We start from the raw sequence: 132,219 nt of genomic DNA, 5'->3' as shown, positions 1-132,219 counted from the left end.
AACCCATAAGGGCGACAAGGATTTATTAATCGCATCTTTCTTAGACGACAGAATATGAGAGCGATACAGCACTTTATCCCCTTCTGAAAAAGTTACTGGAGTTACTCGTTTATTATAAATACGTCTTCGTTCATTCCATACTTTTTCCATATTGTGAAATACCTTAGACCAAATATCCTTGGCCTCTTGAGCTACAATATCATTATCAGAAATATCCCACCTAGCCATCAAGGGATCAATGGGTTCTCTTCCCATATACAAACGAAACGGGCTATATTTAAGTTCTGAATGAACTGCAGCATTAATGCCAAATTGTAATTCCTTTAAATAACTCGACCACTTGTCTTATTTGTCATGAAAATAACTTCTGATAGCCGTTTTCAAAACCTGCACGTATCGTTCCACGGCGTTTCCACCAGGAAAATAGGGTGAACTACATATATGCTTAATACCTAAGCCATGCAGGAAAGACCTGAAGGTATAACTTGTGAAATAAGAAGCCCTGTCTGTAGTGAGAGAAAACGCGAAACCAAATTTACAAAAAATATTATATAATTCGCGTGTAATTGTAGTGCTATTGGCCTTCCGCAATGGAATTAAATGCAAAAAACGTGTACAGTTATCAAGTACCAATAACACATAAGAATAGCCAGAACTAGTGGGGAGAGGACCAGCCAAATCGGCAAATAGATCCCCATTAGGAATCTTATTATATTTAGATATTAATTCCCCTTGTGGTTTGGCTAGTCTAGGTTTCGAAATTTGACAAGTATGGCAAGTGGTTACAAAAGACTTGATATCAGCCATCATATTCGGCCAAGTGAAAAGCCTACGAATTTTACATAAAGTTTTAAAATAACCAATATGATTGCCCGTTAGCTGAAATTCGTGATAGTAACTCATGATCATATTTCTCAAACACAAGGGTAACAATACTTTATAGTGAACATTACGAGCTTTAGTTCGCTGGTAAAGAATACCATTTTCTATTCTATAATCACCCAACTTATTTCCATTATTAGCCACTTGTTGATATAAGTCTTTCGTATCAGATTCAGTTTTTTGATAATTCCTAATATCGCCATAGGCTAGAGGCAAATCTCGCAAACTACATATAAAATTCTTAGCATAAACATCTTCATCCAGTGGTTCATCTAACACATCATACAAATTGGTGTCATATATACGGGTGAGAAAATCAGGTATTAAATTCTGTCCCGAGGTAATATGTTCAATTTTAAAATTGAACTCAAAAAGTCTCTGAATTATGTTACCATAACGAGATACCTTCTTAGGATTGCGTAACATATGTACCAAACTCATATTGTCAGTAAGGATAGTAAATTCATTTACCAAGAACTGCTGAAATCTAATCACTGCATTAAAGATACAAAGCAGTTCCATTTCAAAGATTGTACGATTAGCGTCAGTCTCCTTTAATCGTTTAGAGTAGAAAGCAATAGGGAGCATTGAACCATCAGTTGTCTTTTGTGAGATTGTCGCAGCCAGGCATTTTAGAGATGCATCTGCCTGAAGATAAAATCTCTTATTAAAGTCTGGAACCTTTAATATTATATTTTCTTCAAAGGCTTCCATTATTCTTTTAAAGGCATCAGCCTGCCTAGGCCCCCACTCAAATTTTTTCTTAGGAGATTTTAACTCCGTAATAGGAGACATTATTTCCGCATAATTAGGACAATGTTTCGCATAATACCCCAGAGCTCCCAATAATTTCTGAACCCCTCTTCTACAACGGGGGGTGGCAATCGACGGATCGCCTCAATACGCTCAGGGAGTAATGAAACATTACCATCAGAAAACAAAAAACCCAAATACTGAATAGAAGTTTGAAACAGCTTACACTTTTGAGGCGAGACCGTTATCCCTCTAGAACGCAATCTAGAAAATACCTCAAGCAACAAATTCTTGTGAGATTCTACATCTGAAGAAGTTAGGACAATATCGTCAATATAGAAATCAACACCCTTTCCTTTTAAATCACCCAGCACATAATACAAAACACGAGTAATTGCTTGACTTCCTATCTTTATTCCCATAGGGATTCTATTCCACACATAGGTTTTTCCCTCAAAAGCAAAGGCCGTTTAGGCCCTACTACTTTCTGCAAGGACAATTTGATGAAAACTCCGTTTGGCATCAATATGTGATATTATCTTAGCGTTAGCTAGTGAAGCCATACTCTCTTCTACATTAGGACAGATCATATTGTCACCCATTAAATGCTCATTTAATTTTGCGTAATTTAAAACTACTCTCCCTTCACCCTTGGAATTTTTTACAATGAAACAAGGAGATCGGTAATCAGAATTCGCTTCCTGAATGACCCCATTACGCTTATATTCTTCTATAAATTTTCTCATCTCATTTCTGTGAGCTTTCGACAGCAGATACAGTTTTTCACAAACAACAGATTTATCCTTTAATTTTAAGTGATATTCAAAATTGGTAACCTTACCTATTTTATCTGTAAGAACTTCTTTAAATTCATCACACATATACTGAACAAACGAACTTAATGTAGGATTTGAAACAAGCAACTTTTTATTAACACCATTTATAATACTATTCATATCAACACTAGGAGCCAAAGTGGCTGCATTATCAACACTACAACAGTACATTTCATATTCCACTGGTTGAATGTCTGGAACAAACAGGTGTATAGGAAAACAGCTGTTATTTTTCTTTTGTCTTTTTGTTGATAAACATTCATTTTTCGCTGGCAAATGATAAGCACTCGCTGAACGTGTGGACTCTCGATTCTCATAATTATTAATAGATAAAGACCTCACCTGCTGTTTTTGAATGTCAGTGGCGTATCTTACCGGAACATCCACCTCACCAGAAACACCAGGAATCAGGTTCCCCTCAGATAGCCGAGAATGTGAATCCTTCCACTGTGCCCCAGCAACAAAATAAGCTGTTGTAGCCTTAGATCGACGATCCTCTGCATTGTTAAATATTCGAACAGCGCAGGAAGTATCTGAGGTGACAGCATCCCCAAAAAGAGCGTGTATTGGGTGCCCTTCATCGACAGACTTCCTGCAAGTAGAATCAAAGGCACCAGTATCCAAGTTGGAAAAAGATCCAGGGGAGGGTGGGAGGAGTTGAGTTGTTATTCCCGTGAGAAGGGGAATAGACAGTTGATAACGTTGAAGTTTTAAAGATTTACTCTTAAAGTCCATGTAGCACTGAGCATCATTCAAAAATTCCAAACCCAATAAAACAGGAAATTCAAGTTCTGGATAGACAAATGAGCGCACACTAATAAGTTTGTTTTGTATTTTAAAACTGAATCGTACACACTTGTCTAACACAAGTTCGGTATTATTAACTGCCTTTCCTTTAAATGTTTTAGGAATAATTTTTAAGTTCATTTTTGTTTTCAAAAACTGAAACACCTCATTATTTATTAAATTGATTGAAGATGCTGAGTCTATACAAGCATGATATTGTTTACTAAACAGCTTAATTAACACATAAACACCTCTATTAGTCTCTTGTGAAATGGTACTGAAGCGTCCCTGGCCTTCGGCATTATACGAATGCCCTTTTGTGTTCATAGAATTAAAGGAAGACGAAGGCAAGTGCGCAGCACTATTTTTATTGTGAAAACTTCTACCACCTTTTGGAGAAAAATAATGCCCCGATCTAGATTTATGAAACGAGGGGGAAGCACTATCAGTAGCAGTTCTCGTAGAAGAAGATGTGGGTTGAAACGAATTATTGAATTGCAGAGAATAAAGTTCATGCTTCATATACTGTTCCAATAATTGTTCAAAGTCTCTCATAGATTTAGGCATTCCAGCATAGAATAATTTCTCCCTAACACTGGGAGTAACACCCGAAGCAATTGCACGCAATATACTTTCTTCACCCACTGTAAGATCTAAAATTTTTACACTAGTACACACCCTCTTTACATAATCCTTAATACGTTCACGTGGAGCTTGGGGACGATAAAAGTTAGTAACCATAAGGTGATGTTGAGCACAGTCAGAAATTAACTGCCGAACAACGTGCTTACATACAGGGTCCCAAGCGCTAGCTAAAGAACAGACTTCCGTAAAAATATCACTAAGAGGATTTCTCATCCTGGATCTCACTGCCAACATTAAACATTCGAAAGGAAAAATGTCCAACTCGTCCAATTCACTCAATTGGACTAAAAAGGTATACAATTGGTCGGGCACTGTACCATCGCACATCGGAAGTTGATTCACATACATATCAATAAGCTTCAATTGTACATTTTGTTCTAATTTGCTATGAGGGATTGAACCCGAACTCTCATTCATATGAGGTAGCGTTTGTCCGCCTTTCATATGTTTACTAGTCCCACTATCACCTCCTGACACAAAATCGGTTTGAGTAACTTGTGACTTCGCCTCGGGTTTTGGACCCCATACCTTTCCGGAACGAGTAAGGTGCAAGTCCTTATCTTCTTCAGATTCTGACATTATGAATTATTACAAATATTTATTGGCAAAACAAATAAATGAAGCTTGTAAGACCTTAACAGAATATAGCTGTCGTTTTTTGTTTTTTTTTCTATTAAATAATAACACGTACCTGTATTCGTAAGTTCAAGGCTACACACCAGCAATCTACACCTGTTGTTTATAATCCAATTGATAACACAAGAAACAGACAGGTTTCTTTCACTATCAAACAAATACAAGTAATAGCAAAGACTACATGCCCCCGAGCTACTTCGATTAAAGGCCAGAAACAAAAACATACGAGAGTGAGTTGACGTAATCTATTATATGTAACCATTTCCTCTCTCCGTCCCCACAACCCACCCAAGACAACATTGAATAAATCCAAACATGTATTGGAAAGCAGGCCGTAAGGCCAGAGAGACAAAACCACAACACATCTGGATGAGTTATTTAACTTCCCGAAAATCTAATTTGGTTTCTGGCCAAAATACATACATGAATTTTATATACTATAGAGGTTATACTGCTGATTTTTAGAAATATTAAAAAAAGTCAAAAATTAACAATTATATATATATATATATATATATATATATATATATATATATATATATATATATATATATATTCTTTAATTATCAAAAATATTCAACAAGAAACTAAACGCAGTTTAGTTATGTCAACTCTAAGTTGTGGATATGTAATATTTTCAGTTTTGTTCAAAATTACCTTAACCACGAGGACACAATAGTCCTCCTTCTTTTTGTTACAAAAATGGCGTCAGCCAAAAGATAAAAAAATGATAAATAAATTATAATTATTATGTATGAAAAATGTATGAACTATTACTCGTAAGATTCACATAAATATATAGGTATATATAAACTTATTTGCAATACGTATATTACTGGCAAGACTAATTATACTGTCACAAAACTATAGATAATTGATGAGCTATAAAAAAATGAAGTTAACTCACCAGGCAATTACGTCAACTGAAGCATCTGAGAATTTTTACATGGCGAGCCAGCAAACTCCCAGCATGCTCCAGTTAATAACAAATGAAAAATTAAATTCGTAAAACATAACTACAATGCCGTGAAGTAAAAATAATAACCAAAGCAAGGGAACAATAACATAATAATAATAATAATAATAATAATAATAATAATAATAATAATAATAATAATAATAATAATAATATTTTATAAATGACTAGATTCTGAATACATTACAGCTTCCTGTGGAAGCGATCCATTAAAAAATTAGAAGAATATAAATAAGAACGAGTTTGTGCAACAATTTTTCTTCTTTCGCAAATGAAATTTGCTCTTCTGAGTTTTCATAAATGAAAACGAATTTATGAAAAGTTCACAAATGAAATTTGTTCCGACTAATTTATTAGGAGAATATACATAAGATTGAATTTCCAAACGAAAATATAAACAAGATGAGCTTCTAATGAAGCGATCCAGCAAGATACAAGAATTTTAATATGCTCGCAACTCTGTTGCTATGAGTTTGCACAGCAAAGGATAGAAAAAATAATCACATTGTATGTGTTGTTATGAGCTTGTACGTGTACAAGAAGCGTACCAACTAAAATTACACACCAAACGAACGAATAAAACGTCAAAATCGAAGACTTTTCATCAATTTTTTAATAGGTTTACAAAAAAAATTGACGAGTTTCCATGGGAAAGTTCACACCGTAAGTGTCCTTAGCACTTTACGTAGTAATTATTTAACAGTACACAACTATGTTCCTGTAAGAGTATTACTGTAAATAATACGAAATAATAAAATAAGAAGAAAACCACAAAAATTGAAACTGATCTATTAATTTTTTATAAAGCTCTGTAATGTTATAGTATGATTTTTATTTTATATACTTACCTTATAAAATGAAAAAAGTTTTTCACATGCATGCAATATAAAATGGAGAAACTGTTTTCACAAACGTGAATCATAAAAATGCACAAACTGATTTTACATAAGCGAATCATAAAATGCAGAATATTTTTGTTATGAAAATGCCAAAATGTTTTCACATACATGCCATATAAAATGCAAAAAGTTTTTTTATATTATAAAATGCACAAATTGATTTAACATATGCGGATCAAAAAATGCAGAAATTTTTTTTCACGCTAAAAATGCAAAAAAATATTCACATGTACGCATTATAAAATGCAGGATGTGTTTTTACATAGGATAATCATAACATGCAGAATTTCTTTACGTTATAAAAATGCAGAAAGTTATTTTTTATATGCAAGCATTATAAAATGGAGAAAGTTGTTTTTCATATGCACATGGTAAAGTTTTTAATTGCATGAAATATTTTTTTCACAGATTCTTTTAAGTACGATGCTGTAAAACGTATTTACACATAAGAAAAAAATAAAAGCATACATGTAAGGAAATAATAAAGACAAGTAATATGAAGTGATAAAAATGTTATTTAGAAATTTCAATATGATATATTTTTACTTACAAATACATTAGTGATTTTAAAATGTTAACATTCCTTGAAATATTGTTTAATACAATCAATATTTATATTAGTATATGTACAATTACATGATGGCCAATTTAATGCCGAAAGTCTGTTATCACTTGTTTTTGTAATTTACACACTTTGTTTTTATTATTTTGTAATTGATTAAAAGAAGAGTTTTTATTTTCCGTTATTATTATTTTACAAGTTTGAAAGTGCATATTATATTGTAAATATTTTTGTAAGAATAACGGTAATTAACTGAATATTGTCTTTGTTCCAACAATATGTTATATAATGCATATGTAAATGTCCAATCATCAATTTCAATATCAATATGTACTGATACAAATTCTTCATATAAGTCATCAAAGGTTTGCACATTAACCATAGCACGCCAGGCATTATAGCATATCATATAGTCTAAAGTAATACACTCATGTTCTTCTAAATTACTGCGATTTTCAAAACATCCGTAACACAAAAGTTTATGCTGTGGTTTCCATCGTGCAATACACAGTAACACACATTGTTCATTCACAGAAAAAGAAGAACACTGATATACGCAATGGTCGTACACATTTAGGGAAACAGGGAAACACACTGGTACCCATACTGACGACTGTTGAAACACATACTTATCCTGTTCAAGATATTCTTCCTTAAATCAGAAATATGATAATCATTAAATGTAATCTTCTGATATGTATAGTTAAATTTGTTTATAAGATGTGAAATAATGTTTGCATCTATATTTTCAAACGAATTTTTAGATATTGTTTTAATATTTCTTCACGTGTTGATTTCTTAATTAGGAAACTCCACACAATAGTATTTAATTCTTCATCACTTTCACTTATACATTTATGCACAGTTTCTTTCTCACTACGAATTGCACAACTTTCACAAAGTAATGGTTCAGAGAGTTTATATTTTCTAGTAACTGTTTTACACAAACTTCACTTACATCAATAAGAGTACAACGACACTTCACATGATTGAATATCAGAATGTCATTAGAAATTGGATTTTGATCTACTACTACTTCCTCTTTAAAGGTTTTTCATTTGGAAATCTGAAATCTCATCTATACACAGCATCACGTATTATATCTTGTGGGGGGAAATAATCTTATATGCTTCACCTTCTTCTTGAGGAATGTCAGGATCATGTGGATGTACAAGAATAATCTTGTTTCGTTTTTCAAGTTCAAAACGTTTTTCACATGGTGAAATATATTTAGACTTTACGTTCTACTTTGCGATAAGGAAAGATTGGTTTCAATTTCACCTTTCCTTTTCTTGTTATGAGAAGAAGAATATGTTCTTACATGTTTAAACATTATGCAAGTCTTTATTTATTTTTCGTTTTGCAACCGCTGAAACAGCTCCCATTTGACTGTACATCTTAACACCGTATCACTCACTTTATTTGTGCTAGTACAAGTACACGCATGCGCGGGATCTATAGTGCAAGGTTAGGGGCTGCGCTAAAAAATGCACAGAAAATAAGTATGAATGTATTAAAAGTTTACGTATTCAATTACATTCCATGTATTTTAAATAACAAAAATATTTAGTTCGATACGTCAGAATAACTTCACTTTTATTTTTTTATTCTGACTGAATATAATAATTTAAGAATCACATTAATTACATACATGATCATATCAAAATATACTGTGAGAAAACATGAATTTTTATTCATACAAATGTAATTGGCTGATAATTCAATACTTGGATGATACAGCACCATATCCATTAGTAATGTTTCATAATACAATACATATACACAAAGTAAAGAAATATACATATAACAGTAGACATGTACGTGTTTTGTTGTGGATGAAAGTAATATTAATAAATGCAGATATTGTGATACCATCACTAACACTTACTGTATGCTAAAGCTTTCTCGCATTCCGACAACAAGCGATATATTAAGAAAAATTTAATTATCACAGAAAACGAAAACTTCAAAGATGGGAATTTGAACTGTTCGGCTCGGTGGACCGTAATGCTGGTAGTTTGTTTCGCAACTACGTGAAATATTTCCTCTAAATGAAGCAGCAATCTTCAGGATTTCCTGCATGGTCAAAACTAAAGAAGATTAAGAAAAATACATTAAAGAGTATCATGAAGATGAAGGCATACAATTGAATTACAATAACATTAGGACGAACCCTGGTTTGAGATACATTGCAAAAACATTCTAGCATTCAATATACGGAAAATGAACACAACGATCAGACTTACTGCAGAGAAAAATTTTGAATTACTCTTAACGCAATACAACATGCAAACAGCAGTGCACCTTTGGTGACGAATATTAGATTGTCACATACATGGACATCGAAAAGAAAAATAATTCGTTACAGTTTGAAAGGAAATGGTAAGGATATTGGTAATGCTAAAGGTTTATAATATATTGACAACAGTGGGATTTAATGTAATATTACACGGACGATATTATGTCTGCAAAGTTTAAAGTTACATTTGTGTGTTTACTTAGGAGAACTAACTAGTGAAGTTCAGGTAGGGTGAAAAGTTAACGTTTATTACAAGGATATAAATTTATTACAAGTGTTATGCATGGAATTGGTCAAAGAACCTGATGAGCTTATTGATTTGCTTCATCTCTTTGGTTATGATGCTCCAGAGGTAGTGTATTATACCTGGAAACGCCTGGTGCATACTTATCATGCCAAGGAAATACGTGTAGCCAACGAAAAATATAAACATTTGTTGATCGAATTATATACACATTTAAGGGTGGACAGGATATTATTATTATGTTAGCAGAATGTAAATTAATATTTGATATCACTGATCTTTATCATGATATTGGTAAACTTTTAAAAAGAAAAGGTTCAATCAATTGATATTTCTAGGTAAAACTTATGAACTTAACAATATCAGGACACGTCAAAAACAATATATGGCACCATAGTTTGAAATAGTGAAGACAACATTTGTAATTATACGTACAGTGTGCTAAAGGGAAAAGAAATAAGTATTAAGTGTACAAGTGAAAATTAAATAAAAACCCTGAATCCTATATCCGGGCACTATTTGATTTTGTAATACGATATTCGTTCAAATACATTGATAAGAACACTGTTGTAGGAATAACAATTGGGAGCTCAATTTCATAGCTGAACAACCCTCTATATGTTTCATGCAAGGATAAATCGGAATTGAACTCGGAGTTCCTCTTTTCCGTAGTAGAGAACACCCTCAATTCCAATGAGGATTATTTATTCGGAGGTAGTGTGACTTTTAAGGTCCATTATGTCAACCTTCGCAAAAGAAAAGGTAAGAATCGAGCCCGTGGATCGGTCAAGTATGAAGATTATACCACTCTTTTGGAAAAGTGTACTATCCCGATGGAAAGAAATATCTATTGTCTTCCTAAGGCTATCATCCTCGGTAAGGCTAGGACCGATCAAAATTATAGACAAGTATATAAGTTGAAAATCATCCTTAGCGATTATTAAAGCAGACCAAGGATTTGTGCGATGATGCTGTTGTTACCATTGAGCATCAAAATGTTTGTACTATTGTTGATGCGAAAAAGTTCCAAAACAAACTAACCCCGGAATACCAGATCGTCATCTGTGAGAAGAACAAAATGAGTCGGTAATATAATATAATGTATCCGTGAATTAAAGCTGGCAAACAAAATTTACATATTGTATTAGGACAACTATTGCCAATTGATAACTAACATAGGTAAACTTTTGGGAACCGATGGTTTTTGTGATCATTGTAGGAGAACAATAAATCTGAAATTTATTACTATTATTATTTTAGTGAATATCTTACTATCACTTATTTAGTAAAATTGTTCATTCATTCTCACATTATGAAACTTTCAAGAGACACTAACATCTCCTCAAGACCTATAAACACTTATTTGCTATAATAACAATTGTACCAAAGGAGTATCTTTCAATATTTTAAATTAGTTTGTACGTAGTTTTAATTTTGTAATGGTGTTAATCAGTTCTTCTTTTGCAATATTTACCACTTCCTTCGCCTCATTATCAAAAGAAATGTTTAAAATTTTTGCACTGCACTGCACTACACAGTAACTATTTTCAACTTTCTTAGACAATTACAACCGCAAGATTCATTTGTTATAAGTTTTTACGCCCACAGAAAAAATCAAGTCATACCATTCCTTTTTTTACACTTTGTATGTGTAATACACCTACAGAACACCGACAAGAGCATTCAATGAAACACAGTTCTATCAACCACGAACACAATTCAAAGTTTTCCTATTCACAATAATGTTCTTAAGTTAAAATGTTTGTGCGAGAATATTCTTATCAGTTCTTTAAGAAATGTGTCATTATGAACTGCTTCATAAAGTACGGTCATAATCTTCTGGAACTAATGCAGCATTTCATCTTGTATGTCTATATCAGTAATAATACTTATCACATTTGTCTTCAATATATTTTTATCTAACAGAATGCAGTTATGGTTTATTTTGCCCTCTTGTACATCCACTGCAAAGATGCAAACTTCTTCTTTTAGATTCCCACATTTGAAACGTGTTTATTAAACATTAAATGCTTATGTGAATGTAATTGCAGTAACAGACGCACACTTGTTCACTCCTATTTTCATTAGACATTTTGACTTCTAATCTTCAGCACCGACAAAAACAAGAAGTAGAAGATCCCTCTATCCAAACACTTTTGAAAATATTATCTTTTTATGTATATATGTAAAACAATACGAAGAGAGATTAGCAGAGTGCATGAAATAGTCACACATTGATTTATCCTTTCCTAACTGTGGTATTTATAGTTTTTAGTGACCTCATTGTACAACTTTCATCAGATCCTTTATTGTTTTATTTGGAAGACCTACCTAAAACAGGTTTGAACAAGCATGACTCGGTAAATGACCCTGAAACTTCCAGTTTCTATTTTTTATTATCAATAGGCTACATTCCTTCATGATTATGGAGTGTACTTGTATTCGTATATTTAGATTAAGACTACTTTTCTAAGTTCAATGAAACATTTTGCAACAGAATACTCACATTTTCGCTTTCACAGGTTTCAAAACTGTTTACTGTATCCACATTTTTCAATGTATATGTGCTCACAGGACGAATTCACATTACATGGTGAACCAGTAATATAATATTTTAATTTGTTTTCGTTTTAATAAAGACTATCATACATATAGTGTAATATAAAACATTTAGAAGTTAAACGAGAAGTTTTAACATTGTCCGTCTACTAGATTCTCCTATACTTAGGTCTTTGTATTGGTCATTTTCCCACTTTCATTATCGTAAGCTGCACCTATTCATCATTTTCTTACTTTTGACCATACTTTGGTCTCTCTAATGCCGAGTTTCCTACTTTGTCCAAAGTCATCCCATCCTAATAGTTATTTTTCTACTTTGAGCATCTTACATTTATGCCTTAGCGGTTTACTCCCTTTTCTGTTTGCTTTTGGCATTCCTTGCAATACAATATATATTCACACACTATTTCCAGCGTAAAATTCAGCAGAGTTGTCACAAGGAAGCAATAGCAATTCCACTATCGCAGAAAATTATGTACACAGATAACTACAATAAACAATACCTGAAAATAATACTCTTCAAACGCAATAGGCAAGATCAAATGGTAACAATAACTCGTTTAAGGGTTAAGGAGCACGACAATGTTTGTTGGCATTCTATAATATAGGTTAAAAATATATGTTGCAGTTGCTGCCCAAACCAACTATTTTGCCTTTGCTACAAACACATGCAAATTCTCATGTTCACTTGATAAATCGTCCAATACTAATATTAATCCCAACACAGTACACTTTTTATCGATAAATAGATACTGAAACCTTCATAGCTAACATATCCTTAAATTCTGGTAAGCTCAAAGAAAGAAAAAATCTAATTCCTAACAATATTTATAGTAAACTGTGCAAATTATAAAGTTTCCAACATTACCATCTACCTCTTTCTGACGTCCGAATAATTATTTCATGAAATTGGAATTTATTTTTTACGGATAAAGGGTGGTATATCTCCTGTTTATCTGTTTTCTCAAACATATATGTTGTATATTCAAACAACAAATACTTATTCAAATACCTGTATTCAAATACATATTCATTGTATACAAATATATGTATTCAAACACATATACATGTTCAAATATATGTATACGTAATAGGATACACATCTCTCATGTGATGGTTTCTGATTCGACCCCCTACAGTCATGTCTTGCTTCTTGTATTATTTTATATTATATTATTATAATTATTAAAATATAATAATATATTATTATTATATAAAATTCAATATCTTCTTGTGACAAACACAAAAATCCAAAAGAGAAACACGATGAAAAACAGACACACAAATTTTTTAGACCGCGATAGCCACCAGTTAACCGTCTTGCAAGAGCGAACTTAGTTTAGAAATTGGTGCAGTGGATTTATATACATATAACATATTTATTAACATAAGAGGGGTGGGATATAGCAAGCGCAATTTTTCCTTTGTAATGACGCTTGGGTTCAATTCTTTCAGTGTACAAAGACGAAAAGGAAGGAATATTTCGTTTGCAGACATGTTGTCGGATGTATAATGACCTGTTCAAAGAATACATTTCTTTCGTTTCTATGGAGGTAGCTGCTCAAAGAATATCAATATCTTCAAAGTAGTAACGGTTATCAGACACTTCCATACTGTGCCTAAACTTTGTAGTCACTAGATTTTATTTTGTAGTTCCCAGTATATCTGGAATCGTAGCAACGAGGTCTGTTATAGTCGAGACGTTCTATTGGTCCCCAACCGGCTTCCTTTGTACTCAGGCAGAAAATTTGCGCTGTCCGCCTTCATAAATAACACTCCAAATAAGCTATAAACGTCACGTGTGTTTTGTCGAGGTTTTCTGTTGTTGACATCGCTAAACTTCTATTAACGGTGGATATATAATTCCTATGTAATAATAATAATAATAATAATAATAATAATAATAATAATAATATCACTAACATAACAATCATTAAAGGAATCCTATGTAGTAGTATGAACAGGAGCGGTTCAAGGATGGACTTCTAGGGGTGACAACGAAAGATTGTATTTTTCTTATCGGGCTTTTGCAGGAATGGTGCATGTACATTGGGGGGGCAACTTAACATATTTGGTTCTTACAAACGTTATCGTTATGGAAGTTATACGACATTAACAATATTCTATATCTATTAAGAGTAAAATAAGCACATATCATGAAACTAATGATTGATTTCTTTTTTCATTACTTCATATGCAAATTGAATTGAAATGAAATGTTTCAGTTTAACGTTCCACAATTATGTACTCTAAGCTAAGGGAGACAGAATATTAAGGCAAGTGAATGATAATGGAATAATTGGTGGAATGGGAATGTGGGAAAAACAAGAGTATTCTGAAAAACCCGACAACACGATGTTGTCTACCAAAAACTTGCTTGGCCATGGGTCGAATCAGGGACGCCACACACCAAAGGCAAGCGCTCTACCACTTTTTTTAAAAAAAAATCAACCGATCATGCCTCAGTTTCCTGAGCAACACGAGTTTCCTCGTATACAAGGCCACTTTGACCTTTACTAAATTTGTCAGGATCACGAACATATACATATCCAGGACAGTTAAAAATCCAAAGGCTCTTCCACCATGAATCGAACCCGGAACCCAGTGCACTAAAGGCGCACGTGTTAGTCACTAGACCAGCGGGGAGGGCTACCTACCACAGAGCCACCGTGTCACCTATATGCAAATTGAAACCAAGACACAATATAGTAACTAAATATTTTCAAAGGACACTGGCACTAGATTTAAAACTTCTACTAATATCCATAGAAATAAACTGACTTACCTTTACTCATCGTCGTCACTGTCCCCTACATGAATTGCAAATCTCTCCTGACTGCTGTCTCTATCATGGTTCATGTATTTCTCTTCTATTTTCATTGTATGATTGATGCACGAGGCCCAAAGCTGAGAGTCATTTTTTCTGTTCCATCCCTCAATAACTGACACAGAGTGGCACTCAACGTGTTGGACGTGCTATTCTTTCTCACAAAAGATTTCAGGAGAGCCCATGCGTGTTAAATGGGGTTTATCGCACAGTGGTAGGGAGGGAGGAATAACAATTCATGTCCATACGAGGCTGCAAGTTCATCTACCACGTATTTTTTGGATATATTTTTCGATTTTAATGCATCTAACAACACGGCTTTTATGGGGACCGGGTTCGGTACAGGATGTTGTGTTGTTTTATGAAGGAAAGAATATCTTGTAATTTGGTCTTCGTTGATGGAATTTTCACCAATAGACGCGAATGATAACTGGCGTTGTCTATGACAATTGCACACTTCTTATTTAGATTTTTTAAAAAACAATTTTCGAACCAATTTTCGAAGACCTGTGCTGTCATTTCATCATGACTATCGGCTTTGCAGTCACCAATGTTCTTAGCCGATAGATAAAGACAACTTGGGACCCACCCTTCACTAGTTCCCGCGTGGAGCACCATGATAAGATTCCCTCACGCTGACGGAGATTACAAGATACAATTACAATTGCCGTCATTCCAACCCTTCCGAACGACGTCATAGGTGTCATACCAGGTCTCATCCAGGAAAACAATACCATAGCCTCCTGATCGAAGTTCACGTAGTCTGTGCAGATACCGGTACCGCCAAGCAACAATCCTAACCGATTCCATCACTAGATTCCTCTTTTTAAGGCGGCGAAAACAAAACCCAAGTTTTTTCAGAAGCTCTCGGAGCGTTGTTTTCTTGTAGGGAAAGCTAGATACTGCTTTCAAATATTTCAATAGCTCACTCACAGTTGGCGATTGTCCCTTGTTATAAAATTGATAAAAGTAAAATCACACGTAAAATCATCCAGCTGATTAAATTTCACTTTTCCGTTCCCGTTCTTCTTTGGCTTGACTGGTCCACTCTGTATAATTTTTCTCACCGTTTTTCTGTCTAATTTAAGCCTTTTTGCTGTTTCTGAAATTGGTCTTTTTTCCCAAATTATTATTTTTAACATAGTCATGAACATTGCAGCCAAATGCTTGACTTTGTTTGTTTAAAGTCCGTGCTGTTCTTTTGTTCAACTCTCCGGAAGTGCTGGTACTGGGCTGTTCGGGATCCAAAGCATCACGCGCAGCAAAATCTGCAGGAGGAATTATTTCGTTTGTATACCACGGCCTCCATATGTTTTCTAAAATAGCAGCCAGCTATCAATAAAATAACGAAAACACACGCACACACACACAATAAAACGTGAACAAAAGTAACGGAAACAAAAACAACGAATAATTAGAAGAACGAAACCAAAAGTAACGAAAAAACTAGGTATAATAGGACTTGAAAATTAAATAGCAGACACGCACTGTCTTTCTGCCAAAACTACACTGAAGAATCAGTAAGCAAGAGGGTGAAAATGGCAACATCGCTTTCTTTTTCAGCAGGTCAACTGGTGGGCCACCCTGAACTGGAAGCAATTGTTGAATTATCCCTCCCATGTCACAAAGAAACATGTGGTTTTCTTCAATGTTGTTCCGCTTTCTTTGATGCCGCCTGGGGACGATTTGAGCGATTTACTATAACAGGAGACATTCTGGCAAGTTTTAATAACATACGTAGCGTCAGCAGACATCCGAACTGATATCTACAAAGACAGCGAAAACTCATTTAGCGATTGTTCCCTCATGAAGGAAAATTCTTGAGGCGGAATGTTAGTCCCAATTTTCATAGTAATTTAATTTTAATGATCCATACATTTCAATGAAAAATGAAAACCGATGTCAGTTTTATTGATGGTACCAACGGATCTTGTATTTTTTGCCGAAAAGAAAAGAGCATCCATTTTTGTTTCAGGATACACAAAGACCAATATCCTATGGCCAATAAACAATTCAGCCAGGGATAATGCTGCCTCACATAGCGTTCATTGCCAATTGGTCGCCCCGGAAGGCAGGTGCAAAGAACCCAAGCATTTATCCATGTTATTGGCATGAGAGAGAGACAAAGCTAGTCACTCAGCAGGGGTGGGTGGGGAGTGAGATAATGCTTCCAGTCGGGTTGTTCAGTCACAAATGCACTTCGTCAACCATTGAGAAAGAGAGGAGGGAGGAGAGGAGCTTCAAGTTGCAGAATGGCTTGTCGGGAGACAGAGAAGTAGACAAAGAGTGGGAAAAAATGCATTCATTCATTCGCAACAAGAAATGTGTGCTCACCCAACGTTAAATAGGAGAGAGGGAAAACAATATAGCTGGTCAATGATCGCGGGGGAAGGGATGGGGTTTACCTGTTCACTCACAACTACAGAAACTGTTTCTATTAAGGGGAAAGTGATTGACAAGTGTCTACCTTAGCATCGGATAATGGTGGGAGGTGGAGCTAAACTTGGGAGAGCTGAGCTGAACGGGGGATAAATGTATCTTCGTTTCTGCAGCGGAGAACTGTCATTTGAGAGCCGAGTTGGAAGGAAAACGAAGTTTGCTTCACAGTGAAACAAATGAAAAATAAATAAACAAATAAATAAATAAATATTCATTCCTTTCCTTTACTTTCCTGGATATTTTATTTCTATTATGATCTGTTCTGTTTTTTAATATTTTCAGAAAAAGTTTTCTAAGTTCACAACAACTTAACAGCCAAATTATTTGTAGAATCATCGCAAGCTCTTCCTATAAGTTTCACTGGATTTTTTTTCTAAGTTAGCGTAGTTCATCTTAGGACTTTACGTAGTAAAACGAGTCAAAACAATCCGTTAAAATTCATATTTTTTAAATATTTTCGAAACAATTTTAGCACGTTCACACAACTGTGCGAGTAATTTATTATAAGATAAATAAATTTAATGAAAACGAATTAAATTAAAATGAATTTATCATAATTAAATATTTTAGTAGGATCATAATTAAGTGAATGGTATAAAAGCTTGTGGGAGCTAGAGATCGCGTTTCAAGGCTTATACTGAAGTTCTAATGATCTGAAACACATTTTAATTTTAATTTGATTATAATTTTTAAAATGTCGATTAAAGATTCGTGTAGGATCATGTTTTAAACAGCAAAAAAGGCCATTCCACTTTCCAGGACCACCTCAACCTCTTCTATAGTCAGGGTAATAAATCTTCCTCCCCCACGGACCTACCCACGGCCTGTGCGGCCCCACTGACATGGAAGTGGTTAAATAATTAATCAATTAATCAAACAATAGCTCTATTGTCTACCACTTTCCTAGATATTCCTACTCTTGACTATCTGTCGTCCTGGATTTTTCGAGCCTGAGCATGAGAAATATTGACAGAAATTCATTGTGTTACTTATGTTGTTATTTCGAAACTTCAGCTTTTTCTTTCCAATAACCTCACATGAAATAATTTTCTAAGTATACAAACGTAAGTTTATTTATATTCTTTCTCCCGTTCAGATACGCCAGTATCCAGGAGAAGCAGCCCTCCTAAATTTTTACTGCCCCCTAAAATTTCCAAGATAGGCTTGCAAATAAACTATAATATGGTTGGATTTGCCGTGGCTACATTTTTGGGGTGGCCACAAGCCTGCCCTCAGCCTTGAGATGATTAATGTTTGGTATATGGTGGTACATTTGCAAAAGATTATATCGTGAAAGGATTGCGTTTTTTTTTTCTGAGGTCCACAAGTTAAAAAAATCATAAAAGCAAACGTTTGAAGAGTTCAGGCTTTGATAAGTTTCGTCCAGTAGATTGAATTATTTTATATGGTTTCACTCACTGGAACAGAATATTGTGTTCATTACTCGTCATGACATATCACAACCATTCATTATCAAAGGCCAGTGGATCAATAGTGGAGCGTTCACCTCTAGTGTGAGGGGTACCTGGTTCGAATTCAAGCCATATAAATATGTGGTGGACAACATCGTGTCCGAGGGTTTTCTCGCGATTCAAACGTTTCCTCCCACATTGCCATTCCGCCGATTCTTTTATAATCATTCACCCTTATTAATGATCCGTCTCCCTTTGCCTACAGGACATATTCGTGGAGCATAAAAATAGAAGTTTCATTTTATTTTATTCAGTAAAAGCCACTGTAACTAGTTTATCATTACTGTGAGACCACATCTGTTTATTTGTTGGTCTAAATGTAAACTCATGTGCTCAAAACACTTCAGCCAATTTGTAAATGTTCACATGGACTAACATAAACGATTTACGAGTATGTTCTATGGGCTAAAGAAAACGACAGTAAGCGCGAAAATATTATGATGAAATAATAGTGCGAATGTTAAAGTAATTCGATACTAATACTGGTAAATTATCAGAATGCTCATGAATATAATTATCATCGTAAGTTTGTGCGTCCTTGTGTTGAACTCAATAAAGAATTTAGTTTATTTTTACTTGGAAATTTTTTTTCACGTATTAATTTCCTTGGGCTTCTCCCTGAGCGCATAACTATCGAATCCACGATGAACTTGCATATAGGAAATTAGCACTCTACTATCAAATAACTATGCTTTTATATTGTTGATTTTTTCTTAAGAATGAATAAAATTTCCTTCGCAAGTTCGGTTGGTGACCGAAACATGAGAATATTAATTAGTTTCTTACCTCAGGCTGCAAACAATATCAATAATATAGAAAATTAGTACAAACATTGTCCTAAGATGTTCAAGTCTATTAAAATAATTGGTAATACATAAATAAATAGCTTGCGTTTTAAATAAACCTTAAATTCTGTTACTTTTCTTATTCTCTGTGTTATTAGCAACGTCGTACACATTTGAAAAACATGCATCGTATCTTTCGCTAAGCTGTTTCCCTAGTAAGCGGCGCAGACCTTTTCCCCTGTACCGACTTGTGACGTACAAACATGGTGGTCGTTGTTTTAAACGCACGAGTAGCAGACCGAAATTCAGTCGCAAATTTCGACTAGTTAGAATCGTCGCATGTGCCAAAGGAAGTGTTCTCCGTAATCGGGTAGCTCTGAAGTTTTTTTAAAGAGCAATAACAAAAAATCAGTAGAAATGCCCATTACTCCCCCAAAATGTGTTAAATCATTTATATGCCTAATGTGTTTGTATTAAAGTGAGTCTAAAATACACTTTAAACAAGTTTAAAAATGTACCCCATGGTGGGCGCGAACTACAACTTTTGGATCACTAGTCGTATGCTCTTCCGACTTGGCCACGGAGGCGATGAAGAGACCGTCGCTTGTATAGGGACAAATTGTTGAGTCTTTTGAATTTGGCTAATCAAAGTGCTTCTTTAACCGCATATATTCGGTAATAGCCATTTGGGATCAGACAAAATCTGCTCGCCATATAATTTTATAACAAAATGATGAGTGTCTATGTACTTTATTTCATGGTTCTTCCATATTCACTTTTAAATGATCGGCGACAGTTGCCATCTAATAAAGTTGACGCGTTTGATGCTTCTAACACACAATCGCGTAGAAAAAGAAGCAACAAATGCATCAGATGTGGGAGATGAATTTAGAACACCTAAATGGCGCATGCAGGATATCTGAAATAGTATGTGCCTAGAGGACGTACCTAGAACATGACAGATATATAAATGTTAAATTTGTGGTACATAGTTGCAAATATGAACTAGGTGTAATAAGTACCTAAAATTGTAGGTAGCTGAAGTACATACTTAGCACATAAATATCATATGTGCCAAGTGTCGGGTACCTAAAAAGTAGCCGGGACACCTAAATGGCACATGCCCTTGTGCTGTTAGGGACAGTGGTCTGAAAACGGTATTTAGCCGGACAAAAATATTTGCTTTAGAACTGATGCTACGAGAGCATTGAAAATATTACAAAAACTTAAAGCAAACATTGCCCGTAATTTAATTTAGACCGAAATAATTAATATACTGTAATGTTCGTTTGCTGTACTTATACGCAAACCATAAATATAGCGACAAAGGAATCAAATAAGTTCTTCTACTGACTTCCTTAAATTTAATCTACGTCAAGTTGGGCATTGTCTAGTGCAATTTTTTTAGAAGACAATAACGAGGATATCATTAAAGAACTATAATTTTCCGACAATTGTTTCAAGTGCTGTGCCTAAACTTGACCTGCACATAAAATACAGCGTTACTACACTGTGTAGAAATACTCTGTCGGCGGATATTAATATCTAATACAGTCCTCATTCGTATATGGTTGCTCATTGTAACCGTAAAATTATTATTTTTATGACGGACTATTCTTTATCTGTACCAAAATTTACTTTTCTCCATAATAAATAAACTGTACGGGCCTTATGCAGAGTCGTTTTGACGTATGATTAGCATCATACTAAAGGCCAGACTACTGCAGGAAACATATGTTAATCGAACTCTATAGTATGGCACTAATCATTCGGCAGAACGACTCTGCATAAGGCCCTACGAGGCTTGGTTGAGGTTCATGTCATGGGTCAAAATATTCTAGTTCGGAGTTTTCTCGAAAGCTTGAAAATGAAAAAAAAAAAAACCTCATACCGTAGGAAATTTCTTCTAGGAAATACGAACATTACTGAAACGGGTCGAGTTTACGGTTTGAAAAAATGATAAACCTGGATAAGCCACTTCAATAATTAAGTATTCAATCAAAAACAAGGAGATAATCCGCTTTATGCAGAGTCATATTGATGCATGATTAGCGTCATGCTAAAGGTCTGACTACTGCAGGAAACATATGTTAGTCAAACTCTTTAGTATGGCACTAATCACACGTGAAAATGACTCTGCATAAGGACTAATATATTTTCTAGTAAAATTGCCATGCATTCACTAATAAAACAATTAATAATCTCATAATTTATATAGACCAATTGCCTAATCTGTTCTTCGTATTTCAGCAAAAAATATACTTGTGTCTATATATTTGTAGTGATGTAACGAACTGAAAAGTATCGAGAAGAATGGGGAATTTATAATTTTACGTAATTTGCTTTATTAAGCGCATATCTTTCCAAGAGTGGTATTTCCACTTACTACTTCTGTACATGGAGGCGTTTGTTTCCTGTTCTTCTCGATCGTTCAATGTTTTAACCCGAGATGGCAGTAGTTGCATTGTGATGCTAAACAGGAGATGGAAGGCTATTACGATGGTGGAAAAACAAGCTGGCGAATACAAAATAGGTGTTTGATGGGATTAAAAATTCATCGTAGTATACGCGTTGTTGCATTTAGTGCAGAAGAACGGATAAACCATAAAAATGAAGGTAAAAGTATATTTATTCAATCTCTTATAAAAGACCACAATGTGCACGTCACTTTCTTTTCGGTAGAAGGTAGATGTATGATGGGATTGTTTTGTTTTGTAATAGTTCTTGGGTAATGTTTTCTATATATATATTTATTCAAGATTGAACAATTTAGGAGCGCCTCGAACTCATTTGTGATAAATTTGAATGAACTTCAATGTAAAGAATGAAGTAAAACTACTGTCAAGTTGCGAAACCTAATTTTCATGCTCTCTGTGGGAGAAACTTGAAAAATGGTGTCGAACGGAATAGATTAGTTGTCGGTTTTATAATACGAAGATTACATATCCAATTATCAGTGTGTTTCAAACTTAACTGTAAATTTTGTATAGTGATTTAGTTTTCACGTGGATGTATATTAAAATGAGTAGATGATGTTGGTAAAGTTACAGCTCAGGCTTGCCAACTATGCGATAATAGGTGAATATACAATATTTTAGAACGTACATTTTTTTTTTTTAGTTTTTAAATGTGCAGATAAATTGTAAATATGCATTAAATAATTATAAAACGCACACATTGAGATTTTTAATAGTCATTCCCGATAAATCAATAACGATTTGGGAAATGACAAGTGGCAACCCTGCATCCACTCTTAAATTCAGTTACGTTTACGAGGGTGTGAAAAAATTGCTATTATTTAGAGTAATACTAATAAGGATAAAAAATGGTGAGGACGGTGATGTCGATTGAGAGTTCGAAACTGAAAATTACTAGATAACTTTATTACGTGTTATTGTTATTATTGGTAGTTTTATAGTTGTTTCTACAATTGTCATGTGCTGCATAACGAATATACGATGATTTTAAAGACGAAAGTGGAAGGGTTCTAGGACACTGAGTCGTAATAAAGTAAGTAATCATTCTGGCTCGTAACTCAACTTCATATGTGCGTGCCAGAATTCTAGAATCTTCCCGGTCGAAAATTTTGTTCTATATGGTTGGCAACTCTGTTACAGCTTTTTTTTTTTTAACGGTTTTCTACAGTAAGTGGTGATAGTGGTGTATGAGTGGGTTTGAAATCTACACTTAAATGTACGTTGCAAACTGTTACTGGCTGTTATGAAAGCTATAAAGCTGAAACACGTATATCTTCGAAAGTAAGTAAAGTTGTGATCGTACCTTAGTGCTTTGTAATAGCATAAAGACCATGATCAGAAAATCACGTTGGATGATACCCAAAACATGCTAAACAAAATGTAGAAAGCTGCTGATTGGTTCTGGGTGCCAATATTTTAAAAATGTACGGTAAGATCTATCATTTCAGAAAAAAAGGAATATCCAAGTGGACGCCATACTTTTTAAGTAATACGGTAGAAGTAAATGATGCAGTCCGTGATTATCATGTAATCTTCTGTAAGAAAAGCACTTGCATAAACATTTGAGTAGGGTTTTATGTGTCGGAGGTTAAGGGGTTAAGTGTCGGATAGTATGTCCAAAAGGCATTTATTCCAAAGTTGGTCGTTCGCTTGGTTTACAACAGAAAACGCAATAACAACAACGAAGATATAAGAATCATCAATTTTTAGGACCGCTTTAAAGAGTATAATAGAGTAAGGTAGGGTTGAGTAGAGTAAGGTTGGGAGGGATAATTAGTGTAGGGTAGGGTCAGGTTAGCTTAGAGAAGTTTGGACCCATTTTGTTAAGATTAAAAGAGTGAGAGTTCTCGTCTCTTGTGTAAGGATGCCAACTGGAATGTCTGTACACCTGTAGCCATGTTCAGAATACAAATGCTCGTTGGTTTCCCACGGTCCAACCATGCGGGAACCTTGCGTGAAGTAGTTTCATCCGCTTGCCTAATATTTCCACGATTTTATCCGCTAATATAAGATAAATAAATAAACAAAACTTCTGTTCTATTTACATATCAAGCACACAACTGAGTGATTTATTTATTTATTTGCGGTAAATTTTCTCAATTTTTCTAGAAACGGACGATCAACTTTGGAACTTAACCTCTCCAAAAATATTTAAAAATACGTACAGAAAAGAAAATGGTGAATCCTTTTTTTTGGGGGGGGGGCTAATTGTTAGCAGAAGGGGTTCAACAATTGTTTCTAAAAAAGGGTTAAATTCCAAAGTTGGGCGTCCGTTTCCAGCAAAATTTTTAAAATTTACAGGAAAGATATGGATAATTTGATCGTTTGTGTGCTTGATAATATATAAGTGTCTCGAAAAATCTGTTTATTTGTTATATATAAGCGGTTGTAAACATGGGACTATACTGCGAGCGGAGGGAACTATTTGGCGCAAGGTAACAAAGCAGTTGCATTGTGGGAAAGAAACGAGCATATATGTTATCAACATGGCGAATGTACAAGGGCATTGAAGTAACAGTTTTAACATTTGTGAAGCAATACGTTGATAACGAACAAGATCTTCTAAAAGTTTGTGAAGAGCACGGATTAATGAACCTAGTTAACAAATTGCAGAAAGTGTGCAAAAGTGATAACAGCGAAAAAACTTGGCGGAAGCGGACGCCCAACTTCGGAATAAATGCCCTAAAAAATGTTACAATTTCGGTAATTTCTGTTTACATTAGGTTAGTTTAGTTTATGTTAGATTATATTAGTGTAATTCTTTAATTTAAAAAAAAAAAAATGGAGTTTCGCTTACTTCTGCGTATAATAGGTTAGTTTGGATTAGGTTAGATTTGGTTGCGTTATGTTAGGTCTAAGTATTTGTATCATTCATTTCTCCTGTAGGGGGGCACGGTGGCTCAGTGGTAGAGCGTTCACCTCCGGTGCTTGGGGTCCCTAGTTCGATTCCGGCTCGCGCCGTGTGGACCTTGTGGTGGACAAATACCATGCTCGTGGGTTTTCTCGGGGTTCTCCCGTTTCCTCCCACTTCCTTCATTCCACCATTTCATTCATTCACATTTAGGGGTCCCGGGTTCGATCCCAGCCCCCGCCAAGTGAACTTTCTGGTGGACAAACACCGTGTTCGTGGGTTTTCCCGGGGTTCTCCCGTTTCCTCCCACTTTCTTCATTCCACCAATTTCATTCATCACTCATCATCACCGTCTCCTTTAGCCTAACCGGCATAACCGTGGGACGTAAAACTTAAAATATTTCATTTCATTTTTCCATTTCTCCTGTAAAATTTGTGGTTTTTACGTGCTTCTGGACCCCATCTGCTAAAAATAACCTTTTAAAAAAAAGTAAATTCATAGAAAATAAAATAAAAGATAATGGGTTATTTTGAAATGTTAAAGGCTGCGCCTTGTTGGTAATATTTTAAGTGCAAGCGTGGTGACGTCAGATATTAGAGTGTAATGAGGCAATTAGTATCCCCCAATGGAAGATGACAGTTTCATGTGATGGATGTGACATTTAGATTTTCAATTTTATAACGTATGTTGGTGAGAAATATGAGTTATTACGTTTCGTAGAGAGGCACGGATTATTGAAACAGCAAAAAGAGTGGTAAATATAGGAAGACATTAAAAATACAGAAGTGGATAAACAGTTACACATTTAAATGTGAAAGTAGTTGCAATGAATGCATTATGAAGGCAATTGCTCTAACCTAGTCTTTGTGGGTTAATTTCCGTTAATCGCCATGATAACTGAACTTGGACAAAATTACTGGATAGTATTGGTGACTGTGGTTGCTATAGAGTGTGATAGGATAAAAAAGGGTAGAAATTCGTGTTTATTTATGAATATTGCTAATAGTGAAGACTGATCTATTTTGCATTGGCCGAATGTTTTCCCCATTATGGAGGGAGTACGTTGAGAGCATTATGAACGTGTGTGCGGGTTGTGATTTAACAAGTGTTTATTTTTGTGCAGTTAAATACCAAAATTGAGTTAAATCTGTTGAAATTGTGCGAAAGACAAGGATTAATGAATGTAAGGACGCAATGTTGAAGGTGTAGAAAAATATTAAGATAAGGAAAATTAAAGCAAGGTATGTTTTCAACTGTAATGCAAGAGTGAATAGTGTGAAATGTTATTGGTGAAAAGTGGCATCATAGAGGACATTTTTCGAGCGTGCTGAATTGTTAGTGGAAAAGCTTCCGTATTTTACTCCATAAGGAAGACATGATGAAGTGAAGTGATAAGTGAAGGGAGTGTACGAAGTGACCGTAGAAGTGTCACACGCGATGCATGTGTTTTATGCCATATGAAGTGTTTCTCCAGTATCATCACAAACGTGCCTGCTTCTTACGGGCGCACCCCTTCGCTACTGCCCAGGCCACCCCTGTCCTAACTGGGTTAAGTACTCGTGCTTTCTAGTGGTCCTCCCAAAGTCAATCTATACCCAGTAATACAACACCTACCTTCAGATACATTTTCTAAGGCAGTAAGGATGCATTTCGTTCTAAGAGAAGATAATATTTCATGAATGCCATTGTGCTGCACTAAAATGGGATAATACCATGAACTAAACGTAATCGTAACCTTAGCAAACTTATCGGTCGAAACTGGTAATTCCTTCGGCAGACGATCTTTGATCAGTTGATTCTGTTCGTTAGTTGCTGGGGCTTAACAGAATAAATGCTGTTTGCTAGTGACATTCTTGTTGGGGCGTTTAACACCATCGATGCATCTCCGTGCGACTGCGCGTGTCCACCAGCTTCGCCCACTGTGACTCGGTTATCAGCATTCGTGCTTTGTAGTGTCAACTCAACACACCTTTGTTTGTGTGTTTTTACACAAGTGTTTATAGCATATGCCCGGACAGAGTATTTATTCGTAAAACGGTGATGCCCTTTTAAAGTGAATCTACGCCGAGGAGTGAAACGTCTTTCTTGAGTAAAACTTCGTAAGGTACCGTAAAACGGGGCTACTTTGACATTTAGGGTTACTTTGACATAGAGTGGGGCTACTTTGACAGATGAGCAATTCGTGCTTCCTGTGAGAATTGTTGCATATACTTTCATAGATAAAGGCTGATATAGTGTCCACGGTGCGAATTGCCGGAGGGGATGATGGATTTCTCCCATTGTATTTTTACCCCCTCTCAATATCCTTCCTGTCCCCCAATATATAATATAAGGACTTCTAGATTCGCCACTGTTTATTCCCTCGCAAAATGAATAATCTAATTCTCACTCTGACGATATAGAGAGTGGATTCAATGTGTCCTGTGCAAAAAATGGGTGTATGGGTTTTGTAATGTTTGATCAAAAATTCCTCAACATGCTTGTTACGACTGTGATGTTGACGAATAAGGTTTTTCTTTCCATTGTTACATGTAAAGATAACATACCGATACATATGTAATTATGTTAAAAGTAAAGTAACGTAAAAAAAAGAGTAAAAAATAAAGTAACAATGTAAGGTAAAGCACCGTGTATGTTCAAAGTAAAAGATGTTAAAAGTAAAGCTTTAGAAAAACTTGTATAGTGGTGTATAATGATGTACCACAACAAAATAAAGATTTCGTGCTTATCAAGTATACAGCATACCGTACTTTACACATGACCAAAACAGTGTTTTATACACTTTACATAAATTCCATGTCAAAATAACTCCATACGTTGAGTAACTTTGACCTTATGCAGCAAATACATAAGATGTCAAAGTAGCCCCACCCCCGGGGCTACTTTGACCGGTATTTCTTAATTTCTTCCCGCCAAAACTTACTTGTAGAAACTTAGGTTTAGTAGTGGATGTGATAGTCTAGATACCTATTGTTATGATGAGAATAGTATCATTCATTGGTTGCAGAAAGTGTCCCGTGTACACATATAAACTAGTCCAAAACCTGTCAAAGTAGCCCCGTTTTACGGTAGCTGGTAATGCCACAGTTGAAAATCAGCAAGCTCATGATGTGTACATGGTAATACCGAGAAGTTTGCACGAGAGAAAGTGTCAGACTCGTAGCTTTGCCACTCAGTTTTTTGAAACACGTAAATCAAGCTGCTGAACAGAAAGATAAGTATCCGATAGTTAAACTGAGCATGGGCAGAATTCTTACAGTAACACAAAGAATTCTGAATCTGATCAATATATGCCTCCTGACCCTACTTGTATTTTAGAATTGAAGTTTTCTACTGAGTTTTAACTACAGTCATACTTCATGTTATGATGCAGTATTATCCAGATTCAAAAACCAAGCGCCTGAATCCAGAACCTAGAATTGGGTACCAGATTCCACTATAACCCGGCTATTTCAAGATCTGGCTCTGGTCATCCATAATCTTTAGAAGTTTGTGCCTGCCAAAACTTCAGCATTAAGAAGTTTGTTGCTTTTAGTTCTTCTTAAAGAGAAATCTCACTGGAGGAAATACTTAGGGTTGTGAAGGGGAGAAGGAAGCAGATTTTCAATATTGTTGATTGTCCAACCTGGCACCATATGAGTACAAGTAAGAAATGATCTAATGTGCTTGTGGGTAATTCAACCCTGTGTACAAAGGCATTAGCAAGAACTTCTGAAACAACTCCTGACGAGATAAAGATAAGTACGTAACACTTATTATTTTTCAATTGTTAAATTTCTACCCAGTTCCCACTGTTCCGTTATTATTATTATTATTATTATCTCGAAGTCAAACTTTACAATTACTGTTTTACTGCACGCATTTTTAACTATATCTGTGAATTATATTGGCTCATGATTTAAAGTTTTTGGAATTTGTGTGTAGCATGATTTAAATTATAGCACTTTGAAAATGTATTATTAAGCAATGCCTGAGTGAAAGTGATGATAACTATAGTTCATAGCATTTTGTAATATGTATAAACTATGCAGGTAGAGTGGTGGGTGCGAGGAGGCCTCTTAATACATTTGTGTGGGATTACGAATAATTAAAAGTTATTTGACTCCTATAGTTGTGCGCACACTTATGGCCACGCTGATAATCCCATTCGTGGCACCAGAAACAAATGCAAAACATGATAGAAAGATTGCAAAGAAAATGTGAGACCACCACTAGTTTCACCAACGATTTAGTGTAACATACTTTGAAATATCATTTACTTTTTAGTAAAGTTACCGATGGTAGTATATATAGAATAAGGTTAATTAGAATCCTAGTGTATACCTAGGTATATATAGTGAAGTATGAATTAAGCGTAAGATTGTGAAAATGGTGTTTATCAATTTGTGAATCAGCACATTTTCACTTCATTCGACAGCCGTTTGATACACGCTTGGGGGGAAATTGAAGAGTATGAAGCTAGAGCGCAAGAAATGTAGGTAAGACAGTGAACATTCCTTTGCTTAGGCGAGTATCCACCATTGCATGTACAAACGAATTGTCAGGCGGTGCTTTTCTGTCATGTTTTTAATAAGCTATTGTTCTAATGCGGATTATATGTTACAACGATATATTCTTGTTATAACGGTATTGTTAATCTGTACCTATTTTGTCAATACGTGATCAGAGGCGCAATAATCAAACATATAGCCTATATATAGTTAAAGAAAAAAAAACATTATTATTGACATGACATGTTGTCATGGTAAACATTATTATCTACATGATATACATGAAATAGATGGCTGTAGATGTAAATCAACGATAACTGGATACGAGTCAGGTGATTTCAAAGGATCAAATAAAAATGGTTAGTAGCTATTAAGTGATATGTTTATTGTAATAACTTGATATATCTGCGAATTAGGGCTAAAGTGGTTTTTTTATTCGCTTTATCTGGTGCCGTAAAACCGGGACCTTACCTCAAAGTTCTGAAAAGAAGTAAGGACGAGGTATATTTGCAAACGTATATCCTTTTTATGAATTTCACCGTTTTAAGAAGCGGAAAGAAAATACAAAGGATTAGAGATATGCAGAATCCTGACGTAATGGATGTACCGAGTACTTTAGTAGAAAACACACCTGAATATGGCCAGGCTAATCTTGTTAGTACGATTAGCCAACTGCTAACTGATAAGCTGGAACAAATGCAAAAGACGAATCAACAAATACAAAAATCGAACGATGAAAAGATGGAACAGATGCAAAAATGGATAGAACAAATACAAAAATCGAGCGATGAAAAGTTAGAACAAATACAAAAATCGAGCGATGAAAAGTTCGAACAATTATTGACTCAACACAAATCTCTTGCAGATAGAGTTCAGGGTATCCATGAAAATTTCGATCGGCTACAGCATAATTTGAAAGAGGATGTGCAAGTATTGATTGAAAAAGTGAATGGTACTGGTGCGAATATGAAAGTAGAACCGGAAGAAGGTCAGAAGAAGGTCGATGGACGAAATGAAAATATTGAAGAACAGGATGAAAATGAAACAACTGAACCCGTGGTGAATGGTGATGGGGAGGATGCTACAATTAAAGAAGAACCGTCATTTCCGGCCAAGGAGACCACTACCACCACTACTACTACAGGCGTATTCAAAATTGAAGTGAAAGGTCTGCCGAGATTATACAGGATAGGGGAATTGAAGAAATTGTTGACAGACGATTTGAAGTTGGAAAGCCATACTATTAGGTCACCGAAAAGAGCGAGTTCTTGGATTTATTTGATCTTCAAAACTGAAGAAGACCAACAGAAGGCAGTGAAGACCTTGAATGGATACAGTTGGAAGAAGCGAGTTCTTTCAGCCGAAGATGCCGAAACTGATCAACGTAAGCGAAAATTGGAAAAGTCTGATGATAAGGATTCTAAAAAGGCGAAAATTGAGTTACCTGTAGAAGATAGAATAAAACAGGCTACAATACCTTTGTGGGATGTTACTTATGGAGAACAGTTGAAGAAGAAGACTGAAGAAATAAAATTTTCACTCACGCGACTGACGGATTTGCTGCTGAGAAGAAATCTGGATTTAGCAGGTTGGACAGAAGAAAGAAAAGAGAAGAATGAAGGACTTGCAGATTTTCTGAGGCATTTGCCTATAGGAAAAATTAAGGATGATTTGAAAGATTATTATTCCCAAAACAGAGAAGGAAACTGTTTGAATGTAGCATCGCTCTATTTCCAGACATTCACTGAAAAGGAAGAAGGTGAGAAACCTCCATCACTGCAGCTGTTGTTCGGAAAAGAATATGTGAAAGAAACTATCTGTGACATGAGTTTCCGAGTATCTCCAGATTCTTATTTTCAAGTGAATACCTCGGGAGCCGAGCAGCTTTATACTTCCATTGCGGGAATGATTGAAGTTGACGAAGAAACTTCCTTGATAGATGTGTGTTGTGCCACTGAAGGAATTGGATTTTCTCTTGCTAAGAAATGTGCTCAAATTCTTGGCATAGAAATGTCGAGCCAGGCAGTTGAAGATGCAAGAGCCAATGCTGTAAAGAATGCCATCACAAACAGCGAGTATTTTGTTGGACGAGCTGAAGATATTTTGCCCACCATAGTGAAGAAAGTAGCTGGAAAGAAGATATTTGTTATTGTAGATCCACTTAGAGTTGGACTTCATCAGAAGTTTCAGCAACGTAATGAAAAGGTAGAGCAAGAACAGGAAAATAAGTATCAGATTAAAGTTGGAAATGGCTAAAACTAGTTGAAACTTTAGTCAACCCTGATATGATAACTAAATTAAACTTGGATAACAATTCTTAATTTATTCTCTTGTATGTTACGAGTTGTATTATGAATACTTCATTTGAATTTTATATATGCACAACATGTTATGATGTGATTAATTTATTTTATCTTTGCACTAATTTTAAGAGTTATGTTCATCTTTATTTTATCTTACGTGTTCAAAAGAGATTTGATTGTGTTAAATTGAAATCTATGACATTGATCTTAATTGAAGTTTCTAAATGTAATTATTGCCTTCTGATCTTGTTGATATTTGATGTGATGACGATCTTAATTGGAAAGAATGTTATTTGTATATGAATGTTATCGCTCGATGTAAAAAGGAATAATTAACTAGTAACTCTGCGTAAGTCATCAGTTAGTTATAATTTTGAATAGACCCATAAACAATATTTTTAATGAATCGACGTTTTTATGATATGTGATTTGTAATAAAATAAAATGTTATGAATGAATTAATATATATATATATGGAGAAAGAAGAGAAGTGAAAACTACTTATATTGATGTAATAATAATTAATACGAGGGCTATTCAAAAAGTGAATGTTTTGAAAATATCCAGGGTTCTTTCCTTCTCTGTAATACTGTTACGGAATTCCCGTTCTGGGCGACATTTTATACAACGATATATTCTTGTTATAACGGTATTGTTAATCTGTACCTATTTTGTCAATACGTGATCAGAGGCGCAATAATCAAACATATAGCCTATATATAGTTAAAGAAAAAAAAACATTATTATTGACATGACATGTTGTCATGGTAAACATTATTATCTACATGATATACATGAAATAGATGGCTGTAGATGTAAATCAACGATAACTGGATACGAGTCAGGTGATTTCAAAGGATCAAATAAAAATGGTTAGTAGCTATTAAGTGATATGTTTATTGTAATAACTTGATATATCTGCGAATTAGGGCTAAAGTGGTTTTTTTATTCGCTTTAATGTATACTGATTTTGAGCCATAATCATACAAGATGATACCATTGATACGCGCAGGATATCAGATTAGGGAAGCAACCACACATTGGTCAGGTTTGCGAGAAGTGGGGTAAATTGTATCTTGCTTTTCGTAAATACGTAAAGCAGGGCCTAGGAAAATTCAGAAAGACTGGGAGAGTGAGTCCATTGAATGTCTGCTTCCAAACCAATGTGAAAACATACGTGAAATAAAGTTTTCGTAGATATGAATTAATATTCACGTTCCCTAATTATATATTCAAATTATTGTAAATCAAATACTTTCTCTGTCTAATATTGAAGATTGCAGTAAAGTAACAATTGACTTAAAGTGCTGTGAATTAGAATAGGGTCTTTGGAAAATTGTTCATTAACTCGTTGAAAAGTAATCACTTAACTATAATATTTGTCTGTGTATATATATCTATATATATATATATTAATTGAAAATGAAAAATGAAATGAAATATTTAGTTTTACGTGCTACGATTATGCACCGAGGCCAAGGGAGATAGTGATGATGAAAAATCTAAGAAATGGTGGAATGAATAAAGTGGGAGGAAACTGGAGAACCAGAAGAAAACCCATGCATATGGTGCTTGTGTACCACAAAGCTCACTTGTCGCGAGCTGGGATCGAACCAGAAACCTCACGCACCAGAGGTGAACGCTCTACCACTGATCCACCGCGGCCCCTTTTTACAAATTGTTAATCCGTATAGGTGATATCTAGTAATCCAAATAGTTTGGGTATTGTTAAAATAATAATATGAAGTACATGGTCCTGAGTAATTTTAAAATCATATGTTATTTAAATTTGTGCCTCATTCTTCAAAATCTGTATCAGGATCTTCAAAATAGAAATTATTGAAGTGTCATACGAAAGTCTTCATGATAAGGCTCTTCGCTAAGCGCAGGCCCGCTTTTTAAAAATTTTATTGAAGTTTTATCTCTTGTACTTGTGATATATTACTACGGTATATATTAAAGAACATGTTTTTAAAGAAAATTACTAGTCATAATTTTTCAAAGTGGATGAAAGGTAAAGGATTCTATGATGTACGAATTTTATTTTTCCTTATCGAGATATGCAATTGAAAACATCGAACGCAATATATGTATAATAATGTCCAGTGTTCACTTTGGTTAAATTTTAAAATTTATTTATTTATTTAAGTTATATGTTCCAAAGCTACAATAAGCAGTATTTATACTTAGTATTTGTGTATTTTACCTAATTGACGGACGGACTATACCTAAATGGAATTGCTAGTGTTTACCTCATTTACTCCTTATATTGTAGGTTACTAAAACTGATAAACGAAATTAATATTTTTAGGATGTAAGTAGTTAAGAATATTTACTATATAATTAGATACAATGATGAAGATGGAGGAAATGAAAGCTTTGCTTTAAGCATTTGTATACATGAATTGATGATTTATTGTATTCTGTCTGCTGAAGTAAGTAATACTTGCAAAGATATTTCTATATCATTTCTTAATATCAACCAGATACAGTTAATATGGTCTGGCTTTTTTGCCCCCTTGTTTCTTATTACCTTCTTGGCGAGGAACTCGCTCAGGGAGGTGTGTTGTATGTGCAATAACTAATAATTGTGTCTGAGCAGTTATTGCATTTAGATTATTATTATTTTGGCAGACGTTTTTAATGTCACTTAATTGTGTTATGGTGCTATGCAGGACCGGATCCAGGATTTTCTGAAGGGGGTGCACCAACAACTATGAGTACATCTAAATCAACTTTAATTTTTTTTTTTTTAAATGCCTTTAGGCATCTGTGATGTGTATGAAGAACTGACTTAAACTATTGTGTTTAGCAAAACCGCTTTCTTTTAAGTCCGAAATGAAAACATGACATGAAATTTTACGAAAGTATTGGTATTTCCACTGCTAGTTTCTCACTTTAGATAGTGTATATTCGGAACGGAGGGGGTGCACGTGCTGCGGTGCGCACCCCTAAATCCGGCCCTGGTGCTATTCCTTTCGTGAATGAATGAATTTTATGACCATGAATGTTTCTGATTTGTTTGTTTCGAGTCATAGTTTGAGGTCAGACTTCAGTTCTGTGATTAATATGTAAGTTAGTTTGCAGTAGAATCTGCCTATATGGCGTCTTTTCAGTCCCTGATCTGTAAGCTCTCGAAGGAGGCGTAACTCATGAACATACGGTAATTGTGGAGTACTGTAAATCAAGAAAACCGGCTAAATGTAATGGCTGTGTTTCGAGAAATTTAATTTGCTTTAGGTATAATTATATATTATGTTCAGAAATAAAATCTTTTAGTTTTTACGTCCCACAGTTATGCCGGCTAGACTAAATGAAACTGATTATGAGAAATGAATGAAATGGTAATATGAAGAAAGTGGGAGGAAACGGGAGAACCCAGCACACGGTGTTTGTCCAACACAAAGTTCACTTGGCGCGAGCGAAAATCGAACGAGTAACACCACGCAACTTCCCTAACAGAGATTATTTTTCCGTCATTTAAGTTTTGAAACCCGTGCAGAAATAATTGTATGTGTGACCACAAAAATCCGTTCATTGTGTAATACACACCTCGTTTTGAAACCTCTTACCTGGAAGTAAGTGCTCCAAATGGCTAAATGGTTAAATTGGAAACAGGTTTTCTAAATATGAGGGAGATCCGTACTATCATATCTTACTTCTGTAATGTTAGGAACTTTGACACATGAGACAAGTGTTATCATGAAGTATAACAACACAACGGTTATTTGACAATGTTACTGTTGCTGGTTCAATTGTTGGCTAATAATTTGCAATTCAGCACGATAACTGTCCCAACTTCTGCTATCACTGTATCTGAGGACGATGGTTCCAGCTGAAGAACATTATACGTGGAAAAGCTCATTTTTGGGAATAGAGGGGTGGCTTTGGGAAATACTCTGGACGTTTAACATCCTACTGACTAGGGTTGGCAAAAACCATGGTATTTATTAAAAAAAAAAAAGTTTTTTTGGGTTTAAACCAGATTTTTATTTTATTTATTTATTTATTTTGTTTCAATGTATTTATATCACATATGAACAGAAATAAGCTTGTTTCGCCTTGGTGTTGGTATGCAACAACCGGGTTATGCTGGAAGGGGTCACATAAACTTAAAGCGGAATCCAAACCGCTTCTCGGCTTACATCCAAGAGAAATTGTCCTCCATTTGATCTCGAAACCGGGACTAATTGACCACAAATGCGATACGTTTGTCGACTCACTCACGTAGGACTCCTGATAAAAATACGTTGACTTGGTAATATAATCGTCAAAGGTCATTAGGACCGAAGGACAAAAATATAAACAATTGCACAATTGGAACCATTATACTGAATTACATGCACAATTTCAAAGTACTACAGAGTACAGAAGAATTAATTTAGTCCAAGTCAGTTTACTATGACTTTTATTAGTCCAAGTTAAAGAAATATAACGACTTACTTTGCATATCAGGTAGAAAAGTGAATAAAGATACGAATTATTTGAGTCCACTTTGGCTCTGACCCATTTATACATAAATAATTACCAAAGATTTTCGTTATTTCAATAATTGCCTCCAGTGGGTTTTGTATGACCCCTTCCCAAAAAAGTACGGCATTTCGATGTATTTTATCAATAGTAAACATTATTAAAACGAAACAATGTTTAGAATTTTCTATTTGTTGCATAACAATAATAACAAACTATAAAAAAAATCACAAAAGAAACATCCATAAAGTTACATAAAAAAAGTTGCTTTTGTAATATAATCTCTTTGAGTAAAGAATAGGGAATTTAGGTATGAATATAGTACGAATAATATATGGGAGTGAAATGTGATAACCCACAATTGTGTTCATCAAGATTTTACGAATAGTTACACTTTTACGAACATTTTTTGAAAAAAAAGTCACCTTGGTTTAAACCAGCCAACCCTGCTACTGACTTTATTTATCTCACGTTTGATGACTGGTGACAGCCTTACACTTAATCTCTTCCTAAGAATTAGTGCGAAGAAAATTTGGTGGTACGGCCTCTTGCATTTGAGCCTGGTCATGGGCGATCACATATCAAACTTGGACTTGCTTCCGCCTGTAAACACCATTATTAATTGCTCAAAGAAAGCTAAGTACATGTTACAGACTTCTTTTTAGTTTCGCACGACGAAAGCCGCGAAGAAAATATAGTGATCGTGAAGAAGATCAAATTCGAGATTTCGGCGTTTTACACGTTTCATAGCCCTTGCGTGACGAAAAGAAGATTTTTGTATCTGTTCTTTCGCCTCGGTGTATGTATACTCACCTGTTATCCATTTCATAAAGATAGGCCCCTGACTTCGCGGTGCTGCTCTAACGTTCACTCAAAACATACTACATTGTCGTATTTCGTTGGAAGTGCTGGAATGTTGTCTTTTCAATACTTAAGACATACAAATTTTCTTTGTACTATATAGTGAGGAAAATATAGAAATTAATGAAAAAAGTGGATATTTTATAGTACTTTTTTAATAAATTAATGTCCATAGGAATATATATCGGGAACGAGATCACATTAAATAATTTCCTGTGCACGATATGTGGATGCATCAATTAACTGTAAGTTCTGGAAAGTTCAATTTTCATCACTTGATACTTTTTGTGTAATTAAAATAAATGTATGGCACTCTGGTCTCCTTTACCGCGTAGGTAGAGAAACGTACAAAACACAGTTCGAAAATTTGGAACTATAGTGTTCCAAATATTCGAAACGATTAATGAAAAGGGTTTATTTGGTAGAGGCTTTATTTTTTAAAAAATGTTTATTCCAACATATTCTGTGCGGTAAGCGAAGAGCCATGTTGCAGGCCAGCCTTTAAATTCCCCGTGTTTATATGAAGAAACCGTATACAGTAACTGGAAGTGCGGCAGCGCTGTACTGATCACCCTCGTGCTGTGTTGTCGCGTTCAGGAAATTTGCAGCCTACAGTCTACTTCATAAGAATGTAATAGGAAAAAAGTATTTAAGATCTCCATGTTTCACAACATTTTAAAAATAATAACAATGGATGTATGTAACTCCATGTAAGATCGAAATAAAGCGTTGAAGTAACTCATCCACTAAACGATGGGCACTTTCTCAGCAACACATCTCTGTCGCACGACCACGATTAAAACACTCGTTGAGTCCAGGTGTTCTATATATTCAACGAGCTCTACACACACGTTGAGTCCGAACATTGTGTATATACACATGCAATGGGACATTTGAAAATAAAAGGGAAAAAGGACATGTAGTCTTGGCAATCACGTATTCACCAAAGTTGTTCTGCGATCAATTCCCCTGCCGAATGTAACAAGGAAATACAGGTTCTTTGTTTTCTTTCAACGAAAGAAAACAATATGCAATGTGTAGGTGAGGAGTGCTGTTTTTGTGTCTTATCACCTACTGTAAAGCAGGTCACACTGATAACGTTTCCAACACTTCACTTCGGTTCGTAGACGTCAAAAACTTACATGCACACTCGTGCTTTTTTTTATTGAAAAAAAAAAAAAATGGATATTCTTTCTATGAACGGCAGTATTACAGAAGGAAGAGGCAAAATTTTGAGCGATAATGAAATTGCAGAACTGATCAATGACTCCGATTCAGACGGTTATGAGTTAGATAGTAATGACACTGATTATTCTGTACTCAGTGGTGTATCCGGGAACGAACAAAATAGTAACTCAATTTTGAGTGAATCTGAGGTTGCGCCGGGAAAGAAAAATGCGTCGTTCCTATTTGAAGGCAGATTCTGATGTAGCTTAGAGCGATAAAATTCGAGTAAAAAGTAAATGCAAAACCCTGTTTAGTGGTGACCCGAGGATTGATCAAAACGCCGGGCTATCTACAGATCCCCATATAAAGTTTTTTTTTTTTTTTTTTTTTTTTTTCGATGTAGTTTAATAGTAGAAATCTGAAAACAGATTTTCTGTGAATTCAATATTACATATCAGCTACATATGTATCAATATTACATGCTTCTTTTCCCCAACAAGGTATTAATAATGCGATTGAGAAAATAAATACTGAGTTAAACAAAATCAGCGACTGGTCTACGGCTCATGGGTTAAAATTAAATGCAACAAAATCGCAGTGCATCTTAATTGGCTCCCCAAGAATTCTTTCTTCTATTAATATCTATCAGCTCCCAAATATAAAATTTTCCAATACTGTTATTCCATTCTCTACAACTGTCAAAAATTTGAGAGTCATAATAAATCAAAATCTCTCCTGGTCAGATCAAATAAATGGAGTTTGTAAGAGAGCATTTGGTGCCCTACATACGTTAAATCGACTAAGAAATTTCTTACCAATATCTTTGAAGATCAAACTTGTCAAGGTACTGGTGTTCCCACATCTTGACTATTGCGACTCAGTCTATTCTGACCTAACAGAAAATCAATCAAAGCGCTTGCAAAGAGTGCAAAATGCCTGCATTAGATTTATTTTCAATATAACTTACAGGGAACATCTGACATCTTTTAATAAAAAACTGTCATGGCTGACGTTAGTTGGAAGAAGAAATTTACATAATCTTACCCTATTGTACAAAATACTTACTACGTCAGAACCATCGTATCTAGCCCGTAGATTTTTATATTTATCAGACTTTCATACTAGAAGCACAAGATCACAAGATAATTTCTTGCTCTTCAGACCCAGTCACAATTCTGATTCATACTCAAAATCCTTCACAGTAAGTACTACACGCCTCTGGAACAGTTTACCTCAATTAATACACAACGTTTCCACAGTTGCCATATTTAAAAAATCTGTAAATTCCCTTCTCTTAAGTAAAGATAAGGATACTGGTAGCACATGAGGCATCTTCGTTTTACCAGATTATTAATACCCCACATATGAACACACAACCAATAGGTAACCCATGTTAATTTGTACAGCTTATATATTCATACTTCTAGTACCGCTATATGCAATATGCAATTTTAGGTTTCTCCATGTTATTTTTGTTTCCTCTATTGTATATTATTTTTCAATTTTTGTTTTTGAAGTGCTTAACCATTTTTTTTCACTTAAGTAGTATATTGTTTTTTTATGTGGTTCAATACTTTTCTTTTGTAATTGTTAATATTTTCTATATATTGGTGTTTTTTTTTTAAAAAAATATATATAATGTATGCACGTGGTTAAGTGCTCGGAGAAGGCTTCAGAGCCTTAACTTCGCCACGTAAAAGAAGTCATAAATAAATAAACTAAGATTGAATCATATAATAAACTTTGTGAGTATATTTGTTTCTGTGCAAGTGTATTTGGTACTGCGTGCACTAAGTGAAAAAAATAACTGGCAAAAAGCAACAAGCTTTCGAGGACCATCACATGCAATCCGAACAAGATAAACAGTTCGTTTTTCTAATTTTAAACTATTGTTACGTTTACTGTATATCCTGTTAATTTCTAAGAAATTGGTTAAAAATCTGTGGAGATATGACATTTTAAAAATACTCTAAAAAGTGCCGGACACTGTGCGTGACAAGTTTAAATACCCGACGGGCTGTGTGTTGCGCCAGGAAAATGTGGCAACTTAGCACTCCATATAAACTGCGATAGCGAAAGACGAAGAGCAGGAAAAATCATAATGTCATATTTGTCATTGTTTACCTTTTTTAAAAAAAAATCGAAACAGTGGTTGTAAAAGGTACTTTATGATTTTTTTTTTCTTTCTTCAGATTGATATTACACCGCAGCAATTCAGAGATAATGATGTCTCACTTTCTACTGAATAACAAGAAAATTACTAAGTGTTGAGTAATGAAATGTTCAGAATTTACAGGAAATAGATGCACCTACATATTATGCATAGGAAGCTATTTCACGTGATCTCGATTCCAATATATAGTCCTATAAACATTGATCAATCAAAAATGTACGATAAAATACGCACTTTTTCATTATTTTTTTCTCTACACAGTACAAAGAAAATTCGTATGTCTTAAGTATTGGAAAGACAACATTCCAGCAATTCCAACGAGGTAAGATAATGCAATGTGAGTTTTTTTGAGTGAACATGAGGGCAGCACCTCGAAGTCAGAGGCCTATCTTTTTGAAATGGATGTAGAGGCCATATCGTTCAATGTATCGAAACCAAACTTGAGCTTTTTTATGATTTTCCTATGGGTGTTTTCGAATTGTTTTTTCCCCTTAAATAATGGTAGTTTACGGAAGGATGAAAATAAAAAATTCCAGTTTTATCGAATGGCTCTAACGGTTTTCATATTTCATAAATCGATGTTCCACTAATAACTTTATAATATGATTTAAATAATTCTTCTGGGAAACATCCAGAAGGAGTGGCTTACTCGTATGATTTTTGGCCAATTTTCACAAATACGACTCGGGCAAGTTCGTTCATACTAGCAGTATTTACTAATTAAAGCTATAGGGTAATATTTACATAACTATTAGTAGGACCTACCATTGAACCATGGAGAATATCCTAATATCCTATTTTTCGCGAACTATCTCGATCAGCTTTGTGATTTTGGTCACCACATCATTCGCTTCTAAAAATTGATATTCAGTTTTAGTCATTATTGATCTTGTTGCCCTGTATTCTTACATTTATTTTACAGGGTAAACCTCTCAGCGTCATTGGAACGAGGGTAGAGTGAGAAAAATGTTCCACCGGACGCGTGCTGGCCTGTTCGGTGCAGACACCTTACCGACTGGGCTACTGCGGCTGTTATTTCTCAGAGATCCATCATAATATTGGCCTCCCGTCTGCGCCCAGGTTTTCCAAATTGTCTTTCTTCCGATTGGACTTGGAGTTAAAACTTTGAAAGCGTTTCTACTTTCTTCTATTCGGGAGCATTACCTGCCCACCTGAACCTCTTAGACGTAATGATCCTAACGATGTTAGGTAAACGGCATAAATTATAAGGTTCTTCATTATGAAATTTTATCATTTCCGTCCTTCTTCGGGCCAAGTATTCGCCTCGGGATTTTATTTTCAAATATTTTCAGTCTTTCCCCAAAGTAAGTGACCATGTTTCGCAACAATACAGCACAACAGTTATAATTACCGTTCTATATACGAAGCATTCGGAGTAATAAGAACGAAATTTTGTTTCCTGAAAATCCCTCTTATTAGTGCACTCTGAATGAGCGAAATCGCATTTATTTTGGAACTATATTTCCTAAGAGGAAGACGGAAGGACTTCCACAATCTATAAATATAGATAAGAAAACTACAGTTCGGTATTATTACTCGAACACTTAATATATTATAATGTCCTAGCATTAAGATTGCACGTATCGTTTGTTGAATCACCCGTACATCTGGATCGCCTCATGTGTATATGTGTAAGGGTACAAAAAGAAGAAAAAAGCCCCCCTTCCTTAAAATTAACCATATGAACGTCCATGATTGTTGATAAATGTTCGGAAGCAGTTAAGTTTTTGGCATTCCGCGAGTTTTCTGTTCTTTGCGGTTCTTTTGTGCTAAAATCCCATTCTAGTAGTTTTCTAGTACTTTATTTTTTGGAGAAAATATTTATGGTAAAGCGATCCCTCTTGGATTAGGGTTACATTCTATCCTTTGGTGCGCAAGGCCTGTCTTCTGTTTGCAGTTGGGAACCAATGTGATTAGAATTTTACATTAAATTGTGGGGCCACATCCCATATAACCTGCTTGGGGAAAAGCAACATATAAGTGCTAAAGAGAATACGAAAACTTACGATACAATAACTGATATGTAAAAGATTCCGATCATATTTTAATTTTCAGAAAAGAGAAAAAAAACAATGATATCATATATTTCTTGTATAGTACATATTTCAAGTCGGAACAAAATTGTGCAGTAATTTATGACTAGTAATTTTCACATGTAAAGAAGTTTCGGAAAAATATTTTCATTCTTCTAGATTACACTGAATGTGGCAGTTTAAATTTCAAAGTTGTTATTTATCCGATCCAATCCATGATATACGTTGTGCGAACGTGTGAAGATTCGTTGTTGCTGTGTGAAACTTACTGAGCTACAAACCCGAGTAGTGGCTGACATTCCGCTGTAATAGTAGGCCCTGCCTTTCATGTGTTCTGCATGGTACCAAAATTACTTAATTATATATTTCTTCTGGCCTCCGTAATATGCAGGTTTTACGAAAGGCTTCTGAAATTTTAAGAATTCGAGAATTGAGTGAATTTTTAAAGATATTAATAACTTGAACTTCGTTTGAACTAGAATCGGATGATTTGATTTGATTCCCAGTTCAACGTCCCTTTCAGCAGCGAGTCTATGTGAGACGTGGATCTATAGCTTAACGTGGGATCCGAACCACATGAGCTCCCGCGGGAGTCGAACCTGGGTCTCCCACACCATACAACCGGATAACAATCATATTGAAAGTATTCCTATGAAGTTGGTTATTTTGCCGAGTTTTAGCGAATTATAAAACTCAGTGCCATGATACAATTGATTTACATGAAATAATTGGGAACAGATTTGAGAACTCGGAGCGTCAATTCGTAGTACAAACTATGGTATTTCAAATCAGCGAAAGGACCACGGTGGCTCAGTGGTAGAGCGTTCACCTCTGGTGTATGGGTTCCCGGGTTCAAACCCTGCTCCCGCCAAGTGAACTTTGTGGTGGGCACACACCGTGTGCGTGGGTTTCTTCGGGGTTCTCCCGTTTCCTCTCACTTTCTTCATTCCACCATTTCATTCATTGCTCATCATCACCGTCTCCTTTAGCCTAGCCGGCATAATCGTGGGATGTAAAACTCGAAAATTTCATTTCATTTCATTTCAAATTAGCGAAATGAGGTTTGTTACAGACAGACTATAGTAAACTGGAACTTCCAGTGTGTGGTGTGAAATTTTGGGTAATGGGATGAAGCATATGACCTTGCAGTAAACCTTATACACGCACAATTGGTCTACAGTTATCCAGATGGCACAGAGCAGGCTCATACTATTTTACATCTTACGAATGAATCCTGCTCCAGCGAACTATCCCGCTGAACAGAGTTGGCAAAAACCATGTTTTTTATTGAGGAAAAAAAAACTTTTTTTGTTTAAATATTTTGCTCTATGTATTTATATCACATATGGACAGAAATAAGTTTGTTTCACCTTGGTGTTATGCAACAACCGGGTTATGCTGGAAGGGGTTACATACGCTTAAAGCGGAGTTCAAATCGTTTCTCGACTGACATCCGAAACAAATTGTCCTCCATTTGAACTCGAAACCGGGACTAATTGTCCACAAATGCGATACGTCTGCCGACTCACTCACGAAGGACTCCTGATACGCTGTACTGATCTTTACATACTTTTAATATAATTGTCTAATTGTCAAGAGTCATTTCAGAAGGACAAAAAGATAAACAGTTGCACAAGTGAAACCATTATACAGAATTACATATGGACAATTTCAAAATACTGCAGAGTACAGAAGAACTAATTAAGTCCAAGTTAGTTCATTACGACTTTTATTAGTCCAAGTTAAAGAAATACGACGACTTCATTTGCATATCAGTAAGGAAAATGGATAAAAAATACGAATTATTTGAATCCACTTTGGCTCTGACCCATTTATACATAAATAGATACCAAAGACACTTCTGATTTCAATAAATGCCTATCGTGGGGTTTGTATGTCCCCCTCCCTCAAAAAAGTACGGCATTTCGATATATTTTAGCAATAGTAAACATTATTAAAACGAAACAATATTTAGAATTTTTCTTTGATTGCAATTGCATAACAATAATAAACTATATAAAAAATCACAAAAGAAACATTCATAAACTTATAAAAATTACAAAAGTTGCTTTGGTAGTATAATCTCTTTGAGTAATGAATGGGGAATTTAGGTCTGAATATAATACGAATAATATACGGGAGTGGAACGTGATAACCCACAAATGTGTGTTCATCAAAATTTTACAAACACACACTTTTCCGAACATTTTTCGTTTTTTTGGTTTAAACCAGTTTTTCTTTCTTTCTTTCTTTCAAGAAACAACTGGTTTAAACCAGCCAAGCCTGCCGATAAATATTACTACTTTAGATACACTGCTGAAAATTCATTTTAAAACTACCCTCTACACACCATCTGATTCGAACTAATTTTCCACCACAGGTTTATATTTATAAATGAAATGCGACAGGTTAGTAATGTTTGCAGAGGAGATGCTGCTGGCAGTTTTTAGATTGTCATACAACACGACAAATATTACCTGGATCAAAGCCTGTGTCTGCAATCCAGGACAACGCCAGTGACTTCCTATTGTGCAATTCTCTTCGACCGTGGCCATATTACAGTGTTCGCTAGTCGTTCAAAATTGTCACTCGAGTGTGTTGTGGCGTACGAGTGGTTCATCGGTGGTGGTCAATCTGGAGTACACGTACCTCTAGGAACACTCGATTTCTTAGAGAGTACATAGAATTCGATAACTAATAACTTAGTTTATTAATATAACATTTATTCCATGCAAATTTTAACATAGTTCTGTTAAATTTATAGCATGAAACTCTCATTTGTAGTATAACTTGATTATTTACTTAATGAATGTAAATTCTATAATTTGTTTTTGATACAGTTACCTATAATTTGAATTAAAGGTAACTTAAATTCTGTACACGCTTGAAAGTATCTAGGAGTACACGGAAAGGAAGATTGAATACCACTAGTGTACACGATGTGAGGGAGTCTGCATTGGCGAAGGGAGTGAAGGACTGGGCGGTAGCATTCAGAAATCAGAATGTTTTTGTCTCGGATATAGTTATGGACGTGCAGGTGACCGGGAAAACTTAGCATATGTTAGAACTCACTCTACAGAATCTACACCTAGTCTTGTATGGGGGACCGAATTTCACATCTTACTCGCGTCTAGTCTTCATTCTCAGGGAAGTAACACTAGTGTCTCGTATATTCATGACGTTTTCAATCTTGTCCTCACCTTATCTTTGTGTGACCCGAATGCCCCTATACTGCCAAGGTAACCCTCTGAATTCTATTTTGTATATGTCTTCTACCGTGATGCCATTTTGGAATCAGTATCACCTACAATTACCTTCATTCTTCTCAGATCTGTAAGTTTCGTGGTGGCGTTTTTAATGCGTTTTCATCAGTGTATTTCCCTTGTTCAAGATGATTAATGAGAAGTGCATTTAATGTTTTGTATCGTTAAAAGGTGCTTTCTTGTGGTGAGATTAGTGTTCGTGTTACCAGTAATTTTTTTCTAATGTAATGTTGTAACGAATTTCATTTTTGCATTTCAGGTTCTGACCAGTCCATAGTGTGACGCATTCTGCTTGTGGTAGTGTTTGCTGCCGTTTTAGTTGGTAAAGCGAAATCAGGGTCTATAGAAAAATGTGTTGTCTGTCAGTGAACCAGGGATACAGTTTGGTAATGTATTTACGTATTCAGTTTCATCTACAATATGCATAATGTCTTCATAGTTAATAAAATGTATGCTAAACGAATAGTATATGCAAATGGTATCAAAATAATGGAAACACCTGTGGTTTGCAATGCGTAAGATGGATGAAGGGATAACGCTGAGGATGCGTGTGCAGCATTTGGATCGTTTATAGTGCGTGAGGTATGGTAGAATGGAGGCATGTGTTTAAGCAAGCAGACAGTGGTGCTGACAAATGGGACATATCCCTTGAGTTCAAAAGAGGTTAAATTATGGATGCACGATTAGTTGACGCAAGTATATCTAAGGCGCTTAATGTGTAGTATGTTGCGAGAAATAGTGTGCAACATGGTGATGTCCTACAGAACTCATGGGAAGACAGCATCATCGACGAATAGTAAAATATATATATATATATATATATATATATATATATATATATATATATATATATATATACATATATATACTAGCTGAACCTGCGCTCTTTACAAAGCGCATCATTGATATATGAGCATGAATCTCCTTGTTATTCCTCACATCTGTACATGTCCCTTTGCAGACACAAGTGAAAGAAGTCTTGGTAAAAATCGGCAAGAGATACCGTAAAGGGGAGATTTTTTTCGATTACTTTTTCAATATGTCGTACCGTTTGCAAGATTTGAGCCTACTTCCGGTTGCAGTTTTTAATTCATGTATGATCTGTGTTTTCTTTCTTCTTGCATGTAGTATGTAATAAGCAAATACATAAACTAAGCAACTATGGCCTATGGAACCAGGAGGTTCAATGCCGCGTTCACAAAAGCTCTCCACTGACTTCTATCCTTAGCCAATTGGATCCAGTTTCTACTTTGTATTCATATTTCTGCGAGATCCATCTTAATATTGTCCTCCCATCTGCGCCTACGTCTTCCTAATGGTCGTTTTCCGATTGGTCTTCCAGTTAATATTTTGAAAGTGTTCGTTCTTTCTTCCATCCTGGCTACATGAACTGCCCACCTGAGCCTCCTAGATTTGATGACCCTAACAATGTTTGGTGAACCGTATAAATTATGTAGTTCCTCGTTATTAAGATTCCGTCATTCCTTATTCCCATTACTCTTGGGTCCGAATATTCGTCTCACGATCTTGTTCTCAAATACTTTCAATCTATGTTCTTCGTTCCGAGTAAGAGACAGTATTTCGCAACCATACAGAACAACAGGCATGATTATCGTTTTATACACTTTAAAATAAGCTAATACATTACTCATACAGTCAATTATAATGCCAGTGATATATGTTTTTTTTAATATTGAGTTAGAACTGGACAATCTACGCAAAATTTGCAATCGATCAGTGAAAACGTCATCTTTCTAGAGCCTATAGTTTCCGAGATCTCACTGTCGAAAGGATTTGCCACAAACACATAAACATCCACAAACGTATAGTTTAAAATACTCTAGAGATGGCAGTACAATTCATTTGCATTTTATTTCGGAGAAGGCTTATTAAAATGCAAAGGCTTTGAACAATAATTTAAAAGGATAAACTTTGTGAAATAGATCTCTTTAAGTAATTTATTTAAAGTACACCTTTTTAAAAATATTTGTCTTTGTTATAAACGTGAAATCACAAATAACCGCAAATCAAAGGTTTGTAAGCTAAAGTTATAGGTTGGAGCTCAGTCGCTCTTAATTGCTATTGTAGCATTTTAATAGATAGATATATATAAACGAAAGTCACTACGTTTGTGACTTCGTACTCTTGAACCACCCGACCGATCTCGATCAAATTTTTAACATAGATGAGATTCGGGCCTGGGATGATCTTTATTCTTTCACTTTGACGGTACAACTTAGGGGATATATATATATAAATGAAAGTGACTATCTTTGTGGCTTAATAACTCTTCAACCACATGACTGATCTCGATCTGTTTTTCACATAGATGAGGTTCGAGCCTGGGATGTTTTTTTGCCATTTCACTTTGATGGTGTAACTTGGGGGAAGCGGAGATATTAAAAAAAATGATAAAAAACGACCGATATTAGTGTCGAGTCTATAGTTTTCAGATTTGCTGAGACGAACAGTGACACTTCTGATGCTGGTTAAATCTAAATTCAGGCCCGCAACTTGGGGGAGGGGAATGTATAGAAATGATCGAAAATGATCGGTGTGTGTGTCGAATACATAGTTTTCGGGGTCACTGAGACGAACAGTGACACTTTCCGATGCAGTTTAAATCCAAATCCAGTCCTTTATGTCCAATGTGAAATGTATTCTCCCCGTGTACGGTTATTCTGCTAGTATTAGACAAAAGAGAAGTTTCAGTGATAAGAATCGCCGAGCATTAAAGAGGTCACCAAGGACCATAGGACGAATGCACAAAACTGACTGCGGCACTCATTCAGCACCTCGAAAGGGTCATTTCATATCAATTCAAGACAGTGACCATCTCAGATTTTAATGAAATTTGGTACATAGATGCTCTCTAGATAGCATAAGAAAAATACCGAATTTCAACTTTATATATCAACTGGTATTGAAGATAGGGTTATGTAAAGTTAGAAAAATATCCCAAAATAGCATGTTCAATGAATTTTGAAATTGGAATTGCAGCTCTCCTAATTGAGCTAGAGAGCTGGTTGAGGTGTCATTTTACAGCATTTTTCATGCCCTTTCCTGTAGCATATATCATCATATTTGAAAAAACAGAATTTATTTTTTTCAAAATCAAAATTTTTCAAAGTACATATTTTAAAATTAATTCCATGAATAGTAGTATTATTGTAAAGCACCTGGCAAAGTATGAATTTGGGATGATAATGGGTTCATTGTTGAGAAAAAAAATCAAAACTAACTCTTGATTTTTCAAGAGTGCTCTGTACGTAGAGTAATAACACAAGAACGCTAAGTTTTACACTTTTGTGAAAATAAAAATGAACACTTACTTAAAGAAAGAATATAAATGATTCCATAGTAAAACTTTTCAACAAGTAGTAGGATATGTTTATCATTTGAAGTTTGAAAAAGCCACATTTGTTTGGCGTACATCACATTCAAGGAGAACTTAACATCTAGTAGGAGTTACAGGATTCACTTTTGTTAGAACGTTCACTACTAACACACAGAACATCAGAATTTCTTGAATGAAAATGATAAGAGATGGCCAAGGTGGATGAAGAAGTTATTTTTACTTCATCAAGTTCTTCATTTTTCTGTAAAACATGCCCGAGCCACCACTTTCCTTCATAAACTGCGGTGACATAGCCTGATAACTTTATTTGGAGGTTTGACACTTCCTTTTCCCAACCCTGCAAACCATCTGAAAATAATAATACAATTTGCCCTCATATTGAATTTGAAACCCCACTGAAAAGCTGTGGATCCCCCGAAATAAATTCCTGCATACATCCCTGATAACCAGTGCACTAAAATGGCGTTTATTCAAACAATGAATGCTGGAATTTTAAAATTAAAAATTTAGTATGAAATATCATTCAAGATGATTAAAATCTAATTGATAAGCTACAGATGTGGTTGATTAAGTTTGCCTATTTATATATTTAAGCAAAGTTAAAAATATTGGTAACTATGAAACAGATATTCAGGCAAGCAGATAGATAAGGTAGAATTTGTTTCGTTAGCAGGGGTGGCTTCCGGTCTTTAATTTTGAGTAGACAAGTTTTTATTTATTTTTTTTTTTTTAATAAAAATGTATAGGATTTGTTCCTTTGCAGTAAATATATATTTATTATCTTTTAGACGTTTATATTTTTCAAAATTTTTGATAGATCTTGGCTTACCCGCTACAGCTGCTTCAGTTCGTTTAGTTTGTTTAGGCTTAACGTTCGCGTATAACAGCGAGGTTATGAAGAATTGTACACATTACTTAAAGTGGCATCTGAACCACTACTCGATTTCCAGCTGGGAGAAATTTTGTGGGCTCATCTACACTCCTTAATTACAAGGCGAAAATTACATTCAACTAACACAGATAATTCGAGATACGTAAAAACTTCACTATGAAATTCACACGGCTTTTGGCATTTTTCTTTTTTTTATATATATACACCAATTGCTGCTTTTCTTTTTTTTAAAAAAAAAACTGGTTTAAACCAGCCAACCCTGCTGTTGTACCCGTGTTAGACGCATACTTTTTTTTTTTTTTACAAACAACGTTTATTTACAGTAACATTTTTGTGAAATTTGTATTATTATTATTTTATTAACTTTTATAAAACTAAAGGTCAAAAGTATCAGCACTGTAACTTCGGTTTAAGATAAAGTTTTTAGAGCATGAGCTAATAAGTATTGCCAGCAGATTACAAGTCTGTATGATATGTTTTAGGCCCATTACTCTAGTATTCATATTTATTCCTACAAGTAGGGAAAAAAAAATATTGCATACATTTATTTTTCAGCTAGGTACAGGATATTAAAATGCTTTCAAAACTAGAAACAAATTGACGTTTGGAGAAGCACGTGGCATGATATTGCCACTTCATGCGCATCCCAATAAGTCATCAGCTGGAACTGTCCTGTGAGTGAACAAAAAAGAAACTCTCCAAATATTGGTTTGTTTGGATGGATGAAAGGATATTTTGTCATCCCAATTTGTGCATGTTGGAAAGAGGGAAGGAGGAGGGGGTGTATGAAATCACTTTTCTCACAAAGAAATGAAAGATAAAATAGCTTCTTTCCTTCTGAAAACACGTGTTTACTAGCGGCATCATTTTAATGTTAAGGTTTGTTACCAAGGAAACCCTCCACCCACTGTTGCTAAAAGGACGTTTATGATTCGACCCTCACTGAGTGACCGCAATAAGTATGTGACGTAGAGTGCCTTCTTCAAAACAAATCTGCACATGTTTTTGAGCTGTCAATTTGTTTCTAGTTTTGAAAGCACTTTCATGAAAACTCTAGTGTTAGGTATGAATTTTTTAAACAATGAACCCATTATCATCCCAAATTCATACTTTGCCAGGTGCTTTACAGCATTGCTATCTATTCATGGAATAAATTTGAAAATTTTAAAATGTATTTTTTGAAAAATTTTGATGTAACATTTTCATTTTGATTTTGAAAGATCAATTCTGTACTATCCTATATGATGTGGACCACAGGAAAGGTCATGAAAAATACTGTAAAATGACACCTCAACCAACTGAATTAGGTGAGCCGCAATTCTAATTTCAAAATACTATTGAACATACTATTGTGGGCATTTTTTTTTTTTTAACTTTATATAGCCTTACCTACAATACCGGTTGATATATAAAGATTAAATTTGGTATTTTTCGTAGTCTATATGAATAGTAGCCGTGTGCAAAATTTCATGACAATCTAAGAGGGTAAGGTAAATTTTGTTCTCAAATTGTGTTTATTTGACTTGAAACGGCTCGAAAACCTATTGCGACAATGACAGTACGACGTGACTTACGTAATAACATGCGCGATGGGGTTGTCATTTTGAAAGCGTTGATCAGCATCAACATCGCTTTAGAGCGAAGAAGATAGTGTTGAGAACATGCAAAGTGGACCTCCAATGATTGGAAACGCGCAATAAGGTGTGACAAGTCGTCTTTAACCTCATTTGCAACAACAGGCCTTTATGTGTGGCATCAGCTCTGTGGTGCTGTGGGCCATAATTTCCTGGTAGCCCAGTGGTTTCTGTGATTACGCTCACAGGACGTATCACTGCCTGTTATTGTGTGTACAGTCAGCATTTCCGATTTTGGCCTATATTGCAATATTTGAGGTAACAATGCGCTATCTCACACTGCAGGAACTGTTGAGGCATGATTTCCTGAAGGTCGGAATACCATTACTACCACCTTCTTTGGCTTGCCCAGTCTCTTATTCTCAAAATTATTGGAAACTATGGTCAGTTCTGGAGCTCAAATTGCGGAGTAAATATCCTCTTCCATCCTTGCTGTCGAAACTGAGGTAGCACTGCATGAGAAGTGATATATATAATATTTGTCTGGAAGCCATTCATGGTTTATATGTATTCGTTCCACAACGAACCAAAGCTGTTCTACTGGCTAGCAGTTATCTCATGTCGAATTAATCAGGGAAATTGCATTTTCTTCAAGTATTTCCGTTATTTTGTTAACCATCTGTATATCTGTGTTGCTGTCAGTTGTAACATGTTTGTTGTCCAGTCAGGGTCAAAATTCCTTCTTGTTCATGTAAAATAGTTTCCAAAGTGACTACAAAAAGCATTGTCGATTTTATTGATTTCAGGTTCTTTAGTGAGCAACGTTTCGTTTAAGAAATAATTAAAATGTTAAAAGTGTAGAAAGATTATTGTATGATGAATGGGGAAAATTGCAGAGTGAATTTGATGAAAGCCTAAAAGTGAATAGTAAATGGATTCGTTGTCCAGTTACTTATTCTTTAAATTGGGCGGCACAATTTGTTTAATTATGATATAGATAATGTTCATTAACAAGAAGGAATCTTGTCCGGGACTGAAATATTTGGTAGCGATTGTCTGTTGTGGATGGTATAATTTGCTGACGTATTGTTTGTTTGGTAAAAATAAGTTTTCTGTTGTGCGTAAGTATTCAGGATGATGCAGCAACCCAAATCTTGCAAGATTTTGTACTCTTTTCTTTCTTACTTTTTTCTGATTGTGTGTGGAATATTAATCGTAAAGCAGTGCACTGCTTTTGTATATACTCATCATTAATCTTTTTTTTTTTTCTTTCTTAATATGATCTCTTTTCATTTGTCTGTAACAGAACAATACACGTTGATTCTATATATTACGTAGCTACTATGTTTTCCTATCCCTCACAATAATGTTAACAATGTGCATGAATTTTATAACCGCTGGTGATTAGTTTACATAATTTTACCTTTATGTTCCTTTCGCAGCTTAAAAAAAGGAAATAAATAAAGGTAGTCAATACCTGATACAAGTGGCAGATTATAGTTGTGTAATGTTTAGATTCAGTGATACTGTACTGAAACACGTAACGGATACTGTGCTGAAACACGTAACGCTTGGGATTATGCTTGTTTCCACACACATAAATACATGTAATACTATGTGTATATTTTGTCAAATAAATAGCGGAAATTGTTCATGTAAAAAGCCTACGTGAAAGATTTTTTTTTTTTTTCTGCAAGGTGGTGCCAATGTACCTAATTGTCACTTAAGAGTTTAGGTGCGAGTATCTGTCAACAAGTTTGTCTATGCCTATTTTTAAGGTTAGTCAGTCTGAAAAGTGTCTGCGACTTTTAAAATGAATAAAAATATCAAACAAAGAATTTGCCTCAAATTTTGGGTTGCCAGCGAAATTACTTGTACTTGTTGATACTGGAAATGAACTACAGTGAACAGGGTTTGAAAAAAAGTTTTTTTTTTTTTTTTTTTGAAAAACCCAACCCATCTGGACCCATATGGGTTTTTTCGATATATTTCAGTGTCTTTGGGGTAAAGGTGTTAAAATATGATTTATATTTCAAGAATATCATTGTCACAACTTGCAACAATTTTCTATTCAGTGCTGTTTTGAAAAAATGGCAGCCATTTTGAAATTTTACGTTGGATCGCTGCCAAAATATAAACAGGTAATTTAGAGTATCTCGTGCTTCTACTCTCAAAATTTCAACTTAAAAGACCGAAAATTGCGCTTTGTAGCGTGCATAGCAGCTATTTTGAAAAAAAAAAAAAAAAAGGTCGCCATTTTGAAATTTTACATTGGTATGCCGCCAAAATCTATACATGATATTTAGAGTGCCTCATGCTTGTACCCTGAAAATTTAAACTTGAAAGACCGAAAGTGTATCCTGTAGTATGTGTTGTACACCAGAGGCGGATACAGGACGGGGCGGGGAGATTCCAAGTGGGAGGGTCAGAACTGATGGAGGTGAAATATTCGTCTAATGATCTAAAGGACGAATGAACAAATATAGATCGAATTATCCCAGAAGCCTCAGTGATATTCGCCAAATGTTTTGTAGAAGTTCACTTCCCATACTTTGTGCGTTCAATTACGAGAACTTCCCGAGCACCTGTTGCAAGACAGTGCTTGCCAGAAAATTAATTTAAAACAATTAAAGATATAATTCATATTTTATAAAGTTAGTGTTTCAAAATGTCTTAAATGAAATTAAATATTTTCCAGCTTAAAATAAATGGTTTTATTGTTGAAGTATTCACTTCCGATGCTTTGTGCGTTCAATTGCGGGAATTTCCCGAGTACTTCTTTCACGACAGTTTTTTCCCTCAAAAATGCAGCTTTCTTTACTGTACAGCGTAGCCCGGAAGTGAGCGTACCCCTAATTGGTGTTTTCTGACGGTTTTAGGATGTTAACGGATATTCTTACCTGGAGATGCTTAATGAGTGGTTGGTGCCTCAACTGGAAGAAAATGGTATCAAAGACACTGTTGTGATATAGCAGGATGGAGCACCAGCGCACTTCGCGATTCACATGCTCAATTACCTGAATCAGACATTTCCTGGCCGCTGGATTGGAAGAGGTTATGCATCTTCACCAGCTCCCTTTGCCTGGCCTCTAAGTCCCCATCTGACGACAGCAGACAATGCTCTCTAGAGTTTCATAAAGAAACAAGTAAGAAATACTCGATATCACACAACGCAGGAATTACTAGCATCTGTAGAACACGCCTTCACCTTCGTGCCTCCGGAGTATCTCCGCAAAACATCTGCGAAAACTTGGCACAGAATTCAGCTGTGTTACGGCATGGGTGGTGATCATACCGATGTTTATGACTCTTAAGACTTCAAGGTAATTGTGTACCGTCAAATGGGGTGAATAGAAACATGGGGGTGAATAGAAACAAAACTCCCAGATTAGTTTTGGATTTATCTAAACGATAAATTAATCAACAAAACTGAAATTTCTTAACATAGTCTTATATGGCTAAAGTGTTCACAGCAGAGATAAAATGTTTTAGTGAGTTGGAAACACTGCGATAGACGGCAGCAGCGTTAATATGTTACTGAAATCCTACACGGTATTTTGGCGCTGCTCAAACTTTCTTGATAAGTACGACATTTTCATATTTGTTGCATTTGAACATATGCCTATTTTGTAGTTTGTTGTTTCATTTACTGACGTTCATAGTAAAAGTTTTCCTTTTGTAAATTATTTTTAATCAAAATTTAACTTTACTGGGTTATTGTTATGATTTTTAATTAGTGGGGTGAATAGAAACACTTCTTGAGGAGTGGAAAATTCTTGAGAAGCGGAGAAAAGGACAGGAATGAATCAACAATCTCTAAGAACAAATTTCCAAGTCTTCTGAAAAATAAAAAAATGTGTGACAAACTGAAGGAGGAAAATATCAGGGCTGGATTTCAAAAGTGTGGAATTTTTCCCCTTTGTCGAGACCAAATACTGAGAATGCTGCCAAAAAGAGACAATGAACGAGAAGAAACAGAACAGCAAAAGACATCTCAGACTGTGAACCGCCCCCTTATGGATCTTCTCAAGAGCATGAGAGAAGATGAAAAAATTAAGCAAGGAAAGAAGAGAGTACGAATAGATGTTTCTGGTAAGAGTTTTGGTTTGTTTTCTGAAAATGATACATTTTCATCAAATCACAACGAAACTCAACCTATCCTTGTATTGTCGGCCTTGTACTGTCTGTAAGAAATGCTTCGATACTGGGTTATTCATTGGTTGAAATAAGAGTATCAAAATTTGCCCATTTAATTGGCGATAAAATAAATTTGTATTATTAAACAAACATTTTGTATTTTATTGAACAACTTCGGAATTTATTTGAAAGAGGACTGTATTGTTTTTGAGGTTCACGTAAAAGAAAAGATGTTTATTGCAAGAGTGATTTATAGGACACTGGATGAGATGGATGCTGTGTTGTGCTAACAATACAGCACTCTAGGAAAAGCTGATAAAAATATTTGTAGACGTAAGAAATAGTAATAAAAGGCAGAACAGTTGAAAACAATATAACCTTTGGAAAGTGAAGTAAAAAGAACACTGAAAATCTGAGCACACATTTTTAACACTGCACAGTGTCTTTCCGTCAAGGTGGTTTTGAAACCATCCGAATTCCGCAAACTTGACGCAGATCATCTCTGCAGAGCGTGGGCAATCGTTGTCCCGATGGGTCAGCAACCCAGCAACCCTTGCGTGTGGCAGTAGGGCATTTTTTCCTGAAATGCAGCAAAAGTTCAAAATGGATATACCACCAAACACAACAGCATGCAGGGGATGAAGGTCATATTCCGCCAGTGTTCCTGTTGCAACCGCTTTCGGCATCCAATGGTGTTCGCATGTAATGCTGGAGTAGTATATCTATTTTTCATCTCTTGTCCAATCCTGTCCAGAAGTGACTTCCTTCTCTAACGGGAAAGCAGAGAACTGGAAATGTCCACATGTTACTGTTTTTACTGAGATGCCAATTCACGGGGTAACTATCCTCCCAGTTTCGACACGTACTGCTGATGTCCGAGAACAGTCCAATAGGTGGAATGGCGTTCTTTGGATGTGAATTTACTAACAGTTGCTCGCGGTGCATTATTGTCCAGTTCAACAGGTGCAGATATTAAGGCAACCTTGGTATACTTCATCATTCGCCTGTCATATCACGCTGATTTCGCGCAGTCATAAAACGTCATTACTTATAAGATGATCCGAGATATATGCATGCAAGATGACAATGTATGTGCAATAGATTTTGTTTTACAGTACTTCTCTGTTAGCTGGTTAGTTCTCTGTAGAAACACTTGTGACCAGTATTGGAGTTTCTCTGTGCAAACGTGTTCAAGAAGAGAATAGATACGGGAGAAACAAAGTAAAAAGGCATAAAAAAAAATATATCTTTGGGATTTCAGTTCGTTGAACACGACAATGATTTCATAGAAAAATGAAAAGGAATGTATACATTGTGCATTTTTTAAACTCATATTTCTTCTAATCTACCCATTTATACGTGTGAAAGTTACATTTTAATCGGTAGTGTGCCTATTTGCTAATTTATGTATTTATTTACACAGGTTAAGAGCTTTTATGTCAGAATACAACGTCTACTGTTATCCTTGGAAACTTATTCTAGAATAATACACTATCCAGAAGAGACAAGGATATTGCAGCTACGCGGTGGAGAAAAAAAAAAAAGCTTTTTTTCTTTTTAATGTAATACTTTCTTCTAGCGGACTCAGTATTGAGCATGCTAATATTATATACCAATTTATAAAAAATGTTTATATAATCTAATTATATAAGATCATTATCGTATGTTTTATATATATGTTATGAAGCTTTTTACAAAAACGTATAAGATTCGATGTACTTAACGCTCCGTATGTTCAGCCGAAATTCACATTGAAATAGTTTTTTCTTTTCTTTTCTTTCTTCTTCCGAGAAGGAAACAAAGCGAGAGGTGAGGGAAAGATTAAGAAATTATAACTAATGATAAAATAAAAGAACCTACGAGGGACACCCATTAGAAGTTATTAAAAATGTCCTTGTATACGTTAGCCTTCAGTTAGGTTATACGTACTGTTAGTCGATACGAAGTGATTATCTTACATCGTCATGGGTGGGTACCAATGCTTTTATCTTCTACTACTCGTCGACTTATTTTTACAAAGTTGAACCAAAGCATTCCATGTTTTGCTTAGCTTACCAGAGGCAAGATTAATTTTGAGTTTCTTTATGTAGATGTGTTATGCTTTGTTAGTTTGTATTCTAAGACTACATTGAAAAACGTGGGGCTTTTACTTCCTTTACATCGTGTGAACTATTCTTCAAATGTTTGGATAAAACTGAAACGATATTTTAATTTTAGTCATCCCTTACATATTCCTTAACATTTATATTCAACGAACTTAGAAAGTTTGTTACTGAATTCACTATGTCTGTATGTGTCTGTCTGTTCGTCTGTCTGCTATTTGCGATTTTTTTTTTTTCCATTTTGAGCCTTGCATTCGATAGAGCATCAAAAACTATTTGAGAAAGTGATGGGAGTTTTTCGCGTCACTAACCCTTCCCGAGATATTGGCCAAAAAATGGCCGATTTCCGGAGATTTAAGGAATCATATCTCGGAAACCATAAGTTATAGAGAGATAATATTGGTGTTGATCAATACCTAAGAGGATGGTAAATATTTAGGTACCAAACAGTAACCGGTGGAAACTGGCCACCAATTAATATCGGTACCAAAATGTTTACTATCCTCTTAGGTATTGATTAACTCGAATATTGTCTCTTTATGACCTAGCGTTCTCGAAATATTGGCCAAAAAGTAGTTCCCATATCGGGAGATTTAAGGAGCCATATCTCGGGAACCGTAAGTCATAGAGAGGCCATATTAGTGTTGATCAATATCTAAGAGGACGGTGAACATTTTGGTACCAAATAGTACCCGTGACCACTGGCCAATTGGCCACCATTTCCCAGATATTGGCCAAAAAAGTTCGAATTTGAAGAGATTTAAGAAGCCATATCTCTGGAACTGTAAGTCATAGAGAGATGATATTTTGTTAATTTTTGCGAGAAAGAGAAGAAGGTGCGGATAAAAAAATTGACTTTTACATCTAGGAACAATGACAGTTATTCTTCCCGCTCCATCTCTTCATTATTTTTAAGTTCGTTCTGGCAATGCTCTTTTAGCAGTCTCAACTGGTTTCTTTTGTAATCTAAAGATAAGCTTTATTAAAGTGCACTTAAACCTCAAATACTCCATTATTTTTGTATACTGTATATGCTTTTTTATTATGTTATTTTTAAAGGAATTTGGTTTACCAAAATTCCTTTATATATTTACCTAGCAAAAAACGGTATTAAATAGCGAGAAGCGGTTTCCTGCAATCGATTAAGAGGATCTAATCTTTTACTATTGATTTCTCAATCCACATGTGGTAACATGTAAATTTTACCTCATAAATAACTAATGAAATGTGGCACTCAACAACCAATTTTAGAAAGTCACTTTGCTACCAATTTTACAGAACTTTTACGTTCTTCTTCTAATAAAGAGATATGTCCTTTTGCCGTCATGTTTGTTTCTCTGATAGGCAAAGAACGTTCTACGGGTGAATAGATGATTTCTGCGAGTAAGCATTTCATGTAAAATTGGCGAAGTTTATCAAAAACTTTAGAAATGAATTATCTCTGTCTCTAAAGCAGTTATACTTGTTTGTTAGAGGGAATGTAAACTAAAAAATCACATCTACTGGCGTCACAACGTTGCAATTATATTTGAATTGATAATGATATTCAGTTCCGATGGAGTAAGAAATTTCCATTGTGATTGCGTGACAGTGATTAACGCGTACACGCTTCATTATTTCATTCACAACACAAATAAATATATACCACGGAATTCTAATATTCCAAGATTGCTGTGCAAATAGTCCTTATTTTTTTCTCCACACAGATTCTTTAGGCGTAAAAGTATTAAAAATTGTGGGAAGCGAATGAGAAACATACGTTCAATACTTATGTTTCAAGTTTTTTTTTTTTTTTTTTTTTTTTTTTTTTTTTTTTTTTTTTTTTTTTTTTTTCTACGAAGTATTTTGTTCCTATGTCTGTGACGCGAGTTTCCGGAAAAAGCAAACTCAGATAGTTATCGTTGCAAAGTTTGAAGCGTTTCAGTAGTTGGGAAGGCTGCACAAGGCGTACGATGATGAAAGACTGGAGGTGGGAGACGCGAATTTCTGTTCTTAAATTGCCACGAGGCATGTCTCCCCAGCAGATATTCTTCAAAGAATGTGACCCTTCGTAATTTATGAGGTCTGAAAGTGGCTTCTACTCTTTACCTACAGGAATGATTACCTAATTACTGAAGTAAACATTACAATTACCCTACGTCAGTAGTTATAAAGTCAGACTATTGCCTAGATTATATTGCGTTTCGACATTCACATGGAAAATTTAAATTTTGCATGTTATCTTACGGGGTTCTGAAGATTCTGACGGAGTAGACGTCCTCATATTTGAAGAGAATACATTTCATCTTCATCCTCCACTTCTTACTAAATATGGAAGTGATGGAAATACGCTTCAGCTTCGGTTTCTGTATTCATCTACGTAGAGCCCAAACGATGAAATAGCGAGAGGTGTCTCCCCCTCTGGAGTCAGTGTAGCATTCTAAGAACAGGTACCCTCTATTCAAGCCGGAAGCGACACAAATATACCACTTCCTGTTTCAACGTGGATCAGGATAGAGTAAAGCTGTAATAGATAATGAGAAGCTGTTTTCTACACTCAATTAACTGTCTCAAGTATATATGCCATCTCCACTCTAATCTCTACTAACCGGAAATGGTAGAAATGTACTACCAGTTTCGGTTTCATTGCTAAGAAAATATCACGTCATACAAACCAAACTGCTTGATGTGGTGTACACATGGCACTGCTACTTGTTATAGATAGCATTAATTATATCATCAACGTGCCGATAATAATGCAAAAATTCCACGATCGAATTGGAACGGTATATGTTCTAAATCATTCAGGACGATGTTTAAATTGACAGCAGTTTTTGAAGAAATTGTAAATTTTGATTTTCACGCTTCAGTTTGGTTTGGTTTGATTTGATTTTCAGCAACGGGGTTATATTAGACGTGGAGCTACAGCTTAAAGTGGGATCCAAACCACATGAGCCGCCGGGAATCGAATTCGGATCTCCCACACCAGAAACGTTTACGCTAACCGCTTAGACACGAGGAAGTTTTTTACCCTTTAGTAAACTAACCTTAATTTTATAGGTAGGAAAAAAGATCGAAAGGAAGAACATTGAGAATCACATAAAAACCTTAAGTTTAAAATTTGGTCTCGACACGTTGAACGGTATGGCTTCCAGGTGAATGTTCATACGGACAGATGAAAAATCTTTCGGTATCTATGGGATATGAAACGTGTAAATCCGTTGGAATCTCGAATTTCATTTTCTTCACGATCACCAAACTTTCTTGCCTTTCGTCGCTCGAAAGTAAAAATAGAGTATTTGAGGTTTTATATATGTATATAATATTTCAGTAAAGCCTTTCTTGGCAATGCGAAAAGGAAATATAAATATTAAACAATGTATAACGATGGGAAAGAATTAAACTCCATTTCAGTTTTATTCTAACATTTATAGAATAGTACACACGATGCAGAAAGTAATCTTCATCCACAAATTATTAAATCGTCGAACATACAAATAAAGAAACTCGAAATTAAGGTTGTCTCTGGCAAGCTAAAAACAACAATACGTAATATCCAGCTGTAAAAGCTTATTTTTTGGTTGCTTTGAAGCTTAGTTTTCCTTTCAGCACGGAGCTCTATGAGATGTAGACATACAGTTTAACGTGGAAACCGAACTTGCAGGAGCTTTCCCATGTAATTAATCCCCGTGTTTTACGCACCGCTAGCTATATAACCACGATGGCACTTGTAACTGAAGGCTTATATCTTGTATACATTCTTCTAATGTATGTTTCAGTGTTAATTCTTTCATTTTATTCTTGCTTTAAGCAGGTGGACTGCGGTTCAACATACAGAGCGCTAGGTAAATTGAAATTTTGACTTAAAATTTAATATTCTTATGACAGGGTTTCACAGGATAGACGTGATAGGTGAAATACTGTATAAATAGGTATTACGTCTACGGTATTGTGGTGCCATCGATTAGTGCAGTTATGGCTAATGGTAAGTAGTTTTCTACATTTTTTAAGACTAAGAGCAGTTTTCAGCTAAAGAAATGACATATTTTATGTAGAATCCCTGGTATTTACTACTGTGGCTCATTCAGTAGGCAACCAAACTTACAGCAATCCTTTGCAATATGATGACAAATACAGGAATTTAAAAAAAAAAAAAAAAAATCCGTAGCATTATTGGAGAATAGTCTTGTATCCTAGCACTAATATGTTATAGAAATAGAAAGTAACGTCTAATGGAGGGAGGTACATTAAAACAGATGCGATTACTACCTTCATAGACTAGCGTGTCAAATAGTAATTTCCAAAACAAATGCGTAGTATCTGCATTGTGTGTATAGAGTTAAATATGGATATTACATGTACTAACAAACAACGGAAATGAAGGAGAGAGAGCACACGATGAAATTTAAAGAGATTGAGGGAAAACAGAATATAATGAAGTAAATTTGACATGAACTATACACTATTGCTCTAGCAAGGGTACATATTTACAGACGAAAGAAACGAGGAGGAAACAGAAAGATGTAGAGAGGAAAACGAAGAAAATAGAAGAAACAAAAATAAAGAAACGAAACGAAACTCGGGATGGGCACATTTTTTTTTTTTTTTAAACACGTTTTGGAAAAAATGAATTTTTCGAAAACGAAAAACTAAAAAAAATCCGAAAACGGAAAACGAAAAGTGCCGAGAAACGGAAAATGGATAACTTTCGTAAAACAAACTGAATTTATTTCATTTGTTAGTACTTCCAAGCTACAGTATACTATGCTTACGTATAGGAAGTCTTATAGAACGGCTATGTTCATCCCCGCAGCTGGCATCAGAGCAAGAGCGGTTAGAAATAGCGAGAAGCATAGTTTTGCAACATGAATAGATCCAGAAGTAGTAGAGATCTATCGCTTTCTGTTACATTGTTGATCACCACAGAACACAAACGGTAATATATAGAAAGACGCGGTTTACGAGAACCAATTCAGTGTTCCAAGAATATATTCAATGTTCGCCCTTATTACACTTGCAGCTTAAGCTATGCATAAGTGTCGGAAGTCTTTAGAATGGCTTTGTCCGTCTGTCTGTCGACAGGTGTCAGAGGAAAAACAGTAACAGATGTTGAAAATTCATTTCTTGTGGTCGATTTGGAGCCTCTAAAATAGGTTCCATCTCCTCCATTAACCCTCCATTCAAGCCGTAAGTGGTTTTTGGTTTCAACTTTTATCGCTATAGAACGAAAAGAGTAATAGATAGCGAGAAGCGATTTATTGCAAACAATTTAGCGTCTTAAGACAACATATAACTATCCACAACATTTAATCAAAACCAGAAATTGTTCATATTTACTATTATTTCCGGTTTCAATACTGAGTTACGAGATATCGAGATGTAGATTTTTGCAATCGATTCAGCTTCAAAGAAATAGGTCTCTCTTTTCCATTAATCCTCTATTCAGATCGGAAGTTGTTTAAAATACCCGTTTTCGGTTTCAACATTGATCGATATAGAACAAAAATAGTAATAGATAGCCACAAGTGTTTTTTTTTTTTCAATCAAATCGATAGAGCGTCTCAAGAGTATATAAGCTATATATCATCTGGTGCGGGATTTTTGAGTATGGTGCGTTACATATTGTATAATATATATATAGGGAGAATTAAACAGTTGACTTGGTTGGAATACTCCTTTAGTAACATGTATTGACGGATGAAGGTTGCGGTCGAAGAATTAAGAAAGTCATTTTTTTTTCTTATAGAGGGGGAGGATGGATTGTATTTATAAGACCTTAATTCATTTTCACTTCAGTCATGGGCGCGACGTTAAAAAGCTCCCTCAGAAACACTTTCTTCTGCTCTCTGGAACTTTCTAGTTTTGCTGAACAGTACTTCTTTTCCGTACTGATTTGCCTCTTTTACTTTCATCTACTTGTTTAATGTTTAGTTCTTAATATGATCCCTTAACTAGCTTCTTTGGAAGCAGTATTTCAACAAGAACAATTTTTCCTCTCGTTTTAATTTTTACACTATCAAATGTAATACGAATTAAAAAAGAAAAAAAAATCGAAGTATATGTAATACGGTGAAGAAGGTGAGGAAAAATTTGGCTGTGAGGAGTGAGTGGAGGCTAACACACACGCAAATAATAATAATCCAAAAGGTGAGTGTGGACTACGATAGGCATTCTGGGAGAAATAAGTCCAGAAAACACTTCTTTCTTTTTCTTTGTTCGATCTTAACCCACTAGTTTCTGTGCATTCTTTCTATTAGAATATTCAAGAAAGTTCTTTCATCATATTTTACAGGTTGTTAAATATCACAGGATATAGTTGTATGTGGTATTTTTGTTTTCAGTTCACTAGTGTACTGGAAACTTCTAGCAGAACACTGCAAATTCTGGAAATATCCAAGTTAGCTCCAGTACCCTGGTGTAGCAATTAAGAGTGGTTATGTGTAGTTACTTCTACATCAATTGTTACCTTCACTTGACATATTAAACTCGATATTGAAGAGGCTTATTGCGTAATTAAACTAGCAAACAAGAATTTTAGGAATGATCCAAAAATGGATCAAAAGATTGCGATCTTGGCCAATAATTAAATGTTGGGTCAGGAGCCACAAAATTTTTGAACGGCCTCTACATAAATCGAGTTTCAGTATATTTTACGGAATAAGCACACCAAACTGAGTTAAGTGGTAGTTTTGGTTTGGCTGCACTATATGTAGTTCTCGAGATATAGGGTGTACAAGAAAATACTAGATTGAATGAAATATTATATTGGATTTTTTGGAACAGGGGCCACAAAATTTTTGAATGGACCCTAAATCGAGATTTTATATTTTTTACTGAATAAGCACACCATACTGAGTTAAGTGATAGTTTTGCTTTGGCTACGGTATATGTAGTTATCGAGATACAAGGCGTACAAGAAAATTTGTAACTGAATGAAAAACATTGTATTTTTTTTTTTTTTTTTTGCATCAGGAGCCATAAAAATTTTGGATGGCCCCTAAATCGAGAGTTCGTATTTTTTTACGGAATAAGGATATCATACTGAGTTAATTGGTAGTTTTGGTTTGGCTGCACTATATGTAGTTCTCGAAATATAAGGCGTACAAGAAAATATGTGATCGAATGAAATATATTGGATTTTTTGGATCAGGGCCCACAAAAAGTTTTAATGGCCCCTAAATCGAGTTTTCGTATTTTTTACGTGATAAGCACATCGTACTGAGTTAAGTGGTAGTTTTGGTTTGGCTACAATATGTAGTTCTCCAGATATAAGACCTACAAGAAAATTTCTGTCTGAAATATAATGGATCCTTTAATTAAAAAAAAAAAAAATGTTACTGTCGTTCTGCAGCATTTTAGAACAAAATATCGTAAAATGCCAGAACAAGGCGAACTACTATGTTCAGAGCTAGAAAATTGCATAATTACAGGAACTCCCAATTGTACGACAGGAACATTAGCTGCTTAATTACTGTAATTTTGCATTTTCACAATTTTTCAGATTCTGCAATTCCGGACTTTCGTTTATAGTCTCCCGTACAGCTACGCCGCCTAAATATTGGTACTCAAGATATAGAATTGAGTGTCAAACAGGCATTTGTTACGGTAAAGGCTGAAAATCTTTTAATAAAAATGCAGAGCAGCTAGATTCTTTTTTAATGTTTTTGTTAAATCTATGTGATTAAAGGATTTTTTTTTTTTTTTTTTTTTTAACGGAATAATTGATGCAAAATTAGGTGTGACCATTTAAGTAGCTGAGAATTTTTGACGCTTCCGTATAAGTTGTCTTACATCGTTCCTCTTTAATTTAATCACTGTATATTTCCTAACAGTTAAAATTTCCAAGGGTGCTATTCGTGGAAGAAGGCGTGCAGGTACTCGCCGAAATTGTATTGGTCATCGGCGTGAGTAATAGTTATTTTACATTATTAGTATTATATTGTGATACTAATCAGTACTATTTTCTAATACTAGTGCATGAATATTTTGTTTCAACGAATATTGTTTGTAGTGACTAACACATTTTGAAAAAAATAAAGTTACTCTTTACCTTGATCTTATTTCTTCTAATGTAAGTGTAAAAGCGAAACATAGCTGGGTTTTAGAACCAGTAGCTAGATATTACAAGTAAGTATTCTTCATCCTGCAATAATTCTAGTCTTAGTTTCTAGTACATCGAGAGATTAGAGTGTAAGTTTTTGTAGACCATTTAAATCTTCAATGCAATGTATCACTTTGATTTTTGGGTACGTGCGTTGCCATACCATAATAAATGGTTGTGATTCAATTAGAGTTTCTTTGATTTGTAATACATCGACAATGTTTTAGTATGAGAGAAAATTTAAACCGAACGAAAATGAATAACGTGGAACTCAAGATGCATTTGTTGTTTATGTGAACATGTTGTACTATCGTACAATTGCCTACTCTTTTAGCCTTATCAGTAGATTGCATTATTCTTATTGTTGGCTACCTATGCTTTTAAATTATGTATATTATGCATTTGCACACGTTCAGTGGTATATTCTAATATTGTACATTAGATTGAATTTGTTTCAGAGTTGAATTTGGAGTGTGACAGGGAGTATGAGCATTCAGGAACATGGATGAAAATAATTAATTAATTTCTCGAAGAAGTGAAAGCTTCTTTTAAATGCTATAACGAATCTACTTTCTGCTTTGATTTTTACAGCATTGTCGTACATCTAATTAATGTTAGTCGAGTGGCGATTCAGAAGTGTATTAATAGAGTTTTCTTCATAGATTCATTTTCTAATAATATTCATAATTTACGTAGTAAAACATTTACATTTGTTTACAGGAATCCGTTCCTAATGTGGAAAACCTGCAGGGTTTGTGTGTTCAATATATGATCAGTATAAAATTGAAATTAGCTTACCTAATCATAGTAATAGTGGTATGTATGTATGTATATGTATGTATGTATCTGTACCTTCTTTTTATTCTCTTTCTTTCTTTTCCGTCTGAAATTTTACGCTACAAGATAAATACATATATGGTATGTGTATTAACTATTTGCTGCATCATCATTTATTTTGTTTTTGTGTGCTAGAAGTTTTTTCGGGAGTATTGTGGGTTTAGTGATAGCACTGTCATCTGGTGCGAAGAGAGACTGGTTCGATTCGAGGCCATGTAAGTCTGTGGTGGGCAGTACCATATCATTGATTGACACTTACCCACAGTCTCCTGTAGCCTAAATTATATGCATAGTCATTGGGCGTTAAGTTTGTTTTGTAACGAACGTATTAACTCAGAAATATATTTTATTTCTGACAAGTTTAAAACTTATATTCGAAGATTTTGCTTCACGAAAAAGTTAGATCAATTCTGCTTTTGAATTTTCTGATATGCGTGATTCCTTGCGTGATTTCCAGTTCTCATTAACTTTAAAGTAAGAATGTAAACGATATACTTACGAGAACAAATAATAAGAATTTATGTAGATTTTGTTTGATAAATCCAACATCCTAACGAAGGAGTTCCTAGCAACCGTATTCTGGTATTATAATGCATTATATATATATAGAGCTTTCACATTATTGAGATATTTGGATATATTTCGTGGTACTCTTCTAGTCGGTGATTGCATTACTCCTTAGAACAAAAGTGGAATTGTAATCTTGTAGAAGCAATTTCTTCATGTGTAATCGAATGTTAGAGAGTTTCAACAGTCTTGTTGCTAACGTCGTTTTGTGTATCAAGTTAAAAATGATTGCAGTGACTCGTTGCATTGAAATTCTGCGAATAAAGGCAGTTGACGGGTATAAACTATCCATATCATTAACTGGTACATATTCATCACGTTCAGTACTAAAACTACAAAACGACGTTAGCAACTGGAAGAAATAACGCCCTTGTACTAATCTGTCTATTTTTAGTATTTGGACTTTGCAGGTAGCTGAAATCTATACCGAAAAAGGCGGCGATTAAGTTATATGCGATAACATGTAAGTTAACGTTTGTAGATTTTGTTTTGAGTTCCATTTTCGTTTTTAGTGGTGATGGAGGAGGTGAAAGCATGGTATTATTTTACTTTTTGTGTTTATCTTTTATATTTTAGAAGTATGTAGTAGTTCGATTATGCATAATTTCCTTAATGTAGACTATTCTTTAGGTGCAGAACTAAAACAATTGAGATAAAATTAAATTTACTTCAAATTCTCTTAAATATATAGAGGAAGGGAGATATTTAGATGCTTTTCTTATTTTTTACTAATTATTTAATATTTCCTGGTTTTTAATTTATTCCTTTCCGTTTTGTGAAGAGGCAGAGGAAAAATTGTTATAATAATTTTTTTTCACAATTTGGTTTGGAATTGATTCGCAGTTTTCTTATGTACGCACATACATACACGCGCGCAAATAGCAACCTCAAAATTTCGAATACTAATCAATGTGTGTCTCTCTTTCTTCTCTTTCTGTGATGTCATTATAATTATCTTAAACATGAAATTTCTCCATCATATTACGTTATCGTCTTAATGCATCACTTCATTTATTCTACTTTGAAAAGGTTTGGAAATCAGTCATAGAACAAGGTTGCCATGTATTTTCTTCTTCCAACAAACCATGGTGACCCGTTATTCAAATCAGTTTCTACCACTCATAAAAGTATATGTAATGATTATTATGTAAAATCAAGCGAATAACAAATGATAGTGTGTTCATTGAACATTTTCATACAAATTTTTCGTCATCGCATTAACAGTAGAGTTAACAATTGTCATGGGGTACCTTAAAGCAGAAAAAAACTCAGCGGATTGTAAAATATTGTTATCCACAACAAACATATCCTTACGTTGTGGCGGACAAACACTGTACATGGGTTTTCTCCCGTTTCCTCCCAATTCTTATCATTCGCTGTCTCCTTTAGCGTATACGACTTAACTGTGGAACATTGAACTGAGGGATTTCATTTAATTTCATTTCTTATCCGTAAATTCGCGATTCGGAACACTATAAAATGAATCTATTTCCAATATTTCGTGAAAAATGATTCGTCCAGATGTTTAACCTCATTGGGAGGGTGACACTCTTTCAGAGCAATGAATATTCCCCTGTTAGACGTACCTTTTAGCAGCGAGGCTATATGAGATCTGAACCTACTGCTTAACGTGGGATCCGAACCATATGAGCTCCCATCGAGAATCAAACCCGGCTCTCCCACATCAAAGACGAGTACGCTAACCATATAGCCACGAGAGATCAATGTTCTCGACTAATTGGCTGTTATCAATGTGTTCTGTTGGTCCATGAGGTTAAATTTACTAGCTAATAGTTACTCTAATTTGCTGTTTTTTTTTATTATCGTGAATAAATATAAAATAAACTGCGAATCAATTTATTTATTTATTATTTTTTTCTTTCGCATTACAAGCATGTGGAATGTGGATAGCATGTAACATGTATATCGTCGTTTACATATCAAATAGGCGTAAGCACATATAGCTTTAACGAAAAGTATTGCAATACAATCGCTATTCATAAACGATAATTGCACATTACCATATAAGAATTTGATAGACGAAATGTATTAACTGTTGAAATTGCGCTTGCGCTTCTTTGCTACATATACACGACGATATGATTTAATATTTTTAAACACGAATCTTCTCGATCATTGCTGCCGTTTAAGTTGTTATTAACTTAGAATGTAATTTTTGCGTGAGAAAACTGATCGTTTTAGTTTTTTGTTGCATAGTGCTTTGATTTCAACATAAATCATAACCAGTGATGAGTAGAAACTGGCAGCGTGAGAAGAACTGTTTGCATGTGCAAGAATTTTACTATTTATTTAATTATTAAAAATTTCAAGTTTTTCCTTTCTTCAGTTTTATTGTTCTCTTGAATTAAGGAAGCAGAAGTATTTTGAATGGCTCAGAGCAAGAAGTAATTTAATGCTGATTATTTCAAAAGTATAAATATTTTAATGCAAATTCTGAAGTAAGTTGGAATTTAGAAATTATATATAGTTGGAATAGAGGAATCTTGAGACGGACAGGGGAAATTAACTAATCAGAAAACGTGAAAACATTGTCACACACTAAAATAGGTACACCATAAAGTATTTCGCTAAATGCTTCATCCGATGAAGAAGGGAAAGAAGTGTGAAGGAAAAGATATTAAACAACAGTAGCTGTGAAACGTCCTAATGGCCACCATGTTAAAATTCAGCATCTTAAACTATTGTAGCATGGCGCCCACCTAAATACTTTTCTGTTCTTTAATATATGCTTCTTTCCCTTCCCTATCTGATGAAATATTCAGCGAAATACCTTATAATGTACACCTTGTCTCAAAAAGGTTGAGCGCATTCTTTATTGGTGTTTTGAGGCAAAAATTTTCTAAGTCCAGCTTCGGGTATCTTCGGGAAAAAGTAAGCCAGGTTCGAACCTCCAAGCCAGCCTTTGCAATCGGGAAAAAGTTTGCAGATGTGTTTTTCTTCTTTTAAATATAATAAGACTTGTTACCAAGTGTTTAAAAAAGCAACATTGATTGAAATACTTAATGATACAATGTTTCGAAACCTTGCACATGCTTGTTTGTCATTGAGCTCTCTATACGTAATGGAGCATTTAAATACGTTAAAGAATCTTTCCACATGTAAAAGAATGCTCAAAGTTAAGAAATAGAACATAATTTTCGCCTGAGTACTAAAATAAAAGTCAAAGTAGAACAGAAACAGCGTTTGTCATGGATATGAATGTCATAATTATCTTGAGATCCGTTATACATCGCTAGAAGCTTAGTTCTAGAAGTCCTTGTGTTAGCTCATTGGTAAGCCGTCGGATTTCAAATCATAAGGTTGTGAGTTCGAATCCGATCTGGGTCAATACTTTTTTTAAAATTATATTTTCCGCAATGCATGAAAAATTATATAAAATAATTACATTAAAATACATAAGTTGTTTATATATAACATAATAATTGCAGAACATAGTAATTATTATGTTTAAAATATAACATCTGAGATAATTTTCACAGTAGGTCGTTATTATATATGAGAATGTTAAATACAAGTTAGGAAAATCGTTTAATAGCAATAAATAAGTTATGTAGTGTATTTATTTGCAGCTATTTGTCATATAGAGAGTAATTCTCAACATTCATAATATAGAATGTCATTTATGTTCTTGAAAAGTTATTCGATGCATAAACAGAGGGTATAAACAGAGAATCCAAAGTCGGAACGCTCGCAAAAAAATTCATGAACCCCAAAGGTCACGTGAGCAGACTGGAATTGTCCTTATGAAGCATGCCACAGCAGAAAGTCTTTACATAGATTTTCAATTCAATTCCTGATATATGCTTTTGCAATGTGGAAGTGGTGATGCCTTGAGTCGCCCTCTCTCGCTCGCTCGCTCGCTCACTCTCTCTCTATTTATACAGAATATAAAAGTGGATTTATGTGTGTGTTTCAACATAATTCTGATATATCTAGAGCAATTTTAACTATATTTCTTACAGTCTGGAAAAAGAGTACTGTCGGGATACATATCAAAAATGCTAGAAACGGGTCGATATTATTATTGAATCCATAGTTTCGTGGTCGCTTAGGTGAATAGCTCTACTTTCAATTCAAGTCCAATTAAGCTCCCATTAGCACCCAGGGTGGTTACGTAGCGACATAAAGATATCGAAATCAACCGATATTAGAATCGAATCATAAGTTTTCAGCGCCGCTAACAGTGCAGCATTTCCCATTAGTCCACATTAGTCCCATTGCCTAGAGGGCAACATATTTGCAGAGTGCAAATTTTAAAACTTGAATAATATTTTAATTTTTTCCGTATGAAAAAGTTAAAAATCATGAGCAAATATACTATTTCACGAACAATCCTCTTTTACTATTCTAATATGTTTAATAATAGCGTAAGAAATGTAATAGTAATTCAGAACATGTTTCACAGTTGTTATTTTTTCTTACATAGTTGTAGCTGTAGCATGTAGTGAGTGGAATTTAACTGTAATAAATTCACTAATTAACCATATTCGAATTAAGTTTTATTTTTAAGTTCGGAATGAAGGAGCGGAGAAATATGGAGTTATTGGGGGCACCGAGCTTTTCTACATTTTATTTTCAAGATCTCCATTTTTCTTTTGTCATTTGTTCCTAATAAAAAAAGTTCAGTCACTTTTGGATTGTCATAGGATAGTAGGAGTTGGATTTTGGGATGCAGCCTGTGAGATTCTAGAGGAGCTAACTGCTTGAAAAAATATTTTTGAATCATCTGTAACATATGAAATAAGGATATGTATCATAAAAAATTGAAAGTAACTATGTCTGCGTAATCATCACGGTCAAATTGCAAAATCAAATGAATTGACGTTTGGTATATAATCAGGCTCCAATCCCAACTGGGAAGTTATCATACGCGTGTCACTTTCATTATAATACATATCCTTAGGGGGAGTAGAAGTCCGAATTTTTGCGAAAAATTTAGTATCTCACAAGCCGTTCAACTGAGAGCTGAAATTCAGCATATAACTCTTTATTAAAAATAAAGAGAATATGCCCTGGCATTTTTTAAAATTGTCTTTTATGAGCGGGGGGACGGGGGTGCATTTTCTATATATTGGAAATTGGTAGTGGGTTGATTTGTTAAAATAATCGAAAACGATTGATATTAGTTGAGAAAAAAATTGAGTAATGCAAACTAAAGTTCTTTTTGAATTTTATACCTACTGCTTTCTATTTATAATTGCTGAAGCTGGTGTTTAATACATGGAGCGTTCCGAGCATAAGGCAATCAAGCCATAAAGTTAGAGAAAAATGGCCATAAAATTTGTATTCTAAACTTAATTACATGGGCATTTCCAATTAGTACGGCATGCTTAATTATATAGAAAATTAGTTTCTCTCTCTCTCTCTTTTTTTTTTTTTTTTTTTTACGTTGGTCTACTTTTCCTTGATTCGAAACTTTTAAATTTCACCCTATTTTCTACTGAAATGTGTCTGTAAGGCAACAAAGAAATAATTACATATGATAAATTTAAATTCATTTTAATTCGGAAGATGAGAAACACTTTGCCATTATATATCGTAAAGGTCAGACCCACCAGTATTGTAACAAAGAGGTGCTTGAGCCAATGACGGTAGAAATTCAAACTCCGATAAGTGATAATTTCACAGTCTTGTTTTATTACAAGTGTAATCTCTTTAGTCAATGGAGAGGAGGACGTGGGTCATCGGTCAGAGTTGATGTCGATGGGTTTTGGTGGGTCGGAGTTGGTCGCAATGGTTCAGAGTGGTTCATAGTTGGTGGTGGGTCAGAGTGGATCACGATGGTTGATGGGTCAGAGTGGGCCAATGGGTCATTTGGGTGGTGGGTCATAGTGGGTCATGGTGGGTCATGGTGGGTCGTGGATCAAATTTTCATTGACCCACACCATCTCTGGTTAAAATTGTACTAAAGATAAGAGACACCGAAGATGCATGTCGGTTATTATGCTCAAATTTTGCGCATGGATAGTACTCCACCAGAAAGCAATAAATCTGAAACGGTTCACGGTATGACCTCCTAGAACTCGAGATGTAGGGGTTTGTCTGATTGGCTAAATTAAGACGTCAATGATTTATCCTTCAACAACCAAGCTTTTTATGATCGTTTCCGTGGGGAAGTCAGAAGAACACGTGCCTAGTAATCGGAATATTGATAGTTCGAGTCCACCCCGGGGTATTTGTTTTGTGTTTTTTTGTTTCACCTAAATATAAACAAATCACACATATAGGCATTTTAACATATTTTGAGAGAGTAATTTTGTGGTTCGTTGGCGTTTCATCGCGTCTCTGCCGCTGGTAGTAAAGTTTTCAATATGGAACTTGGGCCATCACGGATCGTCGCTGCGGGGCCACCAATTTCTGGCGACAGGTTAATAGTTGACCATCTGTAGTCCACCGACGCTTACAGCTTAGGGTAATGAACGATGTCCTTGCCTTGTAGACTTCATGACTACCGACGTCGGCAGTCAACTAGCTTTTAGTATTCCTTTACTAACCATCTATCGTTCATGTTTGTACACGGTGTTGTCATAATAATAATAATAATAATAATAATAATAATAATAATAATAATAATAATAATAATAATAATAATAATAATAATAATAATAATAATAATTATTATTATTATTATTATTATTATTATTATTATTATTATTATTATTATTATTATTATTATTATTATTATTATTATTATTTGTAGTAACAGTAGTATAATTGATGATAGAATAATTATTGTCTATGTATTGTCTAGGTAGGACTACACACAGGATTTGGCTCGTTTTGGTTCGACTTGACTCTAATCCGATTCGAGTTGGAAGATATTTTTCGCGCCGAGTCCAAGAGTAGACCTCAAAGATGTCTGTTTCGAGTCGAGTCGAGTTTCAAAGAAAAGTCGTTCGTGCCCATCCCTACTAATGAGAGCTTAATCGGAGTTAAGCGAAATTCAAAGTCTCACTATTTATCTAAGCGACCCCGAAAACTATGAATCTAATATCGATCATTTTCTAGCAATCTTTTATATGTATCCCCTTCCCATTCACCATAGGTAACCCGACAGCACTCTTTTTGAAACTATAAGAAATGTGGTTAAAATTACTCTAGGCCAGTGGTTCTCAATCTAATTCCTATCACGATCCCCTTTTATCACACGCTCTTGCCAGCGACCCTTTTATAATTTGTTTTATAATAAGCTTGTGTGGGATTTTTAACATACCTATTTCTATAATAGTAGAATCCATTTTTTTGTGTATAGTGAACAGTGCCATGGAAAATCATTGCCCGGGGCGAGAGTATAGTACGATGTCACCGTATGTATGAGTGACGTCGACAGACTAGCTACGAAGCGCCACCATGGTTGGCACGAAGCTCAATAACATTTTCAAAATAAACCCTACCTTTCCTTAATTTTGAGCACATTTTATTACGTTTTTCCTTCTATTTTACACATGTGCACATGCACTTTCCTAACTTGAGTAACACACTTCCTCCGAAATGTGTGGCCCCTCTTTTCGGCGCCCGGCACTGACAGTGGATACAGTAACTGTAATATCTATATTCCCAACGACGAATGTGCTGGTTCAAGATGGATGTTAAACTCCTTCATTGAAGAGGCCATTAACGTATCCGATCTAAGCCCAAAACTTCTTGACCAAATAATAGAATTATCATGCGACAAGTCTTTGCAACTGGTTTTCTGTAACGAAGACTTGGACAAGTTCTGCCTGGAGAGAAGAATATCCTGGTCTGGTGATTGCTGCTTTAAAAGTAATAATTCCATTTGCTACATCGTACTTGTGCGAAAGTGTTTTTTTTTTTTTTTTTTTTTATGGTAAACATTAAAACAAAGGGAAGAAATCGCTTATCAGTTGAAAACGGCTTGATAATATTCGTCATGAAGATTGAACCGGGCATTGCTGCACTAGTGAAATTACACCATGCTTAGGTATCTCATTAGGTTTTAATTTTAATTGTATTTCAATGTGCAGGTTTTGTTTCATGTGTATTTTTCTAGTACTTCTATATACAGTTCTCATTAGTTTTATATCATACCTCTTTGATTTAAATTCATTTTTAAACAACTCTACTAACTAACTAACTCTATGGCCTATGGAACCCGGAGGTTCAATGCCGCGTTCACAAAAGCTCTACACTGACTTCTATCCTTAGCCAATTGGATCCAGTTTCTACTTTGTATTCTTATCTCAGCGAGATCCATCTTAATATTGTCCTCCCATCTGCCCCTAGGTCTTCCTAATGGTCGTTTTCCGTTTGGTCTTCCAGTCAAGACTTTCAAAGCGTTTCTACTTTCTTCCATTCTAGCTACCTGACCTGCCCACCTAAGCCTCCTAGACTTGACGACCCTAACAATGTTGGGTAACCGTATAAATTATGTAGTTCCTCGTTATGAAGTTTCCGCCATTCCCCATTCCCGTTCCTCTTGGGTCCGAATATTCGTCTAAGGATCTTGTTCTCAAATACTTTCAGTCTATGTTCTTCCCTCAGAGTAAGCGACCATGTTTCGCAACCATACAGAACAGGCATGATTATCGTTTTGTATATTTTAAGCTTCAAATTTCTCGACAGAATTCGCGACGACAAGAGACTTTGAACCGAATAGTAACACGAATTCTACACCCTTTGAAAATGTTCAGTTGACTTATTTTTTATTGTTCTTTACAGTGTGTATAAAAAATAAAAGTATGCCTATCAGAACAAAATTAAAAATAATATTTAAAAATAATTTCTGGTATTAGATTCTAACTATATTTGTCTCTTCCGCCTATCTTCGCGATCCCCTAGGGGCCGCGACTCCCAGGTTGAGAAACTCTGCTCTAGGCATACATGAGTTATGATGGAACATACATACATACACTTTTATATGTATAAATGCAGATAAGAGAGAGTTGAGAGAGAGCGATTAAGGAATTACCGCTCTCAATCTCTTCCCTTTACTTTTGCGATTCGTGAATTTCTTACGTGACAGTTTGGGGCTAGCTAGTTTTTTGTCTTGAACCACGATCCGATTTTCGATATGCTCTACCTAAATGCTGTAATGCGAATATTGAGAAGTTATCTGCGATGAAAGTAGCTGCAAATAAATATATTACATAACTTATTTATTGCTATTACACGATTTTTTAAATTTGTATTCAATATTCACACATAACACACCGACGTTCTGTGAATACCTCAGATGTTATATTTTAAAGATAAGAATTACTTATGTCGTGAAATGATATGAATATATATATTCAACTGATATATACAACTGATGATATGAATATATATATTCAACTCATATATACAACTGATGATATGAAAATATATATACAACTGATGAATTGTAATGTAACTATTTTACATAATTTTCATGCATTGAGGAAAGTGGAATATCATAAAGGAATCTCACCTAAACGGGTATCGAACTCACGATTTAAACGCTCGGTGGTGTACCACTGAGCTAATATGACCGCTTTTCGGAAGCTGCTTCTGAAATATAACTGAGCTCATACGTAAATGCTCTTTTCCGTATGGAAATCACAATGACGAAACGAGAGTGTGAATACATAGTCTCGAATGTATCATTAAGTATTTCAATCAATGTTACTTTTTTCTACACTTAATACCATTTCAACATGTCTTATTATATTTAACAGAAGGAAAAACATATCTGTACATCTTTTCCCTATTACTAAGGTTGGCTTTGGAGGTTCGATCCAGCAGCTTTAGTTTACTGTTTTCCGAAGACACCCGAAGTTGGACTTCGAAAGTGTTCGTCTCAAAACAGCTATAATCATATCGCTCAATCTGTTTGGTATATGGTATATGTTTTTATACGTGTAAAGTCAGTATAACAATTCATTCTTTAAACAGCTTTTCGTATGTATTAATATTCCTTTATAAAAACTGTTTTTATTATTATTATTACGGCGCACCATTTTCAGATTTCTTTCGCGAGTCGTTGACCAAGTCGTTCGCCACCAGCGTTGCCAGACTCACAGCTCGGAATTATTCCAAAACCTGATCGAACTTATGCTAGATTCGGTCAAATTATGCTAGATCCTCATAATTACTAATTCAGGAGTTAAAAAAAAAAGTTGAGATACGATAACGTAACTTAAAATATACAGAGAGCAAGAATGCATGGATAGAACTCAATACTTCACGCACCAAAATTTTAACTCAACTAAATTACTGCAGTCGTTGCCAAACTCAATGGCGTATATATCGTATAAATGAATGCAAAGTTTTTGTTTACATATTTTGAAAGAAAATTACTTCGCAGCATAAGCGGAGTTGGGAATCGTCTGCTGGGGGAGGGGGCAGATTTTTGGTCGGTCTCGGAGCTGTCATTTCAGGAATAAATATGATCATGAAGTCAGAAGTAAAGATGGTGAAGTTGTCAAAAAGTTGGGGGGAGAATGGCCCCCATAGCTCCGCCCATGCCTCGGAGTTAAAGGATTAGAAAACCCTGGGTGGAGCCACAAAAAAAAGCCCAAAGCCGTTCCGAACTTACTTAGGAAAATAAGACTGCCTGTATGGTTTACCGAGTGTATGAATCAATGGAAGAGGATACATTTCTGCCGTTCTTTTTCTTCCCACGACCAACTTCTCCAGGTTTTACGGCTTTTTGATAACTTGCTGAAATTGTGCTAGATTTGGGCAGGATGCTAAAAGCAAGATGCTAGGTGCTAGAAACATGCAAATTATGCTAGATCTAGCATCATTATGCTAGATCTGGCAACGCTGTTCCCCACAATAGGCGTGTCGTGCAAGTAACCAATCACACGTCAGGTACTAGCTTTTACCTATTGCTTTCTTCTCACAGCTCAGAACATTGGTAACTATGGATAGACGTACAGCAGTAATTACTTTATGGGAGTTGGAAAGTTATTCTGCAACTGCAGCTAGCAGGCGAGTAGGTGTCCCGGCCTCTACAGGAAGGCAATGGATTCGGAAATATGGTGCTACAGGTCAGACTGGTAATTTACGATCTCCTGGTCGTCCGCATGTGTCAACCGAAGCCCAAGATGCGAGATTAGTAAACGAAGCCCGGTTAGACCCACTAAGGATGTCTAGACAGATAAGGGAAGCTTCTCTCTTTCCTGGTAGTAAGCATACAGCTCTGCGAATGCTTCGTCATGCTGGGTTACGTGGCCGTGTTGCTGCCGTGAAGGAAAAACTCTCAGACGACCACAAAATTTACCGTCTCGCGTTTGCACAGGCGAATGTGGGTCTCAATTGGGAAAACGTAGTTTTCTCAGATGAATCCATATTCACAACATCAAAGGAGGGACGCCGTTTCCTGTATCGTCCGAGAGGCACCCGATATGACCATGGATATGTGGCTGCTTGCAATCGCAGTGGCCATGTATCTATTTTATGTTGGGGTTGGATTTCCAGTCGCGGAGCAGGACAGCTTCATAGAATTGAAGGACATCTGGAAAATGCTCAGTACTTAGACATTATCAGTAATATCATGGTGCCATCTGTTTCAGCCTGATGGTGTAATTCAGTTCCAGCAATACCAGTCGCCAATACATAATTCCCGTGTGGTTCAGGAATGGTTCGCAGGGCACCCTGAGATTGATTTAATCGACTGGCCGCCTCGTGGAGCAGACCTCAATCTCATGGAAAATATGTGAGCAGAAGTGAAGCGTACTCTAAGGGAAAGTTGGCCTGAGGCAGATCCACCAAGAACTCAGGATGACCTGTGGCATCTTGTTTCCGAAGCATGGCTGGAGGTAGGGGAAGGAGATAGATTTGTCACCCATGTAATAGATTCCATGCCCAGAAGAATGGAGCGTGTAATAAATTCAGAAGGGCCTTGGACACAATATTAATGACCCCGCCTTAACTCCCGAAAACAGCCCTTTTCAGGGCTACCTAAACGCTTCTGAAAATATTTCTAGAAGTAAACCACTCCTTGTATCCGATTTCTGTGCAATCCTACTAACAAAAGAATGATAATTAGCTGTAGGCTTTGAACTCAAGACCTCTTCAATGGCAAGTCCGTACTCTACCAGTGAGCTAACATGAACACGCAAACCTAACCTGAAGAAACACGACTTTCAATTTCTGGTATTCGATGACAATGATGCTCATATACTTTGCAAATGTTGTATTCAACTTGGGATATTCTGCAACACACACACACACATAAACAAAGCGAAAGAGAGAGAGAGAGAGAGAGAGAGAGAGAGAGAGAGAGATGAATACACAAAAGCATATTCAACGTATTCGAATGAGACTCTAAGTAACGACATTCCGTTCTAAAGAGAATTTGTGTTTCTTCCCGTGACGTTAAGGGGATCGGGAAAAGCTATGTGTCTTGAAGCAGGATACGACTTTGGATACTCTGTTTATACACTTTCTATATCCGTAGGAATATACTGTATTTCACGAATATAAATAACATACTGTAATGAGAATATTGAGAAGTTAAATCTGTATGACAAATAGCTGCAAATAAATACACTACATAACTTATTTATTGCTATTAAACGATTTTCCTAACTTGTATTTAACATTCTCATATATAATAACGACCTACTGTGAAAATTATCTCAGATGTTATATTTTAAACATAATAATTACTATGTTCTGCAATTATTATGTTATATATAAACAACTTATGTATTTTAATGTAATTATTTTATATAATTTTTCATGCATTGCGGAAAATATAATTTTAAAAAAAGTATTGACCCAGATAGTATTCGAACTCACAACCTTATGATTTGAAATCCGACAGCTTACCAATGAGCTAACACAAGGACTTCTAGAACTAAGCTTTTAGCGATGTATAACGGATCTCAAGATAATTATGACATTCATATCCATGACAAACGCTGTTTCTGTTCTACTTTGACTTTTATTTTAGTACTCAGGCGATAATTATGTTCTATTTCTTAACTTTGAGCATTCTTTTACATATGGAAAGATTCTTTGACGTATTTAAATGCTCCATTACGTATAGAGAGCTCAATGACAAACAAGCATGTGCAAGGTTTCGAAACATTGTATCATTAAGTATTTCAATCAATGTTGCTTTTTTAAACACTTGGTAACAAGTCTTATTATATTTAAAAGAAGAAAAACACATCTGCAAACTTTTTCCCGATTGCAAAGGCTGGCTTGGAGGTTCGAACCTGGCTTACTTTTTCCCGAAGATACCCGAAGCTGGACTTAGAAAATTTTTGCCTCAAAACACCAATAAAGAATGCGCTCAACCTTTTTGAGACAAGGTGTACCTGTTTTAGTGTGTAACACAATATTTTTACTGAAGTGCCACTGAATTAAAGATACCTGACTAGTAGCTAGTTGCTGCTCCCTTATCCTTGATAACGGCTGCCAAAGAAAGAGGCACAAATTCAATAATTCTGCGGAAGTGGTCCTGAGGTATGGCCTGCCAAACAACTTCCCATAAATCAGTTGTTAAGGACACCGATGGTAGATGATATCCTTGCATACTTTTTCTTTTCTTAACTATCCCAGACAAGTTCAATGAGACTTAACTCCAGGCTTCTCGGTGGCCGTTTCGACGGGGAGAAGTCAGTGAAATCATCCTCAAATCTGGTGGCAGTCAACCGGGATTTGTAACAAGAACTTTTGTCCTGCTATTACATGCCACCTCCATCTGGATGCAGGAAGGAGCATGAAGGGAGCAAGTGATCGACCAACAGTTGTACGGATGTCCATGTAGTGGGGTTGCGTGGTACGTGTACCAAAAATGTCAAACATTGCTAAAAGGAAACACCTTATGCCATCACGGAGCAGCTTTGACCTTGTGCAGTTCCGACCTAGCAATTCATGCCTTTATGGATTCGTAACCTATCACCCACGTGATGCGATTAGAATCGAGGTTCATCACTCCATGCTGTTATCTTCCAATGCCGTTGCTCCAGTCACGGTGTACTCTGGCACATGCAAGGCGTTGGTTTCGATGGTATTTAGTGAGAAGGAAGTACTCTCGTGAATTGTCGACTTCTGAAGTCCACACGGTGAAGCGACTGGACCCACATTTGGCTTGGTGGTGACCTCGGCTAATGTTTGGTGGTACTGGCTATGTACGAGACAGCTGAGTCTTCAAAGATCACGATTATTGACGACTGCTTGTCCATTGCAGTTTACCTAAGCACTCTTCATTTTACCGCTCTCCGTGTACTTTTACCGTACTCTTGATGCTGTGAGACGAGGAGACTCCGTTTCTCGCAAGATTTCTGAAATTGAATGTCACTACATGAAGTACTTATTATTTGTCCTCGATCGAAGGCATCTAAATTCCGCGTTTTACAGTCTAAAAGACACACAGATATATAACAACATTCGCACATTTGCAGCAATCAAGTTGCATCACCTGTGCATAATGCGGTCTAATTAAGTGATACTTCAGTATATACATGTATATATATATATGGTGGCCAAAAAATAACTAGGTATTGAAAAACTTGTAAATGCTGCAATATTGATTGTTATTTATTAGGAAAACCTTCGTTAGATAATAAAACAAAAGAATGTTAAATGTCAACAAAGACACCTATAACTTAAAAAAAAAAAAAAAAGACTAAAGGTACAATTGATATTTCTCTGAAGGAAGTTAGTTGGAATGTCGTAATTAAGCTCTTGAATCTGTGCCTCCAATCCATCCGTTGTGCGAGGTTTGGGTGCGTACACATCTTTCTTAGTGTAGTCTCACAAGAGAAATCACACGGAATGAGATCTGGACTTCTTGCTGGACATTCGTGAGATCCAGCGCAGCGGTCTGAGCTCTCATAAAAAAACTTTGTGCATGTTTATTTACATTGCGCGTGCTTCTGCCAACGGTCAACGGATCAACTAAGTAAAGTAAGCAAAGTGAAATGTTAATACTTACTTTATATTACGGTACTATTGCCAACATGAAATCAGTGTGATTTGATTTTCAGTTTAGCGTACCTTTCAGCAGCGAAGCTATGAGACGGGATCTACTGATTAACGTGGAATCCGAACCACATGAGCTCCCGCCGGGAATCGAACCCAGGTCTCTACGCCAAAGGCGGGTACACTACACGAAATCAGTGGCTAGCGTACGTGCCTTTGGCGTGGGAGACCCGGGTTCTATTCCCGGCGGGAGCTCATGTGGTTCGTATTCCACGTTAATCAGTAGGTCCACGACTCACACAGCCTCGCTGCTGAAAGGAATGTTAAACTCAAAATCAACTGAACTCAACGCCACATTAAATCAGTAGTAATATAATTTTTATAGGGCCACCTAGTTATTTTTAAACCACCCGGTGTATATAAAACTGGTCATCATTTTACCACTCAACCTGGCATTCATCATTTATTCAATATACACAAGACACGAGATACCATGTGTTTAGTAGAAAAAAAGAGATACACAGATATCATACAAACAGTAGGTATCCAAAGAGTCCACCCTTATTCTTAAGTGTACAGTTAATATATAATTCTCTTCATGTCTGCTATATGAGAATTCTATCAGTATACACAACATTTGATATACTCCGGATGAATAAATTTACTAGTGGTAAATCAGATGATCTTGGGGATCACGAACGCTTTGAAATCATCACTCATTTCTTCAAGAAACTACATTATATTATGAAATGTATGACATGTTGCCCCGTCTTGTTGCAGGTAACAATATTTTTCTGATTCGAAGTGCAAAAAATTACTAGGCTTTTCAGAATCGTGTAAAAAGTAAATAAATAAAAATAAAATAATCTTCATCGTGAAAATGCATACCATCATTCCGGCGTTGGTGATGGTGCCATGGCGTTTCGTATGGTACTTATTGGTTTTCAGTTGACTAATATGTGTTATTTTGACTATTGATGTATCCAGCAATGTGAAAATACGCCTCTTCACTTAAGAAACGTTTATCTGACAGGCCTGTTCCGTGACGTCAGTCACTTACGGTAAGAAATTCGTTTGAGTTTTCAGTTCTTTTGAGTTTTCATACCAGTGGATTCGGTATGCACTGAGATAATTTCTTTATCACCTTTGTGCATTTCTGTACAATATCTGTTATGACGCCAGTGTACGCGAGATCTTACATGCTAAGTTGGGTTCTGTTATGGTGGTTCCCGTACTTCCTGTAGCTTTATGTTCGTTATCATATGGGAGCTCTTCGCCTTCTCAGCAACACTCTCTGTTTCTCGAAAACTGCTGATTATTCTCATAATTGTGATATATAAGAGCATAGGCAAGTCAGGATCCTTATGATAAAATAACGCCTGCAAGTGTGCATATGAATGTCTCTATAGGCTTCCACGAGAAACACCCGTTGTGCTGTTCAAAGGGACATTCATTGTATTAGCAGTAATATGCTTTCTAACAAATAGAGAATTTCGGCACACAAGTGATCACACATGTACGCTTCCTATCTCGAGAGCATTCTAATAGTTTATACCGACGTGTCAAACACACCTCTTTACAATAAACAAATGTATTCTCCTAATACATAGAATGCCAGTTTGTGTAATAAAATGATCACCCGGTGTTGTGATTTTTAAATACATGTGTTAGGCCAGAGAGAAGGTGTATATGCATTCGAATAAATACGCGAGTTAAACATACTTCTTCTTTTATTCTCTGGAAAGTTTTTTTCTTCACTCATAGTACAATAATTAAAATCAAATAATGTTAATAAACTAACTATAAAAAAAAAATATATCAGTGATACATTCAGTCTGTTTCTCATATGTGTACCTTTACTACTATTTTTATATAAATTTATATATTTTTTAAATAACTATATCTCAAAGTTTCGTTATAGACTATAGGTCTTTTTCACAGATAATAACAAAATGAGCGGTCAGATTGCTCTTGGAGCTACAAAACGACGAGGTTTGCCTGCCCCAGCCTCTGCATCTAGCACGAGTACGCATCCAACAACTGTGTCTCCCGATCTAGCAAGTTTATTTGAGTGCCCAGTTTGTTTTGATTATGTTCTTCCACCTATTCTTCAGTGTCAGAGTGGGCATCTTGTGTGCTCCAGCTGCAGACCAAAGTTGACCTGTTGCCCAACATGCAGGGGTCCCTTAGGTATGTAGTTATTATTTTCTGGCAGGTTCCATGGTCGCTCAGTGGTAAGGCTTCTGTGTATAGACGAATATTTGAAGCAAAATAAGAAGAAATTTGTAAGAAGTGCAAGAACTAGTTTTTTTGAAAATGTGAAATTCGTAAAAAAAATACCGGAAGTTTTCAAATTTTTCACTTACTTAAAGCATAAATCTTAAGATCTTTCAATTACAGCTTGACAGGTCTTTTAGTTAATTTGTGTTAACAGCTATAAAACCAGGTGTTGAGTAAGTGAGAAGGCGTATCGTGAGGTTGCTGAGCTGCAGAGTTATAACAATACTTAAAAATTGTTCTTATAACTAAATTCGATATGAGTTTAGTTTTAGAACAAACAACTTGAATTCTTGTATCCTTTAATTTTTAATTTATCATATAAGTGAATTAGTGTTTATTATTATTTGTTTGTTCATTTATTTTTATTCATGTTAATCAGTTGTCTACAACAGTGAAAAAGGACAAAATATTTCTTCCACATCTAGGTTAACTTCTGTAACTTAACCGTTAGACGATTTTTTTTAGGGGAACAATACAATTTAAGAAATAAGAGCACCAAAGCTTCGGGATCAAGTGGAATTTGACTTTGTATTAAATTTGGTGCTGTTTGTTATTTTAGTTACTACAGAGGTTATAAATTATACATATGTAAAAGAAAAGAAGCAGAAAGATATGAATATTTTAGTTGGTTATAATCTTAACATTATTTTGTTTACATCGTTAAATTGAGAAAATAAGAAAATGAATATAAGGTAAGAATATAAGTAATCTTCTGATAGTACTAAGTAAATGTAAGAAAGATGTAAATTTGCTATAAAGTGTCGTAGCTTGTGTCTCAATGTAAGTAACTAACTCTATGGCCTATGGAATCCGGAGATTCAATGCCGCATTCCCAAAAGCCCTCCATTGACTTTTATCCTTAGCTAACTGGATCCAGTTTCTACTTTGTATTCCTATTTCTGCGAAATCTATCTTAATACTGTCCTCCCATCTGCGCCTAGGTCTTCCTAATGGTCTTTTTCCGATTGGATTTCCAGTTAAAACTGAAAACGTTTCTGCTTTCTTTTATTCTGGCTACATGACCTGTTCACCTAAGCCTCCTAGACTTGACGACCCTAACAATGTTTGTTAAACGTTATAAATCATGTAGTTCCTTGTTATGAAGTTTCTGCCATTCCCCATTCCCGTTTCTCTTGGGTCCGAATTTTCGTCTTAGGATTTTGGTCTCATATATTTTCAGTTTACGTTCTTTCCTCAGAATAAATGACCATGTTTCGCAGATATACAGAACAACAGGTATGATTATTGTTTCATATATTTTAAGCTTCAAATTCCTCGACAGAATTCGCAACGACAAAAGATTTTGAACTGAATAGTAAGACGAATTCCCTGCTTTTGGTCGACATTTAATTCCTTCGTGAATATGGTTTTGGTCTCTTAATATTAATCCTAGATATTTGAAAGTATCCACTTTATCGAAAGTATTATTTGATATTTTAACGCATCCACAAGTTGCAGTATTACGAGTTCGACGAACTTCCATGTATTTAGTTTTCTCTGCATTTACTTGTAAACCCTGCCCCTGCAAGCGTTTGATAAGACCTTTTGCATTTCTTTCTATTGTTCTTCTATCATCCCCTATCAGATTGACATCATCAGCATACGCCATAAACTAGTGAATACCATTCAGGTCTAGACTATGTCAGGTCTAGGTTGCTATCTTTGAGTTTCCTTATAACGGGCTCCAGGACAAAGTTAAATAATAATGACGGCAACACATCTCCTTGTTTCAGGCCATTCTCGATGTGGAAGATCGTGGACAAGAATTTTCTACCCTCATTTTATTTTGGGATTCATTTAAACATATCTTAATTAATCTAACTAGCTTTTTTGGTATTCCAAATTCTTTAAGAATGTTGTACAATGTTCTGAATGTAAGTAACATACTAAAAATACAAATTCATTATTTTTACCTTCCGTTATTGTATTTAATCCTCGCACGGAGAAATCCCAATCTTGTTATGTAAACGTTAAAGTGTGCTACCTATGTCACCCTCATCTCTTACATTTTGACTTCTTTCGTCAGAAAGAAAAAGTGAGAAAATAACTGTATAAATATGTTTGGACATTGCGGAGGCAGAACTTTAATACTATTACTAAAATGTATTATAGTTGCACGGTTACATAAATGAGCTTAAGCTTTGTTCAACTCCAAAGTTCCTGTTCGAAGAAATCGTAGTTACACAGCATTAGAACTCCAACTTACAGGACGTACGCGTCTTTGGCGTGGGAGACCCGGATTCGATTCCCAGCTGAGCTCATGTAGTTCGGATTCCATGTTAATCAGTAGGTCCCGTCTCATATAGCCTCGCTACTGAAAGGGACGTTAAACTCAAAATCAAATCAAATCCAATTTACAGGAGACTACTACTCGTCACGACGCATATGTTACGTTTACTGTGTGGTAGGTTAGGTATCGAAGTAACGTGTAGTATAAGAGATTAGCACTGGTGTTGTTAAATGGTGAATGTGCAGAAGTGTTGCCACTTCTAAAGTTCCAGCCCTCGTATATATTTGATATGGAATATATGGGGCAGTAGGTTTCTTTAGTTAAGGTTTCTGCGGCCTTGAGTAGTTCAACAGAAATCTAGTTGGAAAGCTCTGCTTCAGAAACGTGTTAATTTTAATAGTTGATTTAGTCCGTCTGGAGGATAGTTCCCTAACCTATTGTTCTGCATTGTGTACTTCACTATTCTTTTCCTCGCTTTCCATGTGTATAGTTAACAGGTTATTAGAATATCACTTCCGTCTATCTAGATTTCCGATTACCTGGAATGCTTCTGTGTGCATAAATTCGTTATATATTTTCTGTTTTCTCCCCCCCTACGCAGTCGTATCATTCATATATTGTGTCTTCTTTACCCTAAAAGTACGAGAACTTCTCGGTTACTATTTTCATATTTTTCCTTGTATACAGTGTTCGAATTCTGAAACCATTGTAATTTATCATCTTCCGTTGTTCATTCATGTGTTTATACTGCTTATTGAACCAGTGTTACGCTTCTTATCCTTGACATATTCAGTACTTTACTCCCTTGTTATTTTTCACAGTATCACTGATCTTTTCACACGTTTTGTGCCGCCGGTGTTAGTTTCATTATCTTTATTTTCGTTCACCCTACGCTCTTCAACACCATTATGAGTACTAATTTGATGTTCCTTTTGATTGTGCGAATTTAGTTTTATAAAATCGAATTTGTTTCCTTTAAGGTTTCTGCGTTCGCCTCTATCCTGCTATATCTTGGTTTAGTTTCCAGACTGTGATTTGAGTTGCAATCTGCCTCTTTATACAATCGACATATAAGATGTTGGTATGTTTCCTTTGATCTACCAAAACATGTTCAATTTGACATATTGTGCTGCCGCTGCGAGAATTCCATGTATATTTGTGAATGCTTTAGGGTTGGGAGTACATATACTTAGTTATTTTACATTTTTTTAAGTGGAAAAAAAATCATGGTATTGCTTCCCGTCGTTGAACAGATCATTTTTCTCTTCCTATCTTATTATTGAAATCGCCTATAATTGTGTCTAGTTTGGAAAGTGGTCGAAGATACGCCTTAGAAAGTGTCTTTAATGCAAAATTTATGTATGGTTATGACAGAGAGCATGCCAGCACTCCTTTAGTTTGTTGTACGATATTCTGTTTTAAGTTTGACTGCAGTAAATGCTGGTAAGAAATATTTTTAACGAAGAATCCTGTTCCTGAGCTGTGTGTATCGGTTTCTTCGTACAGAAACGTGACGATGTCTGTCGTTTTGAAAGCTGTCACTTTCGATTTACTCATTTCGTGAACTGCGAATTTTTTTTTCCTACTTTTCACTTAGTACGTGATGTTTTCTCGACTTGTACATGTTCCACTGCTCTAAATAAACAAAATAAAGCATTAAACGGTTATATTACCTACTACAAAATACATCTTTCTTCTTTAATAATTAAAAAAAAATCTTCAGTAAAACATTAGGTAACTTAAGTGTCTCACGTTATTGGAAAACAAGTTGAATTTTGAATTGCTTCAAGATACAACGTGGAGGAGTTCACATACATTGGTAAATAACAGGGAGCTTAATAATCGGTAACTTTAACCTGAAAGTAGGAAAGCCTAAAAATATTAACACTAAAAAATAGCGGTTTGAGGGAAACAAAATTATTACAATAAATCAAAACCTGAATAATTCACTCCTTTCACTTGGCCGTGCGAGGGTTAAAATGTATGGGTGAAAATCGTTGTTGTATAATGTTCTTTTTTGTGACTTTGAAAATGGCGCTTATTAGTGTTTTTTAGTTGCAAGTATAGTATATATTGTCGTATCAAAGTACATTAATGAACGTTATCTTGTCATATTTAAGGTCGTGAGTTCATACAGGCTTGTTGGTGGCCCTCTAGTGTGTGCCTGAGGTGTCTCAGAACACTTCACTTACGTTTGTTTCTACTATATCATTGTACCAATCATTCTATCACCGCCGTTAATTTAAATTCATAGGTTACGTTAGTGCACAAGACAAACACAATATTATTTAATATTTTACTTTTGGCTTGCTTTCAATAAAGTGGACGAAATGAATGAAGTTCTGCGACCTTTACCTTAATTACATGACGTAGATCTCTCGTCCATGCAGTGCTCAAAATGGAAGTATGACTCAACAATAATTTTGTTAGACATAGTTCTTTGTGGACGATTCTCTTAGAAACTCAGTAGGAACTCCGTCATGGTCACATGGTTAGCATATGTGCTTTCGGCGTCGGAAATCCGGGTTCGATTCCGGTAGACCATATGGTTCGGTTCCCACGTTAAGCTGTAGGCCCACATTTCATATAGCCATGTTGCTAAACGGGTTGCTAAATTCCAAATTAACCAACAAACTAACTTCGTAGAAATCAATTCATAGGATCAGCTTTGTTAAATTTATTGCAAAAAATGTTTGGATAATTTAGTTCATTTGCTTTTCTTTATTGACTATTGCATAATTGAATTTCACTTAACTGTGCTACTCCAGAAAATTTCTTGATGATATGTAGAGTCTTGTGTATTAGTCTGTATTTGCGACTAAATTGTTTCTGTCGATGTAAAAATGTATAAATTCAAGTCCAGATTTCTGAGCGTAAACTGTGGAAAATAAAGTGCAATATTTAGTCCAAATTCTTTCGCCTTCAAGCCCAGATGAACACATGCCCACATTGTAAAATATTAACGTACGTTTTATAGTTTTTAGAACGTCGTAATGCTTGAACGATAGAATTAGATCATGTATGTTCTTCCCGTAGGAAACATTCGGAATCTTGCCATGGAGAAGGTGGCAAGCACAGTCATGTTTCCATGTAAATATTCAACTTCTGGGTGCTCAATTTCGTTGCTGCACACTGAAAAGGCTGAACACGAAGAAGCTTGTGAATACAGGCCTTATTCTTGCCCATGCCCTGGGGCATCTTGCAAGTGGCAGGGATCATTGGAACAAGTGATGCCTCACTTGATGATGAGTCACAAGTCCATTACTACTCTTCAAGGTATTTATTTTTTCTGTAATTTTGTCACGTATTGAGAGGGCTACGAAAGTTGTATAAACACTCATAAAAGTATAATTTTAACTTTTTTTTTTTTTTTTTTCAAATTCGTATAGTATGCGCCAAAACTTGATTCAATATGAGAAAATATTTAATAGTAATTTGATGCAGTAGGTAGAATTCAGTTCTTTTCATAAACATTGAAAATCATTATATCAGTGCTTCAATAACTTTTGATATTTGCTAACCGGTATAAAATAAGAAAAAATTTGAAGATATAAAAGAGAAAATCAAGCTACTTTTTCTAATTTTCTATTTACTTATATTTGCCAATGCCTTAGCCGCATTATCAGCGAAGTCAAGCAATGCTGGTCTAGCCAGAAAAAAGATGACCTAATCTTCCTAATTGCACCGTCCACCCATCGTCGTGAGTACAATTGGGAAGCTACTTGAAAGAAATAACTAGTGACTTCCGGTTTAGAAACCCACCATTAATGGAGAGAGAAGCTGATGTGCTGACCACACGCTGCGGATGCTGTAGGAAGTGAGCGTGGTTGTCGAAATCGGAGCCCGTCACAACATTTGGTGACTTACTTACCAAAGGAGTGGTCGAGTGTTTTTTACACCGCGCTTTGCGCCAAATTGGTTCCGAATTTTCTAGGCATGTCAGGATATTGTAGACGGTGTCAGTTCTTGCACTTAACAGAATTTAAGTGAGGGCACCTAGTGGGTCTGTAAGAGGCTTAATGGTCGCTAGATAGAATGGAAAAACACAATGCATGTGAAGTGTTCGCTGTGCATTACTGTTATTGCAATTGGTCCTAGGAAAGATAAACACGCACAATGGCCCTGTTTCGAACTGCAGCAGCGTACAGAACTACGCCTGGTCCATATCAGTTGACACTGTGGATCGCACGGTGGTCCCATCACAGATTAGGACTAATGTTGCAGTCGGCGTGTCACTGGGGACTTTGACAACAGTTTGTTGGACGTAAGACTGGGATCACTGTGCTGCTCTGCAGACCCTGACAACTCGCCTCCGTGTAGTTCATGTCCAGTGCGCCACGAGAGAAGCAATTGGAAGGATAAACGACACGTCATTGTGTTTTGTGGTGGAAACCAGTTCTTCCTCGGCGCTGGTGATAGTCGCCTCTTCTTGTATCATTGACTGGGTAATCGGGAACTACGGTAGTGTATGTGGCACACAGAATCAATGTCAGGCATCATAGTGTAGCCTAAAGTGTTAGTTTACTTATCTAGTTTTAACAGGGAGCATTGACCAATGCCGCGTACGTCCAGAACATAATCCAAGCCATACTGTTGTCCCTTCTACACCATCAGTCCCATCACAGTGCCCGACCACATGGCGCTCATATTAACTAGTTTGCTTTAAAAATACTCCCTTGGCCTTCAAGGTCACCAGTGTTGTCCCATCGAACGTATGTGGTACTCGATCGGATGGCGTCTGGTCCGGTCTGCAACTCTAGCGACAAATTTTCATCAACTGCTTCACTCAGTGAAAAAAGAATAGAACGCTATTTATGATGATGTCTGACATCACTACGACTGTCTTAATTGAGAAGCTGGAGGAAATCACTTTGCGTATTGATGTAAACTTTTGATATAATTTCATTTACGTGGGACCATAATTGTCTAAATGGTGATATTACATTTTATACTGATATGTTGGTTATAGGCGCTTAAGATCGTGGGTGCCTATCGTAGATAGGATGGTAATATATTCTCTCAGCACTTTGAGTTACTTGGAAGAATGTTAAGGAAGGGAACCCAAAAGATGTAGTCGAAGGTACTGTTGTGATGATTCATGACTATGTGTTATAGGGCTTTACGTAAGGATTTCATCACGCCAGTAGTGTCGGTGTTTGTTCGTACGGGTCGAGATAAGAGTTGGACTTTCACTAGAATAAAGTAAAATAAAATAAAATAAAATAAAGACATTAGAAAAAACTTTGCTTAAAGGAGCAGTTCGACTTAGAAATGCTTTACAAATTATTTCCATTTGTAGAGTTGAAAATTCTAAAACTAATGGTGTTTGTTTGATCGCGATACGTTCAGTCGTTAGCGAGTAACAGAGGAAGAAAGATTTTGTGATGATGTCATTCGTGGTCAAGGAGCGAGAGCAGGCTTCCATACACAGTGCCAAGCATTTCGTTTGGGAGAGGTGTGGTGGCACGTTTTAAAGTGCGATTTCCTTTTACAGAACTGATTGCAAAGACTTAGAAATGTCATCTGCATGTAGAAAATGATAATATCTGATGGTGGGCTTCACAAAAGTTTTTATAATATTATAAAACGTAGTATTTCCTACGAAGTATAAGTTCAGCTTTTTCACAAAAAGAACTGAAATTTCGAAACCAATATCATGTAAATAAATGGCGGACTAGGCTGTTAATAATATATATGTATGTAACATATATGTTTCTATAATTATACAGAAATATATGGAAGTAAGATGTAATATTGAGCCACCGTGCCCCTCGAAATACGCATTTTAATCAAAATAACATGATTAAGACCCATTTCGAGATAGGTGATGACTATGCAAGAAATAATTTGAAACGGTTCAGCCATTTTTCTGTGATTCGATCACAAACAAGATCACTTCCATTCTTGTATAATAATAAGTTACGGTTCATTTTCGTACGATCCAACTGAAAGTTACTCTAGTAGAAAGTATATAGAAATATACGAATGTAACAATGAAATATTGTATTGTCACCTGTCTCTATGCTAAATTCCATCATTTTGTGTCGTCCAGAAATGAGTAAAATTAAGGTTACAAAATGAAATACGGTCCACGAAAAGTCATTATTAGTTATATAAACACAAATATATAGAAATATATAAAAGTTACAATCGAATATTGTGTTGCCACCGAACTTCTGTTGCTGTTCCAAATTTCAACATTTTATGACAACGAGAGACGAGTTAAATCAAGGTGGCAAGATTTCTTTTCTCGGTTGAACCATTGTGAATTAAAGAAAAACATGTAATAAAAACCGGTTGGTGGGAGCATGTATAGAAGTAAATAAAGCTGGAAGACGTGCATATACCGCAGTAGAGGAAAGTGTGCGTTATGTTTGTGATGGATGTTGTTGGAAGATCAAACTGCTGTCGAATATAGGACAAGTTTGCGTGTGAGTTTCTGGCATTTCTTCAGTGGAAGGACTGGATGCTTCAAGTGACCAGGTGAAGGTTGTGGACCTTTGGTAAATTATTCAGAAGGAATTACTATTCAAGAGTATTTTGAAATGTTGAGAGATAAGATGGAACAGATGGGGGTTTCCTGAATGGTCATCGCATAGCGTAGGGAACGTTAGACGTGGTGAGGGTTGAATCTGTTGAAATAAGAGGTATTGCATAATTTTGATTCACATTTAAGTCAGTATCGATACGTCCACTCTCAAGTCTCATGTCCACATTAAGGAAGGTGATTGTGTGGATGGAGAAGGACCAGGTGAATTTCACTGACGCTTCTTCAATGTCTTCATTCCTATTTTTATCCCCTGGCCTTTACCATTTGTAATACTTACATTGCTGTACTCAAGTGTATTTCCCATACACTTATTTCCATTTTTTTTAAAATATCATTTTACATAAATGCTTTCTTCAGGCTGTGTGGTAATTCCTTATATATGAGAGATTTCCAATGTATTTTCTTTCCTTATGTAATCTCTCAATAAAATTGTTTACAATTGAGGAGTTTGATGTAATAAGGGCGTAAGCGAGTTTACGCTTTTTTTTTTTTTTTTTTTTTTGCATCAAACACACAAATGGCTTTTATCATGCTTGTTTAACCTCCTGGTAACATTTCAATTCAATATCAGAGTAAAATACTGTATATTACATAGTTTTATGTAAGAAAAAACACTACTTAAATTTTCAACATCGTTTCTCTCCAACTGCATGTGTCAGACTTACACACTTATTACATCAAACTCCTCGATTTCAGATTTGAAGGTGCTTTCTCTCCCCTGAAACCTGATACAAAAACGATCGAATTAATTCCATCATACATTTAATAACGCTATTTAGTAGTCACTGATCATATTGTGTGTAGATAATACCAAATTTGTGTATGATAGGAAGTTGTATTTCTTTTCTTACTAGGCGAAGATATCGTGTTCTTAGCAACCGATATCAATTTACCAGGAGCTGTTGATTGGGTTATGATGCAGTCTTGTTTCGGACATCATTTCATGCTTGTGTTAGAGAAACAGGAGAAGTACGATGGCCATCAGCAGTTTTTCGCAATAGTGCAGCTGATTGGTTCTAGGAAACAAGCAGAGAGTTTTGCATATAGGTATAGTTATTATTATTATTATCATTGTTTCACTTTTATATATGTAGATGGTTGGAAATTTTGTGATAAGGACTGGTAAAATATTCATAACAAATAACAAATAATGCGTGTTGATGGTAGTTGTACATAAGTATTCTCTGAGGTAAGTTACTTGCAGATGTCAGGTAGATGGTAGAATAATACCAGTTTTCAACTAGATGGGAATTTAATCAAAGTAACACATTGATAAGTCAATCGAATCTACCCATTTTCCCCAACGAGATATAAATTATCCGTCTGCATCAAACTTTTTGAGGTGAGAATTCTAGGGAAGTATTTTCAGCTTCAGCTAAATTGTAGATTGTCCGCTACCTTCCTCAGAGTGAAGCTTTTGAGATGTTTGGGTAAGTGATCAGCTGAGCAGAAACCTGATGGATACTGGTTGATTCGTTCGTATTCAAGTTTGTTCAGTCTCATCAGGAATCAATGTTTTGATGAGTATGTATTCAGAACATAAATCACATTTAATTGGTCAACGCTGAAAAGTTACATTGCAATTGGCGATCAGTTTCTCGGATTTTAGGGTAGTAAGCAGAGAACCGAAAACTGTGTAAAGTGGCGGGAATGGTTTCGAAAATTTTGAATGATGAGTCCATGGTTGAACGTTGAATCTGGATATAACTTTTATATTTCCTGAAAGGGTTTGTCGAGCAAGTTCCAAAACACGTTTCAATTCCTTGCCCGGAAGTGACCCCATGCCTTCAGGGTTGGAAATGTGTAGAACAACTTGACCTATATATCAAGGTGCTCGCATGACTAGTAGATTAACAATATAATAACCCGAAGAGGTGGGGTCACTTCCGGGCAAGGAATTGAAACCTGTTTTGGAAGTTGCTCGATAAACCATCTCAGGAAATATATAGGCCATCCCCAGATTCAAGGTTCAAATTTGGACTCGTCCCTGGTAAGTCGAGTCTGTTATCATTTTAAAAGGCTATAGTAAAATAAACATTTAGTGTAACACCGAGATCAATGTGTTGTTCTGTTCAAAATTGCAATAAGAGCTCACTCGAGGCTAAGCTGCTATCGTGGGACGTAAAACTAGAACTCAAAAAAAAAAAAAAAATAAATAAATAAATAAATAAAAATAAAAAAAAAAGAATAAAAATAAATTGAAACGTATTTCCACAAATATAGTACCGAAATTCAGTATGAAGAATGTAATTCTAAAGTTTTCCTGCGGTCTACTACATTATTTTATTTATTTATTTTTTTAAGTTCAAGTTATGAATTCAGATACATAGAAAAGGATTAAACTTTATTTCTCTGAAGTACATAATATATAAAGGGCCTATCTGGTTGCGATGATGTGAACAGACTTTGGGAGAGATGGCTACAATTCAACTCAAATTAAGAAGAGACTATGTAGATTCTATATTCCAAAAGCAAATTGCCCTAAAATGGATGGAGCCTAGTCAAACAACACAAAACATTAATGTCAAGGGAAAATCAATGAGAAACAGAATTCCTCCCATTATCTCAAAAACTAAAAGAGGGAGATGGATGAAATTCAGGTTAAATATAGAAGATATTATGTAGATTCTATATTCCAAAACAAATTGTTCTAAAATGGATGGAACATAGTAAAAAATCACGAAACATGAACATGAAGGTCAATGGAAAATCAATGCGAAAAGTGAAGTCGTCCACATATCTCAAAACTATAATAAGGAGATAGCTAATTAAAAGCTTGTTGCGAATACATAATGAAGGTCTTAAAAACGATGTATAACACATAAGGTAAATATGGATAGGATATTGTCAAAAGTCAGGTTGTTTGAGTAAAATCAATAATAAAGTATATGCATCTTCATCAAATTACTTAGGGAGCCCTACGCGGATAATACGTGCTTGAAATATTTCGCATCGAAATTTGCAATCTCCAGACTTATTTAACACGGAACGTGACTTTTAAGCTGATAACGTGACTCAGTCTGGTCCTTATGGCAAACAGGATATACCCTTTCTAATGAATATTTTCACATGTCTGTGTAAGTGAGCGATAATGAATAGTAGTAATTAATAAACTAGATAAAATATTAATCATGTGTTTTTTTGCATAAATCGTCAGAACTAAATTCATGTATCCATTAAACGTTAGATTGTACGAAGTAAATATTCACTGTTCGTACCTTAAGTTATTTTCAGACATATTTTGAAACTTCGCATTTGTTTATTTTTAGATTAGAACTCAATGGTCACAGGAGGCGATTAACCTGGGAAGCCACTCCTCGGTCTATCCATGAGGGAGTCTCGTCGGCTATATTAAATTCTGATTGCCTGGTATTTGATACAAGCCACGCTCAGTTATTTGCAGATAATGGAAACCTTGGTATTAATGTTACGATCTCTACAGTGTAGGACAACAAGAATGATTGTGTTGTTGACGATTACTTACTTGTAAACGTGCGAATTTTTGTATAAGGATGACTGAGAATCTTGGACTTGTTGTTTTGTACTGTTTCAAGACTTCTGATAAATCGTATTATAGCGAAGTTATGTATAAAAGTATAAAAAAGGAACTGACGTGGTGATTAAACACGTGTCGTATAATGAAAGAAACATCGAATACCTAGTTAAAGACATGTCTATAGTAGAGTGAGAGAATGTAATATACTTTTATTTATACAACTCGTTTGTAGTATAATTTTTCATTTAAAAAACAAAAACAAAAAACAAACAAACGAAAAAGTATTTTTGAATTAATGTTGTCAGTGTATATCAGAACTTTTTAAATACTACATCCTGCTACACCCAGTCTGCTCATGTAGCCACATAAAACGTATTTATTGTATAGAGGAGTGAAATCTCAGTGTAACCGACTGGTAGTTTTCAATGTACATCGGGCCATAGATGTATGTGAACAGAGGAATATGCAGTGCGTCAAAAGGACCAGTTCTCGGTTGCACATTTTTTTTTTTTTTTCTTCAAGATATTTATCAAATTTTGCGTTTTCTTAATAAATGTCTCATAAATATATATATACACATTGTTCAGCAAATTTGATATAGCGTGAATCCGAAATCTCTTTTGTTGTTGTTAAGTTCAGTGCAATGGAATAGAAGAAATTTACTTGTATGTAAGTACTGGCATGCAACACATCAATTTGGTGAAAATTAGCCATTACTTAACCAAGCTTGAACTTTTAAGTAAAATTAACTATGGCATAATTACAAAGTAGCGAGAAGATTTGCTATTTTCGCAGTTGTAAAGGTTCAGAAATGAAGCTTTGTGGTATTTTATGTTCTTTTACAACAGGGTGCTTAAGAGAGGGTTACAGAATTCTTGAACAACAGTTATGCAGTCGAAATTAATAGTAATGTACAGATAAAGATCGTTATGGAGACATCAGTTGGAAAAATTTCTAACTTCGTAAAGATAATAATATCTTAAGCACAGATATTAATATAATGCCAAAGATTAGACGTGTTTAGAAAATCAATATGAAAAAGAAAAAAAAATTGAATCGTGTCAAAAAAAATATTTTAGTTTAATTCTTCAGCTTTTGTTAACATCGAATTCAGTTTGAAGGATAGCATTTTTTTTTTTTTTTTACCACAAGATTGCAGTTATCTTAGAAAATTGACAACTCAGGAACATTTTTTTTTTTTAATTCGTATGTCCTTTGCAAATTGCCTACAAATGTACGGTAAACGCAGTCTTAAAACAGACCTACTGATTTTTGTATGTTCATTACGACTTGGTAGAATTGTTTCAAAAGTATGTAAAATGGATTTAAAACCCTGTCTTTGAACACGCAAAATATTTGGAAAATGTTGAAGGGAAATAGTGCCAATGTAAAAATACCCGTTTCTTGAAGTTAGGAAAACAATTAATTCCTGTATAGAAAGTCTACACACAAGGGATTGAATTCATGTTAGATTTTAATTGATATAGTTTATTTGTGTACTCAAAACAAATTCTATTTTGAGCGTGTCTGTGATTTATGTACATCACTTCGAGAGCTCGTAAGGTTCAGCCAGAAATGCATATAGGCAACAGTTTCTATAAATCTACCTGTGGGTGCCATGTAATAAGTAATAAACATAGTAGTATATATATACACACACAAAGCATGTGTGAATGTGTGTTGTGTGAATGTTCTGTTCAATAAGATTCTCCTGTAGTTTTCCTTGTTTTTCTTGATTAAAATATGTGTATTTTGAAATAAATTTAATAGTACATTTATTTCAGAAAAGAAGAGACTCCCTCTAGTATGATGTTACTTTATAGTACAGACATTAATACTACCTTTAGTGTTAATGATGCTGTTCAGTGATATGTATTGCTGCGTCAGTGATATTTAAGACTTTTTTTCTTTCTTTTCTGCTGCGATAATATATATGAGTTATAATAGATGTGATTCATTTTCTTCGACAGATGGTCAAGGATTTCTTTCTTGTCATGTTCTGTTTAGCTAGATCATATCTTTGATTTTAAGATAGAAAAACTCACTTGATATATTATTTCGTAGTGTTTTACTGAGCAAGAAACAACAGTCACACTCTTACGATGTTGGTAATACTAATAATAGTTTTTAGGTATTATTGTTTTCCATACTAGACTTTCATTTCCTTTGTGGGAGTTTCAACTCTGAATTAGTTTGTAACTGTATTTCACAGTTCTTTGAGTATGTGCTTTTAGGTATGTGTCTGCGTGTATGCGAAAGAAAACCGAAACTACCTTCAAAAAATAGAAAACAAACCATGGCATGCTATTCATGTGTATATTTCAAATTTCAATTTAATATCTTTGCGTGTATTGATGTACACCGTCAGTTTTTTTTTTTTTCTATTCTTTTTCGTTTTACAAATAATTCTTTTACTTTAAAAAAAAAAGTTGAATTTTCATGCCAAGGATTTGGTAATATCAATTCAAAAATGTGAGGGTAAGTTTCGAAAGTAAGACGAAATAGTATTTTAATATACAATCTTTATTTTCAATAAAACACACATTTACAGCGTTTATATGGTATTGTGTGCTACCAACTAATATAACAGTATTATAATATAGGAACAAATAAGTATACTTATGTTTAAAAAAAAATTAAAAAAACGGATAATTACTATGTTTCCGTTGTTAATATGCAAACTATCCACAGTTATAAAGTTACAGAAATGAATCTTTGCGGTATTTTATGTTTTACAATAGCGTGGTTAAGAAAGGGTTACAGAATGAATGAACAGAGGGTACACAATCGAAATTATTTGATAATATATAGATAATATTCGCTTGGACACATCAGGTGGAAAAAAAAATAACTTCGTAAAAGTAATATTATGTTAAGCAGAGATATTAATATTATGCCAAAGATTAGAGGTATTTAGGAAAATAAATAAAAAGAATTTTTACAAACAAGAAAAAAGTAAAAAAAAAAATATTTTAGTTTAATTCTTCAGTTTCTGTTAACATCTAATTCAGCACAATTTTTATCACAAAAATTGCAGTATCTTAGAAATTCGACATAATCAGGATTTCTTTTTTTTTTTCTTTTTTTTTTTTTTTAATTCGTACCTCCTCTGCATTTGCCTACAAATATACGGTACAACGTAGTGTTAAAAACAGTGTACGGTACAACGTAGTGTAAACAGTCCCTTCTGATTTTTGTATGTTCATTAGTATTTGTTAGAATTGTTTCAAAAGTATGTAAAATAAGATGTAAAGCCCTGTCTTTTAACATTCAGAATACATGGAAAATGTTGAAGAAAAATCGTGCCAATGTAAAAATACCCTTTTCTTGAAGTTAGAAAAACAAATTCCTGTATAGAAAATTATTTAAAACAAATTCTGACATGGCTATTTTTAGCGTGTCTGTAATTTTTGTACATCACTTCGAGAGCTCGTAAGGTTCAGCCAGAAATGCATATAGGCAACAATTTCTATAAATCTACCTGTGGGTGCCATGTAATAAGTAATAAACATAGTAGTATATATGCACATAAAGCATGTGTGAATGTGTGTTAGTGCTCATGTGTGTGATGTGTGAATGTTCTATTCAGTCAGATTCTCTTTTAGTTTTCCTTACTTTTCGTGATAAAAATATGTGTATTTTGAAATAAATTTAATAGTACATTTATTTCAGAAAAGAGGAGACTCCCTCTAGTATGATGTTACTTTATAGTACAGATATTAATACTACCTTTAGTGTTAATGATGCTTTTCAGTTATATATATTGATGCGTCAGTGATATTTAAGACTTTTTTAATTTCTTTTCTGCTGCGATAATATATATGAGTTATAATAGATGTGATTTATTTTCTTCGACAGATGGTCAAGGATTTGTCTTTCTTGTCATGTTCTGTTTAGCTAGATCATATCTTTGATTTTAAGATAGAAAAACTCACTTGATATATTATTTCGTAGTGTCGTACTGAGCAAGAAACAACAGTCACACTTACGATGTTGGTAATACTAATAATAGTTTTTAGGTATTATTGTTTTCCATACTAGACTTTCATTTTCTTTGTGGGAGTTTCAACTCTGAATTAGTTTGTAACTGTATTTCACAGTTCTTTGAGTATGTGTCTGCGTGTATACGAAAGAAAAGCAAAACTGCCTTTAAAAAATATGAGGAAACAAACCATGGCATGCTATTCATGTGTGTGTGGATTTGCCTTTGTATGGATGTGTGTGTATTTCAAATTTCAGTTTAATGTCTTTACGTGTATTGATGTACACCGTCAGTTTTTTTTTTCCTTCCTTTCTTTTTCGTTTCACAAATAGTTCTTTTACTTAAGAAAGTTGAATTTTCATGCCAAGGATTTGGTAATATCTTTTCAAAAATGTAAAGTTAAGGTTTAAAAGCAAGACGAAATTGTATTTTAATGTACAATCTTTATTTTCAATAAAACACACATTACAGCGTTTAAACATTGGTATAGTTTTATCTTTTACCAGCTTATCTGAACAGTTATAATAGTAGGAACAAATGAGTATATATGTGTAAAGAATTAGATAATTACTATATGTTTCTGTTGTTAATACGCAAACTATCCGCGATGTAACAGGAGATTGAATGCTAAATTTACGCTTCCTAAGCAAGTAGCCGAAACCAGTTTATTACTACCTTTTTATTAACCTTTTCAGGACGAACGGCTCAACCCTTGAGCCAGCAATTCAAACCTCTCTAGCTCAGCTCCTAATTAACCTAGAGATATGATTTTGGTATGTATCTCTTCAGAAAGGATGGAACTTTCTAATCATGTGTATATCATTCATGTAATGGGTCCCGCCGTGAAGGGGGGCAAAGTTGGGTGTTTATAGTTTTCCCTCTCTCCCTTCAGAACTTGGGGGGAGGTACCCTTCTTCCCCTGATGGAGCTACAAGGATAAAAAATGGCATCCATAGAGACAAATGAACATACTAACTAGCCATACCCAGTCCATGACTTTTGGGCTTGAGAGGGATGAATAGAAGGGGTATTGAATTTACCCTTTTTCTTATTGTATATTTTCTTATAAAGACAAAAAAATATATTTCAAATTTGAGGAACTCTGGCAACATTGTTATTCATCGTACGCAAGAAAAAAAATCTCACATTTACGACAGATATTTGGGACAATGATACACAAAAGTCAAACCCATCGGTTCAATACAAATGGAAAAAGAAATTCAGAACCCCACACCTACGTGACATATCCTGTATATTATTCAATATCCACTGTAATGTACTCTAACGTTGACAGCCCTAGCGACATTCCTAATTATCACAGACACACAAACCATACCTCGTTGAAAACCTTATAGATCAGCCATTCCAACAATGTAACTTTTGTGTGTCTCGGGCCAAACCAGTAAAAGAAGAAGAAGACGAAAGTCAAAATTTTGGGTGGAAAACCAAATTTTTCGAAATTTGTCGGACTATGGCAACGCTGTTATTTTTCGTACGCAAGGGAAAAAAGTCTCACATTTACGCCAGACATTGGAAACAACGATGTAGAAAACTGAAGGGTTTAGGTGGAATAGGAGTGAAGAAAAAAATTCGGAACGCCGACCCTACGTGAATCATCCTGTATGTTTTCGATAGATTGTGGTATACGGTAATATCGGCAGGCTTGGCCACGCTCCTAATTGCCACAATCATATCAGCTATACCTCGTTGGAAAGCTTATAGAACAAACATTCCAACAAGGTAACTTTTGTGTGTCTCGGGCCAAACCAGTAAAAGAGGAAGAAGACGAAAGTCAAAATTTTGGTGGGAAATTAAAATTTTTCGAAATTTGTCGGTCTATGGCAACACTGTTATTTGTCGTACGCAAGGAAGATAATTCTGACATTTGCGCCAGACATTGGAAACAACGATGTAGAAAACTGAAAAGGGTTTAGGTGGAATAGGAGTGAAGAAAAAAATTTGGAACGCCGACCCTACGTGAATCATCCTGTATGTTTTCGATAGATTGTGGTATACGGTAATATCGGCAGGCTTGGCCACGCTCCTAAGTGTCACAATCATATCAGCTATACCTCGTTGGAAAGCTTATAGAACAGACATTCCAACAAGATAACTTGTTGAACAGACAGACACAGAGAGAGAGAGAGAGAGAGAGCGAAAGGAAAACAGTTATCACCTCAGAACGCACCGTTCTATTTTTAGCCTGGTCAGTCAGCTGTAGCTATCAGTTGAACCTACGGGTCGTAAATATGCATTTCTTTCAACTCCCTCCTTTGACAAGTTATTTAGTTTTAGAAAAAAAATCTTCCTGACGAAGCAAAAGGAAAGAAAAGCAATGATCTTGCGACGAACAATGTTAGGTGAACCAATGCGAGTTTATTCTCTGCCGTTAGTAAGAGTGCATTCCTACTGCACTTACACGGTTTATTTTTTGCAAAATTGTTCACAATAACGGGGGTAGATGTGAGAATTATTTTTCTTGTATACGACAAAGAACAGTGTTGCCATAGTCCGGCAAATTTCGAAAAACTTGATTTTCCACCCAAAATTTTCATTTTTGTCTTCTTTTTCTTTTACTAGTTTGACCCGACAGACACGAAACTTGCCTTGTTGGAATGTGTGTGTTATACGGATTCCAACGAGGTTAGCTGATATGTTTGTGACAATTAGGAGCGTGGCCAAGCCTGTCAATGTTAGCGTATACCACAATCTCTCGAACAAAATACAGGATGATTCATGTAGGTTCGGCGTTCCGAATTTTTTCCTCCATTCCTATTGTACCTAAACCCTTCATTTTTTTAATATCATTGTTCCCAATGTCTGGCGTAAATGTAAGAATGTTTTTCCTTGCGTACGACAAATACCAGTGTTGCCATAGTCGGACAAATTTGGAAAAAATAATTTTTTCGCAAAAATTTTGACTTTCGTCTTCTTCTTTTACTAGTTTGGTCCGAGAGACGCGAAAGTTACCGTGTTGAAATGGGTGTCTCATAAGGTTTCCAACGAGGTATAGCTGATATGCTTGTGACAATTAGGGGCATCACCAGACTTGCCAATGTTAGCGTATACCACAATCTATCGAAAAAATACAGGATGATTCAAGTAGGCTCGGTGTTCAGAATTTTTCCCTCCATTCCTATTGAATCTAAACCCTTCATTTTTTGATATCATTGTCTCCAGTGTCTGGCGTAAATCTGAGATTTTTTTGCTTGCGTACGGTATATATCAGCGTTGCCACAGTCTGACAAATTCTGAAGAATTGTATTTTTGAAGAAAAGAATTATTTTCGTCTTCTTCTTTTACTAATTTGGTCCGAGAGACACGAAAGTTACTTTACTGAAATGTCTGTTCTATAAGGTTTCCAACGAGGTATGGTTTATTTATGTGTAACATTTAGGGGCGTCGTCAAGCCTGCCAACGTAAGGGTAGACGAAAATTTCTCGGGAAAATAGGAACAGGATGATTCACCAAGATTCTATCTTCCGATTTTTTTTTTTAGCTATTGTACCTTTGCCCTTCATTTTTTGGTATAATTATTATCAATGTCTGGCCTACAGGTCAGAATATTTTTTCTAGCGTACGACTAGAAACAGCCTTGCCAGACACACACAAATTTCGAAAAAAATATTTTTTTTAATTTTTTTTTCGTCTTCTTCTTCTACGGGTTGGGTACGGTAGCTTCAAAGGTTATCTTACTAGAATCTTTGTTTCATAAGCTTTCCAACAAGGTATAATTCATACCCATGGAAGAATTAGGAGGGGTGCTAGGGCCGCCAAAGTAAAGGTCTACGATTTTCTTGATATTCCTCCCGTCCTGAAAAGGTTAAAGGTAATGAGGTAGGGGTAGCTCAACTTGTGAGCTTATGTCAGGATTGTGAGGACGTAAATTAATCTGATTGAGCAACAGATATAATATATATATATATATATATATATATATATATATATAAAAGGGATGGCCAAAATTATCCGGATTCCGGAAATTTTGTTTTCCGGAATTCAGAAAAATTCCGGATTTTGGAAAAAATCCGGAATGCAGAAAAAATCCGGACTTCGGAAAAGAATCGGAATTTTTCCGAAATCCGGAAATTTTCCGATTTTACTTTCCGGATTCCGGAAAGTAAAAATTCTGGAATTTGCCATCCCTAGTAGTAGCTGTTAAAAGAAAAACACAATATTGAATATATATACTGTATTAGTTTCTTGTAGTTGGATATGTCTTTATCACTTACGTAGACAATTGCTATTGCAGTTATTTACTGCTTTATGAGGAAGGTCTTATTTTCACACACAAAAAAGTCGCCGGTATGTCTCAAACATTATCGCGTTCCCACCTGCAGCTGCTCCAAAGCACTGCAAACTACTTTTTAACCAGACGAAAGGCAGTGAAGGAAAAGAAATCTCAACAAATATTCTAATAACATTCGCTTATTGTCAACATACCTATGTACAGTAAATACAAATTTATAATTTTTGACTTTACGAAGTATACAATGTAATTGTTCAATAATTAACATAAGCAGGCATTCATTAATTTATATTAATATAATAATTAATAAAACTAATAAGCGGGTGATTGATGACTCAGTGGTAGAGTTTTCATCTATGGTATTCTAACCCAGGACATGTGGGTTTTCGATGGCTAATTTTGTGTTCGAAAATTTTCCCGGTGGTACTCTTGGTTCCCTTTCTTATATTTGTTCCATCATCACTCATTAACGAATTTAGTTTATCAAAACTCTATAGCCATATATTCATTCTGTCCGTCAGTGAAACAAACAGTCTCGAGAACTATCTGATGGATTACCATCAATTTTGGCCATGATGTACAAAGTCAATAGTTAGGAATCGAGTTCCCTGATGAATGTAATATTCAAACCGGAAGCGGTACAAATCAACCATTTCCGGTTTTAACGTAATCATTATATAGTAAATATGGTAATAGATAGCGAGAAGCGGTTTCCAGTAATCGACATATATAACATTCGTGTAGATAGAATGTTACCCAATTTGTGCATCTGCTGAAAATAATGAGCTTAGGTATTTAGAGAGCATTTTCCGCTTTAGAAAATGTGTGCTTGGTAAAGAATGTAGAGAATTAGCTGAGTCAGACACGTAGCTAGAATATGGTAATAGGAAGGGGGGGTCTGTCACGAAATACTGTGGTTATTTACCAGGGGCTCAATCATTCTAAACTATTTTATTGACAACATATATTGGTTCGTTTAGCCAAGATTTCTAATGGGGAGGATGATACGAAATACTGTGGTTACACACCAGGGACTCGATCAATCTAAATATTTTACTGACAACATACCCATATTGATTGGTTAGGACAATAAAATAAAGGATATGTTAGTAAGTATTTTAATAAGAAGCTATGAAGAAATCTCGAGTAAAAGAATATAAAAAAGTATTGATAAAGATATAGTCTTCCGAGGTCATTCGAACGGTGTCGAGAATTTTGCGCCCTACCTCAAGAACAGGGAAAATTGCGCCTGCGGTGTACCTCCACCGGGAAGTTTGAGCCCTGCGAAATAAAAGAACCTATTCGAGCTTAAGCATTTGCTCGGAGGGGCTGACATTACAGCATAAACAATCCTCCCCCCACAACCATGCCATTTGTGATTTATTTTCATTGTGGCTATATAAGGGGAGAATAAACTTCAATATAAGCCAAAAGAACACAACGGATCAACGCAATCACTACTTTTTCCAGAGATGATTTTGGGGGAACACTGGCCTCTCCAGACCTCTCTGAGTGCCCCCTCGGAGGAGACCAAAATAATATGTCTATAATATAATAATAAATAGAATAGTACCAGCAGTGACCCCTTCTGGAATACTAAGTGTGCCCCCCGGAACATTTATTTCTGAAAGAACGACTGAACGCAATTGTGTGTTTGAAGTGTAATTCCAGCAAGTAAACACACTGTACATAGTTTTCTTGATAATATTACTGACCTGATTTTACATTCACTTTACATTTTCTTTTCCATATTTTGTGTCCTGAAAAGCCAAACAACTCGCAAGGATTGTGAACAGAAATATCTGGGTAGAGCCAAACAGCCTTTTGTAGATTAAATTATACTCTTTGATTATATTAATAAATAATTACATATCAGTCATTTATACTTTTATTGTAAATTTTGTAGTATAATGAAAATTTGTATTTGTATGGATTGCCCTTTAGTGAACTAAGATTGTATTTTTTTTTCATTTGTTCGGAATATTATAACGGATGGAGTAACTCACTGAGACGATGAGAGGCAAGCCTAGTTCAAGTGTGAGTAGAAGTTACTTTACACAATACAAAAATAAGTTGAATTGTAGGGCGCTAACATCCCAGTGCAAACATATAGCCGGCGCATTTTCCCCTCTTTTTGGGGTAGGGCGCAAACATCCCAGTGCAAATATTTGCGAGCGCATTTTTCCCTATTTTTGTGGTAGGGCGCAAAATTCTCTCATTCAAGGAAAATATAATGTCCGTGAAGTTGACAAGCCACTTATGTCAGACCACAATTTTGACTTGAAACGTCGCTAGTGCTACGTTAGTGTTCGATAGTGACGCAAATCGTTAGTACTCCACAGATAACCTGTGCTTTTTAAATAATGGATATAGGTCTTCTAACTGCATGCCAACACGCCCACTTCTAAGAATCATCTCAAAAATGAGGTTAACCGTTAGAGCAAGTAAGTGCTCATTAGTGCCATTAACATTAACGTTAATGCCTCCATCGTACGGCCCTTTGAGTAATAACAACACCACGCTCTTTGCTAGAGTCTCAATGCGTCCCTATATTCTCGCGAACATAATGTGCAAGTCCCCTGACGTGCCCAAGTTAGTATTTTTTTTTTTTTTTGCAACTATTGTTTATCTGTTATTGTTTATTGTTTATCGCTAGTCTGCAGAGTAGTCCTTACATTAATATGCCACTGTCCTTGATAATCGTTGCGTATTTACAAGCAATTTGTTATTACTGTTAGAAGATATCAAAAAACAACAGATAAAATGTACTACTTAACGGTTCATATTTTTCTTTTACAGAACATAAACGATTAATAAAAATAATAATAAGACTATTCCAGCATAAAAGTTATCAATTGCATCACACTGGCAACAAGCGACGCATATTTTAACTTCATAAAAATTAGTTTCTCACGATTTTCTGGAAAACTACGTATGATAACATCTTCATTATGTCAAGTTGTTTATTTCAGTGTGATATGTCTTACCTCTGGACAATATCACAGTAAAATAAAAATTAAATATTAGGAGTACATCGTACTTTTGGACTACATCTCATTAACCATGGGAAGATTGAGTAGTGTATACTTTAGGATGTAAGTTTCAGCTTAACTTGCATCATACATTCTTAGGATTACAGAAAGAAAAAATAATTTTTCCGATTTTACTTTCCGGATTCCGGAAAGTAAAAATTCCGGAATTGGCCATCCCTAATATAATATTGAATTTTACGTCACAATTATACTTTGTAAGTTAAAGAAGTAGTTAAGAAATACGTAAGCAATGATAATGAAAGATAATGGAAAGTGGTCGTTTGGGAAAAAGAAAATCGAATATGACTCACTGATCAGATGGAAAAGCAGATCCAGTGAAAACGGAAATCATCTTAATATGAATAACGATAAGAGGTCCCTGAAATGCGATTGAACCAAAACACTTATACGTAAAGTAAGATGGAGTTAGAATGCAGGACCTACCTGGTTATGCTAGCCAGCGTAAGGCCTTACGTAAGATAAAGCTAAGGTTTAAAGTATTTCTACATCTAGTGACATAATTCTTAGTTTTATCGTGTGAACGTAATTCGTTACTTCACCTCGGTATATTTCCACATCTATATTTTCTTGATTGTACTTTTTTTTTTTTTTTTTTTTTTTAAAGCCTTTTTTCTCGCGATTTACCATGGGTTATGATTCTTGTTATTCTATCAAACTTAAATACATCAGCGTTGCTTTACCATCGTAGAACTACAATATCGTGAAATACAGATTCATATCTTTTAAAATTCTTTATTGGCTCGACAATGCAACACGTGCTAGAATAACTAAGTTTAATATGTGCACGCATACACGTATTTAGTTCAGTAAAACCTAACTATTTGATTGATGAAAATTTAAACCATTACGTTAATTTTAACTACTAAAAAAAATCTAGTTATCCATCTCCTTTGTAAATACTTTTCTACTCATAACCATAAACGTAATATTTTATCAATCAGGCTTGCAAGAAGAGTCTTTGGAACGAACCCTTCTACAAATATAACAGAGCGTTTCCAAGTGAAGTAGATGTAAGGAGACGGAGAAATTTTGACCCAGCTACCTTAAATTTTAGCTTACGGATTTAACCCAAGAGTACGTGTATGGACAAAAGTTTGTCTTTTCCTAGATTTGTTTACCGTAAATTTGAAAGCAAAATAGGATTTAAAATCCAGTTTTCTCTTTATAGGTGTTTACACTGTCTGATGGAACGTTGACGAAGCTCTACGGTCGGCTGCTGTGATTTTTATAGGAACGGGAACATATGCAAACAATGTTTAGCTCAGTGTATATACGTAAATTACTCTAGTCGTTATCATTGCCTACGTATTTTACCTCCTTTAAAGTATACTTTGTGAATCAAGAACAGTTGACATTCTTTTTGGTCAGCTTGTCAGAGCTTGCCAAGTAGCAATGAATTGTTAATTCATTTCACATATTGGGAATATTTTAAAAAGTAAGAAATCATATGCTTTGTCTGAAAGTGAAGCAAAATTACATTTTATTTATATTATTACTAGCTGAAATGCCCGATCTTTGCACAGAGAGAATAGGTTTATAGTAGTGCTGTCGAAATCGGTTTTTGAAAAAACCGAAAACCGGTTTTTGAAAAAGTGAAATTTCATAAAACCGAAATGTCGGTTTTGAAAACCGCATGTGCGGTTTCGGTTTTGAAAACCGCATATGCGGTTTTCGGTTTTCAGAAAACCGGTTTTCTCAAAAACCGAAAACCGCAAATGTCACAAAAATTCAACAGCACTAGTTTATAGGAAATACTTGAATCCCCCTCCTCCTCAGAACATTTTTTTTTTCAACGAAAGTGTAATGATAGAAATACGGAAGATACTCTACTTCTCGAATAAATATTGCAACACCTTACTACTGCAGAATATGTCTTTAATCAAATTGATATGATTAAAATAGTAATAATAAAACTTGAAGTGGGCACTATCTATTTCCCAAAAGTAATTTCAAACGAGTCAGACGTTTTCCCGACCCGGAAAACTATGATTTCCGTACAATATGTCATTTTTGACATTTTATTTTTCACTTCTTCCTCTGCATATGGGGATGAACTTCGACTTAAGCGGGGGCCGCGGTGGCTCAGTGGTAGAGCGTACACCTCTGGTACTTGGGGTCTCGAGTTCGATCCCAGCCCCCGCCAAGTGAACCTTGTAATGAACAAACACCGTGTGTGTGGGTTTTCTCCCACTCTTCATTCCACCATTTCATTCATTACTCATCATCACCGTCTCCTTTAGCCTTACCGGCATAATCGTGAGACGTAAAACTCAAAGATTTCATTTCATTTCGACTGAAGCGGCATTGGGAACGTCACTATTCATTTCAACGACCCCAAAAACTATGGATTCGATACTAATATCGGTCGTTTTCAATTATATTTACATGTCATAATTTAACCTTCCCCTTTCAGGGTGCTAATGGAGCCTGAACTTGAACTTAAATGGCATCTGGGGTCTCACTCTTTATCTAAGCAACCCCAAAAACTATGGATTCGGCACTAATATCGGTCGTTTTGTATCATTTTTATGTCTGCTCCTCCCATCATTTGACGTAAGGATTGGATAACATCACGTTTTCATGTTCCATAGGTGTTATTGTCAGACAAATTTTCTCACCTCAAACCTCTGTGAATTGTGGATAATACACTCGAAAAATAGTATCCAGATATGCGAGACATACACCATAACGATATTTTTCCAGGTCATGTTGCATTTCCTTTTTTGCGAAGTCAGCGCTGTTCATTTTAGAGGGGTGAGCCTCGTACCATACCAATATTGTGAGGGAATGTCTGTCAAAGTATTCCATACCTTTCCATCCATGGTCGTCATGTGCGTCACCACGGACACATCAATTTCATTCACGGTAACTGTTGTTGGGTGAAGTTCTGACACCTGTCGTTCAATGATATGTATTTCTTGCGTTGCTAATTCTTTTGCCTCCTTCTTGTACATTAGTTTGATCGCACGACAGAATCTTATCGAGGAAGGGCGTAGGTTTTGCCACAAAATCAGCCTTTTCTTATATTCTTGGTCACAATAAAGCTACAATGGTACCATTGAGATTAGAAAAATATCTGCAATACTTTTAGCAATATTATATGAAAATGTCTGTATGTATTCCACAGCCCCATTTGCAGAGTTGCCTCTAAACTTTGTTGCACCAGGTCGCTTTGAAGAGTCGCAACTCGTTGACCTAATGATCCATTAGCGCTTGTAATTATACTTCTGCCGAGATTTCAGTAACTGTCGTGACCAGTTGAAGAATAACATTCATATTTCTTTTCTTGAATGACATACTATGATGGGTATATGTCGCATCTTCTTTCTTTGGCACCTTTCTCAATGTTTTAATATTGTTGCTTCATTAATCTGTTGGCAACATAAAACGTGAGACCTTCCTCTCCTGTGTATGGTATTGGAGGAAGTATAAGAGATGTATAAGTTATTTTACTCCTTATGGCTTGCTGAGGGCTGGTTTGTGTAATCTCTTTTACAATGGAGGTCGCGTCCACTGACTCGAAGTTTGACGAGAATATTTTGCAGCATACACTATTTCTTCCTGGCTGTGTGATTTTACTAATGTCTTCACTTTAAATTGTTTTCCTCGCTCTGTGTACATTGCCCAGATACTTTTTGTTGGTCTTCCAACAATTGTACGAGATGTAGTAGTAGAACAATCGAACAAGACACTCACTTTGAGGGGAAATTTTAGAGGTTTATCAAGCCAGTCATTATATGTCTTTAGAAATCGGACTTATGTTCTGGAACATTTCTTCCACTGTTTGCTAAAATCATTGAAAAATGTACGCACAACCATATGTGTGCAGCTCAGCATCTTCTCTGCAGCATCGTGTTTCCATTTTCTTGCAGACATAAGTTGCAAGCGTACCCTTGGTCTTTATGGTGTTCTGTAGCAAGTTGAACAGCTCGCGTCGTGTCTCCGAAGTCATCATTACAGGTGCGGATTCCTGTACTTACAAAGAAATATAAGGAAAAGGGGCCGTTAAGAGCAAGTATTTATTTCGACAACTTAAAAGTGAACACTTCAGCAAAACAATTGTGTAACATTCACAGTGCCATTACGTGTCATTCGAATTATAACTCTATATGAAGACAGAAAAGTTTCGTTTTAGAGATTTATTTCACAGAATACGAAGTTGATGTATGTTGTAGACGCTAAAGATAAGTGTGATGACCGTATATGAACTACATTCAAAGTAAATAAATGTATGAGAAATAATAATGCTAGAAAATGTATTGTTTCACGTAGTTTCGTCCACCACATACAGTTGAAAACAAATATTGATACACAGGTAGTGAAAGTATACAAAACAGTCAAACAGAAAGGTCAACATTGGTTAATCGTAATCGTACCTTTGTTTATTTCTCGTGACCAAGAGTATTGAAAACATAAAAATCAACGTCACCACAGGGTATATGATGTCCGAATTATGAAAACAGTTTTCGGACTTGTTTCCGGCTAGATCGCCATTTTTTGTCCACTTTGGAGTGCTAGGGGATTTAACCCCAACCGGGAGCTAGGGTAGCAGAACTGACACCAACCAGCTCATGGACCCCGAAAACTATGGATTTCACACTTACATCTGTCGTTTGCAATCATATTTGTTTTGTCTTACCCCGACAGTACTCTTTTCTAGACTGCAAGTTATATGTGTACTAAGTTTGGTTAAAGTTGCTACAGGCGTTCCAGAGAGCTTCGTGGCTAAGTGATTAGCGTACGCGCCTTTGGCATGGGAGACCCGGCTTCGATTCCCGGCGGGAGCTCATATGGTTTGGATTCCACGTTAATCAGTAGGTCCCATTTCATATAGCCTCCCTGCTGAAAGGGACGTTAAAATCAACTCTTCTACAGGTTCCAGAGTTGTGGTAGAACATACACAAATACATCCATATATATATATATATATATATATATATATATATATATATATATATATATATATATCGGTTGTTGCAAAATAAGTATTACAACTCTTGGGAGGTGACTCATGGCACTGAGACAAGAAAAAAAAGTCCTCTTGAACTCTCGGCTATCGGACATAGTTTCAGACCTACAAGGTGCCGAAAGCGTGGGAAAATGAAGTTTGGACGCCAATAGTTCGGAAACTATCCAACATAAAGAGGGCGGGTAAAAAATTCACTGAAGAAGTCATACCTGCTCTATTGAATTTTGCATGTTTCACAATCCTACCGTGCACGCGCAAGGGATTCCCCAAAGAAACGTAGGGAGTCCCGGATAATCTGCCAAATGAAAATTGATCTAAATGGATATGAATTGATAGGGTCTCGACCAGGTAACAATAATTCGTTTGTATTAAGTCGATATCTGGAACAAATACACAATGGCGGACAACTTCATGCCCGTTGTGTGTGGCTGCATAATCGCCAGGTACGGATGCTGGCCAACAGTGACGTTCAGAGTATAAAGTATAGCGAATTTGTAGTCAAAAATCTTTGCTCTAGAAAGACATCTGGAGTGTCGGCAGGGTGATTCACATGTGCGGGAACACGTAATGAAAAATGTCCCAGAAATGCACTCATACTCAGTAAACGTGGGTTCAAAGCGTGGAAAATGTAAAGAATAGCATCAAGAACATGAAAGCCATTGCCAATTTACCAATAATATTCCCTCAAACCGATGCAAAATTAGGTGCACGGTTACAATAACTGAGGCCAAGTTGAAATTGTGCAAGGAGACTTGCAAAGAAACTGGGGAAACTAAAGGAATGTCACTAGTGGGACCGCATGAACGATATTGAAATGTGGCCAATGTGTATGTTGATATCGACATGTAGCTAATGGACAAATGTCAACATGTCCCACTACTGCTGGGACACCATCCCACGTGCGAAAAATAGGAAAATAACGTTGTACATTCTGGTATTAGAGTTGGTTCGTATTGTAATTGTAACGTAAAAAGAACACAATTTTATCCATGTCTCACCTCTGCTGGAACACTGTCCCACACTCGAAACATAGGAAAATAACTGTAATATGTTCTAGTACACATGGGTCACATTCTGGTACAACGTAAATAAAACACAATTGTATCCGTGCCCCACCTCTGCTGGAACACTGTTCCATACTCGAAACATAGGAGAGTAAATAATATGTTCTAGTACACATGGGTCACATTCTGGTACAACGTAAATAGAAAACAATTGAATCCACGACCCGTTCTGGAGCATTGTCTTACACTCGAAACATGGGAAATATCTCTCTAAATTCTTTTAGTAGACATGGTTCAAATTCTGACACACCTTGAAAGTAACAACATGTTAGCACGTCCCAATTCTTCTGGGACAATATTATACACTCAAAATATAGGAAAATAAGGCCGAAAATTCGCACAGTGCACTTCCAACGAAGAATAAATAAAACAAATCGGCACAGGTCCCACTACCGCTGGAACAGCATCCGAATGAAAAAATGACCTGAAGAAAGGGCACACACAGAACACTTAACAATGAGAGAACAATTAACAATAAGCTTCAGAGTATGCACTACTTGTAGCTTGTATCATGCACTTAAAGACGCCATGCAGTGCGGAGAAAGTCTCACAAACACTGTAATTTTCAGAGACGTTGTTCGAAGTGTTCGCCGTTGACTTCAATACAAAGATGACATCGGCGAAGCACAGCTTGTCCGTTAGACGTAGATCTATCTGGCGTATCACTAATGGTCCCAGCAGCGGCATTGATGCGAGCAATGAGATCCTGAGCACTCTCCACTGGGGGTGTCATACACAAGCCGCTTCATTTCTTCTCACAAAAAGAAATCCACCCTGAGGGGTCGGGTGACCGAGGTGGCACGAACGAGGTCCACTCCTGCCAATCCAGTGACCGCCGAAAATATTGTTGAGTACGACCCTGATATCCCGTTAAAATGTGCGGAGGCACCGTCGTGCTGAAACCAAATACGTTGTCTATCTGCGAGCGACACGTTGTCTAAAAGTCCTGAAGAAATACACGATAATTCCCACCATTCAAGGTAGTAGGCAAAATGTACGGGCCTATCAAATGGTCATCTACGATGCCACACTACATTCACTGTGAACCTGTGTTAATGATGGCGCACAAGTATTGCATGGGGATTGTCCATATCCCAGACTTGAGTGTTGTGGCTATTGAAGATGCCATCTCTAGTAAACATGGACTCGTCCGTCTACTGTGTTTGTTGCACACACCATTCACAAAAATCCATCCGCTGGGGAAAGTCCGTAGGTAGTATGTGCTGCACAGTCTGCAATTTGTATGGGTACAAACCCTCTTTTTGAAAAACTAGGAACACATTAGTATGATGGGTTTATCTCGGCTGAGCAATAGCACGTGTGCTAGTACTAGGATCGTCCCATACCGCATCCATCACCTCTTCAAATTGCACAGTGTGAGGTCTTCCACAGTCCCACTTACGTGGTAGTAGCGAGCCAGTTTCATGCAGTCGTGCGAAGAGTATGCGCTGGTAGTTGCCTATTTGGAAAGCGTTCCTGATACATACGCCGTTTTGATGGCTGTTTTGGTGTGCTTCCCTGTAGATAAGATGCATATCGGCAAGCTCATGGGTAGAGTATTCCGCCATTATCCTGTTCCAGAGCTGATGAACACGGAGAGGGGGGAATTTACGTCCCAATGACATATGACGACTATTTTGATTCGCACCTACGTAATGTCACATAGGTGTTCACACACAAACCCAAAAAGAACACTGGAATACGCACTGCAGGTAGAATACTCCTTGGAGAAATTCAACGACACACACAAGCCAGACTAAACTCAGAACAGCAAAACGAAAGACGTACAAGACGCTCAACTGTTGACTGAAAACAGTTGCTAGGTGTATTCACCAACGCTAATACGTCGCAGCAGACATAGGTACACTTCCCACGCCTCTAGTGGTGCTTTCTGTATTACATAGCTGAAATCGTTATCAACCCGCTCTGACTACAAAGCATCATTTTCAGATGTAGTTTTTCAAACATCCTATTTATGATTATTATGACTATGTTTAGTTATTATTATTATTATTATTATTATTATTATTATTATTATTATTATTATTATTATTTGTCTTTGTGGTCGTTCCTTTCATGGTAGCAATTTCACACCAAGCTGTCATTGAATCGTACGGGTCCATCAGAAAAGATGGCTTTTGTTCCTTCACTTGTTTATGGGATGACTTCCCTCAGCAATCACAACAGATGGTGCTGAAGTTGATATGGAGTTCTGGACGGAAGTAAGTGTTCGATTCGAAGATTTCTGCGCAATGTGAAGCTGATGGTTTGCCATTGCCTTCCACGGGATGATTATAACGTTCTACAGTTTAAGATAAGATCCGGACCACTTGATTACAAGAAAGAAATATCTCTGGAAATGCCTGGAAGATCTTCTATACCTGCCATCGTCCGTGTTTACTCCACTTTCATTTTTTTAGAGCGTTTAGCGCCTCTTTCAGCGACAGGGCTAGGCAGACACCGAACTTACAGTTTAAATGGGATCCGAACCACTACTCGGGTCTTGAATCTGAGGCCGTGGGCTCCCAGCAGAATTTGAAACTGCGACCACGCGCGCGAATGCGAGCGCTCTACTCTGAGGCTACGAGGAGTCTCACTTTCTTTGTATTCATTCCTTTGAGGAGTACCCATTTTCTTTGACAAGCTCTCTTGTACAGCCTCCCGATATGCTTGTGTGTTTCATTTTGTTATTCCACTGCACAGTTGTAAACAATCAGAGCTTTAAGACGCTTTTTCATGTTTCTCAAGTCGTTTTATTTTCCATTTGTGTGGTGTTCCAGTAGTATTGTTAGATGTGACAAATTGGTTCCATTTCCTCTTTGTCCTGGCATGCGCACTGTGTGCAAAATACGAATTTCTGGAGGTATTTTTCTATATTTCGAGTTTGTCATATGTCCGAGAAGACGTGGGAGATGATACACGTTTGTTACTTTTACGTTCTATCAGAATTTGAACCATGGATTAAGAGCTATCTTTTCATGTGTGTCGAGTGTGGGACAGTGTCCCAGACAAAGAGGGACATTGATACAATCATTCTAGTTACGTTCTACCACAAAGCGCACCAGATGTAATAGCAGGATTTACAACGCTATTTTCCTATTTTTCGCACGTGGGACGGTGTCCCAGCAGTAATGAGACATGTTGACATTTGTCCATTAGCTACATGTCGATATCAACACACACATTGGCCATATTTCAATATTGATAATGCGACCCCACTAGTGACATTCCTTTAGTTTCCCCAGTTTCTTTGTAAGTCTCCTTGAACAATTTCAACTTGGCCGCAGTTATTGCATCCTTATTGGTATGCAACCGTGCACCTCATTTTGCATCGGTTTGAGGGAATATTATTGGTAAATTGGCAAAGGCTTTCATATTCTTGATGCTATTCCTTACATATTCGACGCTTCGAACTCACGTTTACTGACTTAGGGAAGTACTAGAAGTGGTACGGGGGATCTGTATGTCTTATATATCGTTCAAAAGATGACACCGAGAACACAACACAGGTGAAATACCTCGCTTGAATGGGCCCTGTAGGGGGCGTGGCGGCCACTTGAAGATCGGAACAAGGCACGCACAAAATCACCCAAAAAACTTGGACAAAATAGGGAATCTATGACGTAATGGTTTTGGGACATGGTACATATAGGTTTAAAAGATAGCTTAATACGAAACTAACATCAAATGTTTACAAATCAAAATGGCAGATCCAACATGGCGGACACAAATTGCAGAAAGAACAAGCTATGTATCTGAAATTGAATGTCTAGAGATATTCGATGTCGCTATGTATGAATCAGATACCAAAAGTCTAACATTCAAAATGGCGGACAAAATGCAAAATACTGCTATAGAACTGAAAGCGGGTAGATAGTGTTTTCGTGGTCCAGAGTACGAATCCGATGTTAATTCAATATGATGGATCCAATGACGGGGAAAATACAAAATGCAATATGACGGACCCAGTATAACGGAAAAAAGCGCAAAATGAAATATGGCAGACAGCAAAGAATATATACAGAACGGACATACAAGATTATTGCACATTTAGTAGCAAAATACATATAGTACATAAAGGGGCAGGTATAGGCAGGTGATGCTTTACAAGAATCAGGGAGCGTGTTTTGCTATGCAGTCATGCCATAATTGACGCACGGAATGCAGAGAAGTGTTTGTAGCTAACATGAAAGTTTTGTGATACGAACAGATTGCAATTATAGACAGTAATTATTTTACTACCAAATCCGCCCCCAAGGAGATACGCAGGATCGAAATGTGTTATATATCGTTGGAAATCTTGCACCAAGTACACTTTACGTTTGTAACATCTCGCTTGAATGGCACCTGTAGGGAACGATGCGATTATTTGAAGATAACCATCAGAAGATCCGAATAATGGCACTGAAAAGTGCGCTTTGGAGTGTAGAACATCGTTACGCTTCCACAACCGTCTTTCCGGTATCACATTATGCCGTATACACTTGTAAGCCATATGTATGACAAGTGTCCACTGTCATGAGTAGGGATGGTACCGACACCAAGACTAGTCTCGATCTCGCCTCGAATTCGAATGTGTTTTTCCAAATCGAGACGAGACCGAGACGGAGCCAAGGCTCGTCTTGATACCATCCCTACTCACGAGGACTTTCCGGAAACTCACTCGCCCCACCCGTATTAGTGAGAAGGTGAACGATGGTCAAATAAATTCCGTGGCGGTGAGTGAGAATGGAATCATGCGGTCTTCGTGGGTGTGAGGGTGTATGAGGATGAGGCCAAGTGGTTGTCGTTAGCGTGAGCAGGAGTGTGGGCCAAATGGTTGACGTGAAGGTGAGCGTGAGTGAGGGATATGTAATCTTTGTGAGGAAGAAGGCCAAGCGGTCTTTATGAGGCTGAAGGTGAGGGTCAAGTTGTCTTCACGAGTTTCAGGGTTAAACTTGTGCTTGAGAATAAGGGTGTCCTCGTGAGGAATGACACCTCTGATAGTTGTTGTAATTGAGAAAGACCAAAGGAAAGGACATGGAACGTTTCTTGTAAACAAAAACAAATCACTTTTGCAGTTTGTTCCTTTCAGGTGATATATTTTGTATTTGACAGAGGTTCAGTAACCCCCTTCCATTTTGAGTACGAGAAACGTCTGTTCTTGTATATTGAGGAGGTGAACGCAACAGTGGTCTAACCCACATTTTTTAAAAATGGAGAAAAATCAAGTTAAACTTAAACACATGTGTTTTTTTTTATTTTTCTCCATTTTTAAAAAATGTGGGCTAGACCACTGTTGCGCTCACCCCCTCAATTGGTATGATGCGTAAAGAACATCACATTGGGTAGAGTTGCATACATATAATATGAATGTTTTGATAGTGCTGTACTACACTGTTGAAACAAAGTTGTGAGAGTTGTAGAGGGCGTGGTAGTAGCAGTGATGGGAAAGTGAATCAGTTTGTCATTTGCAAAGCAAATATTATTTGTGCAGTTACACCTTGGGAACGAGTGCTTTCAAGGTATTGCGTTATTATTACGATACTCGATTCCGTGAGTGTTAAATTGTACAATCGCATTTTTCATTCGCGTAATCTACCAGAGTGTTGGAGGTGTAAACAGCAAGACGTGTTTCACCGTGTATATAGAATAATTGTTTAACATATTATAGTGTGTACACATTAGTATGATGTAAATATCTGTACAAGTTCTGTCGTGCTTACATATTATTTGGTATATAATTGCGGCTTTCGTGCATAATTTCCTGTAGAAGTAGGTTTTTATAGGACTTTGTCTTGCATGTGCTATATTTTCTTTCCATTCTGTTCACGTGTAAAATTACAGGTTCGCGATTTGTTGTTTGAAATGAAAATTAGGGCATTAAAAGTGTTTCAGCTTTTAAAGAAGCTTGAAACTTCCCCACTGTTGAAGGAAATCCACCTCGGAAAGAGATCCAATTAGTAGAAACAATAGTTTCTACGGCCAATTCGATGGGCAACGAGGATCAATTCGATTACGAAATGATTGATGAAATTCACTGTGATGGTGATTTCAATACTGATTATAATGATGCTTACAACATTGATGTCGTAATGGATGCTTCAGAGCAATCGCAGACCTCTGCAAATGCTTTTATAACTTTGGACTATGCACAACGTGTCGTGCAGGAGCAGAAGGACTACCCGCAATGGTCGTTTTCTACCATCATGGCACGGTTTCAGAAAACAAAAAGTCGCACATATTTAGGTAGATGTCAAAATTATGTTGATCAAGAGGGAACACCACATGAGAAGTATTTGTTGGTGACCAAATACTGTTTGCAACAGCTCATTCGAGCACGAGAGCGAATGATATAAGTTCACGAACAAACGATTCGACGGTGGGCAATTTATCAGGCCAAGCTTATTGGTTGACGGGATTTAAAGCTTCACATATTTGGATTCAAATATTTAAGAAACGGTTTCGTTTGTCATCCAGAAGAATCTGTGTTTTCACATCTGCAAAGAAGTCTTTCCCTTTCGGAACAGAAGACACTGTCGATAAGGGCATCGAATTTTATTTCGATTTTGTGGATACTATTTACCCAAACTTTGGTCTAGATCAGGTTTTGAATAACGACCAATCCGGGTTTAATTACGAGGGTCGGCTGATAAGTTCTCGGCCCGACCCCCTTCCAAATGTACTACCCTGATGTAATTGATGTCATGTGAAATGTTGATCTTTTATATGTTTAAGTACCAAATTTCACGATTCTATCATGCACGGTTTTTACTTTACAGGTAATTGAATGAACCATGGCGGAGCCAGATGTCAAATTCACCAAAGAGGAGTTGCGAGGTGTAATGAAGTTCTTCTTCCTGCAGCAGAAGTCGCCCAAGGATATCTATGGTTGCATGCTAGACACATTGGGTGAACAGTGCCCTTCATACTCCACTGTGAAGAAATGGTGTGCGAACTTCAAGCGTGGTGAATTTTCAACAGAAGATGATGATAGGTGTGGCAGGCCAGTGTCAGTGTCAACTCCGGAAAAAGTTGACCAGATTCATGACCTGATTTTGAGCAACAGACGGATTTCGCTTCAGGAGATAGCTGACAAAGTGCACATATCGAAATTACGTGTTGGGTCAATAATCCATGATCAGTTGGACATGCGCAAGCTTTCTGCGAAATGGGTTCCGAAATATTTGAACGCGGATCAGAAACGCGAACGTGTGAGATAATCGCAGGTGATTTTGCGGTATTTTGCGAACTCCAAGTACGATTTTTTGAATCGGCTTGTTACCCAGGATAAAACGTGGTTGCTAGGGACGCACGCGAGACGAGACGAGACGAGAAATGTAAAAGTCTCGTCTCGTCTCGCAGCCTCAAATGTTGGTCTCGTCTCGCGTCTCGTCTCGTCCCGCAAATCTGAAGTCTTGTCACTCGTCTCGTATAAAATTTTGAGTCTCATCTCGCGTCTCACGCGAGACTTTCTCGCATGGTCTCGCAGTCTCGCATATATTCTGGGACAAAATTTTGCAATGTGTTATTCCATGGCTGTTAATGAATGATGATGAGATATTCTGTCCGAAGGCACGTATTTGACTTAAAAGTTCCTTGGCAAGGTGAATCCATGGTGGTTTGCCATTCCTTGCCATGGGATGAATGTTCATAACATCCTAAGGAGATGGAACCTAGAGTTCAACATGGTATCCGAACTTGTGTCCCCTCCGCTCCAAATTAAAAGAAAAGTTGTGCTGGGATTTGATTGCTGGACCATTAATATTCGTCAAATTAATAGCATAATTTACAACAAAATCAGCATAAATTGTTACTGGATCCAACATTGTTTTCCAGCTTAGAGGTCTCCAGCAATATTTTCCAGTATGTCATGCGGGCACATTTTTGCCTCGAAAAAAAAGTCGCCAATGTAATTAGGATATAAAGAATAAAACGTTTCCATATATGTTTTCCTGCACTCATTGAAATAGACCCGGATCCCTTTACTATATCTATATGTAAATTTCTTCGTCTTTATTTAACCGGATTTCAACCTTGTCTTTGCCTGCTTCTAATCCGAGGAATGCTCTTACGTCACAATATTCAAAATTGACACGGATTGTTCCCTTAGAATTGGTTTGAACTTTCTTTTCAGAAAGTTTAAACTCTCTAGCATTAAATTTGTGGAAGCAGCAAAGAAAATATAAAAATACGTTACTTGTGTAGGAGAACAATGCTGCCATCTATTGTCGCCTGTCTCCCTTTACACCAACCACCAAGGAATAACATTACTTGTGTCAACGGACTTGTGGATAACGCAATATGTTAACAATTGCGAGAATCAAAATATCGAGCAAACTATACTTGATACGAAATAAGCTTTCTGGATCAATTTCCAGATCATACAGTTGAACTAACTGCAGTGTTGCCAGAATTCGCACTTTATCAACTTTCGCTTTCAACTTATATAGTGTTGCCAGATCTAGAAAATAAAATTACTGGCAGATATAGGGCCATTCCTGCCATCTCCCACCATACCTATAGGGCCATCCTACCAAACCAGTGTGTGAATTAAACTTCCGAACTAGAGGGGGATGTTTTTGATAAATATATAGAAAAAAATACTTATTCCATGTAAAAATATCATGTTATTTCTGCGAGCCGGGCCAGGGATAAACTTTGACGAGAGGGGATTTCCCCGCCATCCCCCAATATTAATCGCTAGTAGTAATGTGAAAAGAATGAAACAACAGAAATATCACATTTCGAAGCAATAGGGAGTCTTATTCGCTTCTCAGACCAAAAACAGACGTTCATGTATTCGTGCGCGCCCGCGTGTATGTGTTTGTGTCGCAAAATAAAGTCCTAAATCGATGCTGTAATAAATTTCCAATTTACAAAGCTTTTCTTTTTTAATGATGTTTAGAAACTAGAGAAGGCTTTAATTCTGAAAATCAACCTTGAATAATAAATCTCATAAAATGTCTATTGCCCCAATCACTGTTTTGTTCCTGGAAGCATTAACGCTCAACTTAGAAAACTCAATAAATGTAAAATCACTAAATGTACAATTAAATGTAATTCATAAAGGTTGCGAGACTGCGAGAAGTCTCGCGAGACTTCTCGTGCGAGACTTAACCGAGTCTCGTCTAGCGTCTCGTCTCGCATGGTTTAGTCTCGTCTCGCGTCTCGCATAAAATTTCCACTCTCGTCTCGTGTCTCGTCTCGCAAATGCGAGACGAGACGAGGCTTCTCGCGTCTCGCGTGCATCCCTAGTGGTTGCATTACTTTGATCCGGAAACCAAACAGCAGTCATGCGAGTGGCGTCACTCAGGATCTCCAAGGCCCAAAAAATTCAAAGCACACAAGTCTGCAGGGAAGGTGCTTGCCTTAATATTCTGGGATAAGGATGGTGTTTTGCTCTCAGACTACCTTCCAAAGGGTCAAACCATAACTACAGAGAATTACTGCAGTCTGCTGGCTAAGGTAAAGGACGCTATTAAAGAAAAGCGTTGGGAAAGTTGACACGAGGTGTATTGTTCTTGCAGGACAATGCTCCCGTCCACAAGGCTGGCAGAACAATGGATTTTATGAGGGACCTAGGGTTTCAGTGCATTGACCACCCACCTTACTCGCCAGATCTTGCCCCTTCTGATTATTATCTGTTTCCAAAACTCAAAACAGCACTGAAAGGACAGAAACTTCACATTGATGAAGAGGTGATAACAGCTGCGGAACAGTTTTTTGTAGACCTTGAATTTTTTTTCTGGGTTGGTTGGAGAAGTTGCAGCATCAAAGTGCCAAGTGTGTTGACCTTCGAGGGGACTATATTGAATAGCCTCACACTTTCATGCCTGCAGCTCAAGTCCTTCTGGGTCGGGCCGAGAACTTATCAGCCCACCCTCGTATACTTTATTATCGAATGGCACATTATCGCACACAGGTGAAAAAGTAACAACAGCATTAGTTCCCCAGTTAAATACTCGCACGCATTCGTACACTATACAACCTGTTCTGTCAACGGAGGGGCATTTGTTATCTCCAATGTTTGTTTGCTTGCAAGAGGTTGGGGATCAGTTTCCTCCCTCCATAGTACTTCCCAATTACAGAATATCGTCATTCGATGTTCGCAATCCGGGAAGTAAAACAACAAACTGGTTGGAGATTTCTTCTGTAATGTCCTCAAACCTAACATAGATAGGTTTCCAGCAAAGAAGGCTGTTCTCATTGCCGATGCCCGGAGTGCTCAAACGTCAGAGACACTCTACCAAGATGACAGCGTTGCGATTACATTAAAAATCCTTCCACCAGGTTCCAATGCTTTCATGCAACAACTGCATGTATTTTGCTTCCATCAGTGAAAATATTTTCAAAAACGGTTCACTGAACATGCCTTCCTTACAGGAATCGAAGCACTGCTGCTCAGCCGTAAAAATGTCTTGAAAATTTAAATCCTTATTTTGAATCAATTTCAGTCGATACTTTATCGCCCCTTGTTTAGGTATGCCTGGTACAAAGCGAGTTTTGATGCACCATACCTTCCATTTCAAGGTGTCAAGTACATTAATTTTTCTTTGAACGAGAAAATTTGCCATACCTGCAAATAGAAAGAATTCTGTATTACATGTTCTTATTTATTTTGCCGTAAAAGCCTATTTTACTCCTGTTTCTTTGATCTCTACCATTATCATTAGTCATTGCACACTCTCCGTAATTTTCTTACATATATGTTACCCACAGCAGTGCAAACTTCGGGGCTACAAGTGTAAACGGCATAATGAGATACCAGGAAGACAGTTGTCGAAGCTTAACGCATATTGTCACTACAAAACGCGCACCTTTTCAGTTCTGTAGCAGTGTATTGCATTTTGTCCGCCATCTTGGATCCGCCATTTTGAAGTTTACACTTTTGGTATCCGATTCATACAAAGCGATGTCGAATATCTCTATATACCCAATTTCAAATCCATAGCTTGCTTTTTTTTGTAATTTGTATCCGCCATGTTGAATCCGCCATTTTGATTTGTTAACATTTGATGTCAGATTCGTACGCCTATATAAATACCACGTCACAAAACAATTACGTCATAGCTTCCTATTTTGTCTACGTTTTTTGGTGTTTCTGAGCATGCCTTGTTCTGATCTTCAAATGGCCGCCACTCTCCCTGCAGGGCACATTCAAGCGAGATATTTCACATGTGTGTTGTATTCGATGTTACCTTCCCAACAATATATAAGACATGCAGATACCCGCTTACCACTTCTAGTACTTCCTTAGTGAGTATGAGTGCATTTCTGGGGCATTTTTCATTACGTGTTCCCACACATGTGAATCACCCTGCTGACACTCCAGATGTCTTTCTAGAGCATTTGACTACAAATTCGCTATACTTTATACTCTGAACGTCACTGTTGGCCAGCATCCGTACCTGGCGATTATGCAACCACACACAACGGGCATGAAGTTGTCCGCCATTTTATATTTGTTCCAGATATCGACTTAATACAAATGAATTATTGTTACTTGGTCGAAACCCTATCAATTCATATCCATTTAGATCAATTATTATCCGGGACTCCCTACGTTCATTTGGGGAATCCCTTGCGCATTCATGGTAGCATTGTAAAGCATGCATAATTCAATACAGCAGGTATGACTTCTTCAGTTAATTTTTTTACCCGCCCTCTTTACGTTGGATAGTTTCCGAACTATTGGCGTCCGAACTTCATTTTCCCACGCTTTCGGCACCTTGTAGGTCCGAAACTATGTCCGATAGCCGAGAGTTCAAGAGAACTTTTTTTTCTTGTCTCAGTGGCAGGAGTCACCTCCCAAGAGTTGTAATCCTTATTTTGCAACACCCGATATATATATATATATATATATATATATATATATATATATATATATATATATATATATATATATATATATATATAAGATATTTTGAGCGAATAACACTACCAGAACTTAGTAATTTTCGCGTTGCTTTTACAGTTCCTCGAGGATTCATTCTCAAGCAAATTTCAGTTCACGAGACATGAATGCAGTTCACTACTCATCAAAAAGTTGCATTTGTATTTTGCTGAGAATTGCTTATATATTTTGCAACAGTGAGAAGTTCTGAAGAAAGTTACTTACAGGGTACAAGAACGTTCGTAGTCAAGCCCGCAGTCAGCCACAGAAGTTAGGTGGACGTGGGGCATGAGTTCGACATTTTAAATCTCTCTACATAATTACTCAAGTCTTACATGCGTGGTAACCATAATTCTCATTATATCCCTTCACTGTAGCTCCTTAATATAATAAATAATAATAATAGACATTGCAAGAACATTTATCAATCCATTATACGTACAGATGCTTATCAATTTAATGGAAACTTCTGAAAATCGTGGAACTTACCAGATAATATGGCGATGGACTTCCTTTCGTCCTCAGAACAGCTATGATGCGACGTGAAATGAAGTCATAGAGGTTGTGAATGGTAGCAAGTAAAATATTAAGCGATTTAACGCAAGTGCATCACTCAATTCCGTGAGAAGAGTGGAAGCTGAAAACTACACAAGATTCGTGTCTTCAAAACGGACACAGATGTTGAATTATGTTCAGGTACGGGGATTGGTCAGGCTAGAGATGATGTTCATCAAAACTCGCCGTAACACTTCCAGCTGTGTGAATGGGGACATTATTATCCTAGAGAATGGCATCATTGCTCACAAACATCTGGACCATAGGATGCACATGGTTCCCCTGAAACGGTGCCATAATCACGGGCAGTAACGCGACCGGTAAGCTTCAGCTCAGAACCTACTGAAAACCAAGATATTGCGGACCACAGAATCATAGAGCCAAAATTCACGATGGGCGATGGGACACTGGATCATATGATTCTTTGGACGTCCGCCACACAAACGACCCATAGTTTGAAGCGAGGTGAACGGGACTTATCCGACCATATTACACGTTTCCAGTAATCAGTGGTCCATGTTGCGTGTATGTGAGATCATAAGCGTCGTGATAAAGCTTGATAGTGGCTTCGCCTGTGCAACCCGATCCTGTATGTCCACGTCATGTGACTCGCAGCAGAATATGCATCTCGACACAGGCTGTGTTATATGCTGCTTGAGTTCCACTTTAATGCTTGGCGAGTCATGTCACTGTGGGGTTTCTTCCGGCCACTATTCCTCTTCGCCGATGTAGTTATGCCTTGAGCTTTGTAGGCTGTCCTCATTTTGGACACTTTCCCTCGCGACACACCCAACACACTTGCCACTTTTGTCACGCTTGCACCACATATCCGAGCGTCAAAATTTACCCTCTTTGGAAATCAGAGGCGTTGCCCATATTACACTATTACTGTCTTCTCAGTTCATTGTGAACTGCTGTTCTACTATTCCTCACGTAGTACGAAATTTGCCCTAATATATCACCACCTGTAGCCCGGCGCTGCGGTTGTCGTTTGGCCGTTACCAACCAATACACCCGACGTGTTTCCAATGCCAAGTTTCCCATTAAATTGATTAATATCTGTATAAAATGTGCAAAGACAAACATTCCTATTTGGTACTTGAAAGGATCCCTATAACGAATTTCTACTTATTCATGTATGTTGTAAGTAGTTTAGCGTTTTCATAGCATAATGACATTTTTTGTTCAGTTTCTTTTGTACCAAATATTTAACTTTTTTTTCTCCTTGTGCAAGGCGAGTCTGGGACTCTCGTAATACTATTTTTATTAATTCAGTGATAGTAAAATGGAGATGGATTAAATAAGCATAATACTCTTACTAAATAAAATAAAGGAAGTTACTCGACATCCGTTTTAAAAACAAACAAAATAACATAAAGGAAGATCTGACGCAAAAACGGTATGTAAATGCTCCAGTTCTATATATTTGTCTACAAAAGGAAGTGGAACACACTATTTTATAACCTTCATGAAACCATTTATTTTTAGTCACATCAACCTGCACAACTATAGTGCAGTAGCACTTTCCTTTGGTAAAGTAATTTTTATTTATTTATTTGAGGCCATTTGTGCGACTTTAACATCGACTAAATCAAACTCATTAATACCTTATTTGCCTATCTTTTAGGAATTGAAAACAAAAGTAATTAAACCAACATAAAATTTTATTTAAAAGGAATGCTAAGGACTTGAAAGAAGTGCTGAAAGCAGAAAATAATAATAATAAAAAAAGTCACTGAAACGTAGAAAATAATTCATTACTATTAAAAAAATTGAAACATGTACCAAACCAAACAAATTTATGCCTAATGTAAAACTTTTTGAGGCATGACTCGATACAAACTTCAAAATACCGTAAGACGAGGTTGCTTTGCTCACGATTTAAGAAATTTTAAAGAAAATCGCATGTAACTTACAAACGTAATGGTTTAGAACAGTGGTTCTCAAACTTATTGTTACCGCGACCCATATTAAATATTAGAAAATACTTTGTGGCCCACCTACTTTTATTCAAATACACATTGTCATTCTACGTAAGGGTGGTATTCCAAACCAATTAAATTTTGTAAAGCATATTTCTAATTTTTCCATAGAAAGGTAACACAGAGCTAACACTATGCTCAACGCAATGCCATATCCTATGACAAATTTTGACTGACCCATTCTCTTTCCATCCTAACCCAGCATCTCTACTGACTGTACAACAAGACAAGGCTCTGAGTAACAACTTACTCTTCGCTTCATGAACAAACGCTTTCCATTTTCATTTCCTGAATTGTGCATTACAACATATGTTTTTGTATCAAAATAAAATTTTCACAACTAAAAGGAAAAACTTTTCGCGACCTACCAAAGAAACGGTCCGCGACCCACACTTTGAGAAACATTGGTTTAGAACACTGTATTTCAAACATATAATAGCTAGATATATGTAGAAAACATTCGTAGAAGTTCATTAGTAAACATATATAAACTATAAACTTGAAATATAAACTTTGGTGCAAAGTAACCCCATAGTACTTTGTAGGTACTTTGCACAACCTACAAAAAAGTATCTTCAACATCGAATATAACGTTTCCGTGCAATGTTTTTCCTTCAGTATTTATACATTTAACTTTCTACACAAAACTGCATACAGTTTACAAATATTGATGTTATTATAGAATGAGGATACTGGTATCAATACATAGTATGAATTACCAATATTTGTAAAGAAAATTATGTTATTTTCTGGTACCGGCACAGGAGCATCATTCTAATAGTTTGGAATATGTTCCAAAAAAATGCAAACTCAGGAACAGAAAAGAAATCCCCATGAACTGATTTGCCTTGTTTATTCCTTATGTCCAAGAATATCATCCCAATCGTAATTAGTGAAAGATTTACGGAGCTTAAGACTTTCAGGCTGAAGTCCACTCAAATTGCATGATTTCTTCTTTTTTTTAAAAAAAAAAAGATCTAATGTTAGTCATTTCTATGCGTATAAGCTTCATGACCCCCCCCCCTAAAAAAGTCTACTTATTTCTTAAGAAAACGAAGCCTTTGTGAGTGAAGCCCCTCTCAAACTATTCCAGCATCCATTCCGGCATCTACCTAAATAGAAAATTTATCTAAATTTAGATTGCAGGAGGTTCCAGTAGTAATAATTTCCTATCTAAGCGGTATTTGGGACCGGTGCAAAGTAACCCCGAGTAGAGGCTGAAACCGTCTTCTTCCAGTTTTACTTTTCTTATGACCTTAAAACGTTTCACATTTCAATTTCAACTATTGCATCGAAGTCCCATTATACATAGTAGTATTCTACGAAACTGACTTAACTTTGACCGAAGTTCTTTGAAGTGATATCTTTCAAATTTTGACAGCCTTTATAGTGACTGCTTTCCATACCTCTACAACAACGAATCTTCCCGGTAATTACAACTGATGTTAACCACCAACATTATAACCAAAATACAGTTAGATGTTCTATCTTACGGTGCAGTTGAATCTTCTTCCTTACTGTTCATGGCTTTCCCGACAGAGGACTGTGAAACTCTTCACATTTTGTGCAAAGTAACCCCTGATGTGCAAAGTAACCCCGTCTTACGGTATTTTATAAATAGTAGTAATGAATTTTTCAGTGTCTTTTTTATTACTATTTTCTCTTTTTAGTGCTTTTGTGTTCTTATTTTTAGCGCTTTTTTTAGGACATTTAATATTTATTTTTAAAGTTTTATTTTCTGCATTTTAGTGGGTTTTTAAAGTATGTTATTATTTGTAAGTTTATTTAATTTTCCACTTATTCTTTACCCCAGGAGTTTAGATAGATATTGTAATGTCTCTTGATAGAGTCAATAATAGTCCGGGATTAAGCCTTCACCGATTTTATTATTAAAATAATTCTCTATGGAATAATTGCAAAGGTTCTTTGTAATGATGCAAAATAAGTGTTTCAATATTAGTTCCCATCACATGTAAAGTGGCTTCGATTGATGAAGGTTAGAATTAGGTATGTAAGGGTAACCCTTTTACCCAATGCAATCTCCAGGGTTTTATAAAGGAATCTCTACAAGTATGGGAGACGATTTATAGGGATCATCCTCCTTCGCCCAAAGCAGCCCCCGGAGGTGGTTTGTGATTTTCGCCCAATGCAGCTACCGGAGATTGTGTGCTTAGGGAAACTCCTTTGTCCAATGCGACCCCAGGAGCGGTTGTTGTAGGTTAAGTGATCAGTGGTCAATAATAATTTGGTCCTTTCCTGGTCTTCTTTTATAGGTGATTTCTGGGTGATTTGCTCATGTTCGGATTTTACCGCGTCGCCTTCGTGTTTTCCTGTTTTCTTCCGTATCGTCTGCTACATAAACAATAGCACGTGCTTTACAATCATAACATGTGCCTAAAGAAGTAATGTACTCCGAAAAGTGTGGATCTTATATATATATATATATATATATATATATATATATATATATATATATATATATATTCAAATTGGTGTACGCGTTATGGATTTGTATGTGATTATATACTCGGTATTGTCATATGTTGAGGAGTTTCATAGTCTAGCTCCCAAAGATTATTATTAGTTCCTGATAAAATTTATATGAAACCACTGGGAAAGTATGCTCTCAAAAAAAAAAAAAATAAATAAATAAATAAATAAAATTAAATTAAAGAATATAAAATAAAAAATAATTAATGGACCTATGTTGAGATTATGTGTAAATATACAATCTATGCAATATTGGATGTTTCAAAACAACACCGAACATGTAGTTTAACAGGTGATTCCTAACACGAAAATAAGGCAAAAATGCAGATCAACCTGGTAGCAGTGGTTCCTCTCGGCGCTATAACTAGCCGATAATTTGTCGAAAATAAATGCGGAAACAGTGTATCTCAAGAACAAAATATCGGATTGAAGTTAGATTAAAGAGAATGTCCATTATTTTTAGTCGTAGATTATATTAATTTACAGTTTGATGCAATGTAGTTTTGACCCCAAAGAACTGGAGTATTTTTTTTTCGAAAGTTGAATAAGGATAAATAACAATCAAGTACACCACCTTAACTAGTAAAAATCATAGTATATTGTTCAACTTAGAAGAACTTTGTTAGAATTTGAAAGAAAGACACATATGTTTGATAAATCTATTTGTGTCACTACAGAATGAACTCTAGGAGGAAGAACTTTCATTCCGATGGACACATCCTTTGAGTGTATGACTTATCGTTTACAGAAAATATTGAAATATATGATTATGTTGTATTGGAGTTCATGTTATTATTAAGAATGTCTTGTGTTATACGAACAATCCTCCACTTTTCCTAATTTCCCCGTTCTCACAATTTTTTTCTGGAATATATCCTCGGTATGTTTGCATTCCTGAATTAATTCGCTATTAATCTTTCTATTATACATTTTTGCATTCTGTGTTGCATTTTTTCCTGACTATCCTCTTACTCTTGAGCTACTGCTAACTTGTGTTTCATAGCCGCGTTTCTTCCGCGGTGCTCTTCTACACTACATTACATTCTTACATGTTCTAATACGTTTGCGATACCCTGGTTCTTCAGTGAATTCGTTCATCAATAACTTCCGAACTTGAAATACAACCTAGTTCACTATTGTTGGCCTCGTAGGTTTTGTAGTATTGATCTGTTTAAGATAGTGTACCAAATACTGTACCAAATTTCAGTCAAGTAAATCTTCACGTTAAGCTGTTTTACATATCCTGTCTCCTATGGAAACATTTGCGATCATTCCATCTCCATTCGTCTCATGGATTGAACCTG

General features: G+C 35.9%; 2 protein-coding genes across 5 annotated transcripts; both read left to right on the top strand.

The window, feature by feature from the left end:
- The first annotated feature begins 22,040 nt into the window (after positions 1-22,040).
- On the top strand, positions 22,041-101,029 carry LOC145688390 (E3 ubiquitin-protein ligase SIAH1A-like). Of its 4 annotated transcripts, none has more exons than XM_081762562.1 (7): positions 22,042-22,216; positions 45,970-46,096; positions 67,668-67,720; positions 84,082-84,330; positions 89,687-89,926; positions 94,055-94,247; positions 96,470-101,029. In XM_081762562.1, the coding sequence occupies exons 4-7, from the start codon at positions 84,093-84,095 to the stop codon at positions 96,645-96,647; spliced, it is 849 nt and encodes a 282-aa protein (XP_081618688.1). In that variant the 5' UTR covers positions 22,042-22,216; positions 45,970-46,096; positions 67,668-67,720; positions 84,082-84,092; the 3' UTR covers positions 96,648-101,029. The 4 variants fall into 4 exon arrangements, with proteins under 4 accessions (XP_081618689.1, XP_081618688.1, XP_081618686.1 ...); XM_081762560.1 differs by having other exon boundaries at positions 22,043-22,216; positions 67,652-67,720; XM_081762561.1 differs by lacking the exon at positions 22,042-22,216 and adding an exon at positions 23,273-23,358 and having other exon boundaries at positions 67,652-67,720.
- On the top strand, positions 30,386-31,675 carry LOC145687407 (tRNA (uracil-5-)-methyltransferase homolog A-like). The gene has a single exon (XM_081760864.1). It carries the CDS (start codon positions 30,386-30,388, stop codon positions 31,673-31,675), a length of 1,290 nt encoding a protein of 429 aa, XP_081616990.1.
- Positions 101,030-132,219: the final 31,190 nt, after the last annotated feature.

This window comes from Thermobia domestica, chromosome 6 (genome assembly GCF_964235325.1).
Source record: "Thermobia domestica chromosome 6, izTheDome1.hap1.1, whole genome shotgun sequence".
Lineage (NCBI taxonomy): Eukaryota > Metazoa > Arthropoda > Insecta > Zygentoma > Lepismatidae > Thermobia > Thermobia domestica.
The sequence above is the reverse complement of the archived record's forward strand: the minus strand, read 5'-3'. Positions and strand labels throughout refer to the sequence as shown.

Excerpts from the sequence above, each read along its gene's own strand:
- LOC145687407 (XM_081760864.1), top strand. The coding sequence starts at position 30,386 with ATGAAAGTAGAACCGGAAGAAGGTCAGAAGAAGGTCGATGGACGAAAT.
- LOC145688390 (XM_081762563.1), top strand. The coding sequence starts at position 84,093 with ATGAGCGGTCAGATTGCTCTTGGAGCTACAAAACGACGAGGTTTGCCT. Across the intron at positions 89,927-94,054 it reads GTCCATTACTACTCTTCAAG|GCGAAGATATCGTGTTCTTA; the intron begins GTATTTATTTTT and ends TTTTCTTACTAG. Across the intron at positions 94,248-96,469 it reads GCAGAGAGTTTTGCATATAG|ATTAGAACTCAATGGTCACA; the intron begins GTATAGTTATTA and ends GTTTATTTTTAG.